At 39.2% G+C, this 131299-nt stretch overlaps 5 protein-coding genes across 5 annotated transcripts; 1 reads left to right on the top strand and 4 right to left on the bottom strand.

The window, feature by feature from the left end:
- The first annotated feature begins 20096 nt into the window (after positions 1 to 20096).
- On the top strand, positions 20097 to 67019 carry pdlim4 (PDZ and LIM domain 4). Its single transcript, XM_085289558.1, has 7 exons — positions 20097 to 20359; positions 31209 to 31360; positions 41191 to 41272; positions 54116 to 54381; positions 56284 to 56441; positions 63051 to 63189; positions 64681 to 67019. The coding sequence occupies exons 1-7, from the start codon at positions 20267 to 20269 to the stop codon at positions 64883 to 64885; spliced, it is 1095 nt and encodes a 364-aa protein (XP_085145684.1). The 5' UTR covers positions 20097 to 20266; the 3' UTR covers positions 64886 to 67019.
- Positions 67020 to 77800: 10781 nt separating this feature from the next.
- On the bottom strand, positions 77801 to 79819 carry LOC146566030 (uncharacterized). Its single transcript, XM_085287983.1, has 4 exons — positions 79702 to 79819; positions 79433 to 79492; positions 79278 to 79336; positions 77801 to 79173 (listed from the first exon to the last, which is right to left on the bottom strand). Exons 2-4 carry the CDS (start codon positions 79454 to 79456, stop codon positions 77832 to 77834), a joined length of 1425 nt encoding a protein of 474 aa, XP_085144109.1. The 5' UTR covers positions 79457 to 79492; positions 79702 to 79819; the 3' UTR covers positions 77801 to 77831.
- A 2997-nt stretch (positions 79820 to 82816) lies between these two features.
- Positions 82817 to 86126, bottom strand: LOC146566031 (uncharacterized). Its single transcript, XM_085290185.1, has 7 exons — positions 86007 to 86126; positions 85710 to 85767; positions 85134 to 85454; positions 84463 to 84729; positions 83817 to 84083; positions 83529 to 83618; positions 82817 to 82908 (listed from the first exon to the last, which is right to left on the bottom strand). Exons 1-7 carry the CDS (start codon positions 86124 to 86126, stop codon positions 82817 to 82819), a joined length of 1215 nt encoding a protein of 404 aa, XP_085146311.1.
- Positions 86127 to 92386: 6260 nt separating this feature from the next.
- Positions 92387 to 101731, bottom strand: LOC146566032 (uncharacterized). The gene is made up of 10 exons (XM_085287984.1): positions 101703 to 101731; positions 100477 to 100516; positions 100231 to 100291; positions 98609 to 98693; positions 98377 to 98434; positions 97720 to 98040; positions 97117 to 97383; positions 96501 to 96767; positions 95812 to 95943; positions 92387 to 93739 (listed from the first exon to the last, which is right to left on the bottom strand). The coding sequence occupies exons 4-10, from the start codon at positions 98609 to 98611 to the stop codon at positions 93639 to 93641; spliced, it is 1149 nt and encodes a 382-aa protein (XP_085144110.1). The 5' UTR covers positions 98612 to 98693; positions 100231 to 100291; positions 100477 to 100516; positions 101703 to 101731; the 3' UTR covers positions 92387 to 93638.
- Positions 101732 to 116857: 15126 nt separating this feature from the next.
- LOC146566033 (uncharacterized) lies at positions 116858 to 121541 on the bottom strand. Its single transcript, XM_085289561.1, has 5 exons — positions 121465 to 121541; positions 121153 to 121212; positions 120585 to 120899; positions 118546 to 118824; positions 116858 to 117025 (listed from the first exon to the last, which is right to left on the bottom strand). The coding sequence occupies exons 1-5, from the start codon at positions 121478 to 121480 to the stop codon at positions 116895 to 116897; spliced, it is 801 nt and encodes a 266-aa protein (XP_085145687.1). The 5' UTR covers positions 121481 to 121541; the 3' UTR covers positions 116858 to 116894.
- Positions 121542 to 131299: the final 9758 nt, after the last annotated feature.

Below are 131299 nucleotides of genomic sequence, written 5' to 3' on the forward strand. Positions count from 1 at the left end.
GGTTGTAACTTATTGTGAAATACAAGAGGAAGGGCACGTGGGTTAGGCCTTCCTTGACCTACCAGGCTCTAGTGGATAATTTATTTTAAAGAGACTTCCTTCAAGATGCATGTTATATGACTCAATATATATTGCACTGACATTAATGGGAAATTTGACTCAAACTTATATTTTGTTGGGAAAAATAAAAAGAGACCTTTTTAATGGCATGGATGTGCAATAAAACACATTAGCTCTTATTTTAATTGATCTTTTTATGGCTTTAGAAACCATAAAGAAAATATGGCTATAATTTTAATATTTAAAAAAATTAAACAATTTCAAATTTTACCAGTTGGCCAAATGAAGAGCAAACTTTTCCAAAGGCCAGAGGATATTTGCAGAGCAAGGCAACTACTTTTTAGAAGTATTTTAGGCTATTTAGCTAATCATTTATACTCAAAAGTAAGAAGAATGATCAACATTAAAATAACATAAAAAGTCTTTAACGCTCGGCTGCATCTATTTTTAGTATAAATCTTTCATGTAAACTGTATTTTTTGTGTGTCTAGGATCATGGTCTGGACCCACACTGTAAAGAAAACATGAAAAAAAAAAAAAGAAAAAAGAAATAAGCAAGAAAAAAGTCAAACAAAACAGATCATGTTTCTGCCAGTAAATAATCTGCTCCTTTTTTCATTAAAAGAAAGTTTCTGTTAATGAAAAAAAATTATAAAAGTGAATTTGTGGTTAAAAAGCTTATATCCACAAAACATTACATGGTAAATTCTTCCATTTTAAAATGATGCACTGTTCTGTTATTTTATTTTTAATATTTAAATTCTTTTTACTGTGTAAGTTACTTTATTACATAAACAAAGCAGTCATCGTCTGGGGGAAGACCAAGTAAACCTTTACAAACATGACCCAAGAGGTTGTTTCTCCAGAGAGAACAACTCTTAGTCCACAGAGGGCCGTTGGTTGCACACTTAATACCGCACAAGGATTGGAAACCTCACTTCTGTCTGCTGTTTCATAAGTTCCCACAGCAATAAAAGACACAAATGAGAAAGGCAGATTAACAGACGCTGGCTGGCTCTTCTTTTTTTTTTTTTTTAACTTTCCTTCTTGTACTGGTAGGTGACTGGTGTTCCATGACCCAGTTGGCTGTGTTGCCTCTCCTGTGTTTGAGTATTTGTTTCATTTCTTATTAACATGTTTATTGTCTTTATCTCATTTTTCAAGTTCCATTAATTTAAAAAAAGGATACATTACACTCAGAACGTGAGTAATATACAGTCTTACGAGATCATCTTTGTGGCTCAAGACTACACAATTAAACTTGACTCACAGCTTGGCATTTAAAATGTTCCGAGTGAACAAGGTGGTCAGATCATCTCCAATGTGTAAATTATGAGACCACTAAATCCACAAAAGCATAGTTTTGCATGACCCTGGATTTGTAGCACTGCTGCTGGCTGTCAGGTTATACTGACATCCAGAGCACTTTGTTCTCATTTAGAAAAGGGTGCTTGACTGGTAACAGCACAGAGAATCATAGAAAAATACACTCCCTCAAACATGTGCTCAAGTAATCAAGGAGCAGAGGGAGGATGGCAACCTTTCAAAGAGTAGCTTGCGCAGAGAGTAAGACAGCAGGCCCCTAGGTGTTCTTCAGATTTCATGCAAAACCAAACTGCTCACTTGAGTCCAAAAAACTGCGTGTGCCTAAAACTACAGCCAGTTGAAGAAAGTACGGCAGATTTCTGGGAGAATGACAGCGATAGAGTTAGGCAGAAGTGAAGGAGAAAGAAAAATGTTTGAATTGTCCCAATCAGATATCTCATTCAGCCAGTTATATTTAGGTACTTTCTAGTGTTTCTCTATGAATAAACCCTTAGAAGCAGAACTGAAATTATTGTGTCTGTCTGCAGTCCTGATTTTTTCTTTCTTTCAGAGTTTTAAACCAGGGCAGACATGATGTCACCAAAATCAGCAGAACCATCTGAAAGAGCTAACAACCCAGAGGGCAAACAGCGCACCTGTAAATGAGTTAGCTTTTCAACATAGAGAGAGTGGAGATTCAGTTATATCATTACATCTCACTAGAAGCCTGCAATGGACCTAAAGTGGCCCGAGTGTTGGGATCTAGCTATTGAGTGATTTCCAAAAATTTTCAGTCAGTGTGAGCATTTTCCATTTTTGCATTTATGTATGAAGCCCTTTTTTGGGAGGGGTGGGGGTGAGGGGTCGTTTGGGAAATATATTTGACTTTACTGGAACTTACTTAAATTTTAAAGTTTTATCCCTCCTGGGGAATGGTGCAAAAAGAATGGGTTGTTACTCTTGGCAGGGGCTGATCCGCCACAATACCCAAAACTCAGCTGGCCCTTTTTACTCGTAAGTGCTGACTTTGACTGACAAAATGCTGACTTACTCATCAGAAAGGAAGCAGGTTCTGTACACTCTGCGTGTAAGCCGGAGAAACATCATTATTATCAGATTATAGGAAAAAAACGAATATGTATTTGGAAAATGTGAGCACTGGAGAGTGTTTTACTCTACACAATAAGTTTTTTGAACTACGGGAGGAAGATGGGGTAATGTTCACAAAATAACAATTTTTGTAATAGCACAACCTCATCTTATCTCATTTATCTATCCATTTTCTTGAGGTTTTATCTGATTCAGCGTTGCAGGCTGGCTGGAGCCTATCCCAGCTGCCACAGGGCAAAAAGCGTGGTTTGTTCCCATCTCCTGGAAAAATAAAGTTAGCTGTGCATGATCTTCAAGCATGAAGAAATTAAAATACATACATGAATTCTCTGTTTTCTTGATCCACCATGAAAAGCTTTAACAATAACATTTTCTGAATGTATCCGATGTATCTGTACGGTCTTGCTCTTTCTTTTCTAGTAAGCCAAGCAGTTTTGTCTGAGACATAAATCAGTCAAACCCCAAATCTGTGCCATAAAACGTTTGTCTCACAGAGGGATAAACTTGTTGATGGACCCTGACAGGGGTATGCAGCATAAAAGAGAAGCAACACGCGATAGTCTGGAAGTCATTATGCAAAGGAGTTTAACTCTCCCTCTTTCAGTCTTCCTAAAGCCACCAAAGTCCCTGAAGCCCCCAGAAGACTATAAACAGGTTCTAAGAGCATTCTTCAGGGATGTCTGTTCAGCTCCCCCCTCATCTAAACAATTCACACATCCCGCAAACATGTGCGGAAGCTTTAAACATACACTTTTACCTGCATAGTGAATGAAACGTTTGCTATGGTACCTTGTAAATATATTGGAAGAGCTCCCTTTCCATTCTACAGCCTGGTTCAGCACAGGTAATGGATTAAGTGCAAAGAGATGAATGCAGATAAAGAAGCTTTTAGGACATAAACTGAAACAAAAGCAAGACTGGTTAATTTCCTGAGAGTTTGTGGGTATATGGCTTTAGATGTCTGTGCACTGTTTGGTCATCTCTTTCATGTTTCTTTCTCACTACCGCTATTTGGCATTCCTGCAAAGAGTTAGGCTAAAGTAGTCAAAAAAAGGGAAGAACACATATAGTAGGAAGGCTAGGAGGTACATTGTTTATGCAGTCACATTTATATCAACAATTTAGTTTCCAGGGTTTTAATCATAGACCACACAGATCCTTTCTTTTTGTTTTAGCGTGTTTTTGCCTGGATGTTTTTGGGAAGCCAGGCGGCTCATCTAAACAAGAACTCACTCAGTGTACCACTATGGTCTGCTTGTTAGTAGGTCTTGTTATTGTGTGTTTGTGTGTAGTGTGTGGGTGATGAAGGTGGGTTTTAAAAAGCAGCTGCTGACCAGTAGCTGTAATTCATCCCACAGACAAGCATTCCTCATAAACTACAGCACTGACTGGGCTGTTCCCCTCACTTACATGTTGAATGTATACATTTGTTAAAATATGAGTCATTAACTGGTCTTTTAGGGCATGCTCATTTTCCACAACGTGACCAGAAAAGGTTTAGCTAGAGTTCAGTCACAAAAGTTCAACAAAGGAACACTTTTATTCTGCACAACAAATTAAATACGTTATATCATGTATGTTTTATTCAAATATATATGTATGGCCAGTTGTTTAAATCAAAACAGATTTTTTCTCTCTTTTTTTGCCTTTGTAACAATTTAATTTTTACTCATTACACACTTTCTCTAGATTGTTAAGAGTCTGTGGAGGATTCTGTTTGAACTTACACTACTGTGCAAAAGCATTGAGCCACTCTCTCTTCTTTATATTTTTCTAGGAAACTGGGAAATAGGTACAAACACAAACTAACAGTAAATAAGGCAAAAACAGAGCTTAAAAAATAATATTTTGCATGGCCAACTTTATTCTTCAACACAGTCTGAACTCTCCTAAACAAATCGTAATTTTTTTGAATAGTCTTTGGGAATACTTCTCCGGTCTCCTTGAAGGAGTTTCAAATCTCTTCTTTTGATATTGCCAACCTTTTGTTCTGCTTTCTGTCAAGATCATCCCACACTGCTTCATTAATGTTGAGTTGGGAGACCAGTCCATGACTGATGGTGTTCCTATGTGTGTTTTTCTTTCCAGGTATGCTTTGACTGTACTGGCATGTGTTTGGAATCACTTTCATTGCTAATCAGATGCTTTCAAGAAGAAAAATCTAACTGTACTTTTCTGCATTTACAGTTCTATCTACTCATAGTGTTTTGCTTAATCTTGACCCTCTCTCCTGACGTCCTCTGTATATACTGACGATCATTTCAACCAAAATCATCACCCCATAAGACCCGTTGCTACTGAATTCTAGTCCAATTTCTGTGTATTTGGCAGACCTCAATGTTTTTTCCACGTTTCCCTTTACAGCCTCTTGACAGCTGCCCTTCCACTGACTCCATTTATGATCATGTTTCAGCGAAAAGTAGATGGATCACCTGAAGGCCAAGACCAGGCCCAGCATCTTTCATGTTCTGTGTCTCATCTTTGCTGGATTTTTGCTCCCGATTTCTTGTGGACATGATTTTTAGATGCTGTTGATCTGCTGCAGTTTTCTTTTTAGGTCTGTCATATCTTCTGCTATCCTCCATTTGCCCAGTTTCCTCAAAGTTTTTAAGGACACACTGCACACTATCCTAAAATATAATAGCTAATAGCTCTTACAGAATCACCTTTCTGGTGCAAAATATATATATAGTTTTATACCCAGCAGGACCAAATCCTCATAACACAGTCTCGAAAGAGGTAGAACAGAAACTGCTATAAATAACTGACTGTTGGTGTCAGTGCCTCGTGGGAAAAACAAATTGTGTGTGTGTGTGTGTGTGTGTGTGTGCGCGCGCGCGCAGATCTATCCATGTGAAAGTTGCTCCGGCATCCAGGTCTTGTTGTAAAGTCTACCATACAATTGCTTATCTGATATTCCTGACCCGACTTGCCGAGAAAAGTGGAGGCGTGTGTGTGCGCAGATTTGTTTGTGTGGGTGGTCACGCACTGTTGAGTTGCACTAGTGTTGTGATGAAATCAGACCCTGGTGTTTAAGTAAGTAAAATTTATTTATATAGCACATTTCACAGATAAAAATCACAAAGTGCTTTACAGTAAGATCAGACATACAAGTTAAAATTAATTAAATTAGTTAAAAGCCCGTTTGTATAAAAATGTCTTCAGCTGCTTTTTAAAGGAGTCAGTAGAGTCTAGACAGCGTAAAGACAACGGCAGAGAGTTCCACAGCCTAGGTGCCAGTGCCTGAAAAGCCCGATCCCCACGTGTTTTAAATCTAGTACGTGGGACCACCAGTAGCCTCTGACCTGAAGACCTAAGTGCTCGGGATGAAGCATGAGGTTTCAACAGGTCAGAGATATACTGGGGAGCTTCACCATGCAGAGCTCTAAAAGTTACAACTAAAATTTTAAAATGAACCCTAAAATTTACAGGCAACCAATGAAGAGAAGCCAAAACTGGAGTAATGTGTGACCTCTTGTTTGTACCAGTTAAAAGTCTTGCCGCTGCATTCTGAACAGACTGAAGGCGATCCAGAGCTGATTTGTTAAGACACGTAAAAAGACCGTTACAATAATCCAAACGAGAAGAGATAAAAGCATGAATAATCATCTCAAGTTCTGCCTTTGACACCAGTTTAGAAGCGCTCTGCTTGCTGAGTGGGCTGCTAGATCATTAACATCAAAAATATCAACTCCTACATAAAACTCGTCAAATGAGAATTACAGAGGACGTTTGGTTTAACCTTTAAAAGAAGGATGAATGTTTAAGGTGTCGAAGTTCCAGATTCATATTACAGTGTTGATCATTCATATACCACATTTCCAAGACAATGAACTGTCCAGTTTCTAAATGGAACTATAGCAGCCCTCGTGAGAAATCTTTGACAAGTGACTTCATAAAAGCTAAGCTGTATTCAGCTGCAACACAGGTGACACAGACTAAGCTCTCTCTCTATAGGAGTGTCTTCAGAGAGCTTATCTTTGATTCATGTTTTTCCTTTTCATCCTACTTTATAATGCGTACTCACTCAAATGTGCAATCCTATTTATCCCTATTATATATTCTTTATTTATATATGTGTATATGTATATATATGGTATATTTATGCTTATATCCTTACTCTCATTCTCCTTATTGTATCTGTAACATGCAACTTCTGTCGGTGCTGTGCTACTGGAAACTGAATTTCCCGGCGGAACCCACCCGAGGGATTAATAAAGTTTCATCTAATCTAAAGAACATTTTCAGAATTATTACAAAACACTGTCTTAGGAATACAAACAGTCAAACCAATATCTCTTGTGCACAGTTAAAGAGTGAGTTTGGCATCATTCCCACCCGCACACCAAAATTTCCAATTCACTTCCACAGCTAACCAAGTGATTAAAGAGTGATTGGAGCTTTGAGGTTGTAAAATCTTTGTTTGTAAAATTTATTACCAGGGAACAAACAGCAGTAGAATAAAGCATATTTAAGATAAATCAGTAACTTTCTGTATTATTTAAACTTTACTATTGCACTGTTTAATGCTTAATAATACAAAGGTATATCTTTATTTTGAATTATAAAGTTATCATAAAGTAATTATAAAGATCCACACATGTACACACACTTTGCATCAGACAACTGTATCATTATTTGATTGCATTAATTTATGTTGATTATTTAATGAGTCAAAATGTTGTATGTAGTGTTATGCATTATATGTGTGTCATATATTCATCTTAGTATGCAGTTGGTATACATGCTCATATACAACATTAGAAGTCACGCTAAATATGTACATAGACAGACGGACAGTCAAAAAAGCAGGTTTGCCAGCTGGGATCAATAGCTCACTCTGCAGTATTGTCCTACTGGAAGTACAAACAAAGCCGTGAATGTGCTGAACTCAGTTGTCAACAGCTGGCACGTGCACACATGGAAAACATGTGTTTGTCTTTCCCAGATCAGAAACGTCCAGCACAGGACAAAGAAGGCATTGTTAGAGTGTTGATCGGGTCTAATATCTGCATGTGGGGCATTTGCTAATGATTCATTTAGAGCGGAACCAGGATCAGATGATTTAAAAGGCTAACTAGAGGCCCGGAGCAGAGTTTCCCTTCATTTAATTTATCTTTATCTCAACCAGCAGGGGTCTAGTTCCTGGTTTTAAGTGAATTTTACTTTGTTCCGGAGAAAGCCATCTTCCACATGGAACCACAACTGCATTCAATTATTTGTGTAGTAGATAAAATCTGACATTGAGATGCAAACTGTTTATCTCTGTAGGTAGTTTGTTTTCCTTAATGTCTTTTCAAGACTACTCAGATAAACTTTACTCATAAACTGGGGCTGGTTGTATAAACAGAACTCTGGTTTAAGTCTAATAAACAGCCAAACTACACACAAATATGTGTGAATTGACATTTACAGACAGCACGCATACTCCTGAAAATTAAAATTAAATTAATTAGTGCTAGCTGAAATGTAAAAGTTTTTAACAGCACAAGGGAGAAAATGACTCTTTTTTTTTTTTTAAATTGAGCCACAGCACAAATCATTTCTATGCAATGATGTGCTGCAACATTGTGATCTTGAAGGAAACCTCAAGGAAACCTCAAGAACCTTCTTTCGACATGACAGAGCACGCTTACTTCACTTCTGGTGAAAACCTACCTCCAGAAGACTTAAATGACCATTACTGAATGGCCTGCACAAAGCCCTGACTCGAATCTCATTGAAAATGTGACGGGTGAATTTAAGACCAAGGCCCAGGCCTGAAGACCAATACAGGTGGAGGAGCTCAAAAGATCTGCCAAAGAAGAATGGGCTGGTATTTGTCAGGGCTCGGCTGTGTGGCAGGCAGGAGGAGGACCCAAAATGCAAAACTCACACACACGGGGATGAACTCAAAAAGCAGCTTTATTGCTGACAAAAGATAATAGGAGATACAAAACTAAACTGGGAAAAACTAACATAAAGCTCACCAGGAAACACGGGGGAATCACACACAGCATGAGGGACGACGTCACGCTGAACAGAGGGAGACGCAGACAGAAATACACAGAGGGTTAACGAGGAAAGTGGGAACACACGGGGAACACAGGTGACACTGATAATCATAACGAGACAGGGCGGGGTGAACTGAACATGACATGTACGGGCGTGAGAGTCACAAAGTAAACAGGAAGTGCACAGAGGTTCAGACAGGAGGAGAGAGAGCACGGGGAAAACACAGACATAACGGGCTGGGGAAACATGAAACAACCACAAAGGGAGACGAGGGCTCATAAATACATAGAGGGCACACAGGGGGAAAAGCCATGAAGGGAAAACACTTAGGGAACAACACAACAGGGCAACTCAGAAAACATGGCCTAAGCAAGGAACAAAATACAAACATACAAGAAAACTAAGAACACTGGGCCAACATGGCCCAGGACCATGACAGTACCCCCCCCCTCAAGGGCTGGCTCCAGACAGCCCAAACACAGAAAAACAAAATCAAACAGAAAACAACCCAGGGCGGGCGGCGGGGGCCCAGGACGGAGGGCTCGGAACAGAAAACAAAAGAAGAGCACAGCAAACACCGGAGTCCAAGAAAACAACCCAAACACAGAGCAGTTCAGGGGGCCGACCATGCGGAAGGCAACGGCGGAGACGTGGAACCAGTTCAGGGGGCCGACCGTGCGCAAGGCAACGGCGGCGATGCGGAAACAGTGCAGGAGGCCGGCCGTGCGCAAGGCAACGGCGGCGACGTGGAAACAGTTCAGGAGGCCGGCCGTGCGCAAGGCAACGGCGGCGACGTAGAAGCAGTTCAGGAGGCCGGCCGTGCGCAAGGCAACGGCGGCGGCGAAGGAGACAACGGAGCAGTTCAGGGGGCCGACCTGTCTCAGTCTCAGGCGTGCTGGCCATGGCCTGGTGGGCACAGGGCCAGACGAGGCAGGGCCAGACGAGGCAGGACCAGGCGAAGCACAGGCTGAGGCTGGACCAGACGAGGACGAAGACTCGGAGGCCGGACCAGACGAGGACGAAGACTCGGAGGCCGGACCAGACGAGGACGAAGACTCGGAGGCCGGACCAGACGAGGTTGCAGAGGCTGAGGCCGGACCAGACGAGGTTGCAGAGGCTGAGGCCGGACCAGGCGGAGCTGCAGAGGCTGAGGCCGGACCAGGCGGAGCTGCAGAGGCTGAGGCCGGACCAGGCGGAGCTGCAGAGGCTGAGGCCGGACCAGGCGGAGCTGCAGAGGCTGAGGCTGGACCAGGGGGAGCACAGGCTGAAGCCGAAGCTGGGCCAGGCGGAGCAGAAGCAGAAGCCAAAGCTGGACCAGAAGCAGAGGCAGAGACCGGACCAGGCGTAGCAGAAGCAGAGGCAGAGGCTGGCCCAGGCGTAGCAGAAGCACAGGCAGATGCAGCCGGACCAGGCGACGACGAGGCGGTCGCAGGTGGCGGCTGGACAGGCTCCTCGGGCCCTCCAGCTGATGCGGCGTGAGGCTGAACGGGCCCCTCGGACCCTCCAGCGGAGACAGGAGGCTGAACGGGCCCCTCGGGCCCTCCAGCGGAGACAGGAGGCTGAACGGGCCCCTCGGGCCCTCCAGCGGAGACAGGAGGCTGAACGGGCCCCTCGGGCCCTTCAGCGGAGACGAGGAGGTGCTGGCCGGGTTCACTGGAACCCCCAGTGGACGAGGTAGATGGCGGCGTGGGAGCCGCGGAGTCCTGGATGAGCTCATCCGAGCTTCCAGCAGGAGCTGATGTAGAGCCAGAGAGGTTTGGGACCCCTGGCTGAATGTTAAGCCGAACAGAAGACCGTATTGCTATTGGGGACTGGGCCAATGGTTCAGGTGCAAGCTGAGCTACTGGAGATGCGGATGAGAGTGGGAGCTGAGCTACTGATGGTGGTGAAGTAGATAACTGCACGGGAGACTGAACTGAGGGTGTTTGCACTGGCACAGGGGACTGAACTGATGTCTGTTGTAACGGAGGTGGTGAGAGTGGAGTAGGTGGTGGAGTTAATGACTTCACAGGGGAATGAACTAGAGGTAGTGACGGTTGTGGTGCTGGTGGTTGAGTGGGTGACTGTGCTAAAGGAGGCTGCACTGGGGACACTGGGGACTGCACTGGGGACACTGGAGACTGCACTGGGGACACTGGAGACTGCACTGGGGACACTGGAGACTGCACTGGGGACACTGGAGACTGCACTGGGGAAAGCAGAGCTGCAGGAGACTGCGCTAGAGACTGCAGTGATGGTTGTAGTGGAGGTGTGACGGGTGGAGGAGTGGCTGAAGTGGCTGCGGGTCGGGCGGCTAGTGGCTCAGCTACAGAGCATATTAACGGCAGGGCTATGGGTTGAATGTCTGACTGAGTAGCAGCCTGAATGGCTGGGTGTAGTGATGGTGGTGGTGGAAGGGAAACAGGTGGTAGTGTGGATGACGGAACTAAGGGCGACTGAGTGGCAGACCGAACTGATGACTGAAGTGATGGTAGAGGTGAAAATGGAGCGTGTGGTGGAGTTAATGGCTGAGCTAGCGGGGACACAGGAGACTGAACTGAGGGGGACACAGGAGACTGAACTGAGGGGGACACGGGAAACTGAACTGAGGGTGGCTGCGAGGGAGCTAACTGAGCTGTGAAGGGCTGCGAGGGAGCTGACTGAGCTGTGAAGGGCTGCGAGGGAGCTGACCGAGCTGGAAGTAGCTGCGAGGGAGCCGACTGAGCTTCTGGTAGCTGCACAGGCGATAAGCAGCTCGCATTGACATCCGCCACACAAAACACAGCCCCTGAATGAACAGTCATAATGTCTGGAAAAGACACAGAGTCCTCACTCACCACAGCAGGTGAATTAGAAGGCCGAATGTCCGGCTGTGGGGTGGCGCGTCGGCGGCGTGAATGCCGTTTTCTTCGGGAAGCCGGAGGTGCGGTGATGGAGGAAACCGGCAACGACGGAGAGATCACGGCCGGCTCCTCATCCTCTGACCACATTGCTGCGAGAAAAGCAGCGGGTGAGTGACAGTCAGAGTGGAGGGTGGATGGAGAGGAGTCCAGTGGCAGCAGCGTGGAAACGTTTCCCGATTGTGGCGGTCGCTGTTGCGGTATGACGAGCTCGCGAACTTGTACTGTCTCCTTGGCTTTCTGCAGATTGGACAGTAGGCCCGAAAATCCTGAGAGCTCGTGAAGATGGGGATTCCCCTTGAGAATTGCCTCGATGGCGTTTATCCCAATGGACATTGCTTTAATGTCCGAGGCGTGGGAAACTCGCTCCCACAGGCTGAAGATGCGGGCCAAATCGCTTTCCCGGGAGGAGCCTGCTGGGTCCATGTCTGGTGACGTCGTTCTGTCAGGGCTCGGCTGTGTGGCAGGCAGGAGGAGGACCCAAAATGCAAAACTCACACACACGGGGATGAACTCAAAAAGCAGCTTTATTGCTGACAAAAGATAATAGGAGATACAAAACTAAACTGGGAAAAACTAACATAAAGCTCACCAGGAAACACGGGGGAATCACACACAGCATGAGGGACGACGTCACGCTGAACAGAGGGAGACGCAGACAGAAATACACAGAGGGTTAACGAGGAAAGTGGGAACACACGGGGAACACAGGTGACACTGATAATCATAACGAGACAGGGCGGGGTGAACTGAACATGACATGTACGGGCGTGAGAGTCACAAAGTAAACAGGAAGTGCACAGAGGTTCAGACAGGAGGAGAGAGAGCACGGGGAAAACACAGACATAACGGGCTGGGGAAACATGAAACAACCACAAAGGGAGACGAGGGCTCATAAATACATAGAGGGCACACAGGGGGAAAAGCCATGAAGGGAAAACACTTAGGGAACAACACAACAGGGCAACTCAGAAAACATGGCCTAAGCAAGGAACAAAATACAAACATACAAGAAAACTAAGAACACTGGGCCAACATGGCCCAGGACCATGACAGTATTATTCAGAGGAGACACGTGTGAGACTTGTTAAAAACTACAACAACAAACAGCTAAAAGGATACAAAATTGATTATTAGCATCAGGAGCGCTAATAATTTTGACTAATTTTGATTTTTGTGAAATAATTTGCTGTTGGGCTCAACTATACCAGCTGTGCTAACTGTGCACAGGAATTTATAGCACTGTCTGATGAGTAGTTTAGATTGGCTCATTTAGGTACAAAGAGTCGTCTTGGTGTCAATTTGTGTTTTTTTCTTTGTGACTTTGTAGGTAAGTTATCTGAAACTCATTTCAGTGGATAGTTGACTGTAAGCATATACATGTGTATGTTCATCAGATACTCTGTATGTGAGAAAAAGAAAGTCTGTGCCGTCCACATTTGCAAATCATCACTGAAAAAACAAAACAGTTCAATGAGTTGCCACATGATTCATGGACAGCTCCAATACAAATATAACAATGATTTGGATTAAAGTTATTTATTTACTGTCGAGCTAAGTAATAACAACATGATTAAAGAAGGGGAACAAAACTGTATGGAAAAATGCAAAATGGTCTGGTGTTTGCAAATGCTTAAAAAGGGTAACAATTTTTCCTCCTGTCTACATAAGGTAAACGCCCCCATCTCATCAAACTTTTCTAATAGCCAGCTTTAGTATCATCTAAAATCATGGTTATTGTTTTTCATCCAACTAAAACTAAACAATAACATAAACTAATCCACATGTGAACACCCCATTAACACGCTGCCATACTGTTAATATTTATGCTTGGTTTTGTAATAAGCTTAAAGTATCTGACTACCCACAATTAGTGGCTCAGGTCCTGATCTTCCATATTCCTTTGACTGCTTTACACCCAGCTGTTGCACCCCGCCTGTAAAGGAAAAAGCATGGAATTAGTTACCAAGAACCTTTCATTTGATTGTCAAATGCTGAGCAAGACAAATAAATGCTACAGGATTAGATATAAAGGAATCAAACTATTATACCGCAATACAAATATTATAATAAATGTTAGAATAAACCATTACAGAATTATAATTTATTGTTTAACTGAAAGGTCGTTTGTCAAACTTGGCCTCTCTTGCTTTCGTGCCAGCACATTGGCGGATGTACGATCCTTGTTCACTTGTAACTCAGAATTTTGGACAATCCTTTCAAAGATCCATTCGCATCTGTTTGTTATTTCCAACAACAGCAATGCACCAGATCAATTATTCATTGCCAGCATCTGGTCAGTGTGCATGTGTGTGTCCAGTAAATGTAGCCAGTTTGATGATGAATTACTTTGTAACATATCCTTTAACAACTTTCTCACGAGCTCGGCAAATTAAAACCTCAATACCGAAATGCTTTTCCAAAATGAAGTTGCATGAATTTGAGTTCAATCTGATATCCATATCACATTTTAGCAGCATTTTATATAAACGCTAACACCTGCTCACAATTAGCCTCTCAATCCGAACATATAGGGTTTAAAATTTTGATGTAGGAGTACTCGTGGAATAGGCATGTATGTACATCTTCAGATATAGGTAAACATAAATGTATTTTCTGTATGTTCATATCATCTTAGGTGTATAGGTCTGCAGCATTCTTTTGAGGCAGCCATGGGGCCACGGTGGTCTTTTGTTATAGCGTCATCTGTTTTTCATTTCTGACTCAGCAATATTGTTGCCACATGAATTAAGCTTCATGATTTCCTTGCAGCTTTTTGCTTCCCCATGAGGTGCTCCAGCACTGTACGTGTCACCATTGTTTCCAGCATTTGCCATTACAAAGCTCTAACCATTTTCAATGCAGGGACATACAGCTACCAAATGTGGTGTAATCTGAAAAGCAGGGTCAAACTTTTTCCCGTGAATGCGTTAAATCTGTTACCAATCAGGAGCTACATCTGCTGCAAGATTTGCTTGCAGGAATTTTTAAAATTGTGGTTTTTCTTTTAAAGCTTGCCTCATGAGATTCTGGTATTAAAATGATACATGCAGGATTTTTTTAATGAGTGCTAAGTAACTCCTAAAAAAATAGAGAACAAATCAAAGTAATGAATGCTGAAGAATATGGGGTGAAAGTAGAGGGCAGATAGTTAAGGGTTCCCTAAACAATGCGAAGACAAAGACAAGAAAAACCACCAAAAGAGAAAGAATACTCCTCCTCCTGTAGAAAGGAAAGGATAATATGGGTAACACGAACCGTCATTCACTGACAGTGATTGCTTTTATTTTTCTAGCTCTCATTCACCTTCTCCATGGTGGGAAGGGCTGGGTGTAGGTGACGTTTTTTTGGCAATCTTGGGGAAAAAAAGAACCCTCCAGCCTTTCAGTGTATGTAATTCAAGTGGTCTAACAGGAAACTAGACTCCTGCACCTCCTCCCCTAGGCACTTTATTCAGGGTATAGAAAATCGAGGCCATGACGTAAGATTTTGGCCACTCACAGAGCGTAAGATTTTGTGGCGCAATGGTTTAAACCAAGGACTTTCCCCTTGGGAGAGCTGAGCTTGAATTCAAAGTCAGCCTCGACTTATTAGGATGTGCCCTTGCTCATCTGGGGGGGAAAGGCCTATTAATTAGCTTTGATTTTCACTTTGATCCACTTTTCTAACAAAATCTAACATTTGTTTTCATGTTAGCCCTGTTTGTTGTCCATCAGCTCCTGGGGAAAACATCTGGCTCTTTAGCCGCTAATTGCTCCACTATGTCCACCAGTTACATATTAACTGTCCTTTTACTGTGTGGTGTTGGGCAGGTTATGTTCTTTTGGTTTCTCAAGCTTTTCATTGCCAAAATCAGCTGTGCTGTGGATGCTGCATTTAGGAAAATAGTGAGATTGAGCCAAAGAGGAATAAAATAGTCCCTAGATTTAAAGAAAACAACTAATTTGGTTGATGATTTGTCTTATGCATGACTTGTCTCACATTACTTAAAGTCAGATCTTAGATTGAGTTATTATAATAGCTGCTAGTTGAGGACATAATATCAGATATCATTAATCCAACCTCTGGTTTTGTTGTGTTTTAAAGTTTAAATACAATTCACAGAGTTATTTTCTTTGGACATTCACACCAGTGAAAACATTCTAAGATGTGTTCTGTTAAAAAAACAACAATGATAAGAATAACAACACCTAGGGCAAAAAAACCCCTTGTTTACTAGATGTATTTATCACTTCAGAAGAACATATTTACTGGACATCTGTAGATATTTTCTGATAATAATCATAATTATTATGCTCTAACTATTAATAATGAAGGAGCTGTGTGATTGTGTAATAGCACAGATGACAAAAATCTCCCAGACTGCAGAGAAAAAAAAACAGGTGGAGGAAAACAGCTCATGATTGCATCACTGCTCATCTTACCTGCTTCCCCTCAGGTACTTCTTAGCTTTGTAAAGAAAATAAGAGAGTAAATAGATTTGCAGTGATTTGAAAAGGCTTCTTTGACTCTGCAGTGGGTACATCAAAATGATGACCATCCAGGGAGGAAAGAACAGAGAGATGGCAGGTCTTTGTAGTTTGACTCAGATTTACTGCAGACGGGCTTTGAAGAAGATGTCAGCCTGCTGATTTGCTCAATAAATCTACAGCCGTCTCGGCCTTTCTTGGTTTTTGGTTAGTCATCCTTTGATGTGCCCTTGATAGCAAGTAAAGAGCAGTCTGTGAATGCTGTTTGGTCAAACATTTCAGAATATCAGTACTCTGTTTACAAATGTATGGACATGTATTGGTGATAACCATGAATGGCTATCACCAATACATGGTTTGATTTTTTTTGTGAAACCAATGAGTACAATATCTTAGGAATACCTTGATTCAGATTTGCCATAAAATGATGGATGAACTGATTCAAACTCGGTGGTTCAAGGGTCAAAATTCAAGGTTGTTATCACTTCACAAAACACACTGTGGCCTTAACTCAAAAATTCTCTCATCATTATAATAAAGAAGCAGAAGGTTATTATGATCTCATATCTGCTCTTGTCTTTTGAATCTGTCATATAAGGTGAACCTGCAGGAAATACTGTCTGGCTCTAATATCCGCCTGGATTCAGGAATGAACTGGTCAGAATTTTGTTAAAAGCAGTATTTTGTAATTAGGTTTTGTTTTGACTCATTCTGACTTTTTGTTTCTACTTTTACTTTTTACTTTTAGTTTTCTTTTTAATTTGTTTCAGTCTGAGTTTAGAACTTTTGAAGTTTTACTGTATTTGGGGCATATGCCAGATGCAAGATTTAGGAAAATCAGTATAAATACTCCATTAAAAACACAGAAGTTCTTAAGAGCAGTTGACTTGCAGACTTATAGACATCCAAACTCTCAGTAAACATGTGAACAAAGCCTCATCAGGCAATTTAAGATGATACATTTTTACCAAATTACCATATAGTAAAACTATTTCCTGTATTTACAATTTTTTGTTTTTTTGTTTTTTCCATGTTGACAAACTCCAGACAGTTTTCAGATGTTTAAATTATTTATTTATCAGTTAACTGTAACTAAAAGTAAAGGTTCACAAAATGTGTTTATAGCTTTAACTCAAAATCCATATGTTATACAGTTACTAGGTCACTGTGACCTTAGATCTGTGCCTCTCCTGAGAATGTCAGACATTATTGTAGGAAATTGTGTGTGGGACAAATGTCTGACGGGACTCAATAATGAAGTAATTATTTTGACTAAGATGTTTGGCCTTAAATAATTTGCATGTTAGTTATGCTCAAAAGTTTCTTAAATAATTCTTTAAATCTCAATAGAATAATATATTCAAATGTTCTGTGAAACATAATAGCAATCAATCAAAATACCTTCCTTTTCTCAAGGAAGTCCAATGAATTCATGTTTCTTTAACGTTCCTCTCACGCGCTCTCACGCGTTCTCCTGTTCTCTCTTGTTAAAACAATCACACACCTTGCATCATTACGATCTGCATACATTCAGGTTTTCACAACTCTGTTACATCACAGCAGCTCATTGTGCAAAGTTTACACAGGCTTGCAGAAACAGTCACAAAATACCTGATGCTGAGCTGCATTTGTGCTGACATCAGTGCCACTTTGTTACACAGTAACCAGGATAGGCTGGTGTCTGATTCAAGGTGACTCAGATTTTCAGACAGAGCTCCACATGTCTACAGTTGTCTAAAACACACATTCCCAGGAATGTCTATGAGATCATCCCCTCTGCAGCAGAAAAATCATAGTCTAGCTCAGTGACTCACTTTGTAATTGGCTGGGGACATGAACGAATCAGAAAGTGGGGCAGAGAGGATACTAGTATATCCATTGACAGATGGGAGAGATCCTTTCCGCTAGTGAGGCATTCAAGTTACAGCATAACATCTTTTCTTGCTACTCTATGACACTCAGGCTACACAGAATTTTTTGGAGGACCCAGATAAGCAAGTTATTGGCTGGTCTTAGTTTTAGGTGCACGCACAGATTATCCTTCAACGACCTAAAGGCAAGGATATTTTGTGAACTTCCCCAAAAGCTGTTTTGTTTTGCCAGCAAATATCAACAGATGCCTACCTCAACCATATCAAATCAAACAGCTCTTGGATGGATTATCTTAAAAATCTTTTCCTTGGCATCAGATCCAAACATCAGTCTATCCAATATTTTGGTTAACATGTTACCTGTTAAGAATTTGGTTTTTAATAACTGTGAAAATTACAGTTACACTCTGATATGTTAAGCTCAAGCGTATCCTAATAGATAGCTTCTCACAGGTTTAGACATTTTAAACAGAGTTTCTAGACTGACTTGGTTATTGTGTATTTTTAAGCATGTATGTTCAAAGTAACTGAAAGATTATATGCATGAAAAAGCAAATCATTTACAGTAGCAATTACTTAGAGCAATGCTAACGTTAAAGCTTGGTACAGTTATAACTATAATTTGTTGGACAAAGATACATTTTTGTTTGTTTGTGTCTCTGTGAACCAACACAGAAGATTTTAAATCAAAGATGTCTATATGTGATCAAAGAGCAGACTTTCAGCTTAAATTCGAGGGGTTTTATTTTTTAAAAAGTCCTTTAATTGTTAAGGAATTACAGCCATTTTTACACACACAGTGTCCTTTTCAGGGGCTCAAAATGAATTGGACAATTGACTGACTGCGTGACAGCACGACCAGGTGAGCCTCAATCCCTTTTTATTTCAATGGCAAATGAAGAAGACATAATATCAGAAGTTTATTGAAACTGCTGAATTTGCATTTTATAGCTTTTAATTTCAAGTGATGTCAATGCAAATTAGGGAGGCCATTAAAATATTACAAAGTAAACCTATCAGAGAAACAGCAAAATATTTAGGAGTGGTTAAATGAAATATGGTATATTTGTAAAAAGAATGATTGCAGTGACCAGCTCAGTAACACCAAAAGCCCCGAAAGGCCACAGAAGACAACCAAAGTGCATAATCCTATTCAAGTGGTTAAGAAAAACAACTTCATAACATCTAACCAAGTGAAGTGGAGGAGGTAGGCGAATTGTGGTCAAGGTGAACAATCATGAGACGCCCTCCTAAATGTAAATACAGAGAGTTTACAACGAGGTAGAAACCACTGTTTACACTCAAGAATAACAACACCAGATTAGACCAAGCCAGAAAACATATGAAAGAGTCTGCACAGTCTCTCTCTTTGTGTAAATGAAGCCCAGACCTTGTACCAGACTGATATAAAAGTTTGGAGGAGAGAAACAGTCTGCCAAACATGGTGGAGACAATGTTACGGGCATGTGCATGTAAGGCATGCCTTCCTCTCCACTCAGATTCAGCCACATGCTGCACGACTGATCAGACGATGCTTCACAGTGTTAAAGGATAATGACGGAGAGCGTAAACGCAACCCAAAAATTTCTCAAGGCAAAGAAATGGGATATTCTTCAATGGTCAAGTCAGTCACCTGATCTCAACTCAGCAGAGCATGCTTTTAGTTATTAAATCCAAAACTGAATGCTGAGAGACCCACAAACAAGTAAAAGAAACAGTAAAGCCTTGGTAGGTTGTAGGATTCAGGTAGTCACAACGCAAAGACTGCAAATGAAGAAACTAAAACTAAGAATGAAAAACAATCCTTAAATTAAAAATGACGTTAGTTTGTTCAGTTAATCTGACAGTTGGAGCCTGTGTATAAAAAGGGCTGTAATTCCTAAACAGTTAGTGGAAAATGTTTGTTAAACCCCCTAACTTGAAGCTGAAAGTTTGCACACATATTGACTGATTTAAAATCCTCTGTGGTGGGATACAGAGGCAATACAAAATGTGTCTTTGTCCAACAAATTATGCCTTAAACTAGTGTACTAAGAATGGCATGTATAACTGTAACTCATACAAATGGAAAAGAGTCCCTACTAAAGAAGCAGTTGAGAACAGAAAGTGGCAGATGAATAAAGACTTACCTTTTGTTACTTTCATTGAGGTAGAGGGAGTAGAAGTGAATGAATGACAAGTCAAACACATTTAGCTGATAATGGCATGCACACTATATTCACTCCATTAACATTTGCACAAACACTGCCTCGTATGTGACATATCACCACTGGAAGTCTCCACACGCAGCAGCCACGACACCCAGCATCGTCCCCTCCCACTCTCTCTGCTATGGACCGGGCGAAGGCGGGCACGGCAGCCCGTCGTCCTACGTCAGAAGCGGCTTTGTTATTTAAACCTGAATCAAGCGAAGAGGAAAGTTTTCAGAGCCGGGGCAGCGTTGCCTAGCAGCTAGGCATAGGACTGTGGCTAGTTCACGTTCCCTGTTTTCATCCGTTTATCGAGGAACCACGGACACTTCCCCGTCTCAGCCTGCCTGTCATTTATCTGATATTCTCTCACAGTCTTTTTGGCAATCATGACCCAGACCGTGACACTCAAGGGACCCTCACCGTGGGGTTTTCGGCTGGTTGGAGGACGGGATTTCAGCACCCCGTTAACTGTCTCCAGGGTAGGTAGTAATTTTGTCGTCTCTTGCGTCTGCGTGTTTATCCATTCATTGAGCTGTGGGAACAGACAGGGGATATTTGGCTGCTTTAAGTGAAGTAGGAAAATAAATAAATAAATATATATAAACTGAGTCAGGTTGGAAGTTGCTCAATGAATTAATCTTAACAGGTCTCAGAGGTCTGCTAGCCCTAACGCCAGTGTATAAACGGGAGCTTTACTCTCAAAGCAGACAGATGGGGGCGTCTAATTTCTGGCAGCTGAAATTGCCAGTACGGTTTAGTGAGTCATTGCAGTTGGCCGAACAACACTTATCGACGTTCAAAATCATCAGTCTCAACATAAACAGAACGACACAACACAGGGATATATTTATATAGTTTAGAAAAAGTGTTTTATAATTTGAATGAAACTAAGGCTAACTAATGCTAGTGAACCTATCCTTCATAGTAATATAAACTCTGTGACTTAAATACTTAATACTTATAAATAATTATAAACTATTCTACATTTGGATAACCTGGCAACAACTCAACTGGTTTTAGTTTTTTTTTTTTCTTTTATTAACTTTTTTTTTTTTTTTTAAAGAAATGGCATTTGTGTTAGTTTTAAAATATATAATATTACACTATATTAATAAATCTTAATTAATCACTATTAATATTATTTATGGTAGTACCAGAACCAGTAGATGTATTGTTGATAGTAATCACAAAACCTCCTGAACTTTCCTGACCTTCACAATATGGGTCAGGAGTCAGTGTGCTGGCAGTTTGATCTGGCAGTAGCCAAAGGTTCTTCTCGGCCAGGATAAACACAGCCCGGTCCTGCTGCAGGCCTTACAGAAGGGACGGAGGGGAGGCGCTGACATTTGTTTTTCATCAGAGCTCATTGGTGTTGCTGAGGGATTCCAGGTGTTGTGCTCAGCTGTACCACCAGGCCTAAAACTACCCTTTAACTACAGACCTGCAGCACCTCAGACAAGAGGTTCACCTTTTAGATTTATGATGGCTGATAAACAACTTTGAGAGAAGAAGATGAACTCCCGAAGGTGACCCAAAGCGCTCTTTTTAAACCTAATAAAATATTATGTTTTTTAAAAAAAAAGTTGTAATACAATGATGTGGCATGCTTCGACTCAGAGGGTGTCGTAAAACCTCGAGAGGTTTACTTGCTAACTTGACGCTTTTGACTCTGCAAACAACCTTAAAAGGTAGTTGAACTCTGCAGCTTAAACAAAAAATAGACATCAATCATGATATCAGCCTATATATCAAATATATAATATCTTCAGGAATCATCAAGTTTACTGTCTCTTTGTCTCTTTTCAAACTAGTGTAGTGGCCAAGGCAATAATTGTTTTGGGAAGAATGAGAGTTAACAAGCCTGTTGCAACCTCCTTGAGTTGTTTAGAATATTTCAATGGCATCTCAGGCTTTCCGATGCATGCCTAACTTCTTAAATAATTTGTTCAGCAAGCAAGTTGTGGTTTCAGGGTAATTAATCACACAATTTCTCACCAGATTAATCTGTGCGTGTATATGTGGGTGCCAGTGTTAAAAGCATGGCATGCATTGTGAAAGAGTTTCATAACTCTGCGGTGATGGCATCAGTAAAATTAATTGCAGGTTATATTTTACAGAAAGAGATGGCAATAAAAAACTGTGCTCACATGGAAGAGCTGCAGCAACAGCAATAGGGGATTTTTGAGTAACTCCAAAAACTTGGCTTGATATTTAGACAAGGAAGCAGCTGCTGAGATGTAAGCATATTTAGCCAAATATGTAATATCAGAGGCCTAAATACAAAGTGATTTGGCTGAAAGTCTCGTCATTACACTGCCACTTAAAGACCTTTATTTGCTTCTTGCCGGTCATTACAAACTCCTTCAATGTCCAATTGACACTGGCTTTAAACATAAGGAAAAAAAAGTGTTTTAATAACAGAACTTGATCCTTCAAATTCAGAGTGATGTAAAAACCAGAAAATATGTGACACTGATTCTCTGGTGCGGAAGTGTGTGAAGTGATTTATTGTTGCTGAAGTGCAGGAGTATCTCGTAAACCTGCAGTTCATCACATACTTGTTGCATTCTTGCTGTACGGTGCATGCCCAAGACAGCAGTTTGAATGCACTGAATGGTGACGCAGAAAGAGTTATAGAGGAAGAGCATGTTTGTGTGTGTCAGAGAAAGATACTTCATGTAGTACAGTAACTAGAATGCCTCCTCAGAGGGCATTTAAGCACCATGTAAGCATTACACAGGCTGGACTATTCAGATAGTTCTTAGTATGTTGGCTTATCCAAGAAAAGAAGAGAAGGCCGAAGATGAGAACTAAATATTAGGAGTTTTTGAGTGTTAGATTACTTTACACAGCCCTCCCCTCATCTAATGTCTTTCAGCAAGCATAAAAGTGAATGTCATGCAACACCTGCACACTGAAAGTTGTAAATACCAGAAAGCAAGTTATGATGGCAGCAGCTGGGTCTTTGCGTAAGGTGATAATCTTCCTGGATAAGCTGATTAGTCCCCTGCCAGCCCTTTAGGACTTCAGCTCGTTAATGGGATATGTTTATTTGACACTAGAAACATTTGCCCAGATGGCATGTGTAGGCATGGTGGGTCTGGTTGTCAAATGGCTTGGTGTGGATGAGAGACATTAAATAGCTGAAAAAACATTCCTTGATATCTCTGTAGAAGCATTTAAAGAGAACATGTTGAATGTGAAAGCTGTGATATTAGCCATTTTGTTAAAGTTACTTCCAGACAGAAGGTGATGCAGGACACTTGTCAGATTTGCCAGCTGGAAAACAGTCACCTTCCTGGACAGGAATTCACAACTGAGCGTTGGGTGAATAATGATCCAAGCAGTGCACAGTGTCTCTGCGTTCCTTCTTTTTCGCTCAACCTGCTGCATGGCCTCTGCAAGATGAAGTTTTCAGACAAGTCACAGTAGGGATTTAGTTTTTGTTTATGACTGTAAAGGCCAGTTATTCACACATCAAATTCTTCTTTTAGTTGTCACAAAAATACAGATCTCCAAGTTAAGACTCTTTAATCTTCTAATGTCTAAGCCTTTATAGGTTAAAGTTAGGCAACCATAACCCTAATCCAGCCTTAAACTCTATTTTTGGAAAAAGGCAAAGTTTGTGATCATTATTTGTTCCTGACTGGGATAAGATTATAATACCAATAAAAATGACATATTCTGACTGTCAAAGATGGGTTAGAGTTGGTGTTAAATCATAGTCCACTCGCAGGAAAACTAATATGAACTGCAGCTAGTCACTTTCTGTCTTTGTGGCTGGTGTTTGCAGGACTTTACAAGATAAGGAGCACAAAGAGAAAATCAGTTATACCATGCGTCATTGCTCACGTTCTGCAACACTATCACAATCCTTTAATCAGCTGTTTTTCATGGAATATGATCGAGTACATCTTTAGTCTCAGTGGACTAAATGACTCAACCAAGTCATGTCATCCCACAATTGTTATTCTGCTTGTATTAGGATACTGGAATTACTGAAAATGAATTAAGAGCAAATGCAATTTCGGTGCATTGCAGGTATATATCACAGAACCTCAACACCACTGTACATCTGTCATATAGCAGAGACAGGATATTCAACCTACAGCCACATGGGTTATTTCTCAGACACTGCTGTGTATAATAATCAGCTTCAAGTTGCTGTCTGGGAGCCTTTTTTTCTCTCTAGGCTAGAATTACAGATGCTGCATTTCCACAACAAACTGAGCAAAATATAACAGATGGGTACCCTTGAAGAACTTCCTGTTGTCAGTGAAGCTGCTGAGCTCTTGAAACAGTACAGGGCAGAGGGAACAATGAAAGTCCTTGGGTGGTTTCTAAGTTTTTCCTGTTCATCTGGTTATCTGATGTATGAAAGTGGATTTCAGTGATTGTTGTTATTATGATATCCATGCTGCAGTTAGACTTCAAGTGTTCTCTAGGGGGAAAGAATTGGGCGACTGCTCATATTCTCAGAAAACATGTTTGTTTCAGTATATTTGCTGCGAAACTTGCAAAAGAATCTTCTGGTGGTCTCATGATCTTGTACAACATGTTCAAGCATCACATGGTGAAAGGAAATTTCAGGGAAAGCACAGCACATGTGCAAAAAAAACAGAAGACAAAACAGTCAGTTATTCTGCTAATCTGATTACAAATCAGATTGACTGGAACATCTCTGCCATTCTAGATGCACTTGAATGCAACTGTAATTACTTCAACAGGGCACTCCCATTTACTTGGGTTCTCATTTATGTCTGACCTTGCATCTTTAATCATCAACTTCAGTGTTGCTTATTGGTCTTGGCAGATTGAGCCTCTTTGTTTGAGCGTGAATAACACAAACCAGTTGGAGCCTCACACTCCAGGCGATGTATTGGGTTTTCAAGGTCATAACCATGGTTCTTATCTCAGGTCCAACAAGAAAACAAAGGCCTGAGACATTGCCAGAAAATTATTCTCTCTGTTGCTAAGATGTGCAACTCGGCGCTCCCACCCAGCTCAAAGTCTCTCTGTGGACTTTATACACGAGTACAACATCTGAAAATGACAGGCTCTTCTCATTTAAGTGTCGATCTTGTGATTTGCAGGTGAGGAGACATTTAGATAGAAAGCTCTGGTTGAAACTTCCCAGAATAAACAACTGTTGCTTTAGCAGTTTTTAAATAGCTGTAATTCATTGTGAGTCACATCTTAATTACACAGCTTTTTAAAAGTTGGTGGAACAATACAGCAGTCTTGTGTAAACTATTGTCTGTGTACTAGCTCTCTGATCAGTAATCCTGTAGGTTCCTGTAGGCCACCACTCCTTATTATCTGTGAATCTTTATTCTACTTCTTTATTCTACTACCTGGTCTGAAAAGACTTGTGATTGGCCCAAGTAAGTTTTCCAAAGACTGAACTTGAATGAGAATATGATAAAAGGGTATTATTTGTGACACCCACTCACTCCAAACAGTTTTGCGTACTGCAGCTTTAAGTATCACTGCAGAGCAAATAGGAACTTTTCAGGAACTAAGACAAACACCAAAGGACATTTTAAAGTCCCTGTGTTACCTTGAAAAAACAAAATACAAAAATAACGTATAACCTGTCAGATTACTTCATCGTGAAGATGATGTCACACTTGAATGAGTTTTGATGCAGCACATGCAGCGCGTAATGTGCAAACACACATAATCAAACATTTACACATTTACTCTTTTCTTTCCTGTGTTCTCAGCCTCGTTGCTTCTCTCGAGTACACGTCCACAGCGAAACCGCACTCCAGCATACTCACCAAACCTCAGCGTGCCACATGATGACTCTGTGTGACATGAGGCTGTCATTTGCTAACCGCTGTATCTGTTAGCATTTAACTGTGTCACTGTTTGTGGAGTAGCTTCTTACGGGAATGGGGATGAATGTTTGGATTGCCTAATAACCAGTTGCTAAAGTTTCTTTATGCACTGTTGATGCTTCCCTGCCATCATGACTGCCTGTCTTATGCTTGAACACCTTAAGTGACCTTGCCGCAATAACAAGTGCCAGGTTTCTCTCTACTTGACATATATCGTACCACTCTTTTTAGGTTAAATCTAAGTTCTTCTTTACAGATGATAAATAAAAACATACTGAGGAAAAAAAATACGATGACTTGATTGTGATTCAATCAAATAGCAATTTGATGTATTTCCAGTTCACTCACTACCTGGGTAGTGGGCAATGTTCCCTCTAAGCTGCGCACGTGCGCAATTGCGCACTGCTGGCACGGTGTCTGCGCACAGAAAATCTGTGTTGCGCACAAAAGAAAAAAATCTAACCTGCATTGAAATTAAAATGAATACTTTAACAATTCTGTTTTGCAGTGTTAGTCAGTAAGTGACTGGCTGCTCCAGTATGGGATTAGAACGATGCCACCTTATCCCATAGTCCAGCCAATGATGCGATTCACATTCGTATACGCAGCTAATCAACGTCGTTGACAGGCTATGACAGCGTCCTTATGTGCCGACACCAGTGTTTTAACTAGCAAAGCGGCGTGGCTGATGTGGAGTGAAGCCACGTTAATGACAACGTGTACAACCATCGGAGATGTGAGCAGGACAGACGGAACTGACGTCAGTAAATTGTGTTGATTGGCCACGTAAAACCAGAGTTGTGATTAAAAAAAAAAAAAAAAAAAAAAAAAAAAAAAAAATGCAATGTTTGGTTTTCTTCCTGAATACTGTCGTTGTTTATATTTACTGCGGAATAAACGGTAAAAACTGCGTTTTATAAGAAAAAAGGCTCGAAAGCGCTCTCCGCCTGTGAGCAAAAACAAACTCCACCCCCCTCTCCCTTTCCTCCAAAAAAGTACCATGTCAACCAATCAAAAAATGATATGGCAACGTGGCATCTAGTTGTTAAGAAACGGGGGGAAGTTTTAGGAGTGACGGCGGTGTTTTGAGATGTGAGAGATTTGCGACTTTTAGCACAAATCTTGTGTAGTTAGTGTGTAGTGTAGTTTTGTTGTGTGTGTCAGAACAATGAGGCGACTGCTGAATGTTACAGGAGTGATACATCTCCTGTTGTCAGGCCTGCAGGTATCAGGCTGTTGTTCTCCTTTATCTCATAGTGGACAGAAATTATTTTTTGGAGTGGCACAAATAATTTGTGTGGCATCAAATTTGACGCAGAACAGCTGATTGTTCTGTAAATAGTTTGAAATGTTTATTTAAAAATGCGTTGGCTGCATTTAAAAAAAAAAAAAAAAAAATAGCTGCAAAAAACTTTGTTGTTTGGTAAACTGAGTTACTTTTTTGAAGAAGTAACTATATAATTAATTGCCCAGCATTGGTCATTATATACTGTATTTTGCAGACAGAGAGCTACAGGACTTTACTTCCAATAGTGTTACCATACTACACAGGTCAATGACTAGATTTTTTTTTTTTTTTTTTTAAATTTTCATTGTTAGTGGGCTAAAGCAGTTAATTAAAAGTAGTCTAACATAAATGTAAATGCTGTAATTTGATTATTTTAATAAACCATGTAACTTGGATGTATTAGATGCTGGCGTGACCACAGTGCCCACGTCTGATGTCGCTCACAGTGGTCCATGGGATCGCTCAGGGAGTTTGTGTGTTTGCTCAGACACATGAAAAATTAGAGGGAACATTGGTAGTGGGTAACCATGCATCATTAACAGCCCCACGCAGGAAGGGTTTTGTTAAGATAATGCAGATTTTTGTAGACTTGGTTTTAGCACTAGCCTCATTGCAGCAACATATGTCAAAGTAATCCATTGAGGTCATAACAGTTTTTTCTTAGCTCAGCTTTCCCCTTTAAGGATGATAGCATTGTAGATAACTCATGTGACTGTGACATTATTCTCTACCAGAAAGGTTCTAACAGTTGGTTAGTGTTATGGTTTCTTTCTAAATGTAACCAAGTGGTTTTGTTGCCTGTAAGTTACAAACCTGTGAAAGAAAAGGAAAAATTATAATAAAAAAGAAGTCCTGATCATGTTATGTCAACACTGATTTTTGGTCTCACTTGCAATATAAACCTCAGTCTCCTGGGTGAATATCCTGCATTTGATCCATATGTCACACACTCCACTTCCTAATGGCTTCACCCAACTTTCTAAAGCCTATATGACCGTTAATTGATACATTTAGCATAATCTACGGAAACTAAACTCTAGCAGCCAGAAAAACAACACGATTGCTGTTGTTTTTAATTAAATCCTTAGATATCTGTGGGACAGGAAAGTAGGTTTACTGGGTGAAAGTTAGATTTGAATTCACACCGAATGATATAAAGCCTCTAAGTCAGGTCATTTTGTTTAAATGTCTTTTCTCCCCCTCCAGATTGTACAGGAAACCCCGTTTCATTGTTGACAACAAATTTAGTCACATCATTTTTGAGGAGATTGATGCTTTTCATCCTTGAGTTACATTTTTTTTATTATTATTTTTGCCAACATATGAAGCAATAGGAAATGGATCACCTAACTTGTGGTATGCTGTTGTGAGTAAAAAGACCACAATGATATGACATAGATAAACAAAATATCCATTTGTTATTTAAAAGCTGTTTCGCAATCGTGTAAACTTTAACGCTCTGTAGATCTAAGTAATTACATCACACACAGAGTTAATATAGCACATTATGCGTATGCGTGAACTGTGTAGCTCTACATCATCCTTACATTTCCTTGCAGATGGGAATCTTTTTCTGTTAGTCACTCCATAGTCATGCTATTGTGGTGCTTGGCATACTACTATATGTATTTGTTTTTAGGTGTACTAGTAAATGTATTGGAATAATTCGCTATGCTGCATGGCCTGACGCTGAGGTGATCTTACTCTGTTGCTATTGCATGTCCTTCATTCCACTTTGACACAATCCAGACATAAAGCAAAGACACACACAGACATCTGACATGCATTCTCACAGGGGAGGTTGTGCTAAATGACAGGGGCAAACTATAACCTCCAGTTAGTGTCTGTGAAAACAGGCACTGACAAACAAGAATCCACTATGTTTCCAACTCCAAGAAAAGCTTTGTTTGTGCCTCTGCTCCTTTGAAAGGATCTATCTTGAATTTACAGAACTTAGATTACACTTGCTCAGTTGTTTATGCCAGGCTTCTACAAGAAGCAGCTTATAAACAGTGCAAGCTTAGGTGGGTTTGCATTTCCCAGGGACTCACCGAAACACACAAACCTACTCATACTCCCCACAGTTTACCGGAACTGAGTCAGGGACATTGGGCGGTCAGAGGCTGTAAATTAGGAATTCCACATTTGAACCACACGACTCAGCTATTAGTGCTTCGTGGAGCGTGAACTTGTATGCCTTTGCTCTTGAAAGGCTCCTCCCAGTTAGTGAGTCTGCTTCTCTTTTACATGCAACTGTCTTTGGATTCTGTTTATTTTTCCAGACTTTCAACCAATCATATCTTTATTTAGCTTTAATTAGATTACTGAAAAGTGCTTGTGAAAATGTGTTAGATCATGGTTTTTCAGCCTCCAGAGACAGTATATCTTAAGGTTTAGCTGTCATTGCAGTAGACATTATAAGAGGGTGTGGAGTTCGGCAGAGAGTAGTCTGGTATGAAGATGAATGAGCTCAAAGAGTGATGCACTTACCAGCTCGCATGATGAAACAAAGATTAGTCACAGACCCTTGATGTACAGGAGTAATAACAGGATGCTCTCCAAAACCATCAGTTTCCTTATCTTCTTATCCTGATAAATGAAAAGCAGGTTTCTGCTTTTTAGGTTGCCTCATAATTTCTTTAGGATAATAGGGCTAGCAGGCTAGTGTGCAGTCATGCGCTGTAGCTTTTTTCTTTTAGTTAATTTAGAGGAAACAGACCATTTCTCCACCCCCCCACCACCCCAGGGACCAATCTTTTGGTTTAAGAGAAATAATGATTTCAGTCAACCAAGATTTTGATTGGTTGAGTACAGCCCTTGTGACCAACTGGAAAAAGCAAGTCCAGATGATATAAAAATGTAACATATTATTGCTTAATATTCCCCCCAAAATGGTGCAACTACACAAATCATCATCGAGCTGCAGGAATCTCACATTTAATGGCTGGGAAAATACAGACAAACTAATAGCCATGCAGGTCACTGTTCACAGCACATTACACATGCAAAAAAGACTAGAGACATGATGACAACTGTTCACTTTGCATCATGATTTTTGTTTCACTGCTATAAAAGACTTTTTTTGCTCTGCAGCCTGCCAGATGACAGCGACTTGTTTTACTGCGGAGGAAATAAGCTGCAGTTTCTTCTTATTAATGTCAGACAAAACCATATGATCAGTCAGAGGCACATGTTTGTGTATGTGTAATAATGCAAAATTGATATCACATGTGACTGCCCTCCCCCTTACTCTCCGTTGGGGCTCAAATATCCACTGGCCAGGAGAGTTTTTCGGAAAGAGAGATCACAGAGAAGAACCTGCTCTCTCTAACTCTTGAAAGAAAATCCACATTAAAGAGGTGGGGACATGCTGTGCAGAAATAAAAAAGACAAAAGGAAATGCATTAATTATATAAAGAACTTATTGCACAGATGCCTGGAAACGAGTCTAACATTACACAGATACATTGTTGTTCAAGGTTCATGTGCATGCCTGGTTCAAAAGTAACATACTCCCCAGACTTGAAACTTCACTGTTTCAACTTGAGCTGATTATAAAATTACACATGCATAGCCTCAGTGAGGTATTGGAAATTTCTTTTTTTTTTTTTTTTTTTTTGGCAAAAGCTACAACCATTAGGTTAGTTAATGTAGCATACACCGAATTATCTGCTTATTGGCCTGCTGTTTAACCATTCTACACATATGAAAAAAGGGGGAATAAAGAACCAAATCAAATACTCTTAGCCATTTGTTTCATCTTGTGCACATAGATGGTTATATTGCATGGATGGTGCTACATAACTGGAGTTCATTAAATTCCCCCAACCCACACACACGGCTTAGCAACTTTTCTGATGAAAACCCCTGATATGGATTTACTGAATTTGAAAAGACCGGGTATATAAAGTGTTACCCTTCCTTCCAGGTATTTCACCACCTTTAAAAGTGAGAAGACGATTCACCTGGGTCATTGTTGAAGGCTTTTGACAGTGTAAACCTGGAGTGCTGCCCCAGGTGCTGTGACATAAATCAAAGACTGGCTTCTCTGTGATGACGCTCCCAGGCTAATTCTCTTTTTCTCACCAACATTTTGAAACCACTTATAATGGCTCTTTATTTTCTCTTTTCTTTTCTTGGGTGTGCTTGGATTGTTGTGTGTGTCTGTGCATATCCGGTATGTGTGAATATTGTTAGGTGACACCTGGCAGCAAGGCAGCCCAAGGTGACCTGTGTCCAGGCGACACCATTCTGGCTATCAACGGTGATGCGACAGAACACATGACTCACATGGAGGCTCAGAACAAGATCAAAACCTGCACTCAGCAGCTTACGCTCAGCATCAGCAGGTATGGAAACATGAGACTACCCTCACTGGAAAACTGGTGTGTTTAAACCATAAATTGACCTGTAATCACACTCTTTCAGTTGAGGGAATGGTTATATTTAGCGCCGCAAAACATTGCAGAAAAGAAAAGAAAGCGAATCTTTGAAGAAACACTATGTACACAGCTGTTGTACCAGCTGAATAGTAGTTTACTATTAGCCAGCTAGCTGTGTGGCATCTGTGAGTTGTATTCATGTGACACACTGTAGATTAACCATATTTTCCATGAAGGGTGACCTCACTGGAATTTTAAGGTTCAGAATAATTGGATATCAGGAAATGCTGAGCTTTCTAATCAGTCGTCAGCTTATGAGTTTTGCTCTGAGGCTCATTAAGAAAATTGAGTTGAAAACCTTGACAGATTTTTTTTTTTTTTTTTTTTTTTTTTGTATGACTCGGGTCATTTATTGCCTCTCATCCAGAAAAACATGTTGGTGATTCGTCTGTTCTGCCTGGCACCGTCGAGTTACAGTGACAAGTGACGAGTTTACAAGAGTTAAAATGATCGAGTCACTTCACCTACAAAGCGCTGTCAAAATCAATGAGGCTTGTACATACAGTGAGTCAAACTGTAGTCAAATGGTATTCCCGGGTCGATATTGTGCATTGGTGCGCTTCATGAGTTGGAAAATGATCATCGTTTTCGACCTGGTATGTGAAGATGTATGAACTGACCTCAAGTGAAGGTCAGGAACAACAAGTTTCTGTCAACATAGCAGAAAAAAGATCATCCATCTAAACATTTAATGAAGGAGTGGGGTGGGAGACGGGTAGGTCAGGGGTGGTTGGAGGTTAAAACCAAGGAAAATCTGAAATGTCAGTCACTTCCCACATTTCTGTTAGATGGTTGCTTTGGGTTGCCAGAGTACTGGAAAGTGCAGAGCGAATCTGGCAATCTCTAAATCCCATCCCCTCAGATGGAGAACACTGTGTGGTTTCAGCCTCAGTTACAAGTGACAACTGCCAACTGGTGCTTCAGCGTTCTCCTTTTAGGGCAGAAGACAACGCAGTCTCTCTCCCTCTCTTTCCCTTTGTCTGGTTAGAAACATGATGGTTACTCGCAGATTGGAGTGTGAACAAGAATTATTTCTGAAGTAGTAAGACCCATCAGATCAAAAAAGACACAAAGGAACTCTAAATTCAGATTTTTTTTGTTCTGTTTCTGTATTTGTGTTTTACAGTATCCACTCTAGCATAACAACTCCTCCTCCACCCCCACAGCCTGTAGTAGGAACCATCTACCCATATATCAAGCTGAGCAACTGAGCGTTAAGTGGTTTGTCCACAAAGGGATTGTAAATTTATTTGAGGATACATGAAATAGCATACTGCACAAAGACTAACAGAGATCATCTGTAGGTGTGGGAGCAAAAACAGGCCACTCTCGCTGTTTTACTGGCACCCTAATGTTCCTAAATTCAGCTTAAACTTGCCCTAAAGTAGCCAAACGTGTTTAACAAATTAAGGAAGTAAGAAGTAATTTAGTCATTTAGCTTGATAAACAGCAGGAGCATTTGAGAGTGATGACTGAGACCCAGCATAAGGAAGAATAGATTCTATTAGTTGAATCTTTGCCTCATGCTCCTTCTTTTTTCTGTTTGTTTTACCACATTGGCCCAGCTACAGGATGTTTACAGTGGCTATCAAATTTTAGGTGTCATTTTTTTGTGGCAGTAAATAAGAGAATTTTTTTTTTTTTTTTTTTTGTACACATTCCCAATGTTTTGTAGAATGCATTTAGCCATAATTTAAATAGGTGTAGTGCTTAAACATTGTAATGGGTTGGATTGAGGTTAAAATTATTTGAAATGAATGTGTCGCATTGTCGTTTTAAGAGTATCAGAATCAATTTAACTTAAATTCAGTTTAGTTTTGTAGATCTATTATAAAAGCAAAAGGTTTGAGCGACAAGATTTTTTTTTTTTTTTGTTTGACTGTTTTTAACTAACTTACTTTTAAACTAAACCCACAAGTGAACCACAAGATACAGCCATGTTTGCTCATCATTCCTCCTTAATACCCCTTTGAACTGATAAGATAGCATTTGGACTCAGAGCAATATAATAAGAGGCTGGACGAGACTAGCTGCTGGAATGTGACCTTTGTGCTGTTATTGGTTAAATAATTACAATGTAAGCTGCACTTTGGTGAACAGGAGGAGGGCAAAGCAAGTATGAGAGATAGGCATGCACCCTTGGCTGCGGTGCACAGAGCTGAAATGAGCTGCTGGTGAAGTGGAGGCATTAGGGGTTCCAGCAGAAGAACAAATACTGTAAAAAATCTTGTGAAAGTTTAGGATTGTGAGATAGAGACTTGATAAGAGACGAGAAGCGGTGTTAAAAGTTAAGATTGCTGGAAAAGATAGTGAGAATTTGAAAAACAGAAAGAGACGATGCAACAATAAGCTTGGAGGTTAAAGCCAAAAAGAAGAGCAGTGAATCAGTGAGAACAAGAGAGAACTGCCTCTACGCTTCCAAGGATGCTGTTTGACAACCAGTACTTTTTGCTTCATGTATTTCTGGTAAACGCAGTTTAAACGCAGTTTAGCTCAGAGAACCTAAAACCAGAATTATACTTCTGATTTTTTTTCTTTTGTTCTTTTCATCTGAGAGAATGACACTGCAATCAGTTATTTAGTTGGCAATTCTTTTTTTTCTTTTTCTTTATTTTTATCTTTATCTGAAAGCTGTCATTTCCCACCATGCATTTCTCTACTGGTAGGTTAAAAAGGTGGCTCTTGTGGTGGTCCACAATATCATTCAACTGCTTCATGAAGCTGCAGTTTCAATACAAGATGAGGGGCTCATTGGAGAGGTAGCTGATTATTACGTTATTCATTTCCCTCAAAGTAGACCTATAATTGCATGAATTATTCATGTGTGCTGAACTTGTGCATCACCACTGTTTCCCATGAAAAATTTTGTAAAAGGCGTCATGTTAATAAGCAGCATCTGTCACTATGGCAACAAACAAAATAGCGCTGTCTTTAAAAAAATAAACCAAAAAAAAAAAAAATCAACAGGCAAAAATGAGAGATTTTGCCAAAACTACTAAGAAACCAATCAAAGTAAACAATACAGAACAAATCACAAATATTGGACTGAAAAAATTCCCAGATTTAGTGAGCTATAAAAATCAGCCACATGGTAGCCTGTTCTCTGGCTGGTGAAGAAGGTTAAAGTGGTTAGTCAAAATGTATCCTTCAATGGGGGTGTAATGTTCATATGTAAAAGATGTCTGTCATTTATTGCAAGAGATTTGAAATATGGACCTTTTCTGTTTATTGGAAACACTCCTCAGTTGTGGGCTACAGAAATAACTAGGGATTATTTAATTGTAACCATTCATTTTGGAGTCAATAGCTGCAAATGGGAGTGACTCAAAGAACCCATGCTGACTCACTAGAAAATAATATTTTAGAGGACAGCAATTCTTAGCCCTCATTAAAAGACTTCTCCATAAAATACTCCAAACAGTCACGAGAAACAGGAGACCTGTAATTTTGTGCTGCTGCCGATGGACAAATATATGAGTCTACACGTCTGCTGTGAACCAAAATTACAGTACGCTGCGCGGATCTGAGCTTGAGGTCTCGTGTAACACAAGAACGTTTCCTTCTAATGTGTTCACGTTTATAACTTTCTTAACCCCCATTTATCACAATTTCTATTATGGAGCCTTTTTAAAAGCACTCAGCTTCAGGGAGTTTCTTGGTAGGTGCCTCTGGGGACTCAGAAAAGCTAAATAAGATTTAAAGGGTGATTATAGAAAAGAGATTAGAAGCTCTGGTTGTGCAGAATTTCTTTACAGTTTGTGGTAAATTAAATGTTTGAATTTGTGCTTTTATCTTGATTAATATCTACTTTTAATGCAGATAGTAATTTGATATATATAGATATATCTATCTAAGTTTCCCTTAAGTATAACTAAATGTGCTACAGGTAACCTTGGACATCTCCTGATTTCATTTAGTGTCATTATCATGTAATTCTTAATGTCAACTAATGCTTTTGCATTTACCTCGGAAGTCAAATGAGTTGGGAGTGGCATTACTTCTGAGTTGAGCTTGTTAGAGTAATAAGACTCAGAAAAGCAGAAAAAAGCAGGGTGAGTTTTCCTTCTTGGCAAGGTAGAACCATTCATATATCACTAGCAATACAGCACAATGGGTTTTTTGCACACAAATGTAGCATGTTCATGGCTAGAACCTGGTCAGTGCATTGCATACAGCTTGTTTAGCGAATCACAAATATGCAATACTGGCAATACTGATGAAAAGTTTGTCAGTTTTGTGATGATTTACGTTCACAGCTGCCACTTTCGATTGTTAAGACGGGATTGCTGAGGTTACTCCGACTTTCCAAGTTGGAAATCCAACTTGAAGGGGGGTTTCAGTTGAAAATCTTGACAAATAAAAGCAAGCCATGCAAATTTTATAGCTTAGTTGTGTTTTAGCCTTTCAGCACTGATATATTTATCAGTTACTTTGGGCTAAACCATCAACTCTTGCATGTTAACAGGTTTAACCGTGCTTCACTGTGGTTTTACTGGCATAGTCTACATTATTTTCTCTTCATACAGCAAGTGGGTGCTGCAGCTCTGTTCTCTTAGAAAGGATGTGTTCTTAAAAAACAAAATTTTATGTAGATTTTAACATATGTGTAAAAATTAATTTCAAAAGAGTTTCACTTGTGGCTGCTTGTCTGTATATTCCAAGGGTGTCAAGTACTACAGTTTGGTCAAACCTGCTCATGTCATAAATATGCACTTGGTTCATGGTACTAGTTACTTAGTTTCTCATTCTTAAAGAATTCTTGTAAGAGACTCCTTAAAATGGCTACTGGTTAAGTGTAACTTTCGAGCATACAAGATTAATGTTTTAAAGTGGCAGATTTAAACCCAGACCTTACTTTGCCTGGATGGTGGTGGAAAGCACCGGCTCAGACAAATCTCTCACTGTTGTCGAGCTGCATCAAGATGATTGCCATGAAGGCTGTAGCAAGCGGATGTTTTACATAATTTTCATACTTATCGAAACTTTCATTCACCTCCCATATTCTGGATGTGTCCACATTTATTACATCACTGCAATATTTTACTGAGATGTTTTGAGCCATCTACCCACTGAAGAAAAGAATTACACTGCATTGGAATGTAGCCTAAAATGAATGTGTGCTCTTGTGTGTATTTCTGGCATCATATTGGAAGAACTATCAGTTAAACAGGAGGAAAGATTATTGAGATTGAATGAAGTGGACAAAGTGGTGAGAAGAAAAAAGAACAGAGGGAAAATTAGGAATTTAAAAAAAGGTAATACGTGGACGAGGAAGCAAGGAAGGTAATTCGAGGTCAACACTTACACACAGCTTTCCATTTTCCAGCAGGCCTGTCAACGCTCTGCTGTGAGGCAAAACACCCTTGCAAGTTTTTCTCAGTTCCTTGTGTTCATATGGAGTCGTGTCATCTCAGGGTAGAGGAAAAATGGCTTATATCGCCTCCACAGACACGCAGTGTCCAAGTTCATGTAACGTCAGAGGACCTGGCTGACTCATGAGGCCCATTTTGGAGTTTGTCATGTCTGCTTTGACCAGACATAAATAGAATCTGCGAATACATGAACCAGCTGTGGAAGAAAGCTTCTCCTGGAAAAATGAGCATGAGAAAATCATGCTCATTCTTCTTCTAACCTCTCCACGTCTTACCATCCTTGTCCATGACCTCTTGTTACCATGCTGTTATCTCCCTCTCCAAACCTAAATCCCATTCAACTAAACCACTTTTCTTTTTATTTCTTCACTTTGGTTTTTCCTTCTCTGTCGCTTCCACGGAGCCGCCTTCTCCCTGCAGTTTCCCTCTTTTTGCCAGAGCTTATTGGAGAGAACACTTTCTCTTCAGATGCCTGGGAGACAGATGATGGTGGTTGGGATTTGTGTTTTCCACTATTGGTCAGGCTATTCGGAAAGAGTCATGCTGGGATGGCAAGTTAAATGTGCTGAAAAATGAGTCATGATTCCTGGGCTGCACGTGTAATTCTTGTTTTGCTATTGTAAAACATCTGAAATATATATGGCCTGTTGCACTTATTTTGAACTGTCAGTGTTAGAAATGGGTCCGGGTGCAAAGAAAAGTTGCACCACTGATGGTTTAGACCTTTAAAAGTCAGTTCTTCCAAATAACATAAAAGCAGCATTTCCAAATGTGTATATAGTTTCAGCTCGTTCATCTCTGGGGTTTGGCTTCCACTTCCAACAATTGTGGTCAATTCAGTTTCACTTGTGACAGAAAAGTTGCAGCACCAGCTGAAAGAAAAATATCCTGGTTACTGAGAAAATACTTTATACAGAGAATCATAAATACATTATGTTGATCTTCTTTTTATTGACATAGCTGCAGAAAATTCCAGGGCCAAGTTACAAAGGTTTTTTTTTTTTAAATCTTGTCAATACTTTGGTTCGCATACACTTGTCAGAAAAAGAGTTGTAGCGAGTGATGGTTGATTAAATAGGTCCAGGATTCACTTACTGGGTTTTTAAAAGCTTACAGGCACACTAGACATGCACCATCAATGACTTCCACTCATGCTTTGATGCTTTTGGATGTGGTTAGACATGCAATGGTGTCATATAAGGCTATGATTAGGGGAATAAGATGGGTAACGCATGTAGTATGAGTGCATATCTCAGCCCTACAGATGCAATTAGATGTGTATATATATGTAATTCTGATCATGATCTGAAGAGTAAAACCAAAACAAGAAAGAGTATTTGAATTCAAACAGAGAAATCAGGCAGAGAAAAGACAGAGAGTGAGGTCCCTTTGGTGTAGAATTTGCCTCTTGCTTCTCACTTTGACTTAATGACCCGTGATTCACAGATGAAGAATTATGCACAAGGCTGCATGGGACCAAAGAAGCACAGGACTCCAGCAGGGACAAAAACAAAAAGAAACCTCCAAAGGAACCAACTTGTCTACACCCCTCCACTACCAGGGCTGTTTTCTCCTGTTTCTTCATCTCATCATTCCTCTCACACTCTCCAAAGGTCTCCTTTTTTGTGGTTACAACTGTAACATCAGTGGAGTTTGGGAGACTGTGTTGCACAAGAGGTCGAAGGGACGATTGTTCCTCCCTTTCCCTCTCTTCCATTGATCTTGTCGGTGCACAGATGGAGATTTTTTTGAAGTGTCCCTTTGAGATCTGCCAATGAGACCTCTAAAGCTGCACTTTAGACAGTTATTGCCTCGTCTTAAATGCTACAGAAACAACCCCCACTTAAGTCCTTGCACAGGAAAAGGACATACGGGCAGGTCCAGTGATGACCAAAACAACTTAAAATTGTCCTTTTTCAGATGGCTTTGATAATGGAGTAAGACTCTAAGTGAACCCTGAAATGATCAGTTATCAGCCTTGTCTTAATTTGAGGGTTTGCAGCCGTCTGCCCCATGCTCCTTTTTGAACATTGTGGTCATGTGCAGCCAAAGTAAACTCATCTGCTGTTCCAAGATCCAGATCTCTCCAATCAGGAAATTAAACCTGGCAGGGGGAGGTCAGGCAAGGGAAAATATGATCATAGGAAAGAATAGGAAAATCATTGTGATGACTTTTTTTTTTTTTTTTTTTCCTGGTTTCTGTGTGTTTCCATTTCCGCCTTTCTTTCATTTTTTTTTCTCTTTCACTTTTATCTCTTTTTATCATGAATTTTTATCTAACATCTAAATCTTCATTTTTAGGGGGATTTCATGGGTTTCATGTTTTCTTTTTAAATTCTAATCCTATGAAAATAAATCCATGGGATCTAAAAATTCTTTGCCTTTGTATTGAAGTTGATATATTAGAGGTAGGAGTATTCACCCCTATGCTTTGACATCATGGTGCTGTTGTGACGATGAGTTTATTTCAAAGAATATTTCCAGACACATTTTACTATCCAGGCCTGGATCAGACAGACGCATGCGCACAATCAAGTGGAAAGTTAGAGTTAGAGAGACAATCGACTAATTAATGAATGTTTAGCAGAAGTTTTTTGGATGTAGGATCCTCATGGCCCTGGGTAATCTGGGTGTCCTCATCACATCACACTTGTTTGCAACAGATTGTGTGGCTATTTTTTTTATATTACATAACATACATTATGTTGAATTTGACATTGCCAAAATTGTTTCCAGACGACAAAACGACAGCTGTGGCACAGTTTTGTTTCAAGTGCAGTGCATATTTTTTAACTAGATGGTTACATGATTTTGACATCCCTCTTCAGAGTGACCTCCTAGTATAATGACCACTGTCTGCCTCTCATACTTTCCACTTACGCCTCTGCATTCAAAACTGTTAAGATGGATGTTCGATAAATTCCTTGTCTTTGGTTTTCACCAAATACCAATTTAAATGGGCCACTTCAGACTGAACTCCTTTCAATAGGGTGTTTGTATGGTAGCCATCGCAACCAAACATTCTGGATACATGAAGGCTTTCAATTTCTGAAACGTGGAGGAATTGGCGGAGGAGGGGGGTGCAGGGTTCATCCTACGCAGTAGCGCTTGTCCATCTGCAGACACTCGGCGCCTTATAAGAGCGTCCTTGATAGCAACACCTCCATGGTTCATATCTGAAGCACTGGCTCAGCTCATACATTGATGTGCCAGCTGCCAGCCCAATGACCTCACCTCTTTAGACGTCAACCCTCCCCCATGTGGGGGTCAACAATGCATTCATGCACTCGCACTACTTCTGTTAATGGTTTTTATGTCTTTGCAGATGAATAGGAAAGTGAAGAAAAGCGCACACACACACACACTGCTGTCCTTCAGCGTCATGTCCGGGTGTTTTCCCACTTGACGGCCAACACTATAGCAACAAAAGCCAGATGAACCAAAGAATTCCCCTTGATTCTTTTATGTGACCGGAAAACTTCCTCTAGTTGAATGTGAAACTTGAAAGTTAAATAGCATTCCTAGTGAACCATTACTAATGCCGTTGGAAATGAATAGCACCAGTTTATCAGCTGGAAAGATAAGTTACACGCCCTTATTTTCACCAGGGTATTTTATTTTGGGTCTTTCAAAAAAAGAAAAATTGCTCTGTGCCCCTGCTTACCGTGTGCTTTCATAGAGGCTCATTCAGCAGTGCTATAAGTAATGTGTTTTATCATTGCTGTCAGACTGTAAGTCCTTTTACTTTTATGTAAGAATATGCAACTGGAGTCAATTACTGACAATCTAAACATGAGAGGGGTAAGCCTCAGATTCCAGTAATTCAGCTATCGCTACTTATGACAAATCCACAGCCCAAGATACAATGTGCTCTTCTAGTGATAGTTCAAACAGTGGATTTATGATATAATGATGATGACATTATCTTGGTATCAGTGGGAGGAAAGTAGCTTCATCCCATTAAAAATGTGAAAGCTGCCAACTATACATAAAAATCCACATATACATGCATGTTCATGCCCAGACTTTACCTTGAGTACTGTGAGTGTTTTGGCACAGAGGCATCTTGCACTGCTAATATTCAGTAACAGTTATGGGATTTTGCGTGATCCTAAAGCTGACATCTTTCCCATTTTACATCAGTTCTAAAACGATTAGAGCATACAGACTACTTTCATTTTTCTGGGTTCATTTTCAGACATTCACAAATACTTTATAGGTTCCTTGGGGGGAAAAATAAAAAGATGTCGGCAAAGAAAAATCCATACTCTCAGCAGAAATCATTGCTTCAGCTTGGGTGTCAGATGGCATTGGATTTATCTGAGACTCTCTTTTTTTCTCTCTCTCATGGGTATTGTCTTTCAGATCAGGATCGGGAGACAGAGTGTGGTCACCAACAGTTAGTGAAGATGGCAAGACAAGCCCTTACATGGAGCCCGACTCACAGGTAACCACTGTTTACAGTGGATTTCCCCAAGCACAAGTCACATGCATTTCTTAAGATTTGAATTCACATGAGGTGGGATGCGGTCAGGTTTCTCGTTGAATTTGTCATGCTGCCAACCAGAGCGATGGCTATAACTGCATCATGACTTTGAAGTACAGTTTCCTGGGTGTGAGACGCAATTCTCCTCAGTGACAGAATCCATGGAAACAGGCACAACAATCAATCTTGAAATTGCATGTGTGCTATCATTCACATGATTATAAATGAGATAATGCATCCCACTGTTCACTGGAATAGTTTTGAAATAGTATCTTGATTGTTCTCCAAATGTATGAGCTGCCAAAAGGACATTCAAGGCATGATGAACTCTAGCAGATGATCTTTTCCAAGTTTTCCATTGCTGGCAGGCTAGCAGGTTTCTGAGCATGGAGGAAACAGGAGGTGTGTGAGTGTGTGCGCACATAAGCTGTGAGTATGGATATTGTGGGACTGAGGCAGACAGACAATGGGAATATTGTGCTTCGGATATGTGAGAGATGTCCATTCGTCAAGTATTGTGTTGTTGTATTTATGGAGTTGCGATTGATCTGTCTCAGCCCTTGTTGTGGCAGCATATCCGTGCTTAAAAGGGTGGGACAGGCATACAATGAGCCGAAGTGAAATCTATCTGCCCCCTCATGATGGAGTGTCTCGTTTATTACAAAGAAAGTGTTGTTTTTTTGGGTAAGAGCCAGTAGTTACGGATGCAATTTATCAGCTTGGGTTTTGGTTCTATTCTAATTTCTTTATCTAGGATTTTGATAGTTTATTGGAAATAGACTTTCCAAAAGGCTGGTTTGCTTGGTAAGTCTAACCTAAAACCGAATTAAATAATTTCTCAGTTACATTTCCTAATGTGTTAAATGTTTTCGGTGAGTGACCGTTCTGGACTGCAGGCGGGCCAATGAAACGCCCAGACTGTTTTACTAATGAGCCACATTGTTGGAATACACCCAGAATTTGGTTTGGCATTCTCTTGCTCAAATAAGCAGTCTTTCCTTGAAGATGTTGCCTGAATGGCAGGGCATGTTGCCCTATGCCATATGTGCTTTCACAAATGTGATCATGCACCTCCATACTATCATGAATGAGGCTTTAGAACTGCACTGATACGCTAATTTTTCTAACATTTTAATTGTTGATTTTAATTTGTCACCAAAGAACAATTTTCCACTTTAATTCCATCCATCTTGAAAGATCTGAGATAAGGCAACTCAGAAGGTTTTATATGTATGGTGTTAGTCAGAACCTCCCTGACATCACGTTGGAGCGCACCCTCCTACTCAAAGTGTCATAGCTTTTAATCCAAACCATTATATTCAACTCAAGCAAGTAGTTTTAATGCCTTAAACTAACCAAATAAAAACTCCATACTGAATCAAAGCACTCCCATGCAGGATACAAAAGTTCAAAAAGAAAACTCCCACATGGAAAAATGATGCTGCAATACTTGATACTGCAAAGGAAAGAAGTCATCCAGCTGAATCAGAGCAAGTCATACTGGCTTCAGAAAAAGTTGGCTGATGTTTGAAAGCACAGCCTAATATGGTAAATGGTAAATGGACTGGTTCTTATTAGAGATGGCACGATACCACTTTTTTATGTCCGATACCGATATCATAAATTTGGATATCTGCCGATACCGATATGAATCCGATATAGTGTTTTTTAATCAACAAAACTGTTTTTTAAAATGTCTTGCTGCATTTTGCAAGTCTGCAAGTTCATACTCAAGTTTAAAACAACAACTACACTAAAGCTATTCTGTTATACCTGTATACAAAAAAAATATTTCATAGTTCAGCAATACTGATCAATCTAATAAACTTAGACCTACACCATCCTCCCTATTCTGGTATTTTAAAGAGTACTTAGGGTAAATATTAAGCAACCTAACTAATAGGGTTCCAACTCCCAGCAACAACAAACATAAATAAATAAAAAATAAGGAACCACCCCTCACGCGCCACCTCATGATGCTTAATCGACGTAATCAACCTTAATTTGATGCAGTGTGAAAAAAAAAAAAATGCACAGAAATCAATTATTTTTCAAGAAATATTAAATAGATTCAACATCTTTCTTCAACAAAATTGCAGACTGCACAGATGGTACCTTCCCAAAGTAAAAAGTACTATAGCTTACTAGGGTGTATATATTAGACTTAATAGTCACTATATACAGTAATTGACTTCTATTCATTTTACATCAAATTAAAACTTTGGGTGTCAGATAATTATTTATTAAAAGCTCGACATTTTAAATGAGAATAAGAAAGAAAAGTATGTCTTTGTGCCCCCTTTTCCCTGTTAATGCCCTATCGGCCCCCCTGGCTAAACTTTGCTAGATCCGCCCCTGCACAGTTACCAGCCGTCAGCTACGTAGAAAAAGATCCTGGTGTAGAAATTAATATTAAATAAATTCTAACAACAGCTGATCAAGCTTAAACGTGCTGCTGTTGTTCAGCCGCTGGTTTCCTCTTTCTGGTGCAAAGTGGGCCAAAAACAAACAAGAGAGACGGACTCGCGACAGAAAAGCCGATCAGCTGATCATTTAAGCAGTTTCACGATTGAAGTAGCAGCCGGAGAGCGAGAGGCAGTCGCTTGTTAAGCTTAACGTGGGAATGCTTTACAAACATTCAGAGATGGACTTACACACTTGCTTTACTTCTCTCGGGGATAACTTTGTCGGAGATGAAATGCCAGGTTGCTAGCGAAGCTCCACATGCTATCCAGACCACCACAGGTCCGGCATGCCACAGCTGCTCTATCACGTGATGCATACTGCTCCGACTGCTAACGTTCTGAGGTGAGTTACGGCGTGTTGCAAGTTTTGCGAGGTGCTTTCGTGATATTTAATGGATCGGATTACATTTTTTATTTTTCTCCGATATCCGATCCAGTAATTTAGGTCAGTATCGGACCGATACGTAATATCGGATCGGTCAATCTCTAGTTCTTATATAGCGCTTTTCTACTCATCTGAGCACTCAAAGCGCTTTACACAACTTGTGCATTCACCCATTCACACAGCACATCTTTCTAAGTGCTTCATAGCTAACATTCACACACATTCATACTCCGATGGATGCATCGGAGAGCAATTTGGGGTTAGTATCTTGCCCAAGGATATTTGGCATGTAGACTAGGGGAAGCCAGGAATCGAACCACCAACCTTCCGATCAGTGGATGACCTGCTCTACCACCTGAGGCTTTAAGATATCTTAGAAAAGCATTAGGTCCATATTGTCCTTGTGTCTACATTCTGTTATTTTGTATATCTGAAAAACTAACCAGAGATTGTGGCTTGTTGTACATTTAAATTCATAGACAGATCAAATTTCATGTTTTCAGCACCACAGGTAGAACTCTATGGCAACCTTTTAACAGTGTGGCTATTAGCTCAGGTCTTGCTATGATTAAAATAAGAAAATACGAAGTTGGAGTGAGAGGAACCAACAGCTACAGGAATTTCTACAAACACAGACATGAATGACAGGAGGGCTTTGCGTGAGGGTAATATGAGAGCGGCAAATCTGTCTTCCTCATGCTTTTTCTCTCTGTTTATCTCTTCTCTCCATCTCTCTTTACATCTTTTCCAGTCCTTCTTTTCTTCCTTACTGAAGTCTAAAAATGTTCTCTGGCATCTCATTTTATGAAGTAAACGCGGACAGCTGGAAACCTCCAAGTGAGGGCCACGTTATTGTCACGCTCAGGTGGAACCTTCTGTGCTTTACAAGAGGAAACATCCACTCCCTAGAGTCACATAAAGAACTCACTCTTTCTTTGTTTCCTTCTTTCTGTATTCTGATTCAGTTTGCCCACGTGACATTGCTGATTGTTCACAAGATACTTTAGAAACAGTGTATATACCACTCTTTCTGTCCTGACAGATCCAGCTTCTGTGACGTGATGCTTGAGCTAGTGTGGACAGCAAGCTGAAAGTCACTGTTTCAGATTGTGTTGCTTAAGGCTTGAAGCAGTGAATCCATCATTCAAAACCTACCTTACAGCATGACACTTAACTTGCAGCATATTTTATGCAGAAGCAGTATGTTTTGGGGTGAAAAATGAAACCAAAGAAGAACACTTAGGCTCACATATTGTAATAAAAAAAAAAGAAAGAAAAATCACCACATGCCTCAGTTAACTAAGAATGTTTCAAAAGAAGCGCTATAACTTTAACCCAGTTAAGTTCACCAAATCCAGTGATGGCATCCTTCAGGCCTTTTGAAATTGAACATTTTCCTTTTCATTCATGAACTCCTTGACCAACTGGCTTTGTTGGAAACTCCAGTCCCACCAGTGGGAATTTTCTGCTGAGCAGGAAGTGACACATGGAAGGAATGAAGTGTTTCCTTTCACCTTGGGAACACGGGAGATTGTCATAAAAGTCGGTGTGCAAATGATGTATTTTTGGATATGCGCTAAGCAAGCATATGACTTAATACTGTTGTATGATGGGACTGTTTTGGGAATTTTGGAGGGTTTCTTTTACTAGTTTCAGTGGGACAGGGGAGTGTTTCCAGGGAGTGCTCATGTCTTTGCAAGAGTGTCTACAAACTACCGGATACCATACACAACTTCCTGAAATAGAAATGATTGTGATAAAGAGTGGAGAGAAAGATAAAGCAGTGATGAGGTAACTGTCATAACAGAAGAAATAACACGAGTAACTATGACAACCAGTTTTTACCCAAGCTTTTACTGTACAGTTCTGGGAAGGTTAGTGAACTATAATCAGATATTTGGCACAACTTCCAAATTTCATGCAAAACAAAAGGATTAATATAATAATCTGGATACAAATCAAGCTCCATACATGGAAAAAGTAATAAAAAATACCTTTTTAATTCATCTTCAAGGTGCCAGAAGAATCTCAGTCCTCCATGTCAAGGTAGTCTTAAGTGCTTTATAATATTTCACTTCTCACCCAAGAGGCTTCTTCAATTCTAAAAGCTAACCAAGTGCCAGATATTTTATACCCTATACCCTCACTATCAAAAGCCTACCAGCACTTTAGCCAAGATGTCTTATAGCATCTTTTTTTCTTGTCAGAAACCCATAAATCTCTAATTAACATTATTTCCTGCCCCAGATCTTGATAGCCCAGAACCACTTTGATTATTTCTTCTTCATGTACAATATTGAGTACAAAAGTACTCAGGTACAGGGCACCAATTTAGCTCACTGTTTGATCAGGCACCTATATGCCCTGTGGCTAAAATTGAGCACTTAGGTTTGAGTCCAGCCTCCTGTCTAGTCTTCACTCCTGAACTATTAAATAAAGACAAAAAACCCCCACTATAAATCTAAAATAAATATTGCCACACATTGCAGCCAGAGGAGGTGCTCGACCATGGAAACCTGTACCATGAAGCTCCTGGAGCATGGTGTTGGTGCTGATGTTAATGCCAGAGGAGATTTTGAACCCTGCAGTTTATGAGTCAGCGGAGAGTTGGCGACTTTTATGCACCATCTGTCTCAGCACTTGGCGACCACGCTCTGTAACTTTATGTGGGCTGCCATTTCGTGGCTGGGTTGCTGTGGTTGCTAAATGCTTCCACTTTGCAATGGTACCATTTACAGCTGATCATGAAATATCTAGGAGAGAAGAAATTTCACAAACTGGTTGCAATGATGGCATCCGCTTAAAATCAGCGACCTCTTAAGAACGACCCATATTTCACATGTGTTTGTACAGGCAGACTGCGTAGCTGGAGACTTTATTTTGTCCACCTGTGGCAATTGGACTAAAAACACCTGAATTCAGAGTAAACAGTCCATCCAATATCCAATGTATCTTCAGTAGTGCAGGTATTTATTGTCTGGCTCAAGCCCAGCTTTACTTTTAATCCAACTGAACTGAAGACAATTTGATTTGATGGCAAGTAAGATAATTAATGAAGCCAAATTTGATGTAAAAGCAATATAATAACAGATTTACATACAAAAATTCAATCACCTTTTCCAAAAGAAAAAATGCCTCTTGTAAATGGTTATCTAACCGTACGTCTGAATTTTAGCACTTGATTGCCAGTTTTACTGTTGGAATGGTTTAGTGGAGGAGTAATGCAATACCATGGGTTACTGACATTTTGGGTTTTCAAAATTCCATGCCTTAAATTACACAGTGGCAGCTTCAAGTAGGTGGGAATGGCTTGCACTCAATGTTCGTCTAACAGTATTATTTGGCAGGGCAGTATGTAAATGCCATTCATGGCAACTGGCCTATTATTATAGCGATGGCTATTGTGGCTGAGTGCTGTGGCCCTGTGGAAAGAATGAGGCTCCACAATGCGGAAGCTGAGAGGTCTGGATCACACGTCACTCGAGCTTCCAGTCTCAGCCCAGGAGCTGGCTGCTGAAATTGAAGTCTCCAAGTTAACATTAACAGTGGCTGACAGAGACCTTGCATGACTAATTCCTTCTTGGTTTGGATCTGATTTTACTCTTAAAACAAAAGTATATGAATATTTTTTTTTTCTAATGAATGGCACAAGGCTACTGTTCTCCAATTAAGAAGCATTAAGAACAATTTGCCTTTTTAAAAACCCAAATATAGTTTAAATGTTAAACTCTTCACATTTGTACTCCGGTAAAACAGATGGTGAGCTACTAGATTGATATATTTTGTTAACACAAAGTAGATTGGCATTTACCGCATAAACATTCTGATTGTGTTTTAACAACATGGAGTTATTACTTGATTTCAGCTATTCTCATGAGTTACCAAAGCATGTTGAATGGGTCAGGTTTTACTTGATCCCCTGTCGGAAAAACTCAGATCAGCAGACCAGTAAAGCATTAAGAGAGAGTCATTTTAGCAGCTCTACAGGCATTTTAGATGTCAGACCTGTGACCCCACCTATTTGGTTGTTTGTGTTCACTAATCAACCAGTCATCCCCAGAAATGTCAAATCAGCCTCCAGGTTTTCTTAATGGAGCCTTTCCTGCCCTGCTTGGCTGCCATCATATTGAGGGAGTGAAGTCGTTAAGCCCTCTTTGCTTATGGTCCAGAGAGACTGCAGGAGTCTGGGCTCATTCATATTTAGAAAATTGAAACTGTATCAACTTTGTCAGGGAATAGAGCAACGTACCTGTGTGTGTTTATTTTTAGTTTTTCAATTTTCTGCTGCTTTTTCAAGGCCTCAAACTGATATCAGGATAAGTACGTAGCTTTTATATTGAGGTCATTTGATGAACTTTGATCTGTAATTAGTTAGCCATGAAAAGTACTAAACTCCAAATGGCAACCAAAATGAGCAAAACAATCAACAGTGATAAACCTGTTGGTCCTTTTTTTTTTTTAAATTAGTTTGATCATGTGATCATATGAAGTCCAAAAATAACATCTTTTAAAATAACATCAACTATTTTAATGATTAAAAAACAAACAAACAAACAAACCAAGTAGATCTTCTGTAAAGCATTTTGTTGTATGGAACAAGTCTCTTACAGCTTACTGCCTTCACAGCTGCCTGCGCGTTACGCAACAAAGTTAGTTTCCTTACTTAAATCATTTGACTTTCTCTACGAGATAAACTTATTCCAAACCAAATAGTAATGTTCCCCTAAATGCTCACATTTGAAATAAGCTGATATTTCTGTCATGCATTACAATGCTAAAGATAGCTACTTCATAACAAATTTAATTTCAACCCAGTGTGCACTGCACAGAAGTTAACGTGGACATGACATTATCTCAATAGTTTAATTTAATAGCACAAAATTGGTAAAAAAAAATAAAATAATAAATCACATTTTTGTGATTAGAGCCTTACATTCCACCATCTTTTAAAATCTTTCTCCATGCTCTCCCACTCACCTCCTGCTCCCTGATACCTCCTCTCGGGCTTGCCTTCCTCCCCTCCCAGTGAGGCACCCACAACCAGGACAAGGGAGCCATTAAAGGGCTGGTTTGTGTCTGACTAGTGGTGCAGAGCGCCATGTGAAAAGCTTAATTTTAAATGTCCAGGGGGATTAAACCTTGCAGGAGGGAAGCAGTACGCCTGTGTGTGTGTGTGTATTATCAGGAATTTGAGCATGTGTGACTGGCCTCGGCCCTCAGTTAAAGACATATGATTTCAATTAAGGCCCACAACCTTTTTCTCTTCCTCGACCCATCCCCCTCTCGTGTGTCTACCACTTTCTAGCTAATATATGGTTGGGACAGGAGGTAAAACCTCTATCATCTCCCATTCAGTTTCTTATTAATCACAGTAACTTTTAATAGCAGTAACAAATAGCAGAACACTGCTGGGTTCTGCTATCTTTATGCTTTCTTTACTTTTTTGGCACATATGCTCTTACATGGCCAGCCTTCCTGAAGCATTAGCCATGCTTGGTTACCACTGAAAAACAGGTCAGTAAAATCAGATGGCACCCTAAATTTATGAGCATACAGCGATAGATGATATTGGTTCTTACAAATAGTTACTGCTATTTGTTCCTTATCTGCATTCTGTGTTCCTGTGATTTCTCTTCCTCTTAGGCAAGAGGAATGTAGTCAAGCCTTAGGAGAAAGTGTGGCTACTCTCAAGAGAGAAAAATTTCATTCAGTAAATGTATGTTGTTGAGGTCTAAAGATGAAGAAGAAAGTTGCTCATATTAATTTTAAATTGTTATGACTATATTTGAAAAGTAAGAATGGAGAATGAGCAGAACTGGGGTGATTAGGCATTCAGAAGATTAATGCAGCTATCACTTTAAGGCAAAATCTCCATTAAACCTCTAGTACACCTTTGAAATAGAAGAATAAATCGCTGTAATGGGGAAGTTGGCTTAAATCTGATATTTGTAATAAAAATGAAAATCAAGGCACTATACTTTTAGAGCAACATGAAAGCACTAAAAGGTTCTGAATGTTACCAAACTGGCATTTTTATAAGGCAAGTCCCAGATGTGCAGCCTTATAAATCTACCATCCATCCAAAGGAAATATCTGTGTAACAGACGTGCACAACCAGAGAGGAAAGAGTGTTATGAGGAGAACAAAAAAAGACAAAAGGAATGGCTGGAGTATGTGGTTCAGTTCCCTTTGAAACAAAAGGAAGCAGACCATATCATACAGGGTGTTAGGGTGAAAATGGGTAAATCTGTACTTGCTTCTGACAAGAAAGAAATCTAACTAAACAAGACTTTTTAAGAACTTTGGCATTGGTTTTACTCATTTCTTTTCACCGCGGAAATGTTATGACCCATGTGGGACTGGTTTTAAGTTTCTGATCCCCCTTTTCACTGAGATAGTATTCTCTTGGAAATTATACATCTTAGCTTGATACTGAGCTGGACAAAACCAGCTCATTTTACATCCACACATTTGCATGATGTGAAGAGTTTCGGGCATCTGTTAAGATGTCTCCTGGGCACCTCCCTTTGGAGTTTTTCTGGGCACACCCAACTGGGAGGAGACCCCAGGGTAGAGTCACAACCTGCATGAGAGATTATATATCTCATCTGTCCTATTTATTAATGTTTGGAATGGATTATACACACCTTCTGGCCTATTACTAGGTGTGCTGTGCTTAATTTGAAGATAATTATAGGGGTGGCGATGACTGACAATGGGTCTTTAATGGGCTGATACCATTTGAAGAAGGTGATTCTTTTAATCTCCAGTATTGTTATTTTGTGTCAAAATGCAGTGCACGAAGCACGCACCATGCAACTCGACTGCTGATAATTTCTGATAATTAAAAGATATTTGCTAACTCCATATTCACATTTTTTCGGAACATTAGATCTGCCGATTTTGACTCAGTTGGCTTTATCAGAATTTGCAGTCGTACTTCCCAAAACCTGTTACGTTCTCAGATGTGAAAAAGCAGTTGAGTATTTCTTGTCCTTAGGCCAGAGGTTGTTTTGTGCTGCACAGATTACTTATCTGTGACAAGATTGATATCTGAAGTCAGTTAAAAAAATATATATATATATCTCATTCTGATAGAAGAGATAACGTTATACATTAACATGTGGTTACCTGTCCCTCACATCTCACTTGTACACATTAGTGTCATAACTGTAATGCCTTTACTGTCATTCTACTGCAGGGGCATGTAACGTAATACACTCTCAGGGATTTTCCTTTACGTGTTTTGTTTTTTGTTTTTTTAATTTCCTGAATCACCTACATGAATGAGCTTGCTTGTTGAAAGTTATTGTTCTGATTTTTATCTACAGATTTAGCCCCTGAATAAATATGAGAAATGAATAATGAGTGCTAAAAAAGACATGTAGCAACAGTGACTTCTGAAGAACTTCACCTTTGTAGCGCTTGGTATGTTCTTAAGGAACAGTAAGTTCTCGAAGGGTTGAAATAAAAAGAAAGCCGGCAGTAAATCATCGTATTGGAAATTAAAAAGAAAACCTGTCAAAGTGGAAGGAAGGAAGTGATTCGAGCAGCCGTGTGATACTGTAAACCATTAAACAATATTTGCAGTCATCGAAACCAGTGTTATGACTATATTTTTAGCTGACCTCTCTCTTGCCATACTGTAAATAGAACTGAGTGTAAGTACTGCAAATAATTTTTTTTTCCAAGGGAGTCTTCATTTTTGTCAGAAATACAGAACCTTTGGAGAAAGTGTGTTACTGTACCCCCGCACCCCCATTCCTTTTGGATGACGATGGGGCTTGCAGCACTGTACATTTCTGATTGGTTGAGTGTCAACAAGGGTTTATCTATATCATGGTCATTCCTCAGATGACCTCGTAAAAATGGTTTGCTCACCATAAGTTTAGCCTTTTTTGTGTTTTGAAATCCCTTTGCTTTCAGTTGACTGTTTACCAGCAGCCACATTATTTAAGTAATAAAGTATGGTAAAGAGCACAAGTGTAGGACTCTTCTCCATGCTTACTTGCACTGTCGCCTGTCTGTTGACAGTCATCTCTACCTACTGGATTGGACTGGTCTACGGTTAGGGTTAGGGTTTGAGCACTTCAAAAATGATGTGGAGTTTGCCTCCTCTTCGCAGTTTTTTTTTTTAGACCACTGTGGATAGACAGACAACCAACGATCTGAAGGAACCTTTTAGTTTGAGCTAAGGCGAATGAGGGTAACTTTGATTAAATTCCCATGAAGTCCCCCATCTGTACAAACAGGGCTAAAGATAACGACTGGAATCTGGTTTGGCTATTCCACTCAGTGGTAAGAATCAGGCTTCGGCTTGTCTCGTTTGCTTGAAGAGAGAGCCGCAGAGAACTGGGTGTTTCTGACATCCTGACCAAAGAGGGTTTGGCTCTTGGTTTCTAAGAGTGCTGAATCTCCTGTCTGCTTGTCTCAACTTTACCATGAATGGCTATCTGCTAGCACTTTGCCCAGAGAGTTACTGTGAGAGTTATATTTGTCTTTATTGTCCATGGTTGTTGGGGGAGTCAGATGAGATGTTTTAAATTTCTTGAAAGTCATCAGTCTTGACTGCAGGAGGGAATGACGAAGTGTTTTTCCAAGACCAGGATGTGGGGTTGTTGGTGTTGAAGAGGCGCTATGAAGTAGTAATGTGTGTGTGTGTGTGTGTGTGTGTGTGTGTGTGTGTGTGTGTGTGTGTGTGTGTGTGTGTGTGGGGTCCAGGCGAGGGCAGAGAACAGGATGACATCCAGCAGGACCCTTCTGTTGAAATGACAGGTGTCCTGTCTGCAGAGGCGGTGAACCTCCACCACCTGTGGCTAAGGCCCTTTAAACTAGGCCAGACATAGCCACACTTGCACGCACTCAAACTCCTTCTAGTGTCTCACAGTCAACAATGATCTGACTGTCTCCCTTACTGGTGCATTGCTTAACTTGTAAACAAGTCATTTTATTCTTAGCTGAAATGTGTATAGTCTAAATTCATGCGTATGCGTGGGCCTCGTCTTTAGTAATTCAAGCTTGCTATTTAGCTCTCATATTCAAAGCACTAAAACACCATGAGAAGTGGTGACATCATTGCAAATGTTGAAATAAAACCTTATCTGTAAAGTTCACTGTCTGATATGGATGAGCCAAGCTGGCAGTGGGTGTTATCACTGAAGCGTGCTGATAAACACAGTGTCTCACTGTTGTCAGTGTTGTGTTGGTGCAAATTCATGATAAGGCCGTTGACCCAGCCATAAACACACTTACTGCGCATACAGTGGTGTAATTGTAGATTGTAATTGTCTCTGCATCTGCCCTGCATTAGTCCGGCACATTCTTCCAAACACGTTGAACACAGAAATTATATGGCAAGAGTCTAGAAAGTCTGCTGCAGCATGTCAGAAAGATAATAATTTAATCTTCTGCAGTATTTCAGCTCTGTCATCAACCATGAAGGCTTCAGCTCACAGAAGTAGCCAAAAAGCAGTACTTAAAATACACAAGTTAATCTGTTTTGACAGAAACTTCTGCAGGAAATCTAATGCGAGCTCCTTCTTAATAAGCCTTGGTATTAAACAGGGAACAACACAAATGAAGTGGAAAAAGTTTTTCATTTAAACCTCATTGCTGCAAAGCCTCATTCGCAAACAACTGTTCATTTTCTCTCTGACGACTTGTGGTTTTCTAGTCAGGACACCACCGGGTTTGTTTTCTCTTTCATGTTCTCTTTTTATTCTCATTTCCTGAACCAGAACATAATGTTGTATGAGCTATAAAAGCTCATTATCCTTTTTTCCTTCCTTATTACATTAGCAATTCTCCCTTAATGTAGGAAACTTACCAAAGAATCAAAGTTTCTCTGTAACTGCATACATTTTCAACCATAAAATTGTGATGTTTTCCTGTGATGCTGGCATCTGCTCTTCCTGTTTGGTAAACGTGTCTCCTCTTTTCTTTCCTTGGTTTTAGAATTTTCGTCCGATCACTAGCGGATATGCCAGTTACACCCGTAAACCTTCATATACCGCTGAACCCCAGTCACCTCAGGTTCCTCAGCCCGCTAACCTGAATAACGGACACTCCAGACCCAACAACGGACACAGCTATGGGTATGGCAATGGAACCGGGCACTCTCAGTACAACAACCCTGCAGGACTATATGCTCACAATGGAAGCAATGGGGACAGATCACTGCCGAGCAAGATGGGAGGTCTCAGCATCAGTGCCACACACAGGTGAGACAGCAATACCGTGTGCTTTCCAGGACTGTAAATCATAAGCATCCAGCCACACCTTACTTGCACTTTTGACAGGTTAATCTACAGTTACTGTAGCGCTTGTTATTTTCAAATATTTACCCTCCTCTTTAAAAGAAATGCAGAAGCAACACCAGTTTTTATTCTGAATGTTCTAAAATCCAATAAGTATAAGTAAATAAGTATAAAAAAAATCTTCAAATATAGTTTAAAGTCTATTATTTTAATGCAACAACATTTTCTTTTACTTATCTTGTGCACTTATCCCAAGTTTCTGGTTACTTCGCTAGCTAGAAATCCAATTTGTTGTTGTGTTTACCTTAACAAAAAAAAAGAAATCAATGAACCACGTGTATGTAATAGCTGTTTATATCAGATTTCAAAATATCCCCCTCATGAGTTTTCATGGACCTTTTTACACACATATCTGTGGGAAAATCACACGAGGAAATAGCTTTACCTTTCCCTCCACTGCTTCTAAAAACAATCATCCTATCTATTATTAAAGCCTCACCAGTTTCCTTGCAGGTCCCTGTGCAGACACTTAACACAGAGACACAGAAACAAACACACTGGATGTCTTTTGATACAGCTGCACAGATAGCCTTGTGGACTGTAAAAGGCATTTGCTGTCTTGTATCCCCTCAAGTGGGCAATAAATGTGCATGTTCAGTCTCCCAGTGAAGATGCTTTTGAGCACTCCTAGACACAGCCCCCACATACGCACACAAAGTTGCACTCAAGTGTTTTAACACTATCTTTGTTGCCTGCTGTCAGTCAGTTTCTCTTACACACGTATTACACAATTCTGTCTGCTCTCGCTTTCTCTCAATCACTCTCACTTTCATGACAGCTCAGGCTTTTCCTCTCAGACACACAGTCAGACTCCTGAAAGGGCATCTGGAGACAGACTTGTATTTAAGTGTGTCTGGACTTGCACACATCTGTCAGCAGTCCTAGTCATCTTCCAGAAGTTAGAATGTTTAAACTTTTCCAAATGAAGGGAAGCACTGGGAATAATTTGATAGATGACATAAGGAATAGAAGTATAATACAAAGCTGTTTTGATTAAGACTTCATGCGTTGAGACAGAAATACAAAAAAATGATGCACCGATGCGCTCTATATATGCAGTTTTAATTAGAAAAGAAAAATACTGTAGTTCTTCCTTACTCTTTCTCCTTACCTCATATGGCTGCAGCCATCTGAAACTTTTATTCCTCCCTTGGTCCCAAAACACATTTTGACATTACAAAAATATGAAGTGGCTATATTTGACATCTGCTTAAAAACAAAAATAGTATTCCCAGGATTCACAACTTTGTCCTTTTAGGGAATACTTATTGTTTTGTTTTTTTTTTTGTTTTTTTGTTTTATCCTCTTATTTAGAAGATGCAATCTCCATATCTGTAAATTTAAGCCAAAGCAGTAGTGGCCTGGGGAAAATCAAGAAAAATGCTACTTCTCACTTCATTTGTCACCTCAATAAACAGCAATCTGTTATTTCAGCTCGTTTTTTTTATTGTACATTCTCTTCTGATGTTGCATTCCGAAAAAAAAAAATTATTAGGGTATAATTTCATTATTGGATAACTTATAAATAAATTATAAGTGTGTAGTATCCTTGTTTTTTTTTTTTCATCCGATTCCTTACCTTACTCATTATGTTTGGTTTCAAAGAGAAATCATGCTAATGCACCATGCAGAGGGCTTCAAAACAAAAGCCAACAAAACAGTAGGTGACGTCATGGTGGCGATGTCCTATTTTTATGTATAGTCTACAGTCTTGATGGATCACTAAAATAAATTTATGTTTCATGTCTTGTCACGGTTGAATTTAAAATGGGTTATACTGAATATTGGTTTCATTGAATCTTTCAGCCCAGAGCCTCCCATACAGTCTCCTGTGAGCCGTAACGGATTTGACATGGAGTCAGACGTCTACAAGATGCTGCAGGACTATGAGGAACCTGTCTCAGAACCCAAACAGTCTGGCTCCTTCAAATACCTCCAGGGAATCCTGGAGGCTGAGGATGGAGGTATGGATTCATGTGTTTGCATATTTGTGTGTCTGCTTATCATGTGTGCAAAAATTAGGCAGAAAAAAGCATGTGAGAGTTCACTCACTGAACCTTTTAAACTTTATTTGGAGAGATCACCCATTGCTGCTAAAGATTCTTGTTGACATTATTGCACCAATTAACTTTATTGTGAAAGTAAAGTCATTTTATCTTGCTGAGTAACCATTTTGCCCACTAAATTTCCAAAAATAGCCCAAGCAATTCAGTTAGACTTGTTGTTCAACACTTCAAAGCAAAAAAACTATACATATATATTGCTTTTAAAAGCTTGAAAAAGAGTAGATAATTTTATGTTAGAGAAGAAATTAAGCTTTAAAACTGCCAGTTTTAAATTTGTTTTAAGTTATAAGTTTGTGTATATTTTCTCTATTTATGACAAGCTGTCATAAAGAAACCAAACAAACAACACTATATTTATACTTTACAACAATGATAATATCAGCTGTCAGAATAATTGTCGGTGCCACATACCAAACAGGTATAATGCACAAAGTATCTGCACATCTGCACAAATATAAATGTAAACGGTGGAAATTTCTGAGTAACTATTTCCTCTAATGCAGATGAGTCTTGTGATTCCAGTTAAAGGGACTTCTTGCACAGGCATTCGTTCACTGACTGTTATGAACTCCTCTGTCTAAGTAGCATAGTTTTCCTTTTATAGAAATACACAGACAGCAAGGTTAGGGGACAGATAGGAAGACATGGGGAGGAAAGCGAGATAGAAAGTAAAAAAACAAAACAAAACAAACACAAGACAAAGGAAGCAGGAGAAAGATTAAGTGTTTTAAATAGCTTGCATGCAGATTGGCAGGGGGAGTTTTTGTAGGGCAATTTACTGCAAAAACAACTTTACAAAGGACAATAAAGTGAGAAATATGGTTTTCCCGTCTGCCTTCTGACCGCCTGGAATTCCAGCTTTTAAGAAGGGAGTCATATGATGCTGACAGCAGCAGGGAAAAGCTAATCCCTGGAACTAAAACCTTCTCTTCACGTTCCATGTTTACTGTTAACGCAGCGCAAGCCCGTTGGTATGTTCAAACACAAATAGCATGGGCCTCAGAGAAAATGATCTGTCACCAGTGACTAAAGATTTTCTAAACCTCAGATACTAACATTGACACATCTTTAAAAAAAAAAAAAAGTCCTTTAACCCTAATTGCATGTAAAACAAACCAAAAAAACCCCCAAAAAACACTATATAAACTTCTCCACTGCTATAAAAAGGCTCTAATGAGTAAGTACGTAATCTTTGTAATGCTAATTCTTACTCAAATATCCGTCCCCCATCCAAAGAGGGTATACAAACTGACAATACATATACTACATACTGACTATACTTACTATTACATCAGCTTTTGATATACGCCAGTTATCCAAGATTTGGGAAATTTATTTGTTATCACAGTTAATATATTAGTATTAGTAGTAGTAGTAGTAGTAGTAGTAGTAGTGTTGTTATTGTTTTTGTTATAGTAAATATATATGTACATAAATAAATAATTGTATTTTTTCAGGATCTACAAATCAAAACAGAAATTAAAATGGCAATGAAACGTTAAAATAAAAGAACAAACAATTCTCTGCTAATCAGATGTGCTGGGTTGTAGAGAGTTATTGCTTGAGGTAAGTATGGAGTATTATTTAATTGTTATGTTAATATTTTTATTCAACAAACTGAAAAAAATCTGTATGGATATAGATTTCAATTCCTTTGTACCATGAAAATGTCTTCTGTTTGGGTTTTTTTGGGTTTTTTTTTTTTTGTGTTTTTCATCAAATGTAACTCCATGTTTACTACACAAGATTACATAACTCACAACTGCTGCCTTTAATGTGCAGGGTAAATGATGTTGAGGGCCGTGTTCTAACCAAAACAGGATCATTTCCACCTAAGTAGTTTTTGGTGCCTGAATTTATACAGGAAGTGTAATCAAATAAGAATGAAAAAGTAAACTAATGAGCAAAACACAAAACTCCTGAATGAGACACAAACCTCTTTTAGCTGGCGTGCAAACTCGTGACTTATTCATTTGCCAATCCTCCAACTTCCAAATGTGGACGTTTTTAATCTTTAAAAGAAGATTATCTCACCTTAATGCCAGGGCTAGCACAAAAGGGCACCAAATCCGAAGTAAAACTTATCAGGACAGCAGTATGCACTGCATATTTACTACAAATAAAACACAAAATAGTTTTTAAAAAAATCAAGTCTCTGAACTGGCATTATATAATGTTTAAGAGTTTTAGATAATTTAGAGTAGCATGATTTAAAGGTTTTCTTTCCCTGTAGAATACTCCGTTGTCTGGTTATTACATCTCAGGATCAGCCTTTGATGTGAGAGCTGACAGGATAATTAACAGCACAGGGAACAATGTAAACTTCTTCTGTGGGGAGACCTGGATCAGAGCCAAACCAGACTGTTTTCATAATTTGTCACTTCTTATAGCAGTTAAAGCAATAAGATGCTAACAACAGATGAAAGAGGTTGGATGAAAATGCAGATTTTAGGACTGATGGATTAAAGAGATTAAAGGGACCTCTTTTGTCTGCTCTCATCTGCCTTTCAGCTTGAGTGACTGACAGGTTGATTGACAGACTAAATCCTCGATGAAACAGAGACTCTAAGTTTCATCAAGCTATCTGTGCCTTTGTTGATTCAAAAGCTACCTGTGTCTTTGTTTCTATTCTGTGTTAGAGAATTAAATCCTTCTCCAGATGCTGCTTGTTTCCATTTCTTTTTTTTATTGTGAAACAAGTAAAAAAAAATACTGCATTTGAATGAATGTCTTAAATTGCTGGAGGTGGTTCCTTTTTGGAGGCTAAAGCCAGTGTAGAGGTCGTGTTGACTTTTAAGGGCTTTTAAAGTTAAAGCAAACAAAAGTGTCAGTTTACCAAGAATTCCACAGAGTCTTCCATGGTTTGGTTGCAATGTGGATGGAGCGGTGGTGTGACTGTTAAATAGGAAAGTTGGGGTGTTTTAGGAAATACTGCAACAACATTACACTTGAGTACATATCCTGTTTTCCACAAGAGGACATTGTTTTAGCAGCAAGGACACATACAAACACAAAGATGTGAAATGTGAAAAGGTAAAAGCAAGGAAAACAGCAACATGAAGAATTAAAGATAAGAACACTCAAATGCTAAGCTGTGCCACAAACCAAAATTCAATCTGCACTGTTGCAGATTGAATTTTATAATTTTCACCTTTACTGCTGATCGTTTGAGGCAAATTTTGAAGGAACACAGACCGGGGAGTGTTTTGTTTCTTTAACAGTTGGAAAAAGAAATAAACACAGTGCCAGTGACCCCTGAAAAATACTCCAGACTCAAATGTTGTTTGTTTAAAGAAATTTCCAAGATGGGTTCAGGCTGTGTCCTTTCTCAGAAAAGACCTCTAAAGAGCACATCAATCAGCAGGACTGTTTTACTTTCAAAGTATAACATTCATCACATTTCTGATTGCCTCTTGGGTTACACCACTAATACTTTTACTTAACATGTGGGATATTTAAAGGATCTCTCCAAAATGACCACAACTGAAAAGGGTAAAATGATGAAAATAAGCTTAACACTGTTTGGGGTCCCAATTAACCAGGCAATGTCAAAAAAGAGGGGTTGGGGGGGGGGTGAAAGAGAAGCAAAATGCATCTAAAAAAGAGGGTTTCTAGGTGTCTAACATGTGATTCTAGCAGTGTGAAGCGATTTCACGGTGATGTGACATGAAAAAAGACGTAATTGATATTTGGTGTTAACAGCCCGTTGTAATTTGTTATGCTTCTGTCAGTTGGCTTACATTTAATTATACTTTTTTTTTTCATCTGCATGTGTGGCCCCATATTAAAAACAGCAAATCTTTCTAAAACATTTCATCAGATCTTTCTCGTCATATTTTTCTTGGCATTATTTTTGACAGATTATTTTTGATAGAATCCTTCCTTTTAAACATCTTGGATGGAACCAAACCAACACAACACATGTTTCAGGAACAAATCAAGATGTCCTTGAAGAGTTGTAGAAACAGTACCTCTCAGTAGCTGTCGAAAACGACACTGATTCCCACTGCCTTAAATTCTGTGAAGCTTCGCATTCTGCATGGATGGTGTGCACAAGTGTGCCTGTCTGTTTTACAGTGCGTCTGCTTGACATTAGTCACAGATTATAGTGTGAATGTTACATGGGGTGAGATATGTGCTGCAAATGGACAACTTGTCACTGTCGATCAAACGATACATTCGTGTGTTTGGCAGCAAAATATAGCAGGCCTGTGTGGAATGGCTTTTTTTTTTTTTTTTTAGGTAAAGCAAGAGCTGAAAAGCCCCCTTTTGCACTTATTTATGACTGTGGTACAAAAAATGCATTAGCTTTCCCGTTTGTTAGAAAGTCATGGTTCCATTAGAGTGCCTTAATGGGCAACTGAGGCATTCATCCCAGAAATAACATGGTCTGATAATATCATCTCTTAAACACACTATGGAGCAGTCAGAGGCTAACTGACACTGAGGGACAGAAATCACTTTGAGGAAGGTGCCAGATGTACGGTAATTACACTGTGGTTACTGGTAGTCATAGGTGGCCTGTTTGGCTGAACGGCCTCTGCTGGCACATCATCAGCAAAGGGAAGTCATGTAGTGGCTGTGCTCTACTGATTTACTCGGCTGCGCTTGGATGCATTGTACTGGCTCCAGATACCCACTATAAAATATCCCCTTTAATGCGTTCCAGTCAGGCATGACTAAATACCTGATTGTCTTAGAATTCACTTCTAATAAGAAATGACAACCATGGGAAGGTAGTAACACGCATCTACCACAGTACCACCATTTAAACAACCTAAAATCTGTTTTAAAAAATCATAACATAAATTAGCATTAAGCTTTATCTTGAAAGAAGACAATTCAAAGCATGCATCCATGGAAGATTTCTGAATCTCAGTATTTTTTAATATCAATACCAATTATGCCAGAGCTGCCCTAAATGACTGTATTGTTGATTAACAAAAAATATTTTATTATGTTTCTTTACTTATTCACCAGCGTGCAAATGCTCTTTGATCAAAATAATATTTTTTTTTAATGCTAAAATATAATTATTGTGATTGTCCATGATTCTTAAAATTCACTGTTTTACAGTATTTACTTGCACTCCTGAACAGGAAAAGTAGTTTTAGTAGTTAAAAATGTTGTTCTTAAATAACTTTTTTGCATAAAAAGACAAATTCAGTTTGTTACTTGCATAATAAATAACAGTAATTTTAAACAATTTTTAACAGTATTTTTAGAAAGATTTGCAGGTTTTGTTTTTTCTGTAACAGATGGTTTGATAAATTTGTTAAGCCGTTTGTAAGCAGTATGATGAATCTCTTTACAAACCATTTTGCGTCTTTCACATGCGTCGTGTGATTGTAGCATATCGATGTGATGTGATGAGGTTCCATGAGGTACTTTCCTTGCTTGGTGTCGAGCCAGGCTGACTGATGCATTCCTCCCAGGAAAGGCACTACAGAATGTGACACTTGAATAGGGATCACGGGAAGGTGCCAGAGACACAGAAGAGGCACACAAAATGGAAAGAAAAGAAGGAATTCTGTGAATGTGATTTAAGGAGAACAGACAAGCAGAGCCCATATTAGGAAAAAAAAAAAACCATAGAAAAACTGGCAAATGTTCCTATCAGTATGTCTTGTAGGATTACTGTGTACATCGGTACTACAGTTTTTGCAGTTTCAATAGAACGAGGCTGAAGAAGAGCAAGAATGTTACTGTTATTTTTTAATTAAAGCTTTACCATGACTTGTCCCCTGGTTCCTGCAACCATGAACCAGGAGTTCAGGGCAGTTGCTGGGTCTTTGCTGTTTGGTTAATGCAGTGAATGTTGTTCATTTCAGTGTTAAAGTGTAATAATATTAGTTGGATGTTTTGCTTGAAGTCCTCACTTGCATGTACTTGGACAAACCAGCAGAAACATCTTCATATCCAACAGACACTATGTGTATTTCATATGTGTTGCTAATAATATAATAACACAACCATTGATTAGTAACAGTGTGCTTGTTGTGCTAACAGCTGAGAAAAAGAAACCATCTCAGTCACACTTCTTCCAAGTGTATCTCACAAAGGCGCTTGAGAGTCACACAAAGTGAAAAATGGTTGAGTGGTGAACAGAAACTACAGACAACTCATGTAGCATTCCCTTTCAGGAACCTATGTGACTTTTCACCTTCATTTAACAGAGTAGCGCTAACTTAACTTTAATTGAGAGAAATATGGAGACATACAGTCTGAAGAGATAAAAAAGATGGCAACTGGACTTTCTTAAACTTTAACTTAAAGAAGTTCAATCGCTTTCTTTTTCAAGCTCCCAAAACTACCATGACCTGAATGAGTGAGAACCTACAAACACATGGAGACATATATAAAAAATACGCTTACCAGAGGGATACAGAGGAAGTGTTGTGATATCTCAGTGTCTAGAATCCCTGGAGCATGATGTACTTGCCTTTTTTTTTTTTTTTTTTTTTTTTTTCCCAAGTATGTCTCTTAACGACATATCGTTTTTCATAGGTGTGTCACCAACGGAGAGAATGAGAAACTTAAAGTCTCCCGTCAGATCTCCAATCCCCAAGTTGGGAAGCCCCATCCCCAGCCCTATGTCTGGTCTTCAGAAACTACCCCAGTGCACACGGTGCTGTAACGGTATTGTGTAAGTATTGTGCAAATTCTGACTTGTATATCCTAAGATGACAATAATATGTAAATAATGGGGTCATATTGGCGAGGGACTCTTTGGGCTGTGTGTAATATAAAAACATGTGCATAAAATATAAAAAAATGTACTTTTACATTTCAAGAAGCCATAAAAGTGATTAACTTGAAAATTTGCTGCGGTACAGTACAGACAAAATAAACATGACATTGGAGATATAATCGATTTTCTGTTGAAATGCTTGTGAGGGTCAGCAGGAAGTTATACATCTCCCACTTATTTTATCATTCTGTCTGCTGCCATAAAGTTTAAGAGTATGCGAGGTGAGTCAAGGTTCTTCCCCCGATTTTGAAAACAAAGAAGTGATCTTTCACTGGTCGACATGCACAGACAGGCCTTTCAATAAGTCCTCAGAAAGCTCTGCTCACATTTATCATTTTAATGATTAAACCAAGCCATCCTCCACACCCTTTCCCATGCACACATTCTTCATACACGTATTGTGAATTGAACACACCTTTTGACAAACTAACCACATACACCGGTAATCCCCTCTCTAAAAAAGCAGCGGAGGTTAAAGAAATGTTAAAAAAATGATGTCATAAGCTTATTTTCAGTGTTAACAAGAGAACATTGTGGAAGCTTGTGCAGTATAATACGGCTGCTGTGACCTAAAGGCTTTTTACAGTCTTTAAAGATGTATTGAACACTGTGTCAGGAGTTTATCCTGCGAGTCATGCGGCCACTTTGGAAAAGCAAAGCACCAAGTTTATGATTTAATGGTTGTTGGCCCCAATCTCAAGGCCAGACAGGAAAATCTAATTGGAAACTATGAATGAACAACGTCCCTAACACTCTTGTCACCGTGCAGCTGACCAAAGTTCTTCTAAATTCACTGGTGCCAGTAAGTAGCCATGCAGCGGAATAAATGTGTACTGTTTAACAGCGTGTAACCTTTCTGCCACCTGAAGCTGACACACGACATGTGATGAGCTGTATTCAAATGCTTGCATAGGTACAGTGGCTATAAAGTATAATTCCTGATTTGCATAGATAATGCAACATTTGATGAACAACTGTGAGTCATTCATTTTTGCTTAACGTCTACTGTGATGAGGACATCTTTTTTTTAAACTGGCCTTCAAAAAGTCAGACAGCCTTTAAAGGAAAACTGCATTTTGCAATTTGCTTATCTGTCCAGTTTCCAATCACGTTTTTATGTATTCATATCTTCCTCTATTGCTAAAAAGGTGAAATATAAGCCTTGAACACAGTGTGCACTCTTATTTATCACATTAATAAATGTTAAAGAGCAGGACTGAATAACAGGCTTAACCAAACTACGTAATCAGTGTTTATCATGATCCAGTAGAAGCTGCAGTAATATTTGCAGTAATTCACTTCTGCAGCTGCAGGATTTTATAACTTGTTACATTTATTTACAGTATAGTAAACTCTTTTTTTGTCCTCTTTTGTCTCTACATGTAGTGGCACCATCGTGAAGGCCCGGGACAAGCTCTACCATCCTGACTGCTTCATTTGCGACGACTGCGGCATCAACCTAAAGCAGAGAGGCTACTTCTTTATCGAAGACAATCTGTACTGCGAGACCCACGCAAAGGCCCGCGTCCAGCCTCCCGAGGGCTACGATGTTGTTGCTGTGTACCCCAACTCCAAGGTGGAGCTGGTCTGAGATAAAAGAGGGGGGGCTATACTGTAATACAACTGGTAACCAAAATATTGTAGAATGCGGCTACTGAGTTTACTCGCCTAAACTAATCAGGGTCTGTCAAGCAGGAATGCTTATCTTGGGTCAGTTTTGACTTTAGGAGAGTGAAATTTGCAGTTGAGTGATCCCAGATCAGTGCTTCCACACTGACAGACTTGATGAATGCTTTTTATATTGAGCATATCGAAATCTGTTGACAGAATACAGCTTTGGTAAGATAAGCATCGCAAATCTCCAGACTATTAAAAGGTTAGCGTTGTATGTTATAGTATTTAAACTGGCAGCCCTAAGCTCGAAACACATGGCAAAACTCATAAGAAAACAGATATGACTACTCTTGCTTTTTTACTGATCAGGTTATTACAAACGTAATCTCCCACTTAAGCCTTACACTAACTTTAAGACACCATGTGCATTATCACAAAATATTTTTGAGCTGATTTGCTGGGATGTGATGTGATGAGCTGTGCCGAGGATGTGGTTATTAGCTTTGAGGACTAATTTTCACAGTTCTCTTCTCACCACATAATATTCCAAGTCCTGTAAGGTATTCTGATATATTGTTCAAGTCCTGGTTATGGGTTAAAAGGCTTTTTTTTCTCCTTCGCTATAATTCAATAATATACTTATTTTTGGATGGATTTTAGCATTTCTAACTCACATTTATGCAATTTACCTTTTCTGTTGCAAAACCGGGGAACATTTCTGTTTAGTTTCCACGTTTTTCTTCTGCTCACTTGTCAGTTATGCAAACAAAATAAGCAATAGTTCACTTGAAGCATATCTCTAACAATGTCTGGAATGTGTCAGTATGTTTTGGTGACTGGGTTTGCTGAACCTCTGCTTGTAATAAATGCCTCCGTTTGCAGCTATGCAAGCACCACCTTCTGAAAGGTAAACAAATCCCTGCTGGAAACATCCTGAAAACTCTGTGAGAAACTCTAGAACTTGTTGGGAGTCATCTTCAAAAAATGATTCCCCCCAGATGTGAAGAAATGCGACTTAAATGCTAAAGTAAATTAGTTGAATGCAGTGCATCCATTTGGACATTTTAAGCGGGTGTGATGCACATCTGCGAATACAGTGTAGGTAGGTGGTGCTTCTGGCTTATGCACCTGACTACGAGAGGAATTTCACTTCTCACACTGAAGAATTCCTGTTCACAAGAGCACAGAGTTCACTGGGCGCTGAGCCTTCAGGTTGACATCAGAATTCTCTCCACCTCTCATGACAGCTTTTAAAAACGATTGTGTGCATTTGAGACTGGAGACATAGCCACAGAAATCTGTTAGGACCGTGTAAACTGGGACTTCACAACCTACAACATGTGGGAACAATACTCACTTTATTTCTTTCTTCATTTTTTTTGTGACCCCACTATATACTGTAAATTCACACAGTTACTTTTTGGAAGAGAGCAAAAGACAGAAGTTCCCGCAGTGGCTTCAGATTTCTACAGCCAAGCCCTTAAGGCTAATGAAATATATTTCTACGTTTCCTCAGAGGGAAGGGGGGGAAATAAATTTAGGGACTGAGGTAGGGTGAGAAAGAGAAATGAGGGGACGACATGTATTTTGTTTGCTTGACAGAAAAACTTTCTGTAAGAAACGTGTAGCAATCAGTCTTAGCTTATTGTGAAATAATGTAATGTGTGGTGGAGTCAACGTGGTGCAGAGGAGCGATGATGTCCTTAATTTTAGAAATATTGCTAACAAAAATACTTCTGTAATTTGAAATGGGAATAAATTTTTGCATCGCTGATTTCCATTCTGTTTTCCAGATAGTAGCAGTGATGTTTAGCTGCTGGTATCTACCCAAGCTAGTTACGTGTAAATTATGAGAAAAATATATTGCTACCACATTGTGTCTTTGGTATTGTACATATTTGTTTCATTGTGATTGCTTTAACACACAGTATAGATCATGTCACTTGCGTGCCTTCGCAAACCCTGTGTCTAGTCTTTAAATAATTTCTGAGACACGAATCCTCTCCTTGTATTTAACTTATTGTTCTACCAACACATGTTTTTGTTCTGGATCTTCTTATTTGCTCTTTTTTTTTTTTTTCTAGGTTCTAAATAAAATGAAAAGTGCTTTATGATGGCATGATCTTTCACATTCTTTCCTGGGCTTAACTGCTGGATTTTACCACAAAAATGTACAAAAACACAAGAGACTCAATTTGTCTTAATTTTACACCCTAGCTCTGGCATGGTCCTTTCTTCATATTGCATGTTAGACCACAAGACTGCAATATGTGTGCTTTCTAACCAAGACCACATTACAAAACCCTTAAATGGAATAAAAAGAAGAAGAAAGTATTGATTTAGAAAGGCACTTTTACTTTTGTGTGATTTTTCTGAGAAATTTGGTAAGAGAAGCAACTTCTTAATATAATTTCAAATGGATATTTTGCAAGGATGAACTACACTTGCTGACTGGACACACCTAAGAGGATATTTCCTGTGGTTATATGCCTAGTTCGTTGCTTTAGTAAGCCTCCATCATTGACACCTAATATGAATAGCATTGGTCATTTCATTACAGTGCTGATACTGCAGAGAAACTTTGGCTGTTAGCATTCATGTGGAAAATACTTTCTCAAAACCCTCCTAAATCCCCAACAGGTGCCTGACTGTGTCCTGTGTCCATAGCTCATTGGTCAATTTTGGCGTCATAAGGGAGACCTACAGAATGTAAGGCAGGTGGTTCTAATGTTGCGGCTGATCAGTGTACTTAAAGCACAAGCATGTAGCTAAACAGATTAATGAAGCCCCTTTATATGTATACATAATGGCTCCCAGGGTGCCTCAAGCAGCTGAAGACAGACAGTGATGAGGAACGGGAAGCAGAACTATCATGGAAGACCAACCCCTCATGGGGTATACCATAAACAAATAGGGGAAGTGATGGACATCAAGAGATCCTATCCCTGGGTAGAAAAAGGGCAGTAGAGCGGATCTGAACATGTCACAAAAACAGACCTTAACCAGCATATCCATACAGGCAGAGATCTACCACAGCCAGCAGGACCCCAGTTGCAGACTGTGCAAAAGTGCCCAGAGAATGTCAACACATAGCAGGATGTAGGATGAAAGTTGGGACGGCGTACACTTTAAAGCACAACCAAGTGGGACAGGAACATTTGTGCCACATATGGACTAAAAGTCCCCAAGTCCCAATAGGAGACATCAATAAAGGTCAGTGAGAACAACACAGTTCTAAACAGACAAGCTGATGATGGCCAACAAACCAGACACTGGTGGTTGACAAAGAGCAGAAGATCACAGTTGGGATAGCTGTGGCAATACCATTAGACAGCAATGTGAGAAAATAGTCCCAGGGCTGAAGGAACAGCTGGAGCAGATCTGGAAGTCCAAAGTGGTCCCAGTGGTAGGACCATTAGGAACCCCCAAACAATGAGAGTGGATCCAGTAGATTCCAGGTACAACAACAGGGGTCTCCACCCAGCAGAATAAGAACAGCTAAAACCTAATATATGTGTATAATATATATATTATATATATATAATTGGTTATTAGAATTAGTTAAACTTCAGTAAGTGAAAGAGAAATCAATATTTGAAGGACAGTACGAATCTAAAAGAATGATAGAAGGTGAAGCAAAGGGCTAAGTTCACTCCTACTTCACAGCTGCTAATGCTTCAGACACCCGTAACACTCATGTTTACTTTATCCTTATCTTTTTTTATTTTACTACTATACTACAAATATACTATACAAATATATTTGTGCCACTGCAAGGGTTCAGACACAGAGAAATTTATGAAATAAAAATTAAAATGACCTCAATTTTGGTGCAGACTCCCTTCACACTAAAAAACTTCCCAGACCCACACAGTGAGGTGTAATGAAAACAGGCAGTGAGATATACAGCTGTTGTGTGCTAAGAGTTCTGCTTCAGCAATAAACATTCTTAAAGATAAACATTTCAAGTTGCTCAGAAACACAGCTTGCTTTGCTCTGCAGGCTGCAGCATCGCAAACTAAGCAACTAAGACTGTGAAAGCTGACTAAGTAATTTTATTACTTACCAGATCAGCAATCTAGCCAGTGTCGGCCAAGTTTATTGTGTTGAACTTCATGGAAAACGCTTCCACATACAGTATAGACATCTCACAATAAGTTTGTGGATAAATCAGAATAGACTCGGTGTACTTTTTTATGGTGGAACAATAAATCAGAGTTTAATGACACGCCCAATGCAATATATTTAATCCTTGGCTGCAATAGTTAGGGGCTATGTCATTCTGGAGCCCTCTGGTAGAAGTACTTGCTTGACAGCTCTTTCTGTATATATAGAGAAGCTAATCATTATGCAGGATCTACGTCATACATCAAGTTGCCAATTTTCATTCTTTACTCGTTCTCATATAGATCCATTCTACCCTGTTGTTTTCTATACTATGTTAGAGATATCAATGAATTTCCATCACACGCTTACCTACAGATGATTAGGTTTTACATTAGGTTTCAGAAAGTTAATAATACAGTGCATCCTTTGTGTTTACAGACAACATCTGTTTGCTTTATCTTCTCTTTTATAATCTGTGCACTTCATTCCCTTTTTATTGAGCACAGTGTTCATTCCAGGTTTGTGCTCCACAAATATGACTCTGTTGCTTGTGCCAGCCATGATTTGCAGAGTCTCTCTGGACGAGTACCCAAGCTGCATTTGGCTTTAAGTGACTGCACATGCAGCAGAACAGCATTCTAGCCATTCCTTTTCACAGAGAAACTGAAGATGTTCCATAATTCAAAAACGCATACAAAGAGCACACAATAACTTAATTTATTAAAGTTTGGCTTTGGTGGAAGACTAGAGTGTGATGAAGGAGTCGGTAACTTTATGAAAACACATGCACTTTGGTGTCTAATAAAGCACTCAAAGCTTTGTTACTGAAGCTGATGCAGCGATATTAAGACACATGACTGTTTTTGCACTGCAACAGAAAGGTTTACTGTTGACCACTTTAAAACGTGAGGAGAACTTTACAGTCAGAGCTGGGACTCTGCAGCATTTCTTTTATTTTGATGTCCGACCACTTGCTGGCCACATTGCACACGTTGCGTTACTGTCTGTATAGCGCACACAATTCTTTTAGAAGAAAAACTGCTGCTCTGTGAAAAAGCAGTTTTTACACCAGTTTCTAGACTTCCATGTTTGTTTGCACAAAGTAATTACTAGTAACTTGCAAACTTCTTTGAATGTAGTTGTTTTAATTCAGACTTGGAGAAAACTGTGTGCCTCAGTATGGATAGACTTCAGGACCAATTTTGTTACTCGTGAAGGTATTTGAGGGTTGTTTTTTTTTTAATAGGGTATAAAAAGAATAGAAGGATAGTAGTGATAAAAATCTTCACAAAAGCATGAAAAAGCCACACAGTTTGTGTACACCCATGGTTTGTTTGCAGAGATTCTTGTGCATGGAAGCCTCTCAATCCTCTTAATGTTTAAGTTGGCCCTGAAAAGATATTGAAGCTTGGATTACGCTTTGCTTTGATTCTCATTAAAAGGGGATTTAGAAAGAGACAGTCACTGATCTTGAGACAGCAACACCATGACCTCACTGTCACTTAGCTACTAGATGAGAAATAAGTCTGGACTTCACACTCAAGTGAGACTGAAAAGATCCTCCTGAACCAAACCTCAGGAGGATCTTTTCAGTCATACAGCTTAGCAAAATAATGTAAACTGTTTTGATAGCTCTTAGTAAAACGTGGTAGAAAGTAACCAAGTAACACATGCTTCACTTTTGAACACTTGTTTTTTCACATGAACTCACTCAAATAAAAAAGTTTGGCATGTGTTTCATGGATGTTTCTGATTTGAAATAGATTAAATGTATCAAGTTTGGTCATTTGTGTAGCCTTTGTCAGATGTACCTTATGTGCTCTCTGACTTATAGTTACTTAAGCTAAATTGCCTAATCATATGTCACCCCGCCCTGAACTAAACTGCTTATACTGAACTGAGCTAACACTTGACATTTAAACAAAACAAGAGTGACAAATTAATTTTGCAGCAAAGAAACATAAGGTACTTGGAAATCGTGTCAACAGCATGTCATTTGTGTTTAAAGATTTGGACTAACTTGACTGGAGGGTAACAGAATCCACAGTGTACCGCAAACAGATGACATAAGGTGGCATTCGAAGACAGATCGGGAATTAGCCAATATTTGTTCATAGTGTTAAAGATATGCAGGCCATATGCTACATGTAACGAATACCCTGTGAGGTTTTTGTTTATTCTGAAGAATATAAATGGCCAGAGGAGCTGTCATGCAGTTGCCAAGAGGGCTTTGCTAGAAGATCTTTTGTTTTTCAGAAAAGTGCAAAAATATCTGCCCTGTTGAGTCTGTTTAAAAAAAAAGTGAACATAAAAAGCAAACAGATGGCTCTATGTTTTGGATACTCTCACCAAAACCTGACTCTGGATGAGGTGTATTTACGACAGATGGAGGCAGTGGATCGGTTTCCACATCAAGAGTCTTTCTTCATTAAAAGAGAGTCGGGGATTTTTTCAGATATCAGGATTGCCTAAATTTGTATTTTGTCTTCTGACTTTTGTTTATGGATGAAACTAAGCTGAAACCATCACTTGCAATCCAAAAATGTCACGTTAACGTGTGTTAAAATGAGCTGTATACATGTGAATTTAGCAATAACTGTCTTGTGATAGACTGGTATGCAATGATATTCATCAGATTCTACTTAATTTCAGACTGGTTCAAGGTGCATACAGCCTCTCACTTTATTTGTTTAATCTTTTGATCACTTGCCATGCTTGCAGTGTGATTGCATCTTTTTTTCTTATCCCTCTGAGTTAAAAAGACAAAGATGCTTTCAGGTTACATACTGGTCCATGCCATCAATGTATCAGGGATTTCATATTTCGAACGAAATGTGAGAATATGAATTTCAAAAATCAAGAAAAAAAAAAAGAATTATAAATAAAAACTATGAACAAAAGACTGCACAAAGGGGTGATTGGCAATGATATGGGTGGAAAGAGCAAGTCTGAGCAGAGATGGAAGAGAGACAAAGTAGATACACAAGTTCAGCAACTCAAAATAATACATCACGTACCTGAGAAGGTAGACTAGAAAAAAAATGGAAATCTGATGAATGGATCAAGGTGAATGTGGTAAAATGAGGTCATCCAGCCTCGCAAGAATCCTTATCTATTTAGAAAAAAAATCTTATAATAGTGTACTCTGTGCCTCATTTGACTTGGAATAAATTTGCATTCACTCTATCATCCCCCCCAAAAAATGGCTTTATTTCCCAAAAGACAATTTTGGAGATATGGCTGTATTGTATCTTCATAAAAAGAAGAACTTTTAGTACAACATATGGTTACGTTTTGACTATAGGAGTCAATCAAACAATGATATTCATCCGATTTTACTTAATTTCAAAACTTTTTTTCCTTAACCAGAAACAGGAGCCTTTGGGCAATATTTCTATAAAGACTGACAAAAAAATGTTTTTTCAAAGTTAAAGGCCACACTGTGAACAGCTTATCGAAGAATTACACTGAGAAACTCCAAAACCACCCGCTCTCACACACTGAGTTTACTCCATTCCAATGCCAATGACTGGGATTGTGTAATTATAGTTGTGCTAATATGACATAATGTTTGATAGATCCACAGATGTGCAGAGGTTTTCTGCAGACTGCCTTGATGAAACCAATGAGTTAGACCATGTCGCTAACAAACATGAGCTCATCCCCACGTTCAGACTTATGACTCAAACTTACCACAAAGTTTGATTCATGTGCATTCAAGAGTGAATATTTCATGCCGGACTTCCAGTTCACTTCAGCACATTAAATAAAGATTTGCAGTGGGAAACTCTATTAACCTACTGGGAATAATGTGTATGAGACTCACAAAAAGATACGGACAGAAATGGAACTAATTAACTTGATGAGCTTTCTCATTTGCAATATGATAAAACAAATATAAAGACATGTTTTAACCTTGTTACCTGAAGTCAGTAAGGAATCTTTTGGTGAAAGAATAAAAATCGCCAGGTTTTCCAGCTATTATTGCATTGCCAATGTGGGCCCTGCCCTGAGGAGCTGGCAGCCACCCAGGCAAAAGAATGGCATTAATATTGATTAGTTTCAGGACAAAGGTTAATGTTACCTCATCTAAATGTTATTTGGAGGTCATCCTACATAGGGAGCACAGCCCTCAAAACTTCATTTTAATGTTCTCTGGTGAAAGGTTACAATGGACACACAATGGATGCAATGTAACTGAAGGGAAAGAGGGTTCATGTGGAACTCTTCTGTAAACTAGGATATTTGTGATACTAGATGAGAAGAGTACTAAAAGATGGGTATTGTCCAGTGCACGGGTAGAGAAGCTCACAGGAAAGATACATTAAAAGACATTTGCTGTGAAAAAAAGATATAAAGATTTTATATGAATAATCCTGCAAAAAATACACAGGTGTAATAAATTGTACAGTTCCCACTTTAATGCCTACCATGAAAGTGGCACAAAGTTTTACTACAACTGCCGACCAGTTTCATCCTTGGTTATAAATGTACTGAGTGTGAATGGGAAAAGGATCTGTTGCCCAGATGCACTGAAGCGCTCTGCTGACTGATTGATGCCCTAAAGAAGAAGAACAGAAACACACAGCATATTGCTGCCTTTTCTTTTCAAGTCATATTCACTTCAAAGGTGATTTATACATCAAACACAACATTACGTTACCAGAGGGAAGATTTATGTGCAGGATTTCTTGAACTAACTCGAGTTATTGAATAAAGTGGTATCCATTAAAGTAGGCCGAGGAGCAGCACACAGAATATACTGTAGCGCTGTAGAAGCCTTTCCAAATACACCCCCATTGCTCTAAGATTGGTATTCACTGTTCACCTGCTGGTGAAGGGGTTCAGCTCTCCCCAGTTGGGCTATCAATATCTCAGGTTTCTGTCATCAGGGTCTTTGGACACATGGGCACACATGGGTGAGGTGTGGTCTGCAGCTCCACAACAGGGAAGAGATAGTGTGCTGGGGTTGGGGGCACTGCCAAGGATGCTGGCAGGACACCTGGGATCGATCAACTAATCGTGCTTTCCCTGTTTTTACTGGCCTGCTGGGACCAGAGAAGAGGTGAGAACTGAGCCAGAGGCAATATGGCTGAAAAGCTGCAAAGCACAAGTATGCTGTCATCGCCCTGAGCTTCCTAGTTTTCACCAGCTAGATAGCAAGACAAGCGAGATAAGGTATTTTTCTTTTTTGTGTTTTTGAAGAATGGCCTCTGACCTTCTATTTGACGATTGTTAAACTGAAATCATATAAAATATTGTAATAGCTAACTAACATTGTAAACTAGCTTGATACACGCTTACAGCAAGCTTGCAAAATAACACGTTCATACTCAATTAAATGTACAAATTATCATACCATTTTAAACAAAAGAAAGAGACAACAAAGCAACAACATTTTAAGGTCCATATCCGCTTAGAACAATAATACTTCGCCATTACGTTCAGCCATGTCGGAATTTTCGCTTTCTCTATTTTGCTTTTTTCAAAGTAATCAAACAATAATACAAAGCAGCCAGTAGAGGGAGCTCTCGGGCAGTTTACGAAACTGTAACTTCTAAAACAACAAGCGTGAATTATTGCTGAAAAAAATATCCACCTACACCTACCCAGCATTGTATGTGTGTGTTGTACTGGGGTCCAGCTGCTCAACCAATTCAGGTTTCCAGGGCCCAGAGTCCAACATTTTTCCAATCATTCTTCATATGTGGTACAAGTAACCTGGCTATTTAGATGTGATCATCTGCAAACAAAAAAACAAAAACACCAACAACAAAAAAAGATGTGACCATCTGCAGCAGTCAAAGAGAAAAAACAAGAGAGAGAGAGAAAATAAGCACTAATTTCAAGACCATGCTCTTTCCTAAAAGCCAACATTAGTCCTATTACCAAGAATTATACCATAATTATTATACCGCCACATTTCTCATCCACAATCATCATGTCAAGCTTTGCCTCAAGTCATCTTATATAACCAAAAACAATCAACAGCTGACAACAATAATAGAAATTAAAATGCTTCAAATAGCCTCCCTCCAACAATGATGTTGTAATTTTGCAGCAGACACTAAGAAATTTGGTTTGTGATGTTATAGAATAAGAGAGCATGCTAAAACTAGACAACAAAGTATGAAAATAGCCCAATTAAACCCTGTGACCCTTAAACACAACATAACAGTGCATGGATGTGAGCGATCAGCTCAACCCAGCTCAGAAATGTAGTTAATTGTAAGCACATGCATTCCTCGTCGACAGACCCAACAAACTTGCATCAAGGACAATGTTAGATACCCAAAACACTTACGTTTAATACTTGCCTTGACAAAAATACAGATCTCCCCATCTCAATTTTTCATTTAATAAAGTACCTATAAGGTAAGTGGATCAATTTAAGTTAACTTTGCGCCCATGAATGAAGTAATGAAATTTAATGGTTGAATTGGGCTTGTATGGTGTCCCATCACACATCTGACACAGTGACTTGGTGCAGACACAGGCCAACAAGCTGCCTGCCAGCTGCTGGGCAGCCAAATGAGAGCGCTTGTTTGCTTGGCATCTCCATGGTTTCCATGGTCAGAAAGGAGGTCTTTGTGTGTATTTGTGTGTGTGTGTGAGTGAGTGAGTGAGTGAGTGAGATTGATAGTGTACAAAATGACTGAAACTGGATTTGGGGCCTATATTCATATCACGCATGTATATAAGCATGTACATGTGTTTTGTTTCTCCTGTGTGCATTTGCGAGTCTGTGCATGCACTGTGCTTGTGTGGGCTTATCCAACTGACTATTTCATCTGGCCTACTGTGCCAATGATTTGGAACATGGGTTCAAGCGCTGGTTCATTACTGTGAAATTCCAGATGACACTTTCTGGAAGGGTCTGCTTGTGCACTAAAACAGGGTTCCATTTTTGGACAGAGATTACACTGGATTTATTGTGTTCCACACTGGCATGAATGCTTACTTGACCAGTTAATTAATTTGCTATTCAGGATGGATAGTGACCACGAAAAGTTATCAAAGCTGCAAAGCTGTGCAGTGTTTCTGACAAACTTAAAGCAACCTTATTTCACTGAGTATTTCCCTAAAGCTATTTTTGTATAATTCATTTAATTCAGTTATATTTTAGATTTGAATCTTGAAGTAGCTTTAGCTGTGTGTCTCATTGTGTTTACTTACTTCATTAACTAAGGAGGCTTTGTTTGAAGATAAGAGCCTTCATTGTTTGACTGACCCTGAGAATTTGACTGAGACTAAGCAGGCCCAGCTGCTGCTTATTCCAAAAATGAATGAGTTCACATTAATTACACTGCTCAGAGACCTTGACCTTCCTTTATCCTATTCCCAGCTGAAAAGAAACCAACAGCTACTGGGTTCTAAATGGGAAATGGGAGGAGGGCTGGAAAAGGTTTGGTCTGTTTTGATTGGTGGAAAGGTTTTGGATAAAGAAGACAGATGGCATGAGGAAATCTTGCCACAGTTCATAAGGTTCAACTTGTGGTAACAGACACGCAGAAAGGATCTGATAATATCTGCTGACCGGTTTCTGCACCTTGGCCTCTGATGGTCCTTATATGGAACGGTCCAATCAGCAGACAAAGTTTGTTGCCAGGTGACCATGAAAACAAAATAATGTTCCTTTTTAATGCCCTGGAGGGAAGGTTTACTAATGCATTAGCTATTGTTTAAACAGCAGACAGAACATGTTATTAATGAACGTTTTCTCCCTGTCATAAACACACATTCAAGTCCAGTTCTTTCATTATGGCAGTCCTGGGCATATTCATGAATCATGAAGGGTTAAATGAGACTCATGTCTAATCTAATTCTAATTCTAATCTAATTCATCATATTTTAGTCTAAATGTAGTGTGATTTAGTGTTTAGTGAGTCACATTTTTAAAAATTTAAAAACTTCATCACTGGTGACCATCAGAACACTGTTCTTTTGTTTTGTTGTAGAGTAGAAAGAAGTCACTTTGTAAGACCTTCTTGGACTTCAGGGGCACTAAAATAACTACAGGTGTGAAAAGATGATGTTTGAACTTTAAAAATGGAATTGAGACAAAGTGATGCTTTAATAATTGAATACATGTAAAATATTTATAAATAGGGTAGTCCTGTATACTAATGCTCAGTCTGTGTTCCACTCTCACATCTGGCTGCCTGCCAGGCATATACAGTAAAATCTTGATCCTGAATAGAGGATAAAAGGTGCAGCTGTGGGAGCAGCAGGCAGTCAGACAAAAGTAAATGGAGTCATTCTCCAAATCAAGGCCAACTCGTTGGTCTGCTGCAGTTGTAACCCAATTATTCCCAGGCCACATGTTTTCAAAGAAGGGGTGTAAGGCAGAGGGGAAAGCCCTCCTTTTTTCTCCTGCAGTCACCCCATAAAACACAGAGGGTAGAGAAGCAAGGAGAGAAAGTTGGGACATCTTAAACATTATTCCACATGACCTAAGGAAAAAGTCGGTATCCGATATTGTCTGTGGGTAAATGCTGGCATGTAGTCATTTTTTCCCATCTGTGCACTCCACTAATGCCTGCTTTATTTAAGTGGTTCATGTTGAGGTAACTTGTTAATGAGTATCTGGTAGAAATGGATTTATTCCTTGTAGCTATATACTCTACTGAGAATAAGCATATTTAATAATAATGTGAATGGATCTTCAAAATAGACATCTAAATAGCTCATGGAGAAAATGAGTAGAAAAAGTTTATCAGCAATAATGCTGTTTGAATAATTATAACCATCATAAGTAACCAAATCATCTCAACATGTATTTGCTCAAAAATTATTTTATTACAACAAACACATCTTTAATCATCCAGACAAAGGAAAGCAACAGTAGATAAGTTGAGGCATCTCTTCTCTGAAAGGTGTGGAAATTCATAAAGTGGACGTGGTGAAACGTCAAGAGCGGTTACACCAGGAGGCTTTTCTGTGGGACACATGAAAAAGGCCACTTCATCGTCCAGGGAAGAACGGTCATATTTTAGATCTGGATGCAGGACCTTATGAGTGTCCTTTGACTGAGGCCAGGCATCAGCAGGTGGAGGACTTGGTGGCAGTGGAACCTCATGAGGCAGTGGGCTGATACACCTTGAATCACTGTATTCAGAAAACACAGGGGACGGTGGAGGACTTGGAGGCAGTGGTACCTCATGAGGCAGTGGGCTGATACACCTTGAATCACTGTATTCAGAAAACACAGGGGACAGTGGAGGACTTGGAGGCAGTGGAACCTCATGAGGCAGTGGGCTGATACACCTTGAATCACTGTATTCAGCAAACACAGGGGACAGTGGAGGACTTGGAAGCAGTGGAACCTCATGAGGCAGTGGGCTGATACACCTTGAATCAGTGTATTCAGAAAACACAGGAGACAGTGGAGGACTTGGAGGCAGTGGAACCTCATGAGGCAGTGGGCTGATACACCTTGAATCACTGTATTCAGCAAACACAGGGGACAGTGGAGGACTTGGAGGCAGTGGAACCTCATGAGGCAGTGGGCTGATACACCTTGAATCACTGTATTCAGCAAACACAGGGGACGGTGGAGGACTTGGAAGCAGTGGAATATTAGCCAGGAGGCTGAGAGGCATCAAATCAGACCTCTTGTGTTTTAGAGAAAGAGGTGAAGCATATTTCTTTTCAAACGGTGGAGGACGTGGAAGCAGTGGAACATCATGAAGCGTCAGCCTGATGAGCTTAAGCATTAACTCTTCCTCTTCATCACCTACAGACCACACTGTTGAACTTGGATTCTTTCCACTGGGACCAAAAGCTTCAACAGGTGGAGGACTTGGAGGGAGTGGAACCTCATGAGGCAGAGAGCTGACACACTTTGGATTCATGTATTCAGCACACACAGGGGATGGTGGAGGACTTGGAAGCAGTGGAATATTAGCCAGGACACTGAGAGGCATCAAATAAGACCTCTCGTGTTCAAGGGAACGAAGGGAAGCATACTTCTTTTCAGAAGGTGGAGGACGCGGAGGCAATGGAACATCATAAGGCAGCCCGCTGATACACTTTTGATCAGTATTGTCATCATTTACAGGGGATGATGGAGGACTTGGAGGCAGGGGAAGATCCCACGTCATCAGCCTCATACGTTTAGGAGGCGGTAAGATCCCCACATCCTGGAAGCAGTACTTGCTGCACACATAACAAGAAAATTCAGCAGCTGATTATTTTTGCAACATATGATGGAAACAGATGTTTTAATGTCCTTTTTTTTTTAAATTGAAAAGCAAACATACCTGTCACTGCTGACATCTGAGCTGCTTTGTGAGTTAAACCTCTTAAGATGTGGATTTTCCTTTAAAAAGTTAAATATTATTATTGTTGTTGTATTTTTCATTAAGAATTCACATGATTTAATGTTTAGAAACAGACACAGTGAAGAGTAACTTACCACAGCTCGAGCCATTTTAGGCATCTGTCAGGAGAAAGATCCACGCAGGATTTGGTTTCTCTGTGTAACATTACAGGACAGTTGCCATACATTTTCAAGTCAGTTTCAACAATGTATATCCAATCAAACTGTATCATTACAGCATTGTTTAGGTGATTAAATACAAAAGAAATGAAGATAAAAACAGGAACAGCTGGCAATCAAGGTAAAACAACCTTATGATCAGGTCTTAATCATTATTGTTTAAAAGTAAATCTTTCAATCCTTACTTCAGTGACTTGTTTGTCTGTGCTTGCTGTCGCAGTTTTGTGTCAAATAGTTGTAGTTTTTGAACAAAGTTTGCAAATGTTGTGTCTGTTCAGAACCAGTGTAATGAGGAGACTGAGTGCAGGTTTGGAATTGTCAGTTACAGAAGAATGCAGCAATGTTTGAATTTGAATTTGTTATTCTTATTGTTTTAACAACAATAACTACCAGGATCATGCCATAGCAACACAGTGATGCCCAATCAAATGTCAGATACAAGGGATCTGACATTACACATCCAACAGGACAGTAAAGCAATGGGCATCAATGCAACAAGTCAGGCCTTAAAAAATACCTGAGTTATATAACAGCACACTGACAGTGTCTCATAAACATGATATTCACTTCAATTTAATTTTAATTAGATGGGCAGATCTGTCCAGAGCAATATCCCAGCAATTTAACTGACTTGATGCTATACTCTGATCAGGAAGTGATTTTTTTTTCTTTTTTAAATTAAATAATCTTTCATTTAAAAACATAATAATTTTTGAGCAGTGTATTTAAATTCCTAATAATAATGTAATTTCAAAAAATTACATTATTATTTAATTTTTGCATTTTTGATTATTTTTTCTCCTTCAGTACTGTTTTCATATTTCACTTTGCTCTCACTCATGCTTGGTTATATTTATGTGCATGTCATCTGTATATGGTAAAGTGCTTTGTTACGTCCTACAGAGCAGGAGCTTTTCTGGGGGCTTGTCTTCTCTTGTTTTTTTGCTTATTTGTTGGCTTGTTTTGTTTTTTCCTATAAGCTACAGTCCAATTAGCCCGTCTTGAATCAGTGGAAGCTTGAGAAGTGACAAAACCCCATCCTTCACCTCTGTCTCAGCCAGTGGAAGCTGGTAGAAATCATGCTGGACGTTAGCGAGAACGAGAACCCCCCAATGCATTGCAATGTTTTGCTTATCCTCAGAAAATGTCTTTGTAAAAAGTAAATAAAAAATCTTCTAATTCAATCTTCTAATCCTTTTCCATGGCAGACATGTTGAATTCTCAGTCAACAGGTACAAAGAATTTAAGGGAGATGCTGATTTTTTGCAGACTAGGTCACTTCATGGAATGTACAGATGAGTGTGAATGAAATATAATAGTTTTGTAAATTGTATTTTACATTTAAACACATGAAAAAACAGAAAAGTGCTGAGGGATACTCTGATATACATGAGAAGTGAGAAAATGTACATGTATTGAAGAAAATGAAAAACTATATTAAGAAAACCTGGACAAAACAAAGAAATGAACAACCAAAAAAAAAGAGAGTGCTGGCTCAATATAGACAAGATGACTTAACATCTGGGGAATAAAAGGATGTGGTTTCAACTGTAGTGTTCTGTGGTGTAAATAATGATGTGAGAGTGAGTTTGAAGAAATTATGTACGCTAAATTTTCACCCATTAAACTCTGCCGTCCTGTCCATTTTCTTTCTCAGTTACTTCCTTCAACCCGACAAGTGACAGATGACAGTTTTCCTTCATGAACTTGAAAGAAAAAAAAATGTGGTAAATATTTTACTCCACTGGAAAAAAAAAAACTGACATGAAGAGCTGTCACTGATGGTTGATGCCATTTAAGCCTTTAAAAAAATAGTTATCAACTAGAATATCTATTTTTTACAGGAACAGCACACTTTACCCAAATGTATTTAAGGCCATGTTGCACTAAAGATGGAAAAAACAGGCAAATGTAAAACACACTGTCAGTTTATCATTACTGTTTGTATCTAATATGAAACCTTCACACTGTTAGTTAATAGAAATGCCTTTGGCCCCATCATGTGGTCAGTGCTGATCACTGCATTAAATGCAAATCAAGCTTCGTCTTGTCTCAGAATCAGAATCAGAAAGGGTTTTATTGCCAAATGTTGAGCGGGTTTACAACATTAGGAAATTGCTGCGGTGCTTCAGTGCAAACATACTGTTATAAATTAAGCTTAAATAGACATGAAAATAAAAATGAGAATAAGAATTAAAAGTGCTAAGTAGATAGATAGATATATACATAATATATACATGAGTGCAGGTGGTGATCAGTGCCAAACATGGAATGATGCAGTGAACACAGCGTAGGGTCATGTGTTAGTGGTGGGAACAGTCATACGGTTATTGTTCGTGTGTCCAACAGCAGAGGGGAAGAAACTGTTCTTATGGCGAGCGGTTCTGGTGCGAATGGACCGGAGCCTCCTGCCTGAGGGGAGCAGGTCAAACAGACTGTGTCCAGGGTGAGAAGGGTCCAGATGCTGCAGGATGAAGTGTAGGGCCATGTTGATGGCGTCATCTACAGACCTGTTGGCTCTGTATGCAAACTGCAGGGGGTCCAGGAGGGGGGCCGTGAGGGTCTTGAGATAGGAGAGAACCAGGCGCTCAAAAGACTTCATGACCACAGATGTCAGAGCCACGGGTCTGTAGTCATTTAGTCCAGTGATCCTAGGTTTCTTGGGGACAGGGATTATGGTAGAGGACTTGAAGCAGGCAGGCACATGACATGCCTGCAGTGAGGAGTTGAAAATGCCAGAAAACACTGGGGCCAGCTCGTTTGCACAGTGTCTGAGGGTGGCAGGAGACACACCGTCTGGGCCGGGAGCTTTTCGAGCACTGTTCTTTCCCTGTACTAGCCAACATTACAGATTGTCACAGACCAATTGATAATGATAAAGTAATACAAATAAAGAAAATGTAAAAAAGAAAGAAAAATCAACTTGTGCATTAAGTAAAATGCAGCATTATTTCTCTTATCTGTTATGCTTGCTTTTGTTGTAATAACGTTTATGGATAAAACAACCAACAAACATTCCTATCAGTGCTGCATTTGTGTCACATAAAATATTTTAATTAAAATGTTACTTAGTCAATTAGAGTTCTTTCTACAATGAAACAGGATAATGTGTAAATTCATTGCCAGCTGCCTCGTGTGCCCTTCATGTTTTTCTTATTGTTGCTTCATAAGAATGAGTGAGCATTTATTATTATGGATCATCTACTATGATTTGTAATAATGAACAAACAAGCCATTGTTATGCATGATACCGATTCTGTAGTTGCACACTGACCTCTGTGCAGCTACAGCAGTGGTGGTTTAGCAGCTCAGTGAAAACAGGATATAGTTTGTGGTTTCTAAGGTCACATTGTGAAGAGTAGCTGTGATGCTTGAGGCACGGCTCACATTTCCTAAACAAAACACAATGTAAGCAAAGCACCAACACTGCTGACCAGAGCCTTGTTTTAATATCCAAGGATATCTCATATGAACTATATTTTATCATACACATCAAAACATACACTACCAAGCAAAATTGTAAAACATTATTAAAAGAATAAAAATTATAAATGTGCAGACTTGTAAATAAGTAATAATGTATGAGCAGATGCAGCATGGTGGCGTGGTGGTTCGCACTGTTTCCTCCAAATAAGAAAGCCCTCAGACTGACTCCCTCATCTGGCTGTGGCCTTTGTGTGAGTGATGTTTTCTTCATATACAATTTTGGAGTAAAAAATGTTATTTACAGCAACATCTGAAAGAAGTAACAACAGAAATGTAAATGTGGTGTCGTCACATCATGTTAATGATGCATTAAAAGCTTGTAAAAACAGTCCAAGTGTTAAAGTATCATACCGCACAGTAGTGATGTAACAGAAATAATTCATCAAACATAATTTTCCTGCTTTACTATATTACTTTCTTTAATGTTTAATATACTGTATATGTGCATACATACTGATTTGACAAAGTTTTTGTTAATTTTCAGAATTCAGAGAGACAAATAAAGACATGAGATAACATCTCTTACCTTTATTAACAGTAAAAAGTAAAGTGAGAAGTAGAGCGGCAACACTTGTTAGTACAACCACAATCACCACAGAAACTGGAGAATTGGTACCTAGAAAAATCAAATATGAATGCTTTAAGAGTTGAGATCATGTAAATGCTGGATGGTACATAAAGAGTTACAACAATTCGCTGTACTAGATTTGTCCTTGCTTTTAATACAGCAGACTGTTAAATTTCTGAAAGCCAACCTATCCATACAGGTGGAAGCTATAGATAAAAACTTTTTATATTTCCATGAAATACAAACCTGTACAGCTTATAAGGTGGATGATGGTTTGTTCTCTGCTTATATTGTTTTGAACGATACACATCAGCTTTCCCATCAGTTCACCATGTAAGCTGATGGTAACATTTGAAATGCTGTGGTTTTCTGCAATCTTGGGTTGGGTTTTTATCAACAGGTTATCATCTAAAAGCAAGATGAACTCTACTTCATCTCCTTCAGAGGAAAAACTGACTGTCTTTTGTTCTGGTGACAAACAGACCTGAGATACAGCAGGTTTTGACACAAGAGCTGAAAGACAAATATAGTCAGCAGTGTCAGTTGCAATATAACATTCACTGACAGCACTGCAAACTGTAAGGCCTATGTACACCTAAATGAGAGATACATGTAGATACTAGGTATTATGTATGTGTCTGAAAAAATACAATAAATAACCAGCAATACTGCATGAAAGAATATATATCAAGATCCATTATGAATATAATCCAGGAAGTTTGTTCATATAGGTCTCCACAAAATGTATTTAAAAAATGCAGATTGCAAATTTTGCAAAATCTTCAGACATTTTGCTCAACAAAATGACAAAATAAATATAGCGTGTTTTTCAATTTTGAAGATATTTTCTTTCTTAACTTTTAATTTGATAAAATACATTAAAGAACACTACCTGCACAGCTTGTAAGGTGGATGATTGTTTGTCCTCTGCTGACAATGTTTTGAGCAACACATGTCAGGTTTCCCATCAGCTGACCAGGTAAGTTGATGGTAACATTTGAAACGCTGTTGTTTTCTGTACTGTTGGCTGTAGGCTGTATCAACAAGTTATCATCCAAAAACAAGGTGAACTCTACTTCATCTCCTTCAGAGGAGCAGCTGACTGTCATCTGTTTGCGTGACAAACACACCTGAGATACAGCTGGTTCTGACACAGGAGCTGAAAGACAAACATATAGTCACTTACAGAGGCAGTACCAGTTGCAACACAAGATCAACTGCCAGATCATCTCTTGCTATATAATCTTTATAAGTGCGTACACATGTGTTTGAAATGTGTGCACAAAAATCAATATTTGACAACTCATATAATGTACAGCCACCAGCAATAACAATGATCAGCATAATCTGAAAACTCTGTTCATGTACGTATTTGCAAAAACTGTCTAACAAACTACAGGTTTTGAATTTTGGACCTGACACACACTGCTTAACACCTTCATCCTTTTTCAAGATGAATAAAATGTATTTTTCTTTTTTTAAATTTCTGGTTTTAGATCTGTAACACATTTTGTTTTTATGTTACTGCACATAAATTTGAAGAGAATATGTTTTTAGTCTTACCTAGTATATGTAGATGGATGTTAACTGTGTGCAATAACACACCGTCAGTAGAACTGTGTGTTTCCATGCTGTACTCTCCAGAGTCATGTTTTGTTGCTTTTTCGAGCTTCAATGTACCATTTGGGAAAAATATAGTACGATTCTTGTATTTTTCATTGAGACTAATTAATGTATCATTTATTAAGGTTAAAATTTTTTCTGTACTCTTTTTCAAGCTTGTCTTCATATGTGGATTAGTAGGTATGTAAAAAACGAGTGGTTCTCCTAAAACTCCAAAACACGTCTGGGGTCCAGGTTCAGTTGGATTGCATTCTGAAGACCCTGGTAAGAAAATGAATAAATAAAGACATGCAAAAATAGAAATTAATAATGTCATTTGTTTAATAAATAGAAATTGCTGTATATAAAACATTTGTGTTTATCATTATTGACAAAACTTATATCCCTAAAAACACCAGACCACATATTAAATAATAAGCTAAAATGACAAAAATTCCATTGTTCCATTGTTTAATAAAATTGTTTTATGAATGACTTCAAAATATGCGCTTAGTTTATTAAAAGGTTGATGCGTACTTTGTCCCACAGCAGTCACTGCCAAAGCTACTGTGATCACGTAGATCGAAATCATTTTCTGTTGAGACAGAATCAGAATATCAGAAACAACAAAGACATTTATTATTTCGTGTTGTGCATGTGTAGTGTACAGCCAAATTCAGTTGTATCTAGAAATAGACACTTTAATAAACACTTCACTTGGATAATATAGATTATGTGTGTATGGATTATCTACATAGTAGATCAACAGGAGTTTATACATGCATATAGGCCAACTGTTTACATGCCATGACAACAGTCAAAGAAGTCACTCACCACATTTAAAATATGTCTCTTTTGCAGTTTGTTGCCTGTGAATTCCTCACTGGCACCTGGGTGATACGCTCTTGTGTTTTTCAGTTGTGCGGCGAGAATGATGGAAGAAGTTATTTGCATTGAGTATTAATGAAGCTTATGCGTAATAAGGAAGATCTGTAACTATACATCTGTCTACTACCTGAGTGTTCACTGGCTAGTATTTGCTTTTCACCACTTCCACTTTGTCACGCTATCAAGCTCATTGCTGACATCACTGGTCTGTACCAATAATCTCTCTGCCTTCCATCTTTAAGCCAATCAGCCTCCAGTCTACGTGTTTTAAATCTCACTCCATATTTGTCATACTCCCTTCCAGACTCCTTTACTCAAAACACTTCCTCCCAATCTTCGCCTCTTTCACGTTACTCAGAGCTCTATCCAAGCTCAGAGGAGTCGTGCGTAATTCCTATGACACTGGGAATTCATTTATAATTGGCAATCAGAGTCAAATTGCCAATTGAACTATGTTGATCAAAAGAATCATGTTGAATTCATTGTTAGAATCTCTCTTTACTTAACTAAAGTACTAGATAAAGTACTAGAAGTACTAGACTTATTGTGAATGCAGTTACTGAGCATTACATTGATTTCAATTGATATTTATGTTGATTTAACAATATGCTTTGCTATACCCTTTCTCTCATATTATTAAAAAATGTTCATTCTTATTTTTTGTGTACTTTTCATTTACATGTACCAGGACAAGGAGCCACAATAACCTGAGCAATAGATGAGAACTGGATGTAAAAAATGCAGATAAACCACTTAATTCTTAATATCCGATTAGCCTGTAGTGCTCGCTATGAACAGCTGGTGGTGCATGCCAACATTTGTGTGTGTGTGTCACGTGCGGCTGGACCAGACAAATTGACACTAAGAGTCCTGAAAGCCTCCAGAGTTTTTCAACTCTTCAACAGCAAGTACAACTAAATCATCCCTTGTTATATCAGTTCCTCAAAAAAGAAACACAATCACAACAAATTACTTCAGAGTTGCAGCGTTTGGTGATTCTCAGGTCCATAAAGGCTGCTCTGACCTTATACAGTTTGAACCAAACACCAAAACAGATTCGTGGATGAAGCAGTGGCCCTGGTGTGTAGCTCTGCATTGACACTATGAACATACTATGTGCACTTTCTTATTTATCATGGAAATGTGTAACTATCTATCACTATAGCTCCCTGTTATATTCTGAACTGTCCAGATACTCCTTTTCCAAGTTGTGTTAAGAATATTATTTTGAGGATTTTTTATTTGTTTGTTTGTTCTTTTAAAACAAAGATATAGCACTAGATACTTATGTAAACCCCTAAAAGTTGAATATCATATCATTTATCTCATCAAGTATGTCTGTCTGTGCCTGCCTGACACAAACTGCACTGAGTAGCGGATGTCTTAAAATAGGCTTAACTTACTGTTGATGCCACGACCTGGTGCTATATACTAAAGAACAGCGTGGCAGACAGCCTGAACCTGTGCTCTTTATCTCAGGATTAATGTCAACTGTTTATTTTATGTTTTTAGTTTTTCTATATCGTGCAATGTACATTTATCACTATAGTCTGCATTACAAACATTTATGAAAAGAAGCAAAAGGAAGTATCAGTTAAATCAGTTAACACCCTGGTGTGAAAACCACATTAGTTTAAAGTCACAACTCTTTCCTTTTTCAGTTTCTCTGCTACAGACACACAAACATGTATGTTCCAAGGCAGACAGCACAAATCTGTGATCTTCATCTCAGGATTTATGTCAAGAGATAGAGAAAAGTCTGTTCAAACACATTTATGTATAAACATTTGAGGGACTAACATGTTTATTTTAAGACACAAAGAAAGAACACACACACAGATATATTAGATGAAATAAATTCAAAAGCAATGTGATTACAGCACCTTAAAACTAGCTAAATGATCTGGTACAAAATTACTAAATTTCCCAGAGGAACCGACCCAAGGGATTAATACAATTCTATCTAAAAAGAAAAAAAACCATGTCACTTCAAAAGGCTAACATTCCAAGGAGCATTTCTGTTGCACTTTTGAGTGTTAAAGCTACTAATCAATACTTTGCTGAAGATTTTCACGTACACTCATGGAGATTGTTGGAGTTGCATGTTGCCTTTCCAATTCCAATCATATTTCAAATACACTGGGACAAAATTGTGTTTCTCAGGGCCAGGATCTGAGCAACATGGAGACCACACAACACAAAGAAATAAACACAAGGAAAGATTAAAAATAAATATGTATAAAAGATGGCTTATTTTGTGAATGTTACAGTGAGTTTAGCAGCCTTATTGCCTCTGGAACAAAGCTGTTTCACACTATTATTGATTTCATGAACCAATATCTCCTACCAGATGCCAGGATATTGACAAACTATAACAAACTATAAATTGGGCATAAATGACAAATAGTGCAACTTTGGATGAACCTTAGATATTCATCTTAATAGTACAAATTGAGTAGTGCAACTTGTATGTGAGTAGGACGTGAATGATAACAGTGGGTTATTTCACAGAGTGGCAGCTTGAAGAATTTGAACAGTTTATGTCCAGGATGTGAGAGGTCTGCAGATGTTTTCTTCCTGTTTCCTAACCCTGGATGTGTACAGATCAGGACTGGTGATCTCTCTGCAGACCTGGTTGTCTGTTGCAGTCTGGCCCTGTCCTGTGTCAGGACTTAACTGAACCAGACAATGATTAATGTGCACAGGACAGACTGGATGATGGCAGTGTACAAGATGGCCAACAGCTCTTGTGGCAGGTTGAACTTGCTAGAAGTACAAACTCTGCTGGGCCTAGGGTATACAGTATATGAAGACCACTTGAAACTAGTGATGGGACGTTCTGTATCGAGGCTTCGGAGCGTGTGTCGAGTAATGGAGGGGGCGTTTCCGCGAAGCGCGTATCGAGGCTTGCTTCATTTATGGGAGGAGCTGAAAATGATGACGTCCGAAGCCTCGCTGCCCGGCTGTACCACGTGACTGGTTCATGAAGTGGTTCGAACTTTGCCGCGAGATATGACAGCGATATAAACCCCTCAGACTTCATTCAAAAATGTGGGTGTTTGATGGAGAGTTGCGGTTAGTGAGAGTTTGGAGACCGTATGGAGGTTTATGAGAGTGAGGAAAGTCAGGAGAGAATGGAGCCAGCTAAGAAGAGGAGGATGTCCTCCCCTGTGTGGGAACATTTTGATCTTATTCCTCCCAACAAGGTATGTAAATTTCTACAGAAGATGTATTTTCATGATACTGATGGTGCAATACAATTTATGTTGAGCTGTCTTGACTTTTGTACAAGGTGAAGTGTTTGCTATGTGCCAGGGAGCTGGGATATAACAACAACACCTCATCCATGCTTAGGCACTACAGAGCTTTGCATGAGAATAAGGGGGACACCGATCGTGGAGCAAGACCAGGTGAGCCATCAAATGCAATGATAATATAGGATGCAGTAATGTTACTAAATGATATAACAATATTATACAACTGTTATAAGTTACGTGTGTGATATTTATATTTGTGCTTTATCTTTATTGTCTTTCCTCAGGAGAACAATCTCAAATAGATGAAGACCTGGTCAGCATGGTGATTGAGGACTCCCAGCCATTTAGCATTGTGGAGGACAAAGGATTCAAAAGATTTGTTAAATCATTAAATCCTAGCTATGTTCTCCCCACTAAAAAGGTCATAAAAGCAGTGAAAATTTAGTTTTTACAGAATAAAATGTGAACAGGCAGGACCATACCTCAACGTTACAAAAGCACAACCACTGTCCACACCCCAACCACACCTCACCTCACAGTAAATGATCATTTCCATTTCAAGCATTTCCAAATAATCATTTCCCATACTGCCAGTATAAATATACACAGTGTACTGCCATCACTACAATATACATGTTTTACACACTCCTTTTGTTGTTGACATTTACAGGCTGTGTGCAAAATGCCACACTCTTCAAATTCATGCCAGCTATTATTTTTACGTCCAGTAGGTGTCCTGCTAGAGCAAATGAAGCTTCATGAAGCTTCGCGTTGGGGTGAACCAATTGGATGAAAAGCTTCAGTGCTTCATGGGGCTTCATCTGCCCATCACTACTTGAAACTCAGTGAAAAGGTGGATCTGTCAAGGTCTGTGTGCAGGGAGGCAGAAAAGGACCCAAAATACAGACTCAACACAGAGGCAAAACTTAAACTCAAAATGGCAGCTTTAATGCTGGACACAAGAAAAACTAAACTTGAATATACAAAACAAACTTGGCAGGCACTGACAAACAGAAACATGGGGCTTAAATACACCGAGGTATAACGAGGAAAATGAGACACAGAAGGAAAGCACAGCTGGGAGTAATTAGACTGGACGAGACAAGGGAAGCAAAACTAGAAACACTGACATGAGACATGGACCTTCAAAGTAAAACAGGAAACACACTGATTGAACTCTAGACATGTAAACTTGATAGAGACCAGGGAGACAGAACACAGAGACCTGAAACGTGGGACAGAAAGGCACAGAGTGGACACAACATGGAACACCTTTTGACAAAACCTAAGAACTAAGACCTTAACAGCCATAACCGCAACCTAGGATAATAATAATAATAATATAATATTATCTCCACAGTCTTGTACAGGTTAAGCTTCCGGTGGTTCTGACTGCACCTCCTGCCTGTATGCAGACTCGTTGCTGTTCTGGATCAGATCGATGATGGTGGTATCATCCGTCAACTACAGGAGTTTCACAGATGGTTGTCCTGAGGTGCAGTCATTAGTGTAGAGGAAGAGGAGCAGTGGGGGAAAAAAAAACCCCTGGCGGCAAGTAATGATGATGTGTGGAGGTGGACACACTAACTTGGGTGAACTTCTAGTAAAGGGTGTCTGGCATGACAGTGTTGAAAGTTGAGCTAAAGTCCACGAACAGTTGGTCCATCGACGGTTGGTCAAAATGATGCAGGCCAAGTCTCATATTAACTGCATTACCAGCAGACCTGTTCACCCAGTAAGCAGCTGTCAGGTAATCACTATGGCTGCCTGTTAGATACTGAACCCTCTAGATACTCCTGCTTCAGTTCTGTTAAGAATATGATGATGGAGAATTTTGTTTATTGTTTTTAAACAAAGATACTGTAATAGATACTTATGAAAACACAAAAATTGCATATCATATAATTTATCCCATGTAGTATGTGTGCCTGTGACTGCCTGACACTAACTGCACAAGGTAGCTGATGTCTTAAAATAGGCTTAAGTCACTGCCACAGCGTGGCAGACAGCCTGAACCTGTGCTCTTCATCACTCACAAGATTAATGTCAACTGTTTACTTTGTTTTTTTATGTCCTGCAATGTACATTTATCACTATAGTCTGCATCACAAAAGTTTGTGGAAAAGAAGCAAAAGGAAGTATCAGTTAACATCCTGGTGTGAAAACCACATTACATTAAAGCCACAACTCTTTCCTTTTTCAGTGACTCTGCTACAGACACACTAATGTCTGAATGTTCTGAAGTACTGCGTGGCAGACAGCACGAACCGGATTTATGTCAAGAGATAAAGAAAAGTCTGTTCACACACATTTATGTATAAACATTTGAGTGAAGCAAAACTCATATGTAAAACTGAGAGCCAGTATAATGAATGGGCAAGTTGCAACTGATGGCTTGTCTTTATTCTCAGCAGTTTCAGAAAAACATTCATTGTCTTATAAATAACACCTTTCTGTGCACATAGTTACAGATTTGTCTCCACGTTTACAAATCAAACTTTTAAATCTTAGTGAATTTCACAAGATCTTGCAGATCACGTGCTCTGCATTTTATTGCTTTTAGTTAACTGTAAAAACTTTGGCTCCACCATGTGATGAGTGCTGATACTATGCGTTTTTACATTTACTACTAAAGGCTACAGCTTTTACTAGATCATCACAAGAATTATCACTAATCACCAACTAATACACGTAAAGGAATGCAAGGTTATTATAGCGTTGTCCCTTTCTACATTATGCTTGGCTTAAACGTAATGGTTTGTATGGCTGAGATACATACAGAGAATAAATGTAACACTTTGAGACAGATTTATGTAAAACATGAGGAGAGCACAGATTTTATTGTACTATTGTACAAATATTACTGGAAATCTAAATGTTGGTCAACAAGCTTCAAAGCATTTATTATCATTGCATTTGAAAATACAACAAAATTTTAATTGCATCACCAGGTTGCCGACCAAACGCACACAGTTATACGTGTCTCACAAAGTCCATTTACTGACTTTTTCATACATGTCAAGCATATAACATAAATTATTGATGGATTTATGTCACCTTACACAATATACTGAAACTATATTAAAATACTGCTTAGAAGAACTGCCTGCAGGGGAGTTTGTGCCCTTCATGTTTTTGTATTGCTTGATGTCTCTGTTGGTTCTCAGTCATCCAAAACACAAGCCGAGCAACAAAGCATATGCTGTGCAGTACAGAGAACTCTACATTGGAGAAGCCGCATAGCCACTCGACAAATACGTGACACAACATAGAAGAGCCACCACGACAGGTCAAGACTCAGCTGTACCTCTGCACTCAAAGGACAAAGTCACTCTTTCAGGGATACCAATGTTCATATTTTGGACTGAAAAGACAGATGGTTGGTTTGAAAGAGGAGCTAAATAGACCATCTATGTCCACTGTGAACGGCCACCTTTGAACAGAGTGAGCAGCTTATGACACCAACTGTCAGCTACCCACAATGCAGTCCTGAGATCCCTCAATAGGTCACATGATAGGGTAAAGGTCTTACAGTGGTTTCATCCAAAACCTCTGATGGTAATGGCCCACGCCTTTTTACACACTATGGCTAATGTCATGTCGCAGATGATTAATAGTGGGTCAATGATCACCTCCTAAGGGATAGCCCCTACTAGGGACTGGGACTTTCCACCTGATGAGAGGTAAAACGTCTTCAAAAAAAATTGATCTCTTAATTCTCTACTATGATCAACAGCTGTGAACAAACAAGCCAGTGTTTTATGCATAATACAGTTTTTTCCCCTTTCTCACTGACAACTGTGAAGCTTAGGTAATGTCACATGGTTTAGAGGTTTAGCAGCTCAGTGAAAACAGGATATAGTTTGTGGTTTTAATGTCATGACAACACAGGAAAAAGTAGCCCTGATGTTTTTATCTCAAACAAAATGAACAGCCCACGTCTGCTTAACACAACACAAGGAAAGCACCATCACTGATCAAAGCCTTTTATTTAATCTCCAAGGTTAAATGTTGGTTAGAACCTTTACAAGGTTGATGTAGTTTATTTAAATTATGTCAAATAAAATGTAGTTCAAATATAAAGCATTTATAAATAAGTATAAATAAGTATTTCATGTATATCAAATGCCTTCTAATTAACTTTCCCCCCCTTTATGTTTCCTTCAAAATTAATAATCCAGTGAGTACTTGTTAAATATGTTTACCTTCACGTTCACTGCAAAGATGGAATTGCTAAAGTGCCATAGTTTTATTAGACAGTTGACTGAAAGTCAACATGTTAGGGTTTAGGTTTCAGAATGTCAGACTGTTTAGGAGAACGTTAACTTTCATCTTGATTTGAAATAGGCGGTGTTTCTCTTGATTCTCTTGCAAGCTGCTTCAGTCTAATATCTGAGTAGACAACGTCCTCTTCAGCTTCATCTGAAAGAAGTAGAAACAGAAAACTGTGTCTTGTGTAATCAAAAGACGCTGATGTTGTACATTGAAAACAAGAAAGTTTTCACAAAGATTCACAATGACACAATATTTGTATTTTTTGCTCTGTACATCACCACAGTGGATTTCAAATAAAACAAATACGTGTGATTGAAGGAAAGACTTCAGTTTTAATTGGCTTTAATTCAAGGCTTAAAAAAATAGACCCTCAATTTCAGAGGCTCAAAACTGGATATTTAGACAATTGATTAACAAGCTGCATTAAGGCCAAGTTCTGTTTCCTTTTTATTTCCTGAAAAATGAAGCCGACATCATATCTAAAATCATACAAAAGCTCTAAATTTGTAATTGAAGCTTTTTGCTGTACATTTTAAATGTGAGTATAAGGAAGAGTGCCCAAAAAGTAAAGTACCTTTCGGGGTGGAAATGGACAACATAACAAGTTCATTACAAGCTGCAAACCAATAGTTACACTCCAGCAGAGTAAGGTGAGGCTTGATCTAAAAAGAGCCTGCACATTTCTGAAATAAATTTTCTGGACAGATGAAACCAATATTAACTTGTATCAGAAGGGAGGAGAAAAGTATGGAAAAGGAGTGAAATCGCTCATGAGCCCAAGGATACCAGACTGTATTACTAGGTGAAAGTAATGTTATGTGTACAAACTACACCCTTTTTGGCTCCTACCCCAAAGCACACTGTGTGCTGTTGATCTTACGTGCTGCACAATAATGTTTAATATTTAGTATTTACTGTCATATTCCCATATATCATTGTGATGTTATTTATTCTATTACTCTTGTTTACTTCTGCTTGTTTTCTTTTGTCTTTCTCAACAGGTGATCCAGGTGATCGATATATGCATTTTCTTTTTCTGCCCATTCTGTTGGTTTTTGTCTTTTGCCCTTCTCCCCCGTCCCTCTTCTCAGCTGTTTCTCTTTCCCTCTTTCTTTCTCCCCTTCTTTCCCCCAGCCAAGTCTGTCCCGTATTCAGCAAGTGAAAATAAAATAAACAATAAAAGGTGAATCAAATGGACCATTACAGCAAGGCTGGGATGGTCAACTTGGTAAAGTAAATCCGTTGGGCATCTTTCTTTGCCTTTAGACAATAATTCTGATGGCAAAAGAGCCAAACGGGACAGGCAAAAAAAAAAAAAGAAAAAAAAGAAAAAAAAGAAAAGAAAGTAATGTTATGGGCAAATGGGTCAATCATGCTTGCTGATGATGTGACTGCTGATAGAAGTAGAATGATCATGAAGCAACCCCATCTCTGCCGGGATTCAACTATTAAATACATAATTAAATTGATAAGCTGCAAACTAGCAACACGTGGCTTGTGGCAACACAAGGAAAGAAAAAGTAGCATTGTAAGCTCTATGGGTTGTAGGCAGTCATACTGCAAGATTGAATTAGATCATGTTAGTTTCTCCAGTAAAATTTTATTCCTTTGAAAACTGGAGACTGAAATAAAAAAAATACTGGTGGTGGCCAGTGTTACCCTCAGTGTCCACGTAGAAAAAAGCCTATCATATCACTTTCAAAATCCCACGTCGCTTTGTTCTCACAAGCACATTCACAAGATTTTCAGAAAACTTGATCTCTGATTTTGAGGTCTATTTCACTGAGATTCGAACTCACCCAAGATTTTTTGTAGATATGACTTTAATTAAATTTTGATACATTTGCTACGTTTCTTTATTCTCAAATTATCACATTCACAAACTTGGGTGTCCCGCCTGCCCATCTGCTTAACAGGGTGAAGACAATAACCCATCAGCCTTTTACAAATGAGGGGTAAATATTACTAAATATTTAATGAAAAACTTTTATAAAATTCTTTGAATTAAAGGTGAAAGTCAGCATTTCAATCACATATTGACTGTTTGTGTTGAAATCAATTGTGGTCCTGTACAGAAGTTGCTACAACGCTACAAAAATATCCTTTTGTCCAACAAATTATTGCCACTAACTGTTTTATAACAATTTAGCATATACTTCTGTGTGGTGATCATTGAGACAAAATTGATAAAGACAACACATTTAATATAAAAATCTTACCTTCATTAACAGTCATAATGCCAGTTGTGTTTTTGAATTTCCGGATACCAAGAAACACAGCCAGAATGAGTAGAATGGCAACAGCGCTTACTACCACAGCCACAGTCACAATGCAGTGGTCAGAAATATTACCTAGAAATTAAAACCATTAAGAAGAAATTACTGAAATAATGTAAATATAGTTTACTGGGCTACAATGTTCAATTCAATTCAATAAAACTTTATTGATCCCGAAGGTTGACCCCAAAGGAAATTGGGTTAAGGCTGCCGACCTTTGCCAGGGCCATCTTACCCTTCCGACCATACATACATTACACTACATCACATGGGGAAGACAGGTCAGAGGGGTATAACAATGCAAAATGCACAACATGAGAAAGACAAGGAGAAAAAAGAACCCCAGACTGCGCTCCAACAGGGAGATCAGTTTGAGAACAGAAAAAACACCTCAGACATGAGAAGCCAAGCAGGAAAGATAAGGGAGAGGGAGAAGGAGAAAGTGCGACCGGCTCCGTCAAGAGCCAAGAGTCTTCAAGTCATACGTACTTCCAATTTATGCTTCAGCATTTAAAATAAATAAAATAAATCATTTAAAATGAGAAAAACTCCTATAAATACCTATACTAAATAAAATAATAAAATAAATCACTATTTAAATATAACAGAACGTAATATTTTTTTTATATTACCTGTGCAGCTTATAAGGTGGATGATGGTTTGTTCTCTGCTTATATTGTTTTGGACGATACACATCAGCTTTCCCAGCAGCTGACCATGTAAACTGATAGAAACATTTGAAATGTTGCGGTTTTCTGCAATGCTAGGTTGGGTTTTTATCAACAAGTTATCATCCAAAAACAAGGTGAACTCTACTTCATCTCCTTCAGAGGAGCAGCTGACTGTCATCTGTTGTGGTGACAAACACATCTGCAAAACAGCTGGTTCTGACACAGGAGCTGAAAGACAAACATATAGTCAACATATAGTCACATATGGATGCAATACAAACTGCAATTTAACATCCACTGTCAGCTCTGCAGTGGTCGATATCTACAGACACTCTGTTTCTCTTTGTACCTGCTAAATTATTATTGTTAAAAAAAACTGCATCTTGCAATTTTTGTGATCTTTGGGAGAGTTTGTCAACATAGATATTTTTTTAAAACAAAATCCTAAAACAGATCTATACTGCTTTTAAAAAAACAACAACTTACAAGTTAGTAATGTTTTTGATTATCCAAAGATATATTTTAGCTTTACAACACATTTAACATGTTCATTTCTGTTACATATATTTCACACTACCTGTGCAGCTTGTAAGGTGGGTGATAGTTTGTTTTCTGCTGGCATTGTTTTGAGCAACACATGTCAGGTTTCCCATTAGCTGACCAGGTAAGTTGATGGTAACATTTGAAACGCTGTTGTTTTCTGTACCGTTGGCTGTAGGCTGTATCAACAACTTATCATCCAAAGACAAAATGAGCTCTACTTCATCTCCTTCAGAGAAACAGCTGACTGTCATCTGTTTTGGTGACAAACACATCTGCATAACAGCTGGTTCTGACACAGGAGCTGAAAAAAACAAACATATAGTCACATATAGACACAGTATCAACTGCAATAAGACATTCACTGCTACTCTAAGGAGTGTAAATACATATCAATACAGGCTTTATGTAAGTGCTTACTCATAGCTTACTTATATAAAATGTGTGCATAAAATGAATGATAATTTGATAACTCTCTTATAATATATAACCAGCAATAAGAACAACGATAAATACAAACTGTTCATGTAACTACCTGCTTTTTAAATTTCCAGTTTTAGCATTTTTTTTAGCACATTTTGACATGTACATTGTTATTACACAGATGTTATTCAATAAGTCAATAAGTTGTTGGTCTTACCGAGTATATGTAGATGGATGTTAACTGTGTGCAATAACACACCGTCAGTAGAACTGTGTGTTTCCATGCTGTACTCTCCAGAGTCATTTTTTGTTGCTTTTTCGAGTTTCAATGTTCCATTTGGGAAAAATATAGTACGATCCTTGTATTTTTCATTGAGACTAATTAATGTATCATTTATTAAGGTTAAAATTTTTTCTGTACTCTTTTTCAAGCTTGTCTTCATATGTGGTTTAGTAGGTATGTAAAAAACGAGTGGTTCTCCTAAAACTCCAAAACACGTCTGGGGTCCAGGTGCAGTTAGATTGCATTCTGAAGACCCTGGTAAGAAAATGAATAAACAAATGTATACAAAGAGGGAAATTAATAACTATCATTTATTTGCACTAAATAAATGAAAACCATAAACTTTGTATATATGTAACCAATTAATTGTTACTGACAAAATTCATGTGTATGAAACTTGAGTAATACTATTAATGGCACCGTTATCTGATGTACAGCACTATATCAAACAGAAATGTTCTCTCACCAGACTAAACAATAAATCATCTAAGTAATAACAAATAATAAGATAAAACATTAAAATGTTTAATGTGGATTAACAATATGGATTCATTTTGTTCTTCTAGGTACTGTTTACTGGCTGAAGCGTACCTTGTGGCACAGCGGTCATTGCTGGAGTTGCGATGATGATGTAGATCAAAATCATCTTCTGTTTGGACAGAATCAGATTATTTTGCATGTGTAGTGTACTATCAAATGTGTGAATTATCTACACAATGAATCAATAGAAACTGTTCTTACTTTGGAAAATAATGCAACAACTACTGACATACTAGACATTTTTTCCTTTTTAACTAATGTCGCCATGACAACAGTCACTCACCATATTTAAAATAAGATGTCTTCTTACTCTCTGGCATGTGAATTCACCACTGGCACCTGGATGGTATATTTCTGGTCTTTTTTCCCTTTCATGAAGAAAATGGAGGAAGACATTATTTGCCTTCATCACAACCAGAGCACGAGACTCACTGTAAATATAAAATCATTTGGTACACTACATTACTCTGTTTGGGTCGGGGGACCCGATCCTTGGGGTGGACCAATTTTTTGTGTGTGGGGTTTAAAAGCCACCAAGGCACGGTGTTTAGAAAAAATGCGTCTCAGCTGTTCTGATGCTCCTGACACATACGGGATCACTATGGGTTTTTGCTTAGGCAGCAGTTGTCCTTCTCTCCTGGATTGGCTAGAGCTTTCTTTAGGTGTCTTACCAGCTTTGACAAATGTCCAGGTGGGATGACCACATTTACTAAGGGCCTTCTTGATGTGATGTTCTTCTGCCTCCCTGGCCGCTGTGTCTGTGGGGATGGTGTTGGCTCTATGTTGTAGCGTCCTGATGACACCCACTTTATGCTCCAGTGGATGATGAGAGTCAAACCTTAAATACTGATCCGTATGCGTAGGTTTACGGTACACATCAGCTTTTAGATGTCCCCCATTACTGATGGAAATCTCACAGTCTAAGAAGGCTAACCTGCCAATTTTCATATCCTCCCTGGTGAATTTGATGTGTCGGTCCACCGAGTTAATGTTATCCATGAATTGTGGTATGTCCTGGGACATTCCAGGGTAGGATACCAAAGCCCTCTTTTCCACTTCTTCCATGTACAAATTGGCCACGATGGGTGAAACTGGGGAACCCATGACCCACCCATGTTTCTGCCTGTAGTACTGACCCTTGTATGTGAAATAGGTGGAATTAAGATACAGTTCCAAAAGCAAACACACTTGGTCGAAGCTGAGAGTGGCAATGACCTCCCAGTGGAAATTTCCTTCAGTGGTGCCGGTTTCAGTCATTATGCTAATGTACTGTTTATAAGATTGGGGCAACCTACAGTCAGCTGAGACTAAAGAAGTCACTTGGATGAGTGACAAACGTTTCTCCCACTGAAAACACTACGTCCAGATGAACAGAATCAACTTTTGGGGATTTACTTACTTGGATGATTGAGCATGCATCAAGACGATGTACGACGTTTAGTTAAAGTTCTGTGTGCATATGTGTGGGTTGTACCTGTATGTCAGATATTTTCTAAAAATACCATTTTTTTGTTGGAAGCACTCACAGTATAAGACTTCCCATTACTTTAACAAGTCTAGTAACTCTCATTTTAATTGTTATATTAATTGTTATATGGCTGATCAAACAAATTATAACTATCAATGAATATTTTGCAGCAATAATTACATGTGAAAACAGTTTTCAAATTGCTACTTTAAGCTTAAATTTTACTGTTGTCGTCAACACATCAGCACTATTTATGACATATTTGTCTGAACTGTGGACACCAAAGCTATGGTGACCAATCAAAAGGGTTTCATAACATTTTTTGTGTTATCTAGTATTTTTTACAATCATAATCAATCAATCAATGTTTACATTTTTTAGATTGTTTTTATAGTACAGTAATTTCACCGATTAGAATTAAGTTTAGCATTACTTACCAGCAACTTCAGTTCTTCTCTGTGGCGGCAGTTATGACGGGCTTTGGGCTGCTGTGTTTGTCTTGTGGTTTGGACAGAAATGAGTAAGCATGTATTTAAAGTCATGTTAGTCTTACTCAAGCAATTAAGTGTCTCATTATACTTGTCTTTACTTATACAAACATGTAAATGCAGTAGTTAGACAAATTAGAGTATCACTAGTCATGTTTGAGCTGCTATGTGGATGGAAAGAGTATCTTTACTTACAGTTACTAAGTGTAGCCCAGAAAATCATCTCGGGGTTAAACTGTTGATAATAGAAGAGAATCTTTTAAGGTGTGTTTTGCAATATATGCAAAAAGACAGCATTGAGGGTTCCTTTAAATCATGGAAATGTCCCATTATATTACTATAGCATCACAAAAGTTTAGATAAGTTAATTCATCAAGACACCCAACACAGATAATCCCATGTTCTACTCTCACTAGACTGACTGTGATACCGCATGCTTCTCTGAATCTCTGTAAACATACCAATGAAGCACTATATGCCTTTAAAAGGATTTTATTCTCACGTCCTGTGAACTCATCAACATGGTCTACAGCAAGTATCGGTTGACACCCTAATGTGGGATGCTAAAACTATGTTAGGTTAAAACCACAGCTCTTTCCATTTTAAATTTGTTGCAGATGCACTGACTGATTGAAGTTTATATTTAAAGATAAAAAGAAAGTACACCCACACAAAGTGTGAGAGAGAGGGGTACAATATCATATAAACTGCAGGGAGAGAAATGTGATTATAATATATTAAGGTTAGTTAAATGATCTGGTATAAAAGTAATAGAATAATGTTCGTGTATTAAGAGTGGTTTATACTTTGGAGACATTACTTCACAAAGACACAGTGAAGCTCCTTCTGATCGTCTCTATACTTGTCCATCAACACCCTGAAAACAAACACTGTATCAGTAGCACTCTTTCTTGGCATTAAGCTATACTGCTGCTCACTCGTCACTTTCTCTCTTATTAACCTAGCTTCAACACTTTCCTTTCTCTTCATGGTATGGCTCATCCACTGTAAATCACTCATGTTCGTAAAAACTAGTACCAGTGCAATTCCCCATTCCTCAGCCATCTCACTCTCCAAGACTGAGTTAAAATAAATCAAGTTAAAAAGCCAACTCTATTTTTTTTTAAATCTATCTTAGACAGACAGATAGATGGTGATGTAGTTTTATGATAAGCCAAAGCCAGCTTGGCTCAAAACTAACTCAAATTATCTCCAACACACTGCTGTAAGGTTACTATTAGTTTCAGGTGCATCACTCTGGTGCTGAACCCACCAGTTAGCTCATTTCTGTCACTTGGTGTATGGGTTTGATAGCTGAAGCATAAACCGAGCTAGCATAGTTGTTGTATTAACAATAACATTTCAGTTTTTACAAAGCTACACTATACTTAGACTAAAAAATGACATAAACATGTACTTACAGCATACATGTGTAGTCTCTCCATGTAAGTCTGCTTTATATGTATGCAACTAGCACTTGCAGTATACTAGGCAGCTGGTGGCTAAAATCACTGGTACTGGCGCCACCTGGTGGTGAGCCTGTAATGCTTCATCCCAGGGTTAATATTAACAGACAGTCTGTTAAAAGAAGCTGTAACTCAGGAGTTTTCGGTCTTTTCAGTGCTTTGAGAAGAACACATGTCAGTTGTAAATCATTCATTTCTATGCATGCATCAGAGTCAACACATTTACGTTTATATTTGAGAACATTTTACACATTTACAAAGCTTTCACAAATCTCTGTTTAAATTTCGATATTTGTTTACACATTTACAAATCTGATCTCTCACATATGGTTGTAAATAGGAAAACATGGATTGAGGTACAAATATACAACTATCCACTCAAATTTACAAAACAATTACTGCAGTAATAGCCTTTACAATCACAATTAAACAAGATCTTGCAGGTGTTCTGCATTTTATTGCACTGGATCCATCACCACCTGGTATGGCAACAGCACTGCCTACAACTTCAAAGCTCTCCAGAGAGTGGAGCAAAGATACAGTAATTGGAGGTGAGCTTCCCTCCCTCCAGCACATCTACAGGAAGCGGTGCCTGAGGAAAGCGGGGAGGATCCTCAAAGACTCCAGTCACCCCAGTCACACACTGTTCAAACTACTTCAGTCCAGCAGGATGTATGATAGTGTCCGGTCCTGAACCAGCAGACTGAGGGACAGCTTTTTCTATCAGGGCATCAGACTGCTCAACATTGACCACTAACATAGACACTTCACTGTCACTTACCGAAACTTCGACACTTATGCACTCCATATTGCACATAAATGCCATTTCTTTTGCACAATATTCATACTGCTGACTTCTCTATATGTTATATATATAAAAAACACCCAGCACGCCCCTGCGGGCGGTTTATCCTTCAAGCTCGGGTCCTCTACCAGAGGCCTGGGAGCTTGAGGGTCCTGCGCAGTATCTTAGCTGTTCCCAGGACTGCGCTCTTCTGGACAGAGATCTCCGATGTTGTTCCCGGGATCTGCTGGAGCCACTCGCCTAGCTTGGGAGTCACCGCACCTAGTGCTCCGATTACCACGGGGACCACCGTTACCTTCACCCTCCACATCCTCTCGAGCTCTTCTCTGAGCCCTTGGTATTTCTCCAGCTTCTCGTGTTCCTTCTTCCTGATATTGCTGTCATTCGGAACCGCTACATCGATCACTACGGCCGTCTTCTTCTGTTTGTCTACCACCACTATGTCCGGTTGGTTAGCCACCACCATTTTGTCCGTCTGTATCTGGAAGTCCCACAGGATCTTAGCTCGGTCATTCTCCACCACCCTTGGGGGCATCTCCCATTTTGACCTCGGGACTTCCAGGTTATACTCGGCACAGATGTTCCTGTACACTATGCCGGCCACTTGGTTATGGCGTTCCATGTATGCCTTGCCTGCTAGCATCTTGCACCCTGCTGTTATGTGCTGGATTGTCTCTGGGGCATCTTTACACAGCCTGCACCTGGGGTCTTGCCTGGTGTGATAGACCCCAGCCTCTATGGATCTTGTACTCAGAGCTTGTTCTTGTGCTGCCATGATTAGTGCCTCTGTGCTGTCTTTCAGTCCAGCTTTGTCCAGCCACTGGTAGGATTTCTGGATATCAGCCACCTCCTCTATCTGCCGGTGGTACATACCGTGCAGGGGCCTGTCCTTCCATGATGGTTCCTCGTCTCCCTCCTCTTTCTTGGGTTTCTGCTGCCTGAGGTATTCACTGAGCACTCGGTCAGTTGGGGCCATCTTCCCAATGTATTCTTGGATGTTCCTTGTCTCATCCTGGACTGTGGTGCTGACACTCACCAGTCCCCGGCCCCCTTCCTTCCGCTTAGCGTACAGCCTCAGGGTGCTGGACTTGGGGTGAAACCCTCCATGCATGGTCAGGAGCTTTCTTGTCTTTATGTCAGTGGCTTCTATCTCCTCCTTTGGCCAGCCTATTACCCCAGCAGGGTACCTGATCACGGGCAGGGCGTATGTGTTGATGGCCCGGATCTTGTTCTTACCATTCAGCTGACTCCTCAGGACTTGCCTGACCCTCTGCAGGTACTTGGTGGTTGCAGCCTTTCTAGCGGCCTCTTCATGGTTCCCATTTGCCTGCGGGATCCCCAGGTACTTGTAACTGTCCTCTATGTCTGCAATGTTGCCTTCTGGTAGTTCAATCCCCTCAGTTCTGACTACCTTCCCTCTCTTTGTTACCATCCGACTACACTTCTCCAGTCCGAACGACATTCCAATGTCATTGCTGTATAGCCTGGTAGTGTGGATCAGTGAATCGATGTCTCGTTCACTCTTGGCATACAGCTTGATGTCATCCATGTACAGGAGGTGGCTGACAACTGCTCCGTTCCGTAGTCGGTATCCGTAGCCAGTCTTGTTAATGATCTCACTGAGGGGGTTCAGGCCTATGCAGAACAGCAGTGGGGACAGAGCATCTCCTTGGTAGATCCCGCACTTGATGGTAACTTGTGCTATGGGCTTGGAGTTGGCCTCTAGTGTTGTACGCCACATCCCCATTGAGTTCCTGATGAAGGCTCTTAGGGTCCCATTGATCTTGTACAATTCTAGGCATTCCAGTATCCAGCTGTGGGGCATTGAGTCATAGGCCTTCTTGTAATCAATCCAGGCAGTGCACAGGTTGGTCAGTCTGGTCTTGCAGTCTCGGCTGATTGTTCTGTCTACCAGTAGCTGGTGTTTTGCACCTCTGGTATTCTTGCCAATTCCTTTCTGTGTCCCGCTCATGTATTGACCCATGTGCCTGTTCATCTTAGCCGATATGATGCCTGACAGGAGCTTCCATGTAGTACTGAGGCAGGTTATTGGTCGGTAGTTGGAGGGGACCGGTCCCTTCTTGGGGTCCTTGGGGATCAGGACCGTCCGGCCTTCAGTTAGCCATTCCGGGTGTCTCTCGTTAACTAGCAGCTGGTTCATTTGTGCTGCCAGACGCTCGTGGAGTGCAGTCAGCTTCTTCAGCCAGTAGGCGTGAACCATGTCGGGCCCTGTTGCTGTCCAACTCTTCATACTGGAGACCCTTTCTTGGATATCTGCCACTGTGATGGTTACTGGACCCTGTTCAGGGAGGTCGCTGTGGTCTGCCCTCAGATCCACTAGCCACTGAGCATTGCCGTTATGGGTTGCATCCTTCTCCCATATGCTCTTCCAGTATTGCTCCGTCTCCAGCCTTGGTGGTGCTGTTCTCTTATTGTTCCCTTGCCACTGAGAGTACACCTTTGCTGGTTCTGTGGAGAACAGCTGGTTTATTCTCCTGCCTTCTATCTCTCTGGTGTACCTCCTCAAGCGGCTGGCCAAGGCTGTGAGTCTTTGCTTGGCAGTTTCCAAGGCCTCAGGTATGGACAGCTTGCTGTATTTCTTAGGCACCTTATTTGTCGCACCTTTCTGCAACTCCGTTAGTTGGCTAACCTCCCTCCGTGCTACTTTGATCTTGCCCTCTAGCCTCCTTCTCCATGGAGGGTACTGCCCCTTGTGGCTGTTCAACTTGTAGCCAAGCATCTCACTGATCACTGCTGCCGTATTGTAGATCAGCTTGTTAGTGTCGGTAATCGTGGTTGTAGGTATTGCCCGTAGTGCTGCATTAACATCATCTAGCAGACCTTCTGAGGGTACTTCACGTAATCTTGGTAACCGGCTACGGGGGATCCAGGTTTCAAGCTTGGCCATGATCCTATTTTTCAGGTCAGTTCCTCTCGCACTCAACGATCCTTCTCCTATCGCACTTGGGGCTATGTACCCAATCTCGGGTGGGGGTGATGATATCTCCCCCCTGACCTGGCGTCCTGACTCCTCCTTGCCGTAGCATTTGTGTTGTACCTCGTCAATCTCTAGCTGTGAGAGCAGTCCCTTCTTTCGAATGTTGGAACACTGAGCTACTAGTTGTTTCGCCGTCATTGTGGATGTTGGGTATCGAAGAATCCATAGGTCCCTCATCCTATTCATGTAGCCCCTTCCGCCGGGGTTACTTGCGTAGTAGCATTCCAACAACGCCCTGTTTTCGTCCCTTGCCCACCGATGCCTTCTTGTTCCAGTAGCCCACTTTTCGTCAGGGTGCCCTGGTTCCTCAACACCTGACGCGGACCTTGTTGATCCGGGCGACGTCCGAGCCGGCATGCCTTCATATTTATCTGTCTCGCTCATGTCTGCGGTAGGCTTGCTTAGCATAGGGGGTCTAGCCTTAGGACCCTTACTGGATACAGACGCCCCAGGCAGGAATCGAACTTGCGATCCTCTGTTCCAAAGGCGTGTAGTTTAACCACTACGCTATCCAGCTGCTATATATATATATATATATATATATTTATATATAAAAACACCCAGCACGCCCCTCCGGGCAGTTTATCCTTCAAGCTCAGGTCCTCTACCAGAGGCCTGGGAGCTTGAGGGTCCTGCGCAGTATCTTAGCTGTTCCCAGGACTGCGCTCTTCTGGACAGAGATCTCCGATGTTATTCCCGGGATCTGCTGGAGCCACTCGCCTAGCTTGGGAGTCACCGCACCTAGTGCTCCGATTACCACGGGGACCACCGTTACCTTCAAGGACCATGACATGTTGCTTGTGAAGCTTTGACACAAGAATTTCTCTCGCGTGTGCTGTACCAGTGTGCCAATAATGTGTTGTGACAATAAAAGTGATTTGATTTGATTATAAAAGAAAACAATAATTCTTGTTCACAAGTTACAGAGTGAGTTTATTACACTCTTGTCTCTTTCCACTTTATGTCTGGCTTTGGTTTATAGTTTGTACTGCAAAACACAGAAAATAAATGCAACATTTTGAGAATGTTGGGATTAATACTGGGATTAATAAAGTATGCTGATTGAGAAGGAATTGTGTGGAACACGAGGAAAACACGTTTTATTATACTTTCAAAATGTCACATGACCACAAAACATGGCATATAATACTGAGACTCTAAGCCGCAGGCAAAAAGCTGTATGCACTGAGAATACATGACTAAAATAACAAACTGTAACAGGAGAAGTATTTCTAGAGTGAGCCTTTCATGTTTTTTGTATTGTTACATAGAATAAGTGGGCATTTTGATATCTGCTATGATTCCTAATAGTAATATCAGGCCAGTGTTACGCAAGATACATGTATAGTATACACTTTCTCAGCGTGTGCTGTGCAACTAAGTTGGGTTTCATTGTTTTACAGTCATGACAGACACAGTGAATATTAGCTAAAATGTTTAAGCTATGAGATGATGGTTGATGCTTGACTCAGCTGTTGTCTTAGAGAGGCACAGCTCACCTTTGCTGTTATTTGCTATATATACAAAGAAGAGCACAAGAAACGCACAAACACTAATGACCACAGCTTTTTAAATCTCCAGTGTTATATGTAAGATGTTGGTGAGAGCTTCTAACTGAAACTGCTAACTTGGCATGAACAGGTTTAAGACTGGTGCTAGGTCAGAATGTATTAGGGGAAAGCTAACTTGCATCTTGATTTGAACGTGGTGTTGCTTTTCTTGTACGCTGTTTCACTTTAACATCTGAGTAGATGATGTCATCTTCAGCATCATCTGAAAGACATAGAAACAGAAATTGATTTTTAGGTAGTCAAAAGATTTTACAATTATATATGAAAGACTTGTAACAATAATGTTAGGATACTGTCAAATTCAGGTAGTTTGTACTATGTGCACCACTGCAATGGATTTTGAAAGAAACAACCAAAATATGATTGAATTCCAGACTTAGGGAATTTAACAAAAGTGTTGCATTAGCTGTTTATGAGTTGGATCTATTGAACCCTGATGTTAGATTGCATCCCAAAGACCCAAATTGATGCAGACCATCAAAACTTTAGGAGAACTTTAGAAGTCAGTAAACTGGTACATTCTTTTAAAAAAGGATTTCACTGGCTGGCTCAGCAATGCCATTCTTCTTCTTGCCATGCAAACCTCCACCTCAGAGGCTCTTTGAGATCCCTCATGTAATCCCACCCCCACCTTGACCTCCTTCCTCACACTACACTACTGTCTCACTGTCTTCATACATGTCCTGCACCACCCTCATATAGTTCTTGGACACTCTTCTTTCTCATATAGTGCCCTGTTTTCTCTTCTCCACCCAGGCACAGTGCAACTCCTTCTGGACTTCTCTATACTTCTCTATCAAAACTGTCTCATTAACATATGACTCTCTCATCCCTCCTTAACCTAATGTTAAAAAAACCTTCCCACAGCTTCAGGGAATGGTTCAGTCTGTTTTGCAAGTATCTTCCCTGTATCTTGTATCATATCTTCACAGGTATGTAATCTGGAGTTCAACGCTTCCGTACAGATCCTTTGCACTTCCTTCTTCACTATCTTCACTCCATTTGAGGCCTTCCTCTCTGAAGATGGTCCTTAAAATACTCACTGTAACTTACTGCACATCCTTTCCAGCTCATTTTTTTAAAAATAACAAGTCAATACAAGGCACTTCCTCCTTCTTCAGTATCCAGCCTCACATACACGTCAGTTTGACCCTTTTTCCTTTGTCACCTCTCTCTTCGCTGTACACTAGATGCCAAGTGCTCCTGACCTTTTGACTTTTTCTTTCCCAGCCTTGTACTTTCTGGTGCTTACTCATTCCAACACCAAATCTCCTTGTCTTCTTCCCTCTGTTCATTAATTAAACCAAATACCATCTTGGCAGTCTTCTTCACCACCACAGACTGTATTTCAATCACATATTGATTACTTTATTTAAAATACATTGTTGTGGTATACAGAGACAAAACAACAAAAACTGTGTCTTTGGGCAACAAGCCATGGCTCTAACTGTAAGGTGAATAACTTACTTAACTAGATGAATTTCATATTTTCCAAAATTATTTTCAGGAATGTCGAGACACCTGCATTGTTTTATATTAATTTGGGAAGTGATTGTGTAATTTTAGTGTGGTACTCAATGAGACTGAACTGACAAAGGCAGTAGAGTTAATTTAACATGTACAGCAAATCTTACCTTCATTAACAGTCATGATACCAGTTGTGTTTTTGAAATGCCGAGTACCAAAGAACATAGCCAAAATAAGCAGAATGGCAACACCTCCTACTACAGCCACAGTCACAACGCAGAGGGAAGACTTAGTACCTAGAAAATAAAATCATTAAGAAGAATATATTGAGATAATACATTCTTGTAGATGAAGATATAGTTTAAAGGGCTACAATTACCTCAAGTCACACATACAGTTAGGTCCATACACAAGTTTTGTTTTTTTACCTGTTTACTAAAACACTTCCAATTAGAGTTATATGATGGACATAGACAGAATTTGTAGACACTCAGCTTGTATTTGAGGTTATCCACATACAAATTGGATGGAAGGTTTAAGAGTTTCAGCTCCTTAACATGTACCACCTTTTTTTTTTAAAAGGGACCAAAAGTAATTGGACAACTGACTCGAAGATTATTTCTTGGGCAAGTGTGGGCAATTCCTTCGTTATGTCATTATCAATTAAGAAGATAAAAGGACTGAAGTTGATCTGAGGTGTGGTACTTGCATTTGGAAGATTTCACTGTAAACAGACAACAAAATAAGCTCTCCATGCAGCTCAAAAGCTGCCAGCTGAGAAAAGAGAAAAAAAAACATCCAAGAAATCACTACAGAGGCAAAATCTACAGTTTGGCAGATTTGTTCAACCCACTGAATTAAAGCTGAAAGTCTGCACTTTAACTGCATCAGAGCTGTTTAATTTAAAATTCATTGTGGGGTTAGGGTTTACTTCTATTTATGCTTCAAACTCTAAAACCTCTTTAGCAATGATATTTATTATTATTAGTAGTAGTAGTAGTAGTAAACACTAAACAAAAGAACTTAAAAAAACAACAACAACTGTAATACCTGAACAGCCTGTAAGATGAATGGTGGTTTGTTCTCTGCTGACATTGTTTTGGACAATCATACACATCAGCTTTCCCATCAGTTGCCCATGTAAGCTCATGGTAGCATTTGAAATGCTCTGTTTTTCTGGACTATTTGCTCGTGTCTGTATCAGCACGTTAGTGTCCAAAGAGAAAATGAACTCCAGGTCATATTGTTCAGAGGAGCAGCTGACTGTCAGGCGGTCTGGTGACAACACAAACACACAGTCACATATAGATGCAACAACAATTATAATATGTCATTGACAGCTCTACAACCTGTTATCTGTTTCTAAAGCCTTTATATACATACTTATGTTTGAAATATGTATGAATATGAACAATAATTTGATTTGATTATAATTGGAAGTCTTTTATAATATATAACTGCCAATTATAATAAAATAAAATAACATGTATTAAATACTATAATTATAATCCTGAAACTCGTATGTACCTGCAAAACTGACTAAAAAAAACCTGCAGGTTTTGAATTTTGTGACCTTTCAGACATAAAGTCCTCAGTTTGAAAAAGTTATTTTTCCCTCTGTTTTTAGCTTCATAACACATTCTGACATTTACTTTAGTATTGCACATACGTTATTTGAAGACAGTGATTGTTTGGTTTTACCTAGTATAGCCAGATAGATGTGAACTGTGTGCAATAACACACCATCAGTAGAATTGTATTGTTCCATCGTGTACTCTCCAGAGTCATTTTTTGTTGCTTTTGTTAGATTGAATATTCCATTTCCAAAGAATGTACGACTCTTGAAGTTTTCATTTATATTAACTAATGAATTATTTTTTAATCTTAAAATGACATCTTTATTCTTTGTCAAGCTTGTCCTTGTATACGGAATAGTAGGTAAGTAAAAAATGAGTGGTTCTCCTAAAAATCCAAAACACGTCAGGGGTCGAGGTTCAGTTAGATTGCATTTCAATAACCCTAATGAGAAAATTAAGAAAAGGAGAAATTAACCATTGTCATTCATTTTTACAACAGTGAAAACCATATACTTTGAATATTATACATTTCAAATGGTTTATTTTTACAGTTACTAACACATCTCATATCCCTGAAATGACTTGTTAATGACTATTTCAATGCAACAACTAATGAAACCATTATCTAATGTAATGTTATACAGCATTTATATATATATATATATATATATATATATATATATATATATATATATATAGTTATGTATGCTTTTATGACATCAGACCACACAATGAATAATACAATCAAATATTTAAATGCTTTTGTGAATTAATTGAAAAGCTGTATGAATTTTTTATCTACATAAATAATTGAAGCGTACCTTGTGCCACAGCAATGATTGCTGGAGCTGTGACAATCATGTAGATCAAAATCATTTTCTGTTGAGATACAATTAGAATATTGTTTCTACTGCACATATGACATAACACAACTAATATGTGTTTCCAAAATAGAAGGAAAGAACATGAGGACATAAGAAGTTGTAAAAAGATTTCTTGCATGAATTTTCAAGGTTGTTTTTTTTAATATATTTTAGAATTCTTTGTTGTTTTTTCGAAGTACAGTTGTTTCACTACATTTTTTGAGACATAAGTTTAGCACTACTGACCTGGCCTGTATTTTTATATAGCGCTTTTCTAGTCCCTAAGGACCCCAAAGCGCTTTACATATCCAGTCATCCACCCATTCACACACACATTCACATACTGGTGATGGCAAGCTACATTGTAGCCACAGCCGCCCTGGGGCGCACTGACAGAGGCGAGGCTGCCGGACACTGGCGCCACCGGGCCCTCTGACCACCACCAGTAGGCAACGGGTGAAGTGTCTTACCCAAGGACACAACGACGGAGACTGTCCAAGCCGGGGCTCGAACCGGCAACCTTCCGATTACAAGGCGAACTCCCAACTCTTGAGCCACGATCGCCCCAGAAGACCTGCAGCAGAAGTCCTTCTCTGTGGCAGCAGGGTGGGACAAGCTATGGTGTTTTGGTTTGGACAGAAATAAGTAAGCATCTATTTAAAGTCACTGATGTCATACTAAGGCAGTATCATATTTTTTTCTGTACTTGTACAAATATGTACATATACTGTAGTAGCTGGCTAATTTAGAGCTATACATTTTTTTAAATATGCATTTTCAAGCTGCTGTATTGAGTACAAGTTTAGAAGCACAGAAATCATCTCCAGATTAAACTGTTAATAATAATTCACATGAAAGACTGTTCAACGGTACGTTTTACACTACGTACAAAGCAAGATCTGATATCCTGTTAGTATTGTTCCTACGTCTTCATAACAAGATTGGTCCAAGATCAGCATTGCAACTGACCAGTGCTGTCAGTGTTGTCTGAGCATTTATTTAGCATTATATAATGCTGCTCCTCCAAACAATATAAATCTGACTGTCTGACATTGCAGGCTAAAAAGTCAGAATGGTCCACAAAGTCTGGATCTTTGTAGACATACCATTAAATTACTTATCCATTTTTCTTTTTCATTTACGCTCTTGCAATGTAGATGATGTCAACATACACCGCATTATGAGAGTTTGTGAAAAGAGTTAACTCCTTAATGTGGGATGTTAAAACCAGATTACGCTAAAACCACAGCGCTTTCTATTTTAAGTGTCTCAGCTGAAGATACACTAACTGACTCGTGTATATTTTAAGACACAAAGAAAGAACAAAAAAGAAAAGTAAAAGAAGTAAAACTTGAGAGAAAAAGCTCTGGTAGTTCAGGGAGTTCTTATAAATTTGCATACCATGTCAGTAGAGTGGGGCTGGAGTCTTTGCGGTCTGATTTTGGCCCCAGGCCCAAGTTCCAGTTTGGGATTTTGGCCCCATCATGTGGCTAGTACGGATCATTACATTATTTGCAATTCAACTCTTGTGTTTCACATCAAGGGTTTTTACAATCAGGCAGTCCTGCCTGTGCCCCTGAACAATAACAGTTAACTACACATTGTTAAGTTGTCTTGCTGCAACTGAAGAATTAAAACAAAACAAATGCTGTGTGTGTAACAGTGCAACAAAACGTTACCTGTCCTTTTACTAACTGCTTAAGTAGTGATGGTTTTTAGCCGCTAGCTAACTGGGTAAGGGTGTCATGAGTCTGTAGCTCTGCCCACCATCTTGGGGAACATATTTTGTTTTAAAGTAAGTTACAGGGCTTTTCCCCTGCCTTTCTGGTGGGCTTGTATTTCACTTAAACTATCTAATATGCATATCCACATAATCATGGATTGTTATAATTATGATGTTAAAAAAACCCCACACACTGTATTTTAAAGGAAAATAGCTTACAAAACAGATTATATTCGATTTACCTTTTAAATATGACAAAAATGCTGATTTTACAGTTGCGAAATTATTGTATCACTAGAGTTAAAACATTTAATAAGCTTTCTGCCTTGCTCTGTATCTCACTGTACAACTATATACTGACAATAAAGGCATTCCATTCTATTCTATGATGCAAACCTTTCTCCATAGTATATACAGTATTTTGGAGAAGTTATAAAATTTCACTGTGTGTGTGTGTGTGTCTGTCTGTGTGCGCATGTTTTATGTGTATAGATTCTTTTCTCACATTCCTACCCTACCATGACAACCCCTTTCTTTTGCCTTTCTAATATTCCGGTTTCAGTTTAGTTCCCACAGTTTTTTTCATCTACCATATGGACTTTTTAAATGTCTACAGTCAACACAGCCCTGTCCTCCAGCACTTTGTACCCCATCAGGTGCATTGCACTGTCCCCACCTGGTGACAGTGATATGATTTGATATGATTTACTTCAAAAATCTGTTACAATTACTGCTAAAGGTTACAGTTTAGTTTAAATAACTAAACTAGGCACCTGCACCCTTGTCATTTTATTGATTTGAATACTTTTAGCACTAATTATTGGAACACAAAATTTGTTTGGTAAGCTCATTGACCCTTGACCTACATACACAGGTAAATCCAAACATGAGAAAGGTTATTTAAGGTGGCCAATTGCAAGTGTTTCTCCTATTTGTATCTTTTCTGAAGAGTGGCAACATGGGAGCTTCAAAAAAACTCTAAAATGACCTGAAAACAAAGTTTTTTCAAGATCACGGTTTAGGGGAAGGATACAAAAAGCTATCTCTGAGATTTCAGCTGTCAGTTTCCACTGTGAGGAACATAGTGAGGAAATGGAAGACGACAGGCACAGTTCTAGTTAAAGCCCAAAGTGGCAGGTCAAGAAAAATACTCAACCCACAGACCAGCTCATAATCTACAACATAATCTTACTGCAGATGGTGTCACTGTGCATCGTTCAACTATTCAGCGCACTTTGCAGAAGGAGATGCTGTATGGGAGAGTAATGCAGAAGAAGCCTTTTCTGCACACATGCCACAAACAGAGTCGCTTGAGGTGTGATTAAGCACATTTGGACAAGCCAGCTTCATTTTGAAATAAGGTGCTGTGGACTGATGAAACTAAAATTGAGTTATTTGGACATAACAACAGACAGTATGCATTCTAAGAAAAACACACGCTACCCACAGTAAAATGTGGTGACAGTTCCATCATGCTGTGGGGCTGTGTGGCCAGTGCACGTACTGGGAATCTTGTTAAAGTTGAAGGTTCATGGATTCCAGTCAATATCAGGAGATTCTTGAGAACAATGTTCAAGAATCAGTGACCAAGTTGAAGTTGCTCTGGGGCTGGATATTTCAACAAGACAAGTACCCTAAGCACTGGCATTCATGTGGAGCAACAAAACACCCTTATGTTTGAACCTGTTCACTTTGGCCAAACTGTTGTTTTCTGCAGTCCAGTAAGGGAACACCATTCGGGTTCAGATCAGGTGGTCCTAATCATGCCTCTCCATGTCTCACTGTCGTTGTCCACGTGAGTGTTGAAGTCCCCCAGTAAGAGTATCCAGGTGCAGCACCCTTGAGCACCCCTCCCAAGAACTCCAAGAAGGCTGAGTATTCAAGATGATTTCTATCTTTACTGTAATTTATATTTTAAAAGTCAATGTTTTAAATTTTATTTTTATTAGTGCAAATGATTGCCTTCTGCCGCAGTCTCAATCAGTGTGTCTTTATTGAAACCCAGGTAATATATCTTACTTTACAGTGAATACCTTTTGCCAAAGCCGTTGTTGTCAGAACTGCAATACTCATGTAGAAGGAATTCATTGTTTCTATTAGGGGTGGGCGATATAAACAATATACGATAGAAACCATATAAATTTGGCCAACGATAGAGATTTTGACTATACCGCTCTACCGCAATAGCGCATGTTGATGATGTCATCAAGCTGCGCCTGTTTTGGTCGAAAGCATTGCAGCGGCTACAACCATTATCATCTGCAAATGATTGCGTGCGACAGTCATAGCAAAGAGATGAAGCACTTTTGAAATATGGGGAAAGCCAAAAACTGCGCTTCCTCCACTTCCGTAACATTGATTCATTAATGTTGAATTCTCTATTCCCATGTTGTTGCAGTATATTAATAACTAACCTCATATTGTGGATGAATAATCTTAGTTGTTCTCCTGATTGAAGTTTGGCCCATGTATAGCATTCGGCTATGCGATTGCATTTGTCCCTAACCACCAGAATCCCTCACATTAACTTTTATCGAGTGGAAAAAAAGTTGGCGTTCATCCTCCAGCTTCACTGTGCTAATGTTATGCAACATTGCTGTGTCACTAGCAATCACGTAGCACAACATTATATACCAGGTAGTCCAACTTCAGTAACCCTGCAAACGTCACTGCTGTTTAGTTTTCTGTCTTCATTTATGTTGGAAGTGGTAGCAGAGCTGTACGTTTGAATTAGTTTCAAAAATCTCTCAGTCAGAACATGCTATATCATGTTTAGGTGGAAACTAGCGAGCTAACTTCCTGTTAACTTCTAACTCCATTAAATTTAATAAATTCTGTTTTCATGGATGCCTGGATGTTAAACTTAATTGTTACACCTGGTAAAGCAGCAACGCTAATGATTTTATTATAGATGAAAGAATTTAGACCGTTTTTAACTCTCAGTGTTCATTTGACTTCAATTATACCGCGATATGGATTTTAGGCCATATCGCCCAGCCCTAGTTTCTATAACACAGCAGTAAAAATTTGTTTACTGGTAGTAATTCTCTTACTTTGAAGTCTAGTTCTTAAGTTTTTTTCATGTGCCTTGGTGTTTAGCACAGTCTTCATGTCTTTTGTTTTGTTCCCCCAGTCAGTTGTGTCTCATGTCATTCCTGCCCCTGTGGCCGTGTTCTAGTTCGAGTTTTGTGAACATTTTGAGTTTTGAGAACATGAGATATGTGGTGTGCAGTAAGAGCTCATTTCCTGTTATTGAACTGTGTTCTCAGAATTGTGGTGGACATATGCTTAAAGCACTTTTTCCATGTCTTGTATGGTATACCAAACTCTGTTAAGACTCTAACAGGAAGTTTAAAATAAGACATAAGAACCAAACATGCACTAGTGTGTTTAGACCACAACTTTTTCCATTCTAACAGTCTCTGCTTCAGGCAAGTAACGACTAGGATGTTTATTTTTATCTACAAAGATACAATAAAACAGAGAGACACACTAATATACTGAAAGGGAAAGAGATTTTTTTAATGTAGTCATTATTTATATATATACATATAGCTGTAAATAAATGTGTGTGTTGTCAATGTGTATGACAAAGTACACAAACTTGCCATTTTCCTAAAAGGAGCTACTTTAAACACAGAACATACTGTATCGTGCAATGTGGTTACCTTTGTCTCCATCTTGAGTTTAAAAATGATCAGGGTCTTTCAGTTTGTCCTCTTCTAACATGTTCCTCACAGCAATAACAAAATTGTTTTTTGGTTATCATTCATGTTAGTCCTTTTGATTGCTGAATCTTTGAGTAATTAGGATAACTCAATAATGAAAAAAAAACTAATAACAAATAATAATAACAAATAATCAATAACAAAAAAAATGTACACAAGCAAAAAAATTCATCCATTCATCTTCTTCATGGCTGATCCACTTCAGAGTCAACGTCAGTGCTGGAACCTATCCCAGCTGATTCTCCTGAGTTGATTTTGTTTAATTTGTTAGGACTTATCACTCTAACATCTGTGTAGATAATGTCACTGTCAACATCATCTGTGGAGGGAAAAATATACAAAAAAGTGTATTGTGTTTTGGAGGAAGCTATATTGTTTTAAAAGTCTTTTTTTTTTCAAGCAATGTGTAAGTATTTCACTTACCCTCATCAACAGTTGTTGGTCTTGTTTTTTTACAAAACTGTTTTACAGCCAAACTCAAAGCCACAACGATAAAGAGCGTGATGACAGTTGCTATCACAGCCACTGTCAAGGTTTTAACAGAATCTGAAATTAAAAAGCAAATGTCAGACAATATTGAATATCTTGACAAAATGAAAGATACCAAAATGCTTCTCAGATATTTATTTATATTTTATTCCATTGCTCCATCCACCTGATGTTGAATATACAGTAAGATCATAGGGCATGTAAAAGGTAAATGGCCTGTATTTGTATAGCGCTTTACTAGTCCCTAGGAACCCCAAAGCGCTTTACACATCCAGTCATCCACCCATTCACAAACACATTCACACAGGTGATGGCAAGCTACATTGTAGCCACAGCTGCCCTGGGGCGCACTGACAGAGGCGAGGCTGCCGGACACTGGCGCCACCAGTAGGCAAGTATGTATAGTATGTAAAATAATTTGTAACCACAAGAATTCATAAGTGACATCCAATACCACAATTTGAAGACACTGAGGCTGAAATGTAATCTGTTTTTGTCATAACCACCTGTGTGGCAGGCAGAGGTTGTCCAGCAAATTGCAGGACTTAAATACAAAAGGATGAACTAAAGGGGGCAGCTTTTTTGCTGTAACACCAAAAACTCAGGAACACTAAATACAAGTAAACAAAACTGAAACAGGAAAATAAGAACTTGGAACTTGGAGCTAAGAGTAACCAGAAATAATGAAGTACCTCGGGGAAACACACAGCAACTAGGGCGACGCAACAAAGAGCAGAGGAAGACAGTGGGCCTAAATACACACCGTATCACAAGGCCATGGGAAAGACTAGGGAACACAGCTGGAACTAATACAATACACTGAGACGTACACTGTATAAATATCAGAAACAGAATGACCGAGGGACACGACTTGAAAACAGATGAATAAAAATGGAGACAAAACTATACATGATAGAAAACACAGAGAAGCAAAAATCAGTAACACAGGAGATACAAACTCAAGACCAGGCAACTGGGCGTGAAAGGGAACTTACTAAAAGAACAAGTGACTTTTTTTTTCTTCTTTTTTTTTTTTTTACTATTTAATTTGTAAAAATGTGTATACACACACACACACACACACACACACACACACACACGTAGGAAAATATTTAGTATACACATCCAGAAATGCATACACTATTATATATTGTACATATATTTATTAGTTTCAGGTTGGCCATTCTTGTATTTTGCTCGTTTGTGTTGTTGTGTTTGCACATCTCTGTTGCTTGTGGGGCTCGCACACAAGAATTTCACTCGCATGTGCTGTGCCAGTGTGCCTGCACATGTGATGTGACAATAAAAGTGATTTGATTTGATTTGATTTGAAGTGACTAAGAACCAGAAATACAAGTGATTAAACGAGGAAACTGAAAAAAAAGACTAAGAAACAATTTCTACCATCATAAGAACAAAAGGTCAAAAAGTCCAAAAAAACATAAATGCTGGGTTACAGACCCAGCACAATGACAATTTTATCACATATATATTTAAATTCCTTTAAAGTAAAATATGTAATGATATATCAGAAAATATTATTGAAATGGTAAGCAATAGATTTTAAAATACTCTACCTTTGCAGGCTGCCAGGTGAATAACTGTTTCATTTCTGCTAATATTATTCCAAACTTGGCAACTAAGGTTTCCAATCTGCTTCACATGTAAGTCAACAGTAAGATATGAAAACTGGGATGTCCCGATGTATGGAGATTGGTTGTTGTCTTTGCTTTGTGTAAGTATCTGACCATCCAAATTCAAAATGAATTGTACTCCATCTCCTTCAGAGAAGCAGCTGATCTTCATATGTTCTGATGACAAGCATTTCTGAGACAGGCCTGGCTTTGACACTGGAGCTAGAAGAGACAAAAAAAAGGACAAAGAAAAAAAGAAAAGAAATATAGGTAACAAATTTCAGAGTAAGCATTCGTTTTTGTTTGTCTAGGTAATTTATATCTGTTTGAGAGCTATATACTTTTAAATCCCATCAGATATGATATGTTACTGTATTTGGTCCAATTCAGCCTTTGTCAGGATTCGGCATGGGAATCGAGAACTCATTCTTGTAGAGAACCGGTTCCCAGTACTCAAATTCCTTGGAATGTCTATTGATCTGAATTATTGGTTCCAGTGTGCTTCAGTCAGCTGATTTCAGTTTTTGTGTGGAGGAAAATAGCGGTGCAGTCTACAGCGGGTATATCTAGAGTGAAATCTGAGTGAAATGCTGACCCCAGCCCAGCCAGACCCTGAACTTCAACAAATAACAAACTGATGAGCATTTAGGCTGCACTCTGTTCATACCTCTTCATGTTTTTAAAGTAGAATCACTGTGCTCTGAAGTCTTTTTGTACTGGTTTTCATTTTTGCGTTGTGATTTTGGCTTTATATGAAGAAGTATTAGCGCCACATTAAGAAAATTTTTTTTGGATCATTTTGAAAAAAAAGTCAAAATTCATATAATAATGTAAAAAGTCAAACAGTAAGGTGTTTTGTGTAATATGTGTAATTATTACTTTTTTGAGTAATGACCCCAACACTGATCGCAAAAAGACAACACGGACAAACATTTGACCAACAGCATGCAATTAATTTGTACAAATGTAATATATTTGATAAGCTGCTTAGTGATGGTGGTCACTCACAAAGTGGCGCCAATGAGAACGCAATGAGAATCTATAGGGAATCAAATCCATAACTGATAATAATAATGCAATCCAAATCGCTAAGCCTTAAACAGATTATACCTCAAGATATTCTTGTTTGCCAAGTCATAAAATAAATTAAACTGTTTGTTTTTTAACTGAAGTACATATTTGTGACCTGAACATCTTCATTAATATTAAAAAAGGTAAGTTCACTGAATTTGTCGACAGTAACGAAACAGCACATTTTGCTTGACTTAATCAAACTTTTCTTTAAAAAAAAGTTTTTTAATTTTCTTGACTGAGAGCAAATGCATACTAGTAGAGTTTATGTATTTATGCATTTTTGCATCTGCAAGCAAACGTACCAAAACATTCTTGCATTTGCAGATTTAAAGGTTAAAAATTAAAATTAATTATTAGCCCTAACACCCAGTGAGCTTATGGCATGGCTAGTTGACTATCATCCTTCTACAATATTGGTGAGAATTGAATCAAACTTGCTCATAGTGATTACCTAATCTGCCTTTTAGTGAAATTTGCCCAAAACTACCACCTAAGTAGACACCAAATTGTCCTCTATGTCAAAATCAGATTTGTCATTTTACAGATAATAACTTTGATGAACTGTGAGCTACTCCATCACTGGCATTCTGGTTCTAAATTGTTAATCAGTGTTAACTTTCCAATTTACAGTCCATCATCAAACACAAGCACATTGCTGCAGTTCCTAAAATTAACTAAAATTCATACAACTTATGAAAGATGTCTATTTAAGGCTGAAATATTGTCTATTACATGTCTAACATTTATTATGATTTTTAAGTAATACTCAGACATGTTTTTAATTTACTAGGTTTGCAATGTGTGCATTTATAAATCTTTTAATAAAACATAACAGTTTGTATATCTTAACATTAAACATAATTTTGAGTTTAAAACAAAACAAACAAACAAACAAAAAAACAACTTACCTTTTTTTAGATATACATTAATTTTTTTCAGTAACTTTCCATCATGATCATGTTCTTCCAACTGGTAATGTCCAGAATGTTTCTTCGAGGCTTCACCTACTTTGAGTATTACAGTGTCTATGCTGTCTGATTGATTTACATATTCCTTATCTAATGTAACTTTCCCTTGATTGCTTATTTTCAAAATCCTGTGTTTGTCATCCTTCGTTATTACAATCGAAGTACCACGTTTATATGACAGATGAAAAATTACCGGCTGTCCTGTAGCGCCAAAACAAGTTGCAGAAGATTCAGAGAAAATGCATTCACCTGAACCTAAAAGAAAAAAAAAACCATATTATGTAAAATATATATTGAAATGAAACCAAATATATAAATAAAATAAAACTGACAAATTATATATTTTAATTTTAGGCTAATCCAGTATAATTGCTACCTGCACTGTAAGTACTATAAGTAATCCTCAAATATAAATCTTTAACTATAATAAATAATTTTTTAATTATAGGTCATTCAATCAATATTTGTGTATTGAAAGCTGAGTACAACATACTATTAAACTGAATACCTTTTGCCAGGGCTGTTGTTGCCAGAACTGCAATGCTAATGTAGATGATAATCATTGTTTCTGTAACACAGACGTCAACATTTTGAAACATGTCACACTATATTTAAAATTGTGCTCGCCCTAGTTTATTCAAACATTTACAAGGTTACATACAAAGCTCTTTTTGTATAAATGAAAAAAAGGTTAAATAATATCTAAAGAATAGCATACATGTGTGATTATTAATACTTTTGTGAAATAAAACTTTAAAGGCTCTATCTTGTTTTAATCAGTATCAACCTGCATAAATTCAAATTAAAAGCTTTCACTCACCATTTAAGGAGGGCATGTGTTCTATGTGGTAGTGTGAGACTGCACTGTGAATTTTTAATAGACTGAAGGTTGTCTTATGGTCATCCTCCTTGCTGCTAAAGAAAGCAGCTACTGCACCCACAGCTGTACAAATTGGTCTAGCTAGCAAGCAAGCAATTTATTTATATAGCACTTTCAGACAACTCCCAGCTGAAAACAAAGTGCTGTACAGTTGACGTGAGAAAAAACAACAACAATACATTAAATTAAATTTAAAAAATAAACTCTAATAATTGAAATTAAATTAAAACAATAAAATCAGTGCATTAGATTAAATTAAAAAGTAATATCAGGGTCAAACTGTGTCATAAAGGAATAAAAATGCATTCTATGACTTCGGTGCAGAGGCCTTTTGAACCAGCTGCAGACAAGAGAGAAGACACTAACTCCAAAATACAGTGTATTACAGTGCATTACAGTAATCCAAATGAGATGAAATAAAAGCATGAATTACACTTTCAAAATGCGGCCTGGATAAAATAGGTCTTACCTTTGCAAAGTGTCTTAAATGATAAAAACTGGACTTGACAGTAGCCCTAATTTGAGTGTCTAATTTAAAATCACTGTCCATCTTAAAACCCAATGATCAGCTGTGAATTGTTAGAAACCACATAATTTTCCATTTACAAAATTAATTTACAAAAATTGACAATCCCGATAATGTAATGTTTACTTTATTGCTCCCCATGGGGAAATTACTCTCTCTGAATTTAACAAAGTCACTCAGTGAAGCAGTGGGCAGCCACAAATCAGGTGCCCGGGGAGCAGTGTGTAAGGACGATATCTTGCTCAGGGGTACCTCAGGGTAGCTGTTCAGTGGATTTGATCTGATCATGTGGCAACGTGCTTCTTTGAGGGATAGCTCAGTAGGTAGCATCTACTGAGCTATCCCTCAAAGAAGCACGATGGCCCTGTGGTTACCACTGTTGCTGCACAGCAAGAATTTATATGCGTTCAATTCCACCACCAAGCTGGGGTCTTTCTGTGTGGAGTTTGCATGTTCTCCTCGTCTTTCCATGTCTTCCCTCTGGGTACTCCGACTTCCTCCCACTGTCCAAAGACATGCAGCTTGTGGGGTTGGGTTAATTGATTAGTCTAAACTGCCCACAGGTGTGAATGCGGGAGTGACATGTGAGCACGAATGGTTGTCTGTCTCTGTGTGTTAGCCCTGTGACAGACTGGTGACCTGTCCACAGTGTACCCCACCTCTTGCTCTATGATAGCTGGGATAGGCTCCAGCACCCCCTGCAACTTTGAAAAGGATAAGTGAATAGATGGATGGATGGATGGATGGATGAAATTAACAACCATTTTCCTTTTTTCATATTTGCACAGTGTATTCAGAAACTGGTGCATGTTAAGGGGATATTTAAAGGGATATTGTTAGGGTGTATGTTTTCTTCTTTTTAAGGTTTGGTATTTGTATATGATAACCATGTTATTCTTGGTGAATAGCTTGCCTCTTGATGCCACTGTTCTGACCATTATTTTATTAATTCCTAATGGTTGATAAAATGCCAGAAAAAAGTTTTAAAACCATCACTCATACAGTTGCTTGCCTTTTTAGAGACAACTAATATAATAACAAATTAAGCCAAGAGTGAGACTGACAGTTACAAACCACAGTTTCTTTCTTTTTCTGTCACTGTCTCATCTGCAGCATTAATGTGAAACTAACAGGCCCATAAGAAACTTGTCTAACCTCTGGCTTAAAATCAGTTAGACAGAACTTTGAAGACTTTAACCAAGTACTTTACATTTGATCTCACAACAAAGCAGAATGGTGGAAACTTGGATTACTTTTGAGATTAATTTGGTCATTAAATAAAACAACAATAACAACAACTGCTACACACATTAGGTGAACCAACATTACTGTTTTTGATATTCTTGCACTGTAGCACTGCGTTATAAAATCAGAGGACAGATTTTCTATAGGTAATGTCTTTGGACAACAGTCCGAATTCATGGTTGTTTGGTTAACTCCAGATTCTAAATTGGGGCAAGGTCTGTGTATGTCTCTGTCTATCTGTTACTCTATTGTGATGGATATTCTTCATACCTCACTCTACACAATGTACAGTACTTTTTACTTTAGCTTATTTAGCTGAATGAACAAGATGGCGCCGAGTATGGCAGCCTTGTCGCGAGCTCCCCCAAGCAACAGCTTTTTTCTGTGTTTAATTTTACTTTTCCTTCATTTTTTCGCGAGTAGCACATGTCTCCTTGTGTACGACCGACAAACCTTACTGGACATAAAAGACAGTCTTTCTTATAACTTTCCGGAGTTCAAGTTTTGCAACACGGACGCTCCGTTTGCAGACCCCCCATTCATCTCACCTGAGACGCCTTTGTTCTCTGGCCCTGGAGGCCGCAAACGCCGACGCACAGGGAGAAGATCTGGCGTTCTGGTTCGACTGAGACGGCGCACTAACAGACCACCGTTACCCAGTTTATTACTGGCTAATGTGCAGTCTCTGGAGAACAAGCTGTGCGAGCTTCGGGCACGGATCTCATTCCAGCGAGAGATGCGGGACTGCTGCGTGATCTGCCTCACAGAAACCTGGCTATCGGACAAGGTACCGGACTCCGCAATACAACTACCGGGGTTCTCCGTGCATCGCACGGACAGGTCACAGGATCTTACTGGGAAAAGCAGAGGTGGTGGTGTGTGTTTCATGATCAACAACAGCTGGTGTGATTATGCGAACGTGCACCCGGTCAAATCCTTCTGCTCACCGGACCTGGAGTACCTGATGATTAAGTGCCGGCCATTCTGGCTACCGAGGGAATTTACAGCAGTGATTATTATGGCTGTTTACATTCCCCCACAAGCCGACACTGACCGAGCACTCAGGGAACTGTACAGCGCGATCAGCAGCGAGGAAACCGCACACCCAGAGGCAGCGTTTATCACAGCCGGAGACTTTAATAAGGGAAACCTGAAGAAAGTCTCACCCAAACTCCACCAACACATCCATTTTAACACTCGTGGAGATCGGCTACTCGACCACTGCTACACCTCTTTCCGGGATGCGTACAAAGCCCTCCCCCGCGCCCCATTCGGCCAATCAGATCACCGCTCCATCCTGCTCCTGCCCGCCTACAGGCAGAAGCTGAAACAGGAAGCTCCAACCCGGAGGGCGGTGCACTGTTGGACGGACCAATCGGAGTCTGCGCTGCGGGACTGTTTTGATCACGCGGACTGGGAAATGTTTCACGTGGCTGCTAGAGACATTGATGAGTACACAGACTCAGTCTGCGGATTTATCAGGAAATGCGTGGAAGATGTCGTCCCATCCAGAACAGTTAAATCCTTCCCAAATCAAAAACCCTGGATTAACGGAGATGTTCGGGCGGCACTGGCGGCACGGAGCACGGCCTTTGCCTCCGCGAACACATCGGACTACAAACACGCACATTACCAACTCCGGAAGACGATCAAAGCAGCCAAACGTGAGTACAGGGACAGGGTGGAGCAACAGTTTGACAACCCTCGGAGTATGTGGCAGGGACTAAACACGATCGCAGACTTTAGAGGGAAAACCAGCACACCGCAGACCACGGCCTCTCTGTGTGAGGATCTAAACGTATTCTACGCTAGATTCGACACAGCGAACACCATGAGACCGGACAGTGTGCGCACCGCGGATGACGTCAGTGCGCACACTGTGTCTGAGGAGGATGTGCGGAAGTGCTTCAGGAAGGTGAACGCACGCAAAGCTACTGGTCCGGACGGGATTCCCGGCTGCGTCCTCAGGTCATGCGCGGCTCAGCTGGCTGGAGTGTTCACGCACATCTTCAACCTTTCCCTCTCTCTGTCTGTAGTCCCAGCCTGCTTCAAAATGGCCACCATCGTCCCTGTACCCAAATCCTCCACCATCTCCTCATTGAACGACTGGCGACCTGTAGCCCTGACCCCCATCGTAAGCAAATGCTTCGAGAAGCTGGTCAGGGACTTCATCTGCTCTGCACTACCCGACTCACTGGACCCTCTACAGTTCGCATACCGCCACAACAGGTCCACTGATGATGCCATAGCCCTGACACTACATACTGCCTTGTCACACCTGGAGAAGAGAGACACGTATGTGAGAATGCTGTTTGTAGATTACAGCTCAGCATTCAATACCATCGTTCCCTCGAAGCTGGACAGGAAACTGCAGGATCTAGGACTGAGCAGCTCCCTCTGGAGCTGGATCCTTAGCTTCCTGTCTGACAGACGCCAAGTGGTCAGACTGGGCAGCATCACCTCATCCCCCATCACACTGAACACTGGTGCTCCACAGGGGTGTGTACTGAGCCCTCTCCTGTACTCACTCTACACCTACGACTGCACGGCCACTAACAACTCCAACATCATTGTGAAGTTTGCGGACGACACTACAGTGGTGGGTCTTATCACCAACAGTGATGAGACAGCTTACAGGGAGGAGGTCAGCACCCTGACCCACTGGTGTCAAGACAACCATCTCACCCTCAACGTCGCAAAGACAAAGGAGTTGATAGTGGACTTCCGGAGGTGCAGAGAAGTACACACCCCCATCACCATCAACGGCGCTGCTGTGGAGAGAGTGAGCAGCTTCCGGTTCCTTGGCGTACATCTGGCTGAGGATCTTACGTGGTCAGTACACACAAACAAAACAGTGAAGAAGGCGCAGCAGCGCCTCTTCTTTCTCAGGAGACTGAAAAGATTCGGCATGAGCCCCCGCATCCTCAGGACCTTCTATCGCTGTGCCATTGAGAGCATCCTCACTGGATGCATCACCACCTGGTATGGCAACAGCACCGCCTACAACTGCAAAGCTCTCCAGCGAGTAGTGCGGTGCTCTGAACGGATAATTGGAGGTGAGCTTCCCTCCCTCCAAGACATCTACAGGAAGCGGTGCCTGAGGAAAGCGGGGAGGATCATCAAGGACTCCAGTCACCCCAGCCATAAACTGTTCAGACTGCTTCCATCAGGAAGGAGGTTCTGCAGCATCCGGTCCCGTACCAGCAGACTGAGAGACAGCTTTTTCCATCAGGCCATCAGACTGCTGAACACTTCATAGACACCTCAGCTTCACTACTGGAACTTTAACATTATGCACTCCATACTGTACAGTAACGTCACTGTTTTGCACATGTCTCACTCTGTATATTTTATTTTATATATTTTATTTATTGTTTACTCTATTTAATTTGTAAAATATGTGTGTACACACACACACACACACACACACACGTAGAAAAATATTTAGTATACACATCCAGAAATGCATATACTATTATATATTGTACATATATTTATTAGTTTCAGATGTAGCCATTCTTGTATTTTCCTTGTTTACATTATTGTATTTTGCACAACTCTGTTGCTTGTGAAGCTCACACACAAGAATTTCACTCACATGTGCTGTACCAATGTACCTGCACATGTGATGTGACAATAAAAGTGATTTGATTTTTGATTTGATTTACATAAAAGCGTTATTTATTAGCTATTGCCATTTACTTTGCAAGCACACCAGGTGCCTTAAATTCAAGTTGGTCTCCAAACAGCTTAGTGAATATAGGTCCAAACAATGTTGTTGGCTCTAATTTTGAGAATTAAGAGTTTAAAAAATATAACAAAATATGGAATACTCTTTGTCATAAAATGGAAAATTTAAAAGTGCAAATTTAAAGCCTATCATATTTAATTGGAAATGCAACAAAGACAATATACCAAATGTTTGACTCGATCCCTGCATCCTTCAGTTAGCATGTTGTGGTATCTTTGAGCAAATACTGATCCCTAAGTTACAAATGATACCGTGCATCCATTGGGTTACATTGGATTTTGTGTGCGTGTGTGTGTGTGTGTGTGTGTGTGTGTGTGTGTGTGTGTGTGTGTGTGTGTGTGTGTGAGAGAGAGAGAGAGAGAGGTAGAGAGAGAGAGAGAATGTTGGAGATTAAAAAAGTAAAAAGAGCTGTATGAATGTGTGTTTGGGTGGATGAGACTTGCAATTTAAAGTTGTTTGGCTTTCCACTGACATGTTGCTTATTATTTTGTTTGTATTGTTTGCCTCATTACATTCATTACAAGTCAAAACACTCAAAATTGCTCAATCCTCTTTGTTTTGTACAGCTTTCATCAGTCTCTGGGTTCTTGCAGTTCTGCTTCAGTTTATCTCGTCTCTCAGGGTTTTCTGTAATTCTCTCCAATGATGACTATCATTACTTTTAAAAAGCAGCCTTGAAGCAAAAACTAAGGACAGAAAAAAATGTTAACATACACATTGAAGAATTGGCTGCAACTGAAAGTAATATAGTTGAGATGATAGTACGATGATAGTAGTTGCAGATATATTTGTGTTCCCTTGTACTACAAAGTCATTCTGGTGATGAGGTCATCCAGTCATGTTTGTTGGTCAAAGGGCAAACTGTCAGGTCTGCGTACCTGAAAAATGTTAAATGTTGCAATGAATATAATCATAATGGCTGGTACCCCAATCCCTGTAATCGCCTTCCAGTAAGAAATGGAGAGGAAAGATGAGAGAATGCAGTAGCAGAAAGCAGAAGAGGAGGTACAAGACAGCAAACCAGCGGCACCTGAACAGGTGCGCGTTATTTGTTTTTTCAGTTGTTTTTTGTTTTTTAGTGTCTGGTATGGGATACCACAGCAGGTTACCAATGAGGTTTAAGAAAAACAAATATATATCAAAAAAGACCACTGAAAGAATGTGGAAAAGGAGACCAATTAGAGGAAAAGCAGCAAACAACTAAAACCCGTGCAACTGAAATAACAAAGGGTATTTTTTCAGGAAAATGTGACACCAGTAGTTTCCTGTCGGACATTTCCTAACATGACCTCACTGAGGGTTTAGACTTAATTCTTTCCATTTTTTCAAATGTGAGGATCACACATTTAATTTTAACTTTCAGAATTTGCTTAAGGAGTAGCACACTGTGCCCAGGAATGCTCTTAAAAAGATCCTCTCTCAGAAGAACTGACATAAATTATTCAGTGTTTAACTGACAATGCTCAGTTATTCATGCTCAAGGGATTCAAACTAGGAAAATACTGTATGTCAGTTGCTGGATGGAAAATAATAAGCCAAAACACACAAAAAAGAAGATCAATGGCTCATACACATTTTTAGAACTACTTCTCTTAATCAAACCATCAATGGCAGATCTTTTGCAGTAAACAATAGACTGGTAAAACTGGAGCCTCTCAAGTGTATTGACTGAAACACAAAAGAAAAAGTGATGACAGAGAGAGAAAAAATGTAAAGGCAGCCTAATGTTATAGAAACAGGCCTGCAAATAATGATAAGCAGATGACAGGTGAACAGTTGAGAGCTGTTAGTTTTACAGAATATATGAGTTTATATGAGTAGTTTTAAAATGAGTGAACTATAATTAAAGACTGTCTGTTTGTTGAAGAATAGTAACCGCATTCTCTTGTTAGTAATGGTAAAGGCGTTGTAACAATATAGTAATTAGTAATTTGTTAGTTGCTACTGAAAAACGTAACGCCGTTAGTAACGCTGTTACTTGTAACTCTGTTATTCCCATCACTGGTTATGTATGGTTCTATGACATCAGACCTCACAATAAATAATACCTGCAGAAGTAGTCCTTCTCTGTGGCAGCAGGGCGGGACATATACTGTAGTAGCTGGCTAATTTAGACCTATACGTTTTTTAAATATGCATTTCCAAGCTGCTGTATTGAGTACAAGTATAGAGGCACCGAAAATCATCTCAGGATTAAACTGTTGATAATAATGTATAGGAAAGACTGTTCAAAGGTACGTTTTACACTACGTACAAAGCAAGATCTGATATCTTGTGTTAGTATTGTTCCTACGTCTTCATAACAAGATTGGTCCAAGATCAGCATTGCAACTGACCAGTGCTGTCAGTGTTGTCTGAGCATTTAATTTAGCATTATATAATAAATAATTAAAAACTATCACTAGAAAATCAACATGAAAACGTAACTTGATAACATGATTATTATATTGCATAAATTATTAAATAAACCAAAACAATTGAAATGCTTACTATTTGTTTCGGAAGACAGTTTTAAATAAACAAGACTATTTTTTTTTCTTTTCCCCCACATTGCAAAGCTATGACATCACAACTTCATGATTTGTCAGTTGCAAAGTTGATCCCGGACCAGTGTTATAATGGTGATACAGGAACAAGTGTCCCATTATATCACTCTAAGATATAGGAATATGAATATATTACAATTTTTCATTTTAAAGATTTTGAAGAAAAACAACCCATGGGGTCATTTTTGACCCCATGTGTGCATCTAGGTGTTAAGACACAAAGAAAGAACAAAAAAGAAAAGTAAAAGAAGTAAAACTTGAGAGAAAAAGTTCTGGTAGTTCAGGGAGTTCTTATAAATTTGCATACCATGTCAGTAGAGTGGGACTGGAGTCTTTGCGGTCTGATTTTGGCCCCAGGCCCAAGTTCCAGTTTGGGACTTTGGCCCCATCATGTGGCTAGTACGGATCATTACATTATTTGCAATTCAACTCTTGTGTTTCACATCATCAAGGGTTTTTACAATCAGGCAGTCCTACCTGTGCTCCTGAACAATAACAGTTAACTACACATTGTTAAGTTGTCTTGTTGCAACTGAAGAATTAAAACAAAACAAATGCTGTGTGTGTAACAGTGCAACAAAACGTTACCTGTACTTTTACTAACTGCTTAAGTAGTGATGGTTATTAGACGCTAACTAACTGGGTGAGGGTGCCGTGAGTCTGTAGCTCTGCCCACCATTTTGGGGAACATATTTTGTTTTAAAGTAAGTTACAGGGCTTTTCCCCTGCCTTTCTGGTGGGCTTGTATTTCACTTAACCCTCAGATGCGCCGGCGCGTCAAAATCACATGACCAATTTAAGACAACACAGCTACAAGATGCAGCGACTCAGAGTCCCCATTTCAACTTGGGTGAAACGCGTGGACGTCAAACTATATACCAGTTTTTAAATTGTGTCCTAGGCCACGTAAAACCTAGTAACTATAAACTATCTAATATGCATATCCACATAATTATGGATTGTTATAATTACGATATTAAAAAAACCCACACACATGTATTTTAAAAAAAATACATTAAGACACAGATTATGTTAGATTTATATTTCAAATACGACAAAAATGCTGCTTTTACAGTAGCAAAATTATTGTATCGCCAGAGTTTAAACATTTAATAAGCTTTCTGCCTTGCACAGTGGATATTCTGAAATACTGAATCATCATAAATAAATTATTTTATAGTTATTACTTATTGTTTATTGTTAGTGCTATAATAATAAAATAATAAGAATAAAAAAATAAGGGAAGGATTCTGGATCAGCAACATGATTTATACCTTCTCCGGTGTTCTCCAGTATTGCGGAGAAAATGGACCTCACAGTACGACTGCAGTACATTTTCCAGTTTCATAAACTACTCCTGCATTTGGGGAATACTGAATGAAATGAGAATATACACTTATTGTACCTTTTCACTTGTTGCTTTGCAGACTTTTACACTGAGAGTAACATCATGAAGTGTAAATGATGTTTTAAAACATCATATAAAAATGTCATATATTTATTATTCTACTGATACTGATAACAAAATCCTAAAAATATAACGACAAAGCATCAGCTGTCTGCCATGCAGTAAGACGTCTTTTCTGTAAAGTGCTTCTCAGAAAAGCAGTGAACATACCATTATAGTTTTTTTTTTCTTCCATCCACTTGGTACACTCATCAACATAGTCAGTATTACCAAAGGTTTTTTTTTAAAGAAACAAACAG

The sequence above is a fragment of the Mchenga conophoros genome, linkage group LG10, assembly GCF_057382185.1.
Source record: "Mchenga conophoros isolate Kocher_MC1m ecotype Shallow Benthic linkage group LG10, M_conophoros_male_GT1.1, whole genome shotgun sequence".
In the NCBI taxonomy this organism is placed as follows: domain Eukaryota; kingdom Metazoa; phylum Chordata; class Actinopteri; order Cichliformes; family Cichlidae; genus Mchenga; species Mchenga conophoros.

Excerpts from the sequence above, each read along its gene's own strand:
- pdlim4 (XM_085289558.1), top strand. The coding sequence starts at position 20,267 with ATGACCCAGACCGTGACACTCAAGGGACCCTCACCGTGGGGTTTTCGG. Across the intron at positions 54,382-56,283 it reads AGCATCAGTGCCACACACAG|CCCAGAGCCTCCCATACAGT; the intron begins GTGAGACAGCAA and ends TGAATCTTTCAG. Across the intron at positions 56,442-63,050 it reads CCTGGAGGCTGAGGATGGAG|GTGTGTCACCAACGGAGAGA; the intron begins GTATGGATTCAT and ends CGTTTTTCATAG.
- LOC146566030 (XM_085287983.1), bottom strand. The coding sequence starts at position 79,456 with ATGCCTAAAATGGCTCGAGCTGTG. Across the intron at positions 79,337-79,432 it reads CTAAAATGGCTCGAGCTGTG|GAAAATCCACATCTTAAGAG; the intron begins GTAAGTTACTCT and ends AACTTTTTAAAG. Across the intron at positions 79,174-79,277 it reads TCAGATGTCAGCAGTGACAG|CAAGTACTGCTTCCAGGATG; the intron begins GTATGTTTGCTT and ends TTATGTGTGCAG.
- LOC146566031 (XM_085290185.1), bottom strand. The coding sequence starts at position 86,126 with ATGCAAATAACTTCTTCCATCATTCTCGCCGCACAACTGAAAAACACA. Across the intron at positions 84,730-85,133 it reads CATCCATCTACATATACTAG|CTCCTGTGTCAGAACCAGCT; the intron begins GTAAGACTAAAA and ends TTTGTCTTTCAG. Across the intron at positions 83,619-83,816 it reads CCACCTTATAAGCTGTACAG|GTACCAATTCTCCAGTTTCT; the intron begins GTTTGTATTTCA and ends TGATTTTTCTAG.
- LOC146566032 (XM_085287984.1), bottom strand. Across the intron at positions 98,041-98,376 it reads AATGACCGCTGTGCCACAAG|GGTCTTCAGAATGCAATCTA; the intron begins GTACGCTTCAGC and ends TTTTCTTACCAG. Across the intron at positions 97,384-97,719 it reads CATCCATCTACATATACTCG|CTCCTGTGTCAGAACCAGCT; the intron begins GTAAGACCAACA and ends TGTTTTTTTCAG.
- LOC146566033 (XM_085289561.1), bottom strand. Across the intron at positions 120,900-121,152 it reads AACAACAGCCCTGGCAAAAG|GTTCAGGTGAATGCATTTTC; the intron begins GTATTCAGTTTA and ends TTTTTCTTTTAG. Across the intron at positions 118,825-120,584 it reads TAATGTATATCTAAAAAAAG|CTCCAGTGTCAAAGCCAGGC; the intron begins GTAAGTTGTTTT and ends TGTCTCTTCTAG.